The 133,454-nt window shown below is 27.9% G+C and overlaps 8 protein-coding genes across 12 annotated transcripts; 6 read left to right on the top strand and 2 right to left on the bottom strand.

The window, feature by feature from the left end:
* Positions 1-11,772: 11,772 nt before the first annotated feature.
* Positions 11,773-23,330, top strand: LOC114132696 (uncharacterized). The gene is given in 9 exon segments (XM_050206682.1): positions 11,773-11,973; positions 11,976-12,248; positions 16,118-16,241; positions 17,475-17,646; positions 18,233-18,433; positions 18,657-18,916; positions 20,062-20,268; positions 21,394-21,586; positions 22,541-23,330. Coding segments are annotated over 9 exon segments (1,680 nt in total). The 5' UTR covers positions 11,773-11,892; the 3' UTR covers positions 22,710-23,330.
* An 11,947-nt stretch (positions 23,331-35,277) lies between these two features.
* On the top strand, positions 35,278-88,770 carry LOC114131810 (uncharacterized). 4 transcript variants are annotated; one of them, XM_050206203.1, is made up of 4 exons: positions 35,278-35,850; positions 41,958-42,062; positions 83,165-84,209; positions 88,510-88,770. In XM_050206203.1, exons 2-4 carry the CDS (start codon positions 41,968-41,970, stop codon positions 88,657-88,659), a joined length of 1,290 nt encoding a protein of 429 aa, XP_050062160.1. In that variant the 5' UTR covers positions 35,278-35,850; positions 41,958-41,967; the 3' UTR covers positions 88,660-88,770. The 4 variants fall into 4 exon arrangements, with proteins under 4 accessions (XP_050062160.1, XP_050062162.1, XP_050062159.1 ...); XM_050206202.1 differs by lacking the exon at positions 35,278-35,850 and adding an exon at positions 41,607-41,719; XM_050206205.1 differs by lacking the exon at positions 41,958-42,062.
* A 2,791-nt stretch (positions 88,771-91,561) lies between these two features.
* LOC126552519 (uncharacterized) lies at positions 91,562-92,362 on the top strand. Its single transcript, XM_050207233.1, has one exon. The coding sequence runs from the start codon at positions 91,562-91,564 to the stop codon at positions 92,360-92,362; it is 801 nt and encodes a 266-aa protein (XP_050063190.1).
* Positions 92,363-92,376: 14 nt separating this feature from the next.
* Positions 92,377-96,536, top strand: LOC126552518 (zinc finger BED domain-containing protein 4-like). Its single transcript, XM_050207231.1, has 4 exons — positions 92,377-92,631; positions 94,081-95,296; positions 95,459-95,694; positions 96,372-96,536. The coding sequence occupies exons 1-4, from the start codon at positions 92,377-92,379 to the stop codon at positions 96,534-96,536; spliced, it is 1,872 nt and encodes a 623-aa protein (XP_050063188.1).
* Positions 96,508-97,977, top strand: LOC126552208 (ATP synthase subunit gamma, mitochondrial-like). Its single transcript, XM_050206904.1, has 2 exons — positions 96,508-96,802; positions 97,070-97,977. Exon 2 carries the CDS (start codon positions 97,140-97,142, stop codon positions 97,956-97,958), a length of 819 nt encoding a protein of 272 aa, XP_050062861.1. The 5' UTR covers positions 96,508-96,802; positions 97,070-97,139; the 3' UTR covers positions 97,959-97,977.
* A 2,215-nt stretch (positions 97,978-100,192) lies between these two features.
* On the bottom strand, positions 100,193-112,762 carry LOC114125955 (probable inactive serine/threonine-protein kinase bub1). The gene is made up of 20 exons (XM_050205351.1): positions 112,339-112,762; positions 110,250-110,404; positions 109,636-109,840; positions 109,337-109,533; positions 109,061-109,274; positions 108,842-109,001; positions 106,870-107,027; positions 106,278-106,353; positions 106,080-106,195; positions 105,653-105,764; positions 104,586-105,595; positions 103,259-103,389; positions 103,004-103,164; positions 102,571-102,711; positions 102,180-102,358; positions 101,961-102,083; positions 101,520-101,647; positions 101,296-101,452; positions 101,120-101,226; positions 100,193-100,922 (listed from the first exon to the last, which is right to left on the bottom strand). The coding sequence occupies exons 1-20, from the start codon at positions 112,372-112,374 to the stop codon at positions 100,742-100,744; spliced, it is 3,747 nt and encodes a 1,248-aa protein (XP_050061308.1). The 5' UTR covers positions 112,375-112,762; the 3' UTR covers positions 100,193-100,741.
* Positions 112,763-113,443: 681 nt separating this feature from the next.
* LOC114125953 (membrane-associated progesterone receptor component 2-like) lies at positions 113,444-119,009 on the top strand. The gene is made up of 3 exons (XM_027989789.2): positions 113,444-114,263; positions 114,343-114,489; positions 118,541-119,009. Exons 1-3 carry the CDS (start codon positions 113,942-113,944, stop codon positions 118,855-118,857), a joined length of 786 nt encoding a protein of 261 aa, XP_027845590.1. The 5' UTR covers positions 113,444-113,941; the 3' UTR covers positions 118,858-119,009.
* Positions 119,010-122,559: 3,550 nt separating this feature from the next.
* Positions 122,560-128,922, bottom strand: LOC114125952 (cell division control protein 45 homolog). 2 transcript variants are annotated; one of them, XM_027989787.2, is made up of 13 exons: positions 128,370-128,922; positions 126,310-126,462; positions 126,082-126,219; positions 125,950-126,021; positions 125,695-125,886; positions 125,573-125,634; positions 125,245-125,442; positions 125,042-125,173; positions 124,707-124,911; positions 124,580-124,635; positions 124,364-124,517; positions 124,036-124,235; positions 122,560-122,980 (listed from the first exon to the last, which is right to left on the bottom strand). In XM_027989787.2, exons 1-13 carry the CDS (start codon positions 128,418-128,420, stop codon positions 122,839-122,841), a joined length of 1,755 nt encoding a protein of 584 aa, XP_027845588.1. In that variant the 5' UTR covers positions 128,421-128,922; the 3' UTR covers positions 122,560-122,838. The 2 variants fall into 2 exon arrangements, with proteins under 2 accessions (XP_027845588.1, XP_027845589.1); XM_027989788.2 differs by having other exon boundaries at positions 122,562-122,980; positions 124,364-124,502.
* Between the last annotated feature and the right edge of the window lie 4,532 nt (positions 128,923-133,454).

The raw sequence follows: 133,454 nt of genomic DNA, 5'->3' as shown, positions 1-133,454 counted from the left end.
ATAATAATAATAATATGTAGGTACATTAAATACGAGTGCATCGTTTAAAGTTATAATTTTATTATTGCACCACGACACAACGTCCCACCACAAGACCGCTATATATCGGATTCTATATATTATTATTCCATAATAATATTAAGTACAATATATTATAGCAGTGGCCCTGCACGGCGCTCGCACACATACACATAAACATCCATAAGTTCATACGCGTGGACGACTGCAGTGGAAAGTAAAAATTTCATCGAGACTATATAGTTATCTGTAATAAATCTGTTTTTTTATAATTCGTTCATTTATAATCGTTTTTCTTTCTCTGTTTCTTTTAATTATATCAAAATATAATATATTATACCGCTATATTAAAAATTTTAAAAAATTTCTGAGTTATTAAGTCGTTATTTACATTTTACTATAGCTAAGTTTATGTTTTTAACGTTTTAATAAATAATAAAGTCACATGGCTATTCCGATGAGTTTTTACGTATACATTTGCATAACTATTCCATTATATATATAATACGTGGGAAAATAATTAATATTTATTTTTCGTAAGTACTAAATACTGTGATTTCTGAAATTAGAGAATATTATAATATAATTAGTTATTAATTTATTATTAACTGCATACAAATCTAAGTAAAATCCTTAATCTATGTTTTAAGTTTCGATCCATGTTATTATTTTTTTTTCAAGTAATCGTACTGTCAAGGTAATTAGTAATCATTAATTATAAACCATTAAACTGTTAAAGAAATTAAAAATGTTGAATATATAACAAGCAACGGAACGTTTATTACGCTATAAACATATACTAATTTACTTTCAGTGAATTTTTAAAATGGTCAAAAATCAAAATACCTACCTGCATGATCTTAAAATATAATAGTTACAATGATTATATGATACGATAAATGCATGATAGATTATAGGCTAACAATTATTAAGACATAAGTACATTTAATATTTTTACGAAAAAATATAAAATTATTGAATGAAAATGCGTATATAAATACATTAACATTTATTATACGTATGTAATACAGAATAAGCGGTTAGATAACGAGATCGGGGATGAATGCAATACATTTTAAAATTTAAGCAAACAATATTTTCATAAACCGTTTAATGCTACATTTGTATCAATTTTACTTGGGCACTTACATTTTGATATTAATTTTCTGTTTGAACAAATATATCGACATAAAGTGGTGGTTTAATTATAATATATATAGGCACCTATATTTGTATTTGAATTTTTTCTCGTTTGCGGTGTTAATACACGATTTTGAACCATAGAGACATATAAAATATAGAAAATAGTCAACAAAGATTAAAGCATACGTAATAATTCATATTATTATGTTTGAGCGTTTCAAAATCCGAACACGTGCAGCGTGCGTCTGCTGCAGGTACTATATGCACCAGGTTTTATAACCGCACACTGCAGTACGTTTACCGGTAGGTATTTACTTTTTGTATAAACAACCAGATTACACATAGGATACGTATAGAGGTATTAGGTACTTATATTAATATTTATAAACCGCTCCGTGGGATTTGGCTGGAGTTTGGTGGGAGAGGGAGGGGAAACAAGTTTGGTTTTTGAAAATATTATACTCGACAGCGCGTTATGCATAGTGTTAAGTATAATATTATCACTGAAAAGAAATTATTTTCTATACCGCAACGCGTATATTCTATACCTATATATATAATAAATATTATAACAGTTCGAATATCCGACTGCAAATGGTGACTATAATCGAAAATCATCAGTGATCAGAAATTATTATTATAATGTTGTATAGGTATTATTATATTTCGTGGATTAGCCGGCCTAGCGTTTCGGAATGACAACCGGTTTAGCCGATGCAAATAACTCGAGTGTACGATTTGGTGTTTGGCCTACATATTATTTTGTAAAAATACTTATCGGTGGTGTCAGGGTGATTTTTTAGCGTCTCGCCGTTTTATACGAGGCTCGAGTGCTGGCAGTATATACTGGAGTATCGCGAACTGCAGCAGTATACTTTTATCACTGCAATATTTTATAGGTGAGCAATTATTAAATTTGTTGGTTATTCGTACACGAAAATACAAACGACCGACATCGTCACCGTAATAAAGTCTCAAAAAACCACGCGAGTGTGTTGCAGGTGCAGGTGCGCACGTTTTAATATTATTATATAGGTCCTCGGCGACGGCGCAACCAGTACCGCAACATAATAAAATATAATAGGCATAACTATAATAATTATTCATGCTTGTTTCGACATTTTATAACGGCGCAAGTACATTCAATTATTATTATTGTTGTTATTATTATTATTTTAACATCGCGTATGAAATAGCTTAGGTAGTATGTTTGCCGAGTATAATAAAAACCCAATGCGCTCGTCGTTATAATACGTACGTATATGTTTACATCACTCGGAACAATATAATATATATAGCGGTAACAATAGAACGTTTTTAACTGCAGCCAATCGGTACTTATACACATATAATACGTATTATATAATATTATTATCCTTTATACTTATACACATTTGCGCATCTTTTTAAATCCAGGTAGTCGTTAGACAACGACGATGATGACGACGACAGTTATAATACACACCGTTCACCCTTCACACGCGTAGGCACCAATACCTATATAGATAGTTTAAGGGTTGGTATTTGGTGGTACCGTTCTTAGAACTCGCCCCTCGACTCTGTTGTCGAAACGCTCGTCCTGCAGCGGCCTACGCGTACATAATATAACGACCCCGACTCGGGTATAATAGGTCTTATGATTTTTATCGTGAAAATACGATGTACCCGTCGTTATACGATGACGACTCGGACCCGCTATTCCCCTTGTTAGGCTGAATATAGAAGCATTAATATTATATTATAATAAACGTAATATTTATATTGTATATTATTATAGGTATATTATTTTATGTGCACTTGTGTCGGCACGGCGATAACTTTTAACGATCTCAAAATCGATTTCGTATATACGATCAGAGTCCTCTTATATTATGATGTTGTACTAACTCCGTCGATAATTTATTAGCGTTATGGGTGTACTTGAGGGTAATTTTCCGAGTATCTGGCCATCTGAAGTACCTATAAGAGGTATATTATATTCGAAATAGACTCTTTATGTGTATAATGCGTATGATAGTGTCATATTTTATCAAGCGTAGGCACTAGGCACCTATTAGAAAATATAATCTTGGCAGAAAAATTTCTAAAAGTATTTTATTATTTAAAATGCGTATTATAATAACTTTAAGCCAGTCACCGGGAGACGTTTTTTTTTTTCAAGCATTTAGATTCCCAAATCTATATTACTATTTTATTATTTTATCGAACATTTTTATTTTCCGGAATATTATCTATATTATGTATAAATGTAATTTATTGATAGTGAAATCATGACGTGCACAATATTTTTTTTTGAAATTTGTTCATTTGATTAAATAAATGTGGTACAACATTTCTTGGTAATTTGAGTATGTATACAGAATCAGGACGGATCGCTAATCCAAACACATTCATGTCTGAATTCGTTCAGACTATCTAGACTCTACTCGACATATCCGGGCCGGAATAAGATGACGAGACGGTGGACGTATATTTGTGTCAGTTTTCACTACCGAGTAGAGTTTACTGACTACTGTAAATAGATTAATGAGGAAACAGCACTCCTACCTAAACTAAAATGTTCGAATTATCAAAAAAGATAATGTTTAAACTATCTCGGGCTCAAAAAAGGTTATGTTCGAATTGCACTAGTTCAGACTATTTTACAAGACTTATATAAATACATATAATATTATTCATTTTAGTTAAAAATTGCGTATGTGTATGTCAATAAATTTAGTACTATAATGATGTTATTATACGACAATAATAAATTAAAAAATAAACAAAAATATATGTTTTTATATTATTATTTTGAAATTATAACTTTATAACTATCTATGTAGTATTTAATTGTAGCAATTTAATAACCTAAAAAAATTGTTTTTATTATTTTTTAGTCTTACCTATATGTAATTATTATAATAGAAACAATTTACTACTTTATATCGATATTAAAAGTAAAAATTAATTTTTTTCGGTCATCAAGGCGCCGTCAACTTTTATTCTTAAACAAATAAGTTGTTAATAATTTAATTATGAGAGCAACTTGAACATTATTAAACTTAGTAAATTCAATACAACTAAGTATGATTTGAACTTACACGTATGAATATTGAATTCTACATATGAAATAATAAGTAAAAAGTATATTCGGACATAATTAATGGCTAATTGAAAAGTTTTTTTGTGGGTTAGGTATATATTAATCGTATTAATTTTGTAAATCAATATTTAAGATTTAATGATAGAACTTCAAATAAAGTATTCCTCAAATTTTTCTGACATAAAAAATTTAAAAGAAGGTTTTAATTTTTTTTTAAATTCAAAACAATTGAAATTTAGCTTAATTTTCCACCATGCATATTTTATATATAACTAAGTAAAAACATTTAATATAATTTTCTTTTACTATAAGTTCATAACTTTGTATCAACGTATCTAATACTTATACTCAATTATTCAATATGTACTATACCTGATGATGTTTCATCATAACATAAATTTAAAAAAAACTACAATTCTTTAATTTCATTTAAAATTGTATTTGTTATAATTTAGTCACATGTATTAATAATTAAATCATTTTTCACTGTTTTATACTCACAAAAGTTACATTTTTTGTCGCAGCAGATTCGAAATCTTTAAGAAGTTCCATACTGCCTACGTCTATCCTGAATTATTTTCTTTCTATTTTCTTCGATAATTATTTTTAATTGTTCATTGAGTTGAGTATCAATAAATTGTTGCTTAATTTCAAAACATTTTCGTAAGACTATTTTATGTTATTGTCTTTTCGAGTACTTACTTTTTGAAATCATATAGAGTATCTTAAAATTGAATATTTCTTTTAATATTTCAAATCTTTTCCTTTCACATCAACCATATCCATCTATTTTAGTACATAAATGTTAATATATTATATCACATACAAAAAGTTATTGAAAAATGAGCACTTAGTACAAATATTATAGCGTTGAACTAAAATATATAAACAAAATAATTATATTACATAAAATAAATGACTTAATACGATTTTTTTTTACACATATACATTCCGCCTTTATTCACTTACCAACCCTTGTCTATTTGGCTGCATCCAAATTACATGCCAAAAAAAAAAAAATGTCCAAATCGCATGGAATTTCTTAAAGAGGTTTGTCCGAATTGCATGCCATCTCATAAAGACATCTATCTGAATTACATGCCGTGTATCGATAATAGTTCATTTATTATACACTTATTATATTATAACTTAAATTTTTTTTTGAAATTATCTAATTTAAAAAAAAAACGTATGTATAGAAACGCTCTATGATATGGCTGTTACAAACGATTAATTTCTAGATAGAAATATTTTAAACTTTATTTTTATTTTGAACTTGTTATACATATATAATACGTTTTTTCAGATTGATTATGACTATAAAGACAAATGACAATATTATTATTATTATTTTAAAAACTCCACTAAATTTTATATTGTTATAATTATTTTTTTTAAATATACCGTGTACAAATGTAAAATACATGCACTTGATTATATTAAACTACAATCTCTCTATTCAATATTTAATATTAACAGAGTCATCTTCTCCAATATTTATATATTTTACTATAATGAGTGTAATATAACAAAAGCCCGTTCTTTCAGTGGAAAAGTAAGTTAAATTTTTTCATTATCAATAAAGTTACGTAGGGCATGCAATTCGGACATTCCAATTTATGTTTTTTTTTTGTCATGCAATTCGGATGCACCAGTCCGTTTTGTCATCATAAAGTTAGATACACCATGAGTTCGTAAATCGAAGATACATGTATCCATGTTTACAATAATAATATAAATAACTGTATTATGTACTACATAATATAGTCATCCACCACGTCGTATGACAATACGTTTTTTCTGCTCTCCCGGCGACAGAAAAACAAGATTTACGTACAGCACCTGACGTCGTCGGAATATCAATGCATAATAGGGTGAAAATCGTGCATAAAGCGCGATCAAATGGAAACGAAACGGAGACTAACCATCACTAAAATTCAAAAGAGAAAACAATAACATGATAATACTATTTATTATGGTCTAATGGTGATGATAAATTATTATAATATTATATATTTATACGTAATAGGTAGATGATGCTCGCAAGGGGGAACAATGGTGGGTGACTGTGCAATAATAGATATTTAAAATATATATTATAATAAATTGTATACACAGTGACAGTGCCAGATTAAACACTTATGGGCCAATTAAAATGTGGGGCCCTTGCAAAATTATTTTTTACATACATCTTTAACTTAATATTACTCTCATAAATTCGTAAATAAAATACAGGTATATTATTAAATAAAATAAAAAATGATTTTCCGTTTTCACAGGGCCCCTTAAATGAGTGAGGCCCTAAGGTGGGCACCTATTCTTCCTAATGGGTAATCCGGCACTAATTGTACATCTAACATTTGTACTAATTGTACTTATATAAGTACTTTATTTAAGTACCTACTTAGTAGAACACTTTTTCCTTACTTTTGCCTTTATTTTATCATTGTTAAAAAATAAAAAGTAGGTACTTGTCCGTAAAATGATTATTGAGTTAAAAAAAAAAACATTCAGGTGTTGGCTATTTCTAACATAAATGCAGTTATGCTGTTATGTGTGCGACTAAATTCGAATGTTTAAAAAAGTAATGTTTCTCTTTCTTACAATATATATATATTTTTTTTTTTGCTAATATTTGTATTAATACCCATATGGCCATTATAAATAGTATTAGTGTTTTTATATGCAGAATATGACAGGACAATTAGATTTTAACCATTGAACTTAGCCACAACATTAAGGTTTTTTTTACTTGTACATAGTGATAAATAGTTTATACTGTAAATAATTAAATGAAAAACCTCAAAAAAAAAAAAAAAACTTAATTATTATTGTAGACATGTCTACTCAGTAGTGGCGTAGCTAGGAATTTTAGTTGGGGAGGCATAATTTCAAAATTTTTCATAATAATCATGGATTATATTGAGTCAAAAACACAAGTACATAGGTAATAAATTAGTAATTAATTTTAGTAAATGAAAAAAATAAAAGAAATGATACAATATAGAACTTTCAACTTAATACTATACAACATCCTACATTTACCTATATATAAAAAAAAATATTATTTCTATATAAATACTAAAATTTACTAAGGTAAATTGTTTTACAAACTAATAAATTTACTCATATAATTGAATAATTAAATAATAATAATAATCACACTTAAAATTTCATGCACCTATATTTTTCAGCAAATTTGTCTACAGAGTCTTGAATTTAAAGTTTTTTTAATTGCCGAATTTTGTTTTAAAGTTAATGAAGTAACTACTCCACTGCTATGTAGCATAATATTGAACTTTATTATGATTTGAATTACAATAATATTATGATTTATGATAAATTATTAAAACAAGTGCTTAAATTTTGGACAATTAAAATAATTTTATCAATTATTAATGTGTCACACAAATAGTACAGGTATGTAATAATAATGTAATCGGAACTAAGTTAGCCTAACCCAATCTTTAATATCATAGTGAAAGACTATCCACAATCTAGAAGGGATAGACTTGTACTCAGTGGTGCTAATGTCCATGTTGGGGTCGGGTCATGATCATTTGAAAAATGTGGCCAGTAGGCCACATTATTTATTAACATCATGTTATAACTTTTATTATGAGTAAATGTATATTTTACACCCCCTCCCCACAATTTGAATATTTTTTTTTACGCCAATGGATATTGAGGCTGCGAAGTTTTAAAATTGCCCGACCATATTAGTTTAAAAACTTCGCCGTCACTGCTTGTACTTGAAAACAGTATCAATCAACTGCTATAGATTTTTGTCAACAAATTCAATGTAGCAATTTAGTAAAAACAGTGTATAAACGTTTATTTATTTCTTATTAGATTAGAAGTTACATTTTGATGGTTAAAGGTAGGTACACGTCAGGTAACACTGAAAATACACTGCAGTAATTTACATTTTATAACACAATAGGCTCTCATCTAATTTGATGATTTATTATATATGATATAGGTACACCAGCCATAAATTAATCGCTATCTGTCTTTACGTATACATAGCTTTTACATTGTAAATTTACTTAAGTTTTTTTAATTTCACAAGATTTAATTTTATATTAAGTAATATCGATAGTGTTCTATAGTTCTATGCAATGTGATCTATTTAAGGTGTGTACTTATTTTTTCTAGAAGTCTTAACTTTAAAAAAATATAATTTATATATGATTTGATAACATAGTAAATCAATATTTTAGAATAAGTTATAATATCTTTACATTATTCTTATCGTAATTAATATGTTTAAGTATTTTAATTTTTTTGATTGACAACAAACATTTTTATTTTAATATTATTAAAAAAATGTTTTTTGTGTATTTCTACAAATAAATCTAATAACAAAAAAACAGTTAAACAGTTATAATTTACAAGTATTTAACTAAAAAAAATTTTTTAAAATCTAAAAACATTTTAAATAATGAGTGTATGGTGTGTTGAATTGTTGAATTTACATTGTCAACACTTAATCAAATCACTTGCGTGTATTTAAATTATATTATGCTTATAATAGCCATGTACAATAACTATTGAATTATGAATAAAATACTTTTCAAAAGTAATTTTAATATATAAATATTTAAATATTTGAAAAGTAAATTTTGATTTATTGAAGGATATTGAAATATCCAGAGCATACCACAGAAGACAACAAAATAATAAGCACCATAAAAAATTATAATATTTTTTTTAAGGTTTAAATACTTAGGTATAGATAAAGAATTCAGAATGCTATGTAAAATACTTACGAAAAAACGTGTTAGAAAAGAGATAAAAAAAATATCTCTTACATACTATACTATACTCTCTTACAAAAGTATTCAAACTGCAGGGTATAAAATTTATTATAATGCATTATAAATTTAAATAATAATTAGGATTTAATGAATAATATAATAAAATTATTTTTATATGATTTATATAAAAAAATGTATACAGTATACAGTTCCGTTGAGTTGTTTTTCTATTACCTAACATCGATGACTACGTGCATATTTGAAGTTACTTATCTGAAAAAAAAAACGTTAGTTTGCCAATTATATTTTTAATATAACATTATTTTAAATTTAAATATGAGGGCAAGTGAAAAAATGTTTTTATCATTGTTTTCTTGTACTATATTATAACATGCAGCCTAATCATTCAACGGTTAACACTAATTAACCATTTGTTTTATATATAAGGTCGTCTACGTTGACCTATCTCATTACTTTCTATTAGAATATTATTCTTACAGGACATGGAATTAATTAACTGATATACATTAGGTACCAGTTGTATAATATTATAGCAACAATTTTGAAATCAAAAGTTTTCGTCTTCATTCATCATTGTTATAGTAAACAAGAAATCAGCTCAAGAGTCAAGACGTTCGATAATAATATAAAATCATATTCACAATATTTTTAACATTAATAATACAATTCTTTGATAGTACCAATTATTATTATTAACTGTGGAAACACATTCCTAGTTTACGAACGACTTTACAATACTAAATATGTCATATATATATATATATAGATATAATATTTTATATCAATATTTGAATCAAAATCAATTTACGCCTGTGATTTGTGCACAATTAATGAATGAACACCGGAATGAAGGGATGTTGTGTACGTCTCAAGAAATTATATTTAATCGAAATCGGAAATCCAGACTAAAAAAAAATCATTTTTAACATGTATTTCGTACAAAATACACGTATGTAATATGTACCTTGTACCTATATAGTATAACATTTTTACAATTATGTTTGTCGTCAACTGATGATGAACGTCGATATTTTTACAATTATTATAATATTATTTATATTACCTATGCTGACTTTTCTTCTTATGCAGTTCTAATAAATTCGTATTACTCGACTTTATAATATTATTACTTATTAGTTATTAGGCATCTGCTGTTAATAAAAAAAATTAATAAAAAATTGTGCGTAAGACTCCAAAAACTGAACTGTGATAATATAATAATATACTTAAAGGGCAATATATACATAGGTACATATTTTTTACTCATATTTTGTACCATAACTAGAACCCGAATTTCAATGCAAAGTGCATCTTTTTTTAATTGATCTTATAGGCAATGTTTACAGTATATATAGTTCATTACATGTAATAGGTGTTTCAAAACTGAAACTTGAAATTTTGCATTTTTTAGCGTTATTTAGTCAATTTGTTAGTTTTAATGCATATTCGTTCAATGTGCAATACTGATTTGGTTTATTGGAAATATTATCTAAAATTCAATTGTTTTCTTAATATTATTTAAGTCGTTTTCGTTTAATAGGTTTATTGGGTTTTTTCCATGCACATTGTCGACATCGTTCGATTCGTTTCGATTCAATTTTTATCTTATCTTTATTATTGACTGTGGGACTTTTTTTTTAATAAAATCATAATAATTATTCCGTATTTATAAATACATATTATTAGTAAATCGTATGATAAAAAATAACAAGTCATTTTTGCGGTAAAATGGATTTTTAAGACTATTTTCGTACCTATATTTTTTTAGAGCATATTAATATCTGTACGGTTTTAAATCCGGGTCCTGATCATAACACGATATTATAATGTCAACTCATGACCGCGGTCCTACCTACCTATTTGCTGCGTGAAGACAATATTCAAAATATTATATTCTCTAATCCGGATATGTTATAAGTGTCGCACACGCAATATCAAACCGCGGTCGTGGTGACGATATGGTATGTTTGCGCCGTACGATATGATATATTATGGCGGCGCGCGTGCACGGCCACTCGGAGGAACGTGCGGCGTGTGGGCAGCCGTCGGATTTCGATAATTATTATTATTATTATTATTATTTCTACTAGTGCGCCGCCTATGGCCGCGCTGACCGTCCGGCCGTTTTCATGTCGGTGATGGGCGGCCGCCGCCGACATCGATGTCGTGCAATCGCAGAGTCGGCGGGGCGCGGGGAGTGTAAGAGGGCGAGGAGAATGAGCGAGACGGCGGCGGCGTCGGTAATGATGTTCCGTGACACGGCGGTGATCGGCGAGTGTGCTCGGTCGAGTGATTTTCGGGGGGGCGGGAGGGGGAGCTGGGTAGAGAGCCGGCTGGAAGGAGCTATATAGCGACAACACGTGCGAGTGGAAATTCAAAAACGCGCGTTCGTCGTCGAGGCGACGTCAACCGATGATGCGCGTCGATGCTCCTTAAAATAATTTAACTATGACAATAATCGTCACGAGCATCGGCTACACGAAATTCTCGTCCAAGTCACTACATCGAAAACAATAATAATAATAATAATAATCGCGTTCCTCTTGTCGGGCATTCACACCCGCCGCCGCCGCCGCCGCCGCCGCCGCCGGTTACCAGTTTACCACCACTGCCGCCGCCTCGGAACGGAACGCGGACCAATGAGAACGGCGTCGTATACCCCCCACCCACTCACCCCGCCGTCGCGTCGGGTTCCCGCGGCCGGGACCCTTCGGCGGCCGCCGATATTTAAGCGACACGCGCGCGGGCCGGCACAGTCATTCGGCCGACGACATCGCGACCGTGTGCGCGCCGTTCCGTGCTGTTCGAACCACGCGCGCGTCTAACCCCGTCACCCCGCCGACCGGAGAGATCCTCCGACCACGCATGATCTACGCGGACGCTGTGGAACGCGGCGACGGCCACCGTCCGGCGACGGACGACGACGGCCCGGCGCCGCGGCCCTTCGGACGATACGGGGTCACCTGGTGCACGGGATACCGCAGGTCGGCGACTCCAACTACGACCCGGCGTGTCCCACGTGCAACCCGGCCGGCTCGATCAGCGACCCGCAGGGCACGCCGGCCGCGGTGGACGTGGTGTCCGCTCCGACGACGGCCGTGACCGCGGCGGACGCCGTAGTACCGGACCGCGGTTCGCCGTCGACGATCGACTACGACGAACAGAGTTTACTGCGGGCCGCGGTCGACGGCCCGCCAGACGCCGTTCCACAGCAACGCGGGGTAAATTATTATTAATATTATATTAATAAATTGTTTGTACGAAAAAAAAAAAATAAGTGACTTTTGTGTTTGACGCACGCGACGTGGTGTCGTACGCTTATTTGCCGCCTACACCGTCGCCGCGCAATTTATTATATTTCCATTCCGTTTTCGCCCGCGTTCCCGCGTTATGTTGTATACAATACGTTTTGTTTCCAATATCGGATGCGGCCGGAGATAAAATGTCCTTTCACCGATTTCGGCGATGTTTTAAGTCGATTCGCTTTTACGATCTTAATCGCGTGTTTGCGCGTCTATTGTGTATGTGTTGAACGTTTTTTACTTAAAAAATCAATCGTCGTGGAAAAACGACCGAAGAATATATTATTATTTGAATTATTATTTGGTTTCGTATTTTTTCGTTGTCCGACGAATGCTCGAGTAGACTAAGATACCTGTGAGAAAATACATTTTTGCCCACGTTCATATTATATATTTATTTGTATAAAATACGTTCATGATTATAATTTACTGAGCATTATTTTATTTATTTTATTTTTTTTACATTGATTGTGTGCATATTTGGCTGGTTTTTAGTAGGTAGAAGGTACGTCCGCTCTCTACTTATCGTTATAATACTACTACACCACGTCATGCGTTTGTCGTCTAATGTCGCATTTTACGAACACGGAAGAAACGAGTTAATTTACACGCGTTGTTTAGTCCTGTTCGCATTATGCATTTTATAACAACACAACGTAATGTTAATTGTCATTTTTAGCTATTATTTTTAATTATTTTAGTATTTTATTTTATTACTATTAGTAGGTATTTAATTATTAATATTATTATATTACCGTGGTATCATTTCATAGTTAGTCAAACTACACTATCTTCGTTTTGATTTGATAAATTTCTTAATTTGCAATACTAACTATGTTTGCACTATAACTATAAAATTATTATTCTCGTTATTATTTAAATCACAACACTTAAAAATCTTTTCTTAAATTATCAACGTATTTGACTTTATGTAAATACACCAAATAAACCATTTTGATAGGTTTTGTTTTAAGTTAAGTAAAATAAATATATTGTTTTAATATTATTTTTTATTAAACTAAAAATATAATACTCAAATTAATATTTTAGATTATAAAAAGTGCGATAAATGTGTTTACTTTTTAATAATCTGGAGAAAACAATTGGGGAAAAAGCGGAATCTTTTTTTATAAGATTCCTTTTATAAAATTCCCATTCTTCAAATAAAAAATATCAAAAATCCATGGATGCATTGAAATAATAGTATACAGATATATTTTGTATCGTTGTATGCGTGCAGTTTTTAACAATTAGAAATTAATAGTATGGAATTTCATAATAAGAAAATAAATACGTTTCTATTTATTTTTAACTGAATATTTTTTATCAGATTTTAAAAATTTTAAATTATATTAACAGAAAAATTAACTAATTTTTTTAATTGATTCTGTATAATTTTTTGTGAAAACGTTGATGATCGAATATCAATTTTTGTTTACCTATTAAATTTTTAATTTAAGTCCTCTAAAATTAAGTAAATTCAAAAATAGTTTTAATTGAAATTAATTTAATTTATAAAAGTTTAATCATTTTTTTGTTACAACTTTTTTTGTAATTTAATTACTTTATATACATTTAACTTAAGTTGGTAATCTAATGATACCACACATAAAAATGTGTTTAATTTTTTAATATATGTCAACAAAATATTTGAAAAACATAGTTCATTATTTTTATTTTAACACACAAACATAAAACATTGTAATAAATTAAGTTTATTGTACAGATTATTAAATTTCTAATAAAAAACGAAAAAAAAACAAAAAACTCCGCAAAAAACAATCATAAATGAAGTACGTTTTTTTATACTTTTACTTTTATTAATTTTTGTAATAATTATAATCATAATAATTGAATAGGTACTTGTACATTTTTTACCATACATCCTCTGTTTATAGAAACTTAAATTTAAATATTTTATACATAATTAGGTGGCTTAAATAATAGTCGTACACGATTGTCGATTATTATTGTAATAACATTGGAAATCTATAATTAACTTAAATTAAAGAACAAAGTCAAGTAACTATATTGATATTGGCTATTTATGTAAATAATGTTTTTTTATAATGATATCAATATATATATATATATGTATAAGTACTTATATTAGGTAACTCTAATCTAAGCCAATTACAGATTTCCAATACTATTATAATAAAAATATTTAAATACCTTATTACTTTAGGTACCTACCTAATTAAGAATTTAAATGTATACTTTTGGAAGAAAAGTAAGTAATTGAAAAGAAAAACTGTAATGTTATTAATTAATTAACTATGGTTATACAAAAATAGAACTTACTTGTTGATTTTATATTCAGCAACTACTTTGTAGGTATTTATCGCAAAATTTAACACATTTGTTTGTGTGTGTGCGAGAGAGAGAGAGAGAAATATGAAATAACTTTTATGAATTAAATTGATTATTATGAATTTACTAAACTTTAAAGGACTGTAGTTAAAAAAGTAACGAAAGAAAATTGATAAAATAATAATTGTATTTCAGAAAAAATCTTTACGAGACTTCATCAAAAAGTATAGTTGTTATCGATTATAAAAATAAAATTGATTTTTCTGTAGATAAAACTCTGCTTAAAATATTTGAAATTGTGATAAAAAAAAAAGTATAAATTGCCAGTTAAAAATAGAGAAACACGTCTATTACGATATTTCAAAATTCCTTAATCATTAAAAATCACATGTACAACAATATAAGATAGAGTCTGTATAATACAATAATATTTGATTATATATTTTTTCATTTTAGTTTTTATGTGAAATATAATACAATTTATAATCTTTTAACGTTTTTTGTGTTTTTGCTATTGTCATACATTTAAAAAATATATATTAATGGTTATATTTTTCACATTCAATTACTGAATAAGTTATCTTTTTCTGTATAGAATGATATTTTCAAAATATTTAAACTGATGTCAAGCTATTTATTTATTGACAATTCAAATTTGTTATGCTTGCTTAAAAATTTAAAAATATAATGCAGGGTCTATCCTAAGTTATACTTATATAGGTTATAGCGATGTAAAAATATTTAAAACCATTTTTTTTCTAAGCGTTTGAAGTCTAATTAATTGGTTAAATTTGTCAATATTAGGTATAAAATACGATAAAAGTATTGGCTTTCCAGTTATATTACAATATTTTTTAAACGATACAATAATAATTATGATAATTTATGTATCCCTAATTATAGACATTGTCCATGCATTAATTAAAACATTAGGGGTTATTCATTATTCATATGTGTTATATACTCAATCATTCTTTTTTACATCGTTTGCTCTTCATTAATTAAAAAAAAAAAAATACTTAAATACAATAACTTAACTTATAAATTATGCATTCACATATAATATTTATTAACTATATAATAGATATATTGTAATAATATGTCATCAATCATTGATAGTAGCTTACAAGCTGATGTATTGATCATAGATTGTTGTCTTTATAGACTTTTAATTTTTTGAATTGATAGCAATTTGAAAATTACATTAACCGATATGAATAATAATTCAAATTAATATTAGGATTATGAAAGGGAAGGAGATTATAATTTACGTACATGCATTTATTTATACATGTACTTTATTAAATATGACGTATTAAACCGGCCCTGGGAAATGTAAAAATTGATTTTCCTAAAAGCTCACTCGCCCAAAAAAAACTGTAATGACACCTCTAATCAACATTTTAACTTACGCAACCTACGTGCACGAATTAATTACATAACAGTGACAATTCTTAATTTTATTAATTTTACAGGGAATGATAACATATACTGATGACTCTGCTAATGGATTTAGGACCGGTATTGCGGTCGTCTTTATTGCGGGTGAGATGGCCGGAATCGGAATGCTCGCCGCTCCATGGGCAGTGGTTAACCTAGGTAAGTCTATGAATCTATGATGATAAAACATTATTTACGATTTCTATTTATCACATCATTTTTCGTGTGAACATATAAAATTATTTAGAAGGATAGTTTGAAAGTAATACTACGTACATTTAGCTTTATCTAAGTTTTGCTGTGAAAAATGCATCGTTTTTTCGTCAAGCCTATTAATAGTTTTCTGAAATCTATGTTGATCATATTTTTACAGCATAATATAATACTATATTATGTCTTTATATCACATTATATTTTATTTTTTGCTTGCAGTATTATTTGATAAGTATATATTTTTTTAAATATGTTTGTACATTTCGAAACTTGTTTAATATATATACTAATAGCTAATATTATTATGTTATATATTTTTATTACTTTTTTAGATTCTGAGCGGAGCGAGGAATGTATTGTTTTTACAATGATGTTTATTTCTTTTTTATTATGTAAACACTTTTTCTCCCCCTAAACTTGCTCAAAAGTATAAGTGTAGCATATTTTCTGAAAAGTAATGTTCTTGAGCTGGTACTTTAGAGAAGTCATTTTTGAATTTTCGAAACGGTACTCAAAATAAAAGAGGTTAAAGGAGAAAAAACGTACGGTATCACGATTTTGTGATATTAAATAATTACCGACGACTAATTACGGCTTTGTTTATCACCATAGAAACAAATAAAATTAAATAAAAAAGACCCCCTCGTCCGCTCAGAATCGTTTTTTATCGAATGCAATCATTGCATTCAAATCGAATACCTACAGTAAAATTACACTTATCCTGTCCGAAGACCGAAGGTACGATGGACAAACATCCACCACCGAAATGCGCTGACCTACTTTTCTTTTTCATGCAATTATAGTTAAATTTAACTGTACGTATATCGATGTATATCCATCGATAAGAAATCGAGAAAGCAACTAAACCTATAATGTGTAAAGTACTTATTATAAATTGAATTTCTATTCCTATTATAATGTAGTAGTTATCAATCAATTACAATATTATTTCTAATACAAATTAATATAGTCGTTAAAAAAAACATGTAATATTAATATTCTAAAAAATAAAAATTATCTATACGTATTTACAAATAATGTAATTGATTATCGTATAGAAATAGTTCACTGCATGCCAAGTACCTCCATTAGGTCAAGCCAACCTATTAGTACCCATATTTAGTAGATATATCTGTTGTAACTCGATGGATTGTTTTAATCTGTGATCACTGTTCTCAGGATGGATGGGATTCGTCTTGTTGATCACATTTGGAATTGCAACAGCTTACAGCGCTTCTTGTCTCGGGACCTGTTGGCTGATACTCGAGGAGAGATACCCCCAATATCGAATTTATCCCGTACCTGACCCGTATCCTACGATTGCGTTGCATGCAGTCGGAAGACGGACTAGGTATTTATATTTTATATTACCTATTCACAACATATAATTTATTGTAATAATATGGTCATTGCTGTATCAGCTGCAGTGTATACAGATGAGCGATGACTTATGTGTATACAATAAAATTAAAATTAAATGTGGAAAGTATAGCTGGTAACCGCTTTGCTGTATAGTAGCAGGTGCTGAGTGTACCTCCTAAAACCTAACCTTGTCGAGTGTACTTCGCCATTGATGAGTAAGTCGGTGTGTAACGTGTGTATTAAAATGGAATTCAATGATCAATAATTACATACCTACGTATAACGATTTTCAACGAAGACGGTCTATCAGCCTATACATATTATATTACTAAGTATATTTTTTTATTTATACTGCTATTGTTATAAATATTATACTTAACAATATTAAATTACTCTGGATTGTATAAAAAATTGAATGCGCGAAGGTCGTCGCTCTCGTTGCAGAATCATTTAAATAACTCTGCGATATTATATTGCTATTTGCTGCACTCTAATAAATAAGATGACAATATTATTACCATAAAATGTTTTAGAAACTCGAAGACACCATATCCATGTATTATTTAACTTATTAGTGTGATTTTCAGTTATTTTACGAAAGCATGTGTACATATAACACTGTTCGGATCCGCAACTGTATATTTAATGCTAATCGCCCAAACTGCACAGAAGTTGTTTTCTGATACACATCCGGAAGTTAGCTTTTCGACGTGGCTATTTGTATTTTCAGTAGCCCTCAGTTCACTTATGTTTTTGGAATCACCAAAGGATTATTGGTAGGTATCTACATTTTTATAATAATGAAATAATGTTATATCAACGTTGGCATAACTCAATTTTATTTTTGTCATTAACTTGCCCAGCCCACCTTTAATTGAGGACCTACAGGTGATATTAGTCACATAATTATAAAGGACTTTTATATAGTATATTAACTGTACGAAGAATATTAAATTACAAATAAATTAAAATTATTAAATTTGTTTTTTTCACAAACAGTATAATAGCCGTTGGTGCGTTGCTTACGACAATGACGTCCTGTTACTTTGTCCTAATGCAAATTCTGTTGGATGAACGAATAAAAGAAGGCACAACTACCGTCGAAACGCAAAATATTGTATTGTCAGCGAACCAATTTTTCTTATCTTTTGGAGCAATCTTGTTCGCTTATAGTGGAGCGTCATCATTCCCGGTGGTACGAACACACACTATGTTTAAACGAGACGAGTTTTCGCGGAGCGTGGTAACCTCATTTATCAGTAAGTAAACGTACTTAAAATTATTAAATGTTATCGTATTTTTGATTGAACAATGCGTGTCATTGGCTTAAGTTATGAGTACTAGCAAGTGATTTCGGATAGATCGTGAGTGGATTCATTGGGAAAGATCTAGCAATTATGCATATTGGTTATCATTACTATATATACGATTTTCTATTATTGAGACTCCATGCACTTTTGTTTCAAGACAATCTTTTTAATTTTCAAAATAAATTTATATAAATAGGCATGCTCAATAAAATTTAATGCATAAAATATAATATACATATATATATAGGTAAGTACTTATACCTAAGTTAGGTAGATATTTATTTAATATTTACAAATATCCGTTTTCTAAGTATAATATTTAGAGTCAAAACTCGCGATTTGAAAAGATATATTATGGTCAATATTCTATGTAAAATTTACAGCATTTTTCTTTTCGTGTTAAATACCAAATTTTTGAGGTGAAAATACACGTTACAGGGAATTGATTTGTTCACTTGTTCGCTTTTAAATAATTTGTACTTTAAATTTTATTGAGTAATCATACTTGTATTATTTTGTCTTGTAGATTACAATATTGTCTTAAAAAAATATATCTAATAAACTGTTAAATGTTGAACATCTATTTAAAAGTCGTAATAATAGATCAGTTTACAGAAAAATCATAAAAGTTGATACGATAACTGATAGTGCCCTGACAATTTTGAGGCAGCCAAAGTTTTGAATCAATTTAATGTCGAAAAAAAATATACACTAAAAATAATTTGTACTCACTATTTAGTATAAATCGTAAACATGCACGATTCGTCTGCGTATTATTTGTCAGCAATCCCTCGATGTTGAGCAGCAGTTATAAGACGTAGGTAGATCGTGTATCGTCAAAACATTTAAATAAATTCATAGGTTTATAAATATTACTTTATGGAGATAAACATCGGAACAATAAAATATGCAAAAATATTAATTAGGTATTGTAAAAAGACCGTATTTGGTATTTCCTCTTCTTGTATATAATATGGCTCTTATAATTTGCAATTGCTGCAGAAGAAGGGTTTGACATACCCATTTATAATATGTATTGTTATTTGTTGCAAAAAAATATAACTGATTCATCAATATTACCATCTGTGTTCCAGTTTTGGCCATTCTGTTCGGGGCAATCGTTGTTGGAGGATACGTCGTATATGGTCATACAATTAATCCAAACATCCTCATGTCCCTCGGTAATTCGTGGCTATCGTACGCGGCAATCATTTTGATGGCAGGACATTTGATTTTGGGATTCGTCATTATAGTGAAACCGGTATCTGAACAAGTAGAATCGTTCTTCAACACATCACACAGTAAGCACCATATTATATAGCAGTTAAATTATAATTTATTATTAGTGCGTGTTATTACTGTTATTATAATATTCACCTTCCAGAGCGTTTCAATCGTTTTTCACTTTCGGCGATTTTAACGCAATAAAACAGAAAAACATCATTGAAAACTATATTTATTTAGAGTATATTATTTAAAATCAAACCACTCCATCAATCAAGTGGTATAAAATGGCTTACTGTTTTTATAATTTCCACTAACTTTATTCTTTTTATGATATGTATTTAGTATCTAACAACAATTACTTAAAAAGATAATTTGAACATATTAATTTTATGATCATAAAGTGGTTTTTTTTTGTAGATGAGTACCTACTCGACCAATTAATTAAAAAATGCTTTGTTTTAAGAATTTAGGGTGGTTTTATTATATTATATTTATTATTTGTTAGCGTTTAAAAAATATTGACAAAGTTCATAAAAATCAAAAAAAAATATGAATTATTATATAATTAAAAATTCATAAAAATATTTGTTTTTAATAATTTTTATGTCTTATAATTAAAAATTTAATATCAGGTTCTTTATTAATTTTTCAATCTATTTACAATTTCACAAGATTCTTCATAAATAGTTCATATTAAATCCATAAAATCTAAAAAATGTAGATAGTCAATTATTTTTTATTGATATTTTAAGTTCAATTGTTTACAAAATTACTTATTTAAACAATACCTATATGTTAATCATTTTTTTATAATTTAAACACATTATTCACGGAAACTTTAACTTTTATGTATTTTATATTATTTTGAATCTTATTCTATTTTATTCAATAATATTTTTGATTTATTTTAAAATTTTATTTATTTATATAATATACTATAAATCTATTTTTACTATTTTAAAGTATTTATAGATACCTAAATGTTTATGAATTTCGTGTATTTTAAGTTGATATAATATGATACAAATATATATTATTTTAATGATTAGAGTTAAAAGTTTAATTTTATTAGATCAACCTATACATTTATTTTAAAAACAATTTTTGTTTTGCGAAATGACAGTTATTTTTCTCCATTTAGGTTTAAATTAATCTGTACCAACTAACATTACATATTATAATAACAATTTTGTTTTCAGCGTTCGGTTTCCAACGGTTCGTAGTTCGCATGAGCCTATTGCTTGCCATGATAGCTCTGGGGGAGATCATGCCAAACTTCATCAACTTGGTGGCTCTAATGGGCTGTTCGACAGTTATACTTTCTACGTTTGTATTACCGTCAATTTTCTACTTGAGACTGTGTTCTATGCAAAGCGCAACTTGGCCCGACAGGTATATAATTATGTTATTTTTAAATTAACATAATTCTTCAATCTTATATTGTCTACAGTTTTTAAACGATTGTAAATTTAAACTGAAGTATCATTCTAATTTCTAAGTAGACATGTGACTCGTGTGAGGAATTTATTTACGATTAATGGAAATTGTATTTTTTTAGTGTTATGAGAAAATAAATCATAATATATCCACATTTACTTTCGTTTCATCGCTTATAAAATGAAATAACTACATCAGTATAAAATATATTTATTTATTTTAATTCGATCGGTTATAGACTATAATAGTATTGACTTATAAGGCTATCATTTGATATTTTAGACATTTTTAAACTCGTGAAATAAAAATACACTGAATAATGTAGGTAAGTTAATAATAGGTATAAGTCAATATTAACAAATAGATAAATGGTGTAAATATAGGTGCATCAACTCATAATGTAAATATCCAAAAAAAAATTATCTAAATACCTATTTTTATAGATAATAAAAAAAAAAAATAATAAGACTAGGAGGAATAGAAGATCATACGATTAACATTACACATTAAGACAATATAGTAACTAAAAATCTTTATTTTTTTTAAAATATTCGATTTCGTTAAAATTAAAACTTAAAAAATGAAACAATGTACTTCAGGTATTTATAAAAAACTTTTAAGAATAACTTACGAAGAACGTTGTTATGAACTTCAAATCTAATCTATTAAAATTAAAAATCTCAAGAATAATTACAAAATAATTTGAATTTTTTTGTAATTACGAATACTTCAAAAGAACCTTATATAAAAATAAAAAATTTAAAGAATTGAATAAAAAATAATAGAATTTCAAACACGTATAAAAAATTTAAGAAAATTATTATTTTATTTGTATTTAGTTCCAGTGGAAACATTTTATGAACAACTATTATTAATGATTTCTATTTATTGTCATTATTTTTTTTTCAGGAGATTATCGTGGAAATCTAAATTGTACATGTATATGGTTATTTTTGTTGGACTTACAAGTGGTACGTTGGCTATGTTAACAGCTCTTGCTGAATTAATCGACTTGCAATCCTTAATTCGTCCATATTATGTGTACTATATACACTCCGAAGAAAATACTTATAGTTAATAGAAAAATGTGTGTATAATATTTATAACAATATTTTGTATAATAGTAGGTTATTGTATTTTTTTATTTTTATTTTTTTTTTTTTTGTTCTCAAAATGTTCTCTTAAAAATACTATAGGTTATAATATATATTATTGTATAAATGTATCGTACATTTACACAAATTTAATATTGTGTAAGTACCTATGTAAATTAATTTAAATGCAAAAAGTTATAAAAGGCGTTATTAAGGAAATTATATACATTTTTATACATTTATATATATTAATTATCCTTAAAATTATATTTTATACATTTCAAAAATAAGAACTTGTATTATACAATTTATTTTTATCAGTCAATCATCCAACAAATGTGACAGTCACAACAACGTTACCTTATACTTCACTATAATAGTAAGTTACCTTCACCATCAGTTTCAACTTTCAACTGATTATCTTAAACTTAAATTGTACCAAGTAGATAAGTTTAATGATAAATGTATTGAAGTTTTGCCATTAATATTTGGCTTGGTAATTCAAGTAATTTATGTAGAAATACTAGTAGTACCTATTGTATAAATTATATTGCTTAAATTGACTGTCGCTTATGTATCGAAATTATACTTTTGTTTTACTCATATATTTTGTTGTTTTAGTTTCCTTTATTTTAATAAATCCATGCTTTAGATGGCACCAAAAAGTCATAATAATAATATGTTCCAGTGTTTTGTAAATTAAAATGGAACTCAAAACTTTAATTTATTTTTGATTCATAGTCATATGTGTTTTGCTTGATCCTAGTTGTATATTTACTGTTTTTATAATCAAAATGTAGAAAATCACGTATTGGTAGTAATAAGCATTCAAATATTTTGACGACTATTTTTAAACCAATAATATTCGTAATTAATGTTCATATATTTAGTGTTAATTCTGAAAAAATAAACTCGAGACATTCTAAATCTAAACTATCTATACATTCACTATACATATTATAATGATGTACAATTTATTGTGGGTATTACAGTTATAAAACATATAGCTTTTAAATTGCCGAAAGCCTGTAATTTAAACATTATGAATTATGTACAAATATTGAGATTTGATTAACCTAACCTTAATTACAAATTAAATAAATTAAATACTAGTTAATAGTAAGTCTAGAGACCGGAATTGTATGCGTTTTCATGTTCTTACTGAGTGTATGTAGTATGCATTATATCGAGGATTAAAAATGTCTACATTTCAAATTGTACTGATTCCATAAATGAAATTTTATTTTGAGTATAATTGCATACTTGGAGGGTTGAAACATATTTTTCATTAGTGCATATTGTATGTATAGTCATATTTTGTACGATTTTAGTAAATAATCAAATAATTTCATCTCTTTATTCCTGAAATAGGAACTTTTAATTATTACCTATATTCATGAAAAAAATTCAAATTGTAATTAGTGAAATTATTAAAAACTAATTTCTCAAAATGTTATACATTTAAGTATTTGTTAGTTGGCTATTCTGTGAATTTGAACTACTCTCCGAGTCTCTGAGATAAAATATTTTGTTTGGTAATTAATATTTTTTGATGTTGAAAAGTACATAATTTATTTTATTTTGTTTCAATTGTAATAGGAACATGATTAAAACAAAATTAATATATTTTTTTTTAATATTGCAAATTTATGATACATTTTGAAGCATATTTTATAATTATTTGTAGGTACATATTGGTACATGTTTAAAAACATTATTTTTTTACATATTTATATCATATTTACCATATTTTTAGTGCATATACATAATTCCGATGTCTAATTATAATTAATAAGTATTATATTTTGTTTAAGTGAAGAAACAAATGTTATATAATATCTTACGTATAACTAGTGATATATATTTTTGATAATGAATTTTGTATTTAAAATCTTGTTAATATCCTATCTTTAAGGTTATTTAGGGATAAAAAGCGAAGTCCCCCTTAAAAAATAAATATATAATTCGCTCTAGTTAAAATATTTTATATGAGATTAAGACTTAAGAGAAACTATTAAAATTCACAAGTAAAACTATGAAAACTTTGCAGTATACTTCTCAGCTGTAGCAGTAATACATTAAAACTTATAGTAGCTATTACTATTAAAATTACTCTGTAAAATAGTTTATATTAAGTGATTATTGGAAAAATATCAGTTGATTTTTAATAGTTATATAATAGTAATTTTTATCGAGAGACAATCGATTATATTCAATTACAAAATATAAAATACAATAAATGCGTTTTCTTTTTCTCAGTTTGCCAAACTAATGATAAAATGAAATGATAATTTGTACACATAATTTATTTACAGCTGAAATGTAGACATTGTTGGTTGCAACGGCTGTCACTATACAATTAAAGGGTTTACCGTTTGTTAGATATATAATGATATTGATGGAAGTAACAATAGGCACAAAAGGTCGGAATCAGGAAAAATCAAAATCAAAACCCGAACCAACTAGCTCCTTACTTCGAAGGAAAACAGATACACGAAAACAAAATTAATGATGTATCTGATTCCGACGGGGTCAGAGCTGTTGGACTTAGCTACGAAATCTCTCAAAATGTGGATGTCGTGCCGTGAGCTGGAAAAAAGTATGTAACGAATTGCTTGAATGTACTCCAATCCTCCGATACATCCTGTAAGGATTTAACACAAGCTAATTGTATGGTTATTGTGAAGCCCTGAGAGGTCACTGATATGAAAAGATGCCAACCAATAGTTTAGTATATAAAGATACTTTTTTTTTGTCAACATAAATATTGTAACTTTTGGATGTTTATTTTACAAATAATTAACATATAATACAGTTAATACATCTATTATTGTTTTTCATAGTTATTGGCATATAATATAGTTTATCAAAATAATTATTTGAATATATTGATTATATGTTTGTCTAGCTTTAGAAACGAAGACTTCTACACGATTTATAAAAATTCTTGTTAGTCATTGTAGTACTGTACTGTATATACAATTTAATTATAACTTAAACACATCAACAATTTCATTTTAGTAGCCTAAATATTATTTTAATAGTTGTAGAATGATATGTTTTTTTTTTATCAAAGGATAATCAATAACGAAATTTAAAACATAAGTAAAGTTATATATCTTTTCTGTTTCATAATTTGCCAAATAAACTAGAAATTTAACATCCGTACGTATAAAAATTGGATACCTATTTATGCATAAAATAATGATTTCACATCAAAATATTTTAGGTTTTTTTTATTATAATTAAAAAAGTATTTAATCGTAAAAACTTGAAACAGTCGACTGTTATCAACTTATCCGCTCATTATGATCAGCCATTAGTGCTAGTATGTATATTAATTTGCCTATACAGAATTCCTTAACCTAACCTAAATTTATTATAGCATGTCTGACATATTTTATATAAAGATTTTCATCTTTTACCGGCCAAATATATCAATACTCTCAAGATTGGTGTGATAAATAATAAAAAAAAAATATGCAACGAGTAACTTTGCCCCTACGTCACATTTTTAATACCTAATCGAAAAAATATTATTATGGTTTTGTACTGTAACGTCCCCTCTTCAGCGGTCGCTACCGTTGGCCGAGCCACTATGGCTAAGTTATGTTTACATTAACGAGATCTCAAGGACTCGACCTCGGTGTGCAGTAATATTAACGATAGAGATGAAGGTTATCACTTATCTTATTTAAGTCTAGTACACAAATATATGGATATAATGTATTGATGTAACTGAATAAGACAGATAGTGTATAATATCAATATCCAATAGGTAATGTAAAAAGAATATGAGGGTTACCGATTTGGATGTGCTGTGACTAACTTGACCGTGCGGATCGTGTCGTGGAGTCTTCTTCACTGTCGTAGTGCACAGCACTATCTCCGAGCCGGCATCGGTCATTATTATATAAGACGATGCGAGTCGGAAAACCTTAAATCAACAGTCGGCCCCGTTCACCATTCTACACGCTCAGCACATTAGTCGTATCTTACCTAAGGAGTAATGTACGATGTCGATAAACGACAATTGCCAATAATTGTTACAGTATTTTATTATATTATTATAATATAATAATAATTAATCAGTAATTACCCATATATGAAATTAAATATATTTTAGGGTTAATTTCAAAACAGCCGTTGCTAAATACACCCGCCTCCTTATTAAAAAAAAAAATATTTGTTTGTCTATGAGTAAAATATTTATGTTTAGCATTCCCCCCCCCCCCCCCAAAAAAAAAAAAAAAAAAAAATATTCAGACTTCAAAAAAGGTAGGTAATGAGAATATATATTATAAATATGGTAAAACACATTTTTTTACTGATACAACCTACAGTTTCACAATATATACCTTTTAAAACCTTGATTATCAACACTCCTATATAGGTTCATAATAGTAATTGATATGTCTTTGATTTTCTTCGTACCAAAATATAATTCTATAAGTTTTTTTTTACACGTATTATCTGGCCTCCTGTCTATTAATGTTAAAACACAAGGTAATCTTAACCTTATTTAGTCATAATTTAATAATGGTAACATTGTTTAAATTTACTTAAAATAAAAGCACGCGCACGCACAGATTAGTCATCAACAAAATAGATCAATATGTATTAACTAAAAAAACAATTTCATATAACTGATAGCCGTGAAACAAGTTCCATAACAAACATCAGTTCAAATTCATGATATGTCGGAGTTTAATCTATTAAATTGGATAGTTACAGTTGATTTTAAAATATAATAAAATAAAATATAAAATATAGGTACCTACTGGCTACTAAATTGTAGATAAAGTAGGTACAACATTTTATTTTTGTGCCATATCAATACAACATGAGTATGCATTTTCAAACAACTAAAATTAACAACAAATTATCATTATTTTTTTTTTTTTTTTTGGTTTTTTCTGTTGACATTTTTCTTTTTTTTCGAAGGTCAAAAAACATTATTATTATTATTATTATTACTATTTTTAAATTTTTATATCTTAAAAGATAAATACTAACCTATGATATGTGTCAATCAGCAGGCACATACATTATCGTTTTAATTGTTATTTTTTGATTAGATTAGATTTTAATTTTAACAACGCCTTACCACACTCGCTCCGCTTTCGAGTAAAGTCGTTTTTCAGAGATTTCCATATAGAATGTACATTTTAATATTAGCATTCATTTGACAAACAATTTTTAAACCAAGTCATCGAGTAATCATATGTTGTGAGTACTAAAGCTATAATTATTAAGGAAAATTTTGAATTAAGTTCTTGAATGTTCTTTAGTAAATACATAGAAAATTGGAAAATATTGATTACCAACCTATTTCTAAAATGTATAAATTGTATGTTAAATAGATACATTCATTATAATATATCATGTATAAATGTATACATATTCTATAATTATTTATTACCTATGTATATTTTATATATTTATTTAATAAAATTAATGCCATTCAGCTGTTTACATCAATGCAAAAAAAATATAAAATAGGTTTAACAGTAACGTCATATAATATATTATATGGAATAATAAATATTGCACAGTATTGTAAACGTAGCAAGTTTAACAAACAGACACAAAAAAAACCAATTTTGTATAAATATGCTTTATGGTAAAAGAAAACTTACCTGCTAATATTATTTAAGCATTCTGTATATTATACGTTAGGAAGCTTTTTTACGATATTTCAGTGTACGCATTGATGATTTTAAATTTGTAATAATTTACTTTTAAATTACATAACAATTGAAATATTTTTAAAATACAGTGAATTTAGCTGTATGGTTAATAATAGGTTAAGTAATTCTAAAATCAAAGCAATCAACACATTATTGGTTCTGCTGAACACAAATTTGCAATGTCACGTGTATCTGCGAGAAAAAATCAAATAAAAAATGTTGGTTTGTATAATGTGAAGCACTATAATAATATAAGTTCCATTCAGAGTTGTTTCCAAATACTCATAATATATTGTTATTAATATCATCCTTATACTCATTTTAATCTTTTTTTTCAATCCAAAAAAATATTATCTCTCCCAATAAGTAAATTTGTACTAAAAATGATAATTGTATTAAAACTTTAATTTATAACAAGCTTTAACTGACGACTGCTATACATATTTTTTATATTAATAGTTAAGACACATTGGCCTTGATTACCAACTAACTAACGTTCAGACCATGGTTTAAGATCTATCTTAAACCGTGGTTCAGACTGTATAATCACAGTATTGTAAATCGTTAAGGTTTATATTAATTTTAAAGTTTAAACTTGTTAATAAATTATTACTTTAGTTAAATCATAGGTTATTATTATTAACTTATTTTTTTTTTACATATAACATAATAAAAAACAATGATTTTCTAATGATTAAATTTGTTTCACATTAGACGTAAATTACAATAGAAGTATCATTGTTAAAAAATACAATAGTAATGATACTATTAACTACTAACTAGGTAGGTACATAAAATGCTGTAAGTATGTGTACGAGTATTTCGTATTGACCATTACTATACATTAGATATATGTATTATAATAGTATAGGAAAATAAACATAATATCAATATAAGGCATACATTTTCTTGGAGTCGTTGAGGTGATAAGTTAATTACATGAATAAAATCTGACCCTTAATCTTATGACTCTCTCCTTATAAAAACTTACCTCTACAAAAACATACCAAACGTGGATACAACAAAAATGATTAATTGTTAATATCTGTATGTTGTAACTTGTATTAGTTATATTGTTTTCATTTTTAAAATGATAAATATTTCAATATAAAATTATTAAAATAGCTGGTTAGTAGGTACGTATTATATTATTTATACTATTATGTTATAAAGAGAAGAATCATTTAAATAATTAAAAATAACTTAATACCAATCATATATGGACTATATTACCTAATTTTAGGAGTGCTTAATAAGAATATTTTATAAATCAGATATTTTCTTTATCAGAACAGATAAGTATACGTATATGTATATACACCGTAGTATATCAGTATATGTACTTACAGTTACAAAAATAGAAACAACAATTTTTGAAGAACTGATATTTTGAAACTAAATAACTTTGAAAAATAACAACTACGATAACAGTTAATTATTTTTATATTATTTCATTATTATTTTTTATAAATTCACTATTGATAAAAATCATATTCAAAAAAATGTTCACAATATACATAAAATAGTATGTAAAAGATAATAATATTAATAATAAAATAATAAAACACTGAAGAAGTAAAGATCTAAATGATATATTATATTATTTCAAAAATATATCTTTAAAAACAAACATCAACAATGGTTTGTCTCTTAAAACTTAGCTTTATAGGAAATAAAATAAATACTAATAAAAAATAAACTCATTCATTGGAGTTCTTCTTTCAAATATTATAGATTAAGTATAAAATGTATGAAGAAGTTAAAAATCAATTATAGCTGAAAAATTCATAAAAAATGAATTTAGGTACTGTATTACGTCACATCAGAATATCAGACACATAGTATTGTAATGCAGCAGAACAGCATATATTGATACTGATAGGTACATTAGTTAATAGTATATAGCTAGAAAAAATAAGTTATTGCTTAAAATATTATAGTATAAAACTTAAAAATATACACATCCTGAAAGCATTGACTTTCAACACTTTTCCTACATGTCATGTAATATTATTATTATGTATTATATATCGAGTTGACTAACTTCGACACAATTATTATAAAAACCAATTATACGTATTATATAATGAATAAATAATTTTTGTATAATGTACACAATTTGTTTAAAATAAATGTATAACGAATTTTATATAGATATGATGAATAAATTTAATAATAATAATATACCTACTATTAATGATTTATCATTTACATATTATTTTATAATCACGTCTAAGGCGATCTCTATATATACGAAGTGCATAATCAATTAAATCGACCGAGCGTAAAAACCTGTCTTAGATCTTTGAAATAAAAAAAATTAATGCCTACTATAATTATTCATTTATAAATACTAACTATTGGTACAGCAGTACAATTAATAAACTCTATTATAGTCTATAGTCATCTCTTAGGAAGACTATATTATTATATACCAAGATGTATGCCCCGTCTGACAAATGTAGCAAATTTTTACTTTCAGAATAATCCACTCATTTCTGTTATTTTTATTACTAGAGTGAATTCATCTATATTATAATATTTAAAAATATTATGTAATGCACCAAAATGGAGTAAAATAGATAGTTCAAACACCGCCACGGCGTTAACGGCAGTGGCGGGTGGCTGTGGTGGTGGCTCACCGCGTACCTATATTACTCTACTCACCACGTATATTTTTTCATATTTTAATTTTAACGCAAGATATGAACATTTAAATTTATTATAATTTTGACAATTATTTATTAGTTATAACCATAAAATTCATTCTAATATTAAAATTAGCAAAATAAAATGGATTATTGTAAAAGCAATAGTAGGTATCTACTATACCTACCTATATTATGCTTAAGAAGGACGAAAATTATGTCGATATATTATGATGATCTTTTAATCTTTTAATCTACTGATATACCAGCAGAAAATACTTACATACTAATCATCATCTTTTTTTTCCATTTGTCCTTCGATAAAATGTTTCTAAATAATCGAGTTTTAATTCAATGCATTATATTTTTACTGTATTGACTATTAATACCAGGCGGGATATGATCAGACAACGAAATTTTTTGTAAAACAAACAAATTATAACTGCACTTAGTGCACTAGCTTCATATATTACAAGATGTACGATGTTTATTTATGTAGGTACCTATCTAGTATTATAATGTTTTATTAATTGGATTTAAATTGCTAAAGTATTAACACGGAAGTTATATTACAATTTCGAGGTTAATTGCCTAATTACATAGATGGAACAGTAAAAGGTATGTCAGATGTTTATCATAATCCCTTGAAAAACTTTGATTTTTAAATTTGAAAAACATCAGTTAGATACTGAACTATTTTTTTTTTACTTTGGTAAAATATTAATTACGTTTTACTCGTTTTAGTAACCATTACATATTCATAGTATACATTATCTTGGTAAATATTATATAATTTATTATTCATTTATTTTATTCCGTATCCAAACACCCACAGGGAAAATATTACATAAGTTAATATATACAATTAATAATAATTTGGAACAACACGTTTTAACTTATTTTTACCGAAGAATAAATCAAACTATTATTTGAAATATATTTAATATTACACGATTAATTGGGTATTGAGAAACAAATGTCTAGTGTAAGGCGTAACATAAAATCAAAACCTACGATTAAATCGAATATTTTTATAATGATACATTTAAACTGATTCGTGTGAGTAATTTAGAGCAATCAATATATTTCTATTTAACGTTGCTTGCAAAAAATTAACATCAATTTAAATCTTTTTATATATCAATATGAAATGCAGCACTGACATCAGTAAGTGGCCTGTCAACCAAGTTAAATATTAAACAGTTTAATTAGTAGGAATCATAAGTATATTAATATATTGCTCCGGTCCGTTTTTTATTGACTCATACCAATTTTACATAAGATGTATAATATAAAACTTATAGATTTATGCATACAATTACAAGTTAATTAACTGTATGTTATTACCTCATACCCACTCATTTATAAATATTTAAACAATTTCTAAACTAAAATGAAGTATTTAGATAATTTCCAATTTATACTTATAGCTTATAAGTATAATAAATAATAACATATTTTCTCGATTTGAATGTGTGTATTAATGGTTTAGCCAATATTACCAATATATCGTGGGTACACTATGCAGCCGTATAGTAAGTAGCGACGTTATTTTAAATGCATAGGTATACATAATTATACCCATTGGCCATTAGTTTTACTTTTATTTTTACAATTTTTACACGCAATAATTCAATAAGTTACTTTTATTAATTCAAACGAATATTTTAAAATTTAAACAATGACCCATTTGCCATCAAAAACGAAAATTAAAAGTTTTAATTTACAAACCCTATATAATTCGAAATTTCAATGTAATTATTTAGTATCAATGTACTAGGAACTAAATGTTTAAAATTGTATATAACTATTATTAAAAATTAAAATCAATGTTAAGGTAATATATTCTCAAACCTACAAGACATACAGGTAACTTGTTAACTATTAAAGTTTTAAAATACAGTTCTCCCATTTCTGTGATAAAAAAAAAGAAACCTAAATTTCTATATACCTATCTAATTATTATTAATTAGGCATACAACAAAAATATTATTAACACGATAGTTATTAGAGGTGAAGTTTTACAACAAATAATTTTTAAATCTTTCAATTTACATATAATTGACATTTACCACTAATATCTTTTTGAATCAATAGAACTAAAAATATACCCGTATTTTATTTCGAAAATACAAAAAAAAAATGCTTCAATAAGTTCAATATCTTTAAATATTTTATGAAATAAAAGTGAATCTAGTTAATATTTTTTTGGAGGTCAGAGGGGGCAGATTTTAATTACTTTTCTTAATTATTGTAAAAAAACAAAATTAGGAAAAAAAGGAGTTTTTACACCGAAGTGAAAACCAATTTTCGATTTTTTTATTTTGCTTTATTTTAATACAAAATAATACCGTTATAAAAAAATTCATCTATCGACTCAAAATTTAAAATACAAAACTTAAAAAAACATATATTAAAAAATAAGATTGAGTGTTAAAAAAAAGTAAAAGGGGGAGAGTGATCAAATAATTTTTATTTCAGTAGAAAAATAGTAAATGTAACATTGCTGGAAGGCAATTTGAAGTGAGACGGTAAAATAATTACAAACATGCAGAAGCACGATCTCCGGGTTTCTATATAATTCAATTTCCACAGTTTTGTAAAGACATCTATATATAATTAAATTCGTTTAAAAAGTATAAAACCGGTATTATGATAATAGCCACATAGAAAGGATTAAAAACATGCACTCAAAAACACAGCTGATAATATTATCGGAATCCGATACCACGAATGATATAGACGTATAGCTGGACGATATCACGGAAAAATAAATTACACAAATATTATATAGTTCATTAAAATATAGTTAGAATAACTACTATACAACTTTAGTTCTGTTATATGTATAATGATTAAAATGATATAGCTGTGTTAGTGTTTTGATTACGTACCTACCTGGTACATAGATGAAAGTATATTGTATGCCGTATGAATAGGTATTTATTATTTACTAAAAAATATATTTTATAAATATTATTTTAATAAGTGGTCGAATTATTTAAATTAAATAAATAAATACTATTCTTTAATAGTAGTTGTAGGTGTTACTATAATACGTAATAAATTTATCTCTTCTGTTATAGTAATTCTAATTTAACAGCTACTAAGCTATCTCGATTAGTGGCAATAAACTTAAGTAATGTATTAATTTTTACACAAATAAATGTTTGGTGTTAATGTTATTATAATGTACGAATATACCAACATAATACTAATTAAGTATCAAAATCAATGTAACAATCTTGTTTTTATTATATCATCTCCCATACCGCTTTAAAATCAAAACAAATTATTACATGATATTGTAAATCAAATCAAACTTACGATGAAATCAAGGCATTTTCCGTAAATTGTAAATGATCAACTCTTCAAAAAACAACTTTGACATTGGTAAATAAAAAAAAGAAAAGATAATGAGAAAAAATAAACTTAAAATCTAAATTAATAAAACCATACATCTGATATATGTATTGATATAGAGTTTGTTAATTGTTGCTCGGGTTTATAAATTGCGATTATCATAAAATGCTAAAAAATACTATTGCGTGTTAAGAAGAATATAGTATGTATTTACAGACGTATTACAATCGTATAAGCTCTTAATAATCTTAATAATACAATTTATCACATAGATAGACAATCCTAGTTTCGAGCTAAGCCGTTAAGTTATGTTGGTTTTCAGTGTTTTTACTTTTATTCCTATAGGTGTCTAATATCTATTCTACCTAATATTCCTAATATCTCCTTCCGTACAAAAATGCCTAAAGCGCCCAACGCAACAACGTTCAATATCTACCGATATTATATGTCTGTGTATTAATTTTTTGACGTTGGAACAACGGACGAAGAGGATACAGAAAAAAAAAACGACTAAATTCGTGCAAAAATACGGTTGTGTTGCAGAAGCGCGGGGGGGGGGGCAACGTCCCGTGGCGCACACGCATCACAAGCACAGCTGTTGATTTTTCTCGGGTCTAATTGATATTGTTATAGACAATAATAATAATAATAACAATAATAAGTAATAACGTACGTGTGTTTACAATAATTATATACAAAATAATATACCTACTACAAGGTGTCGTACGTGTTCCATAGCATACGTCGCTCGCCCATATCGATGCGCAGCACGTCATCGGTGAAAAGAAGAAGGGCTTCGGCGGACTTTTTATTTTGTTTAATTATTATTATTTTCGTCGGCGGTGCGTCGCGTGCAGCTGCTGTCAGTTTGTAGTCAGTAGTCCACAGGTACGCAACGCGTTCGGGCGACTGGCTGTCTGTGCATGTGCGCGAGCGCGATAGTGAGTGTACCTGTTTATTATTGTTATTATAAAATAATATTATAACTACACGAGATCGTATTCGTTTGTCGTCGACAATATTTATAAGTCACGCTCAAGTATTACGCGATTCGGGCAGGTAACTGTTTTTCGCTCGCATAATAGTGAAAAAACGCGTCACTGTGCAGAAAGTTATCGTAACAGTATCATTGTTATCAAATCGTTATCACCACCAGACGTAACCAACGATTTTGGCACATAAATTCTTCGACATAGACCGCGGTCCGCAACCGAGCAAGCCGCAACAACGTTACTTATACTTTGGTAGTCGACTGCAACTGATACGGACGTGGAGACGATCGCATAATACAAAACTTATACTTATCGGAAAAATCCGAAGAGTTTCACCGTAGAAGGCTACGCGTAAAAAGGAGAACTTTCATCGGGTAATCGGCGGCGGTGACTATAAGCGTTCTCGAGGCATCCCCCGTCACGTCATTCATGGTAAGCGGAAGTATATATATACATATAAAAAAAAAAACAGACAATCTTGACGTAAACTGTCGAAAACATTAGGTAGGTCCTATAGTCTATATATAAGCTTTATCTCTATACGAAAATCCGAATGGATCACGATTACGAGTGGACGACGACGGTCGGGGCTCATAATACGATGGTATGTCAGAAAACGAGTTTTTTTGTTTTAATTTTTCCTTGCCCCGATTAAATTTTATGACGTTTACCGGCGTAGTATAAAATATATATTATTATTATTATATACACTTATAATACCCACTGTTATCCACAAATTTATGATTCTTTTTATTTTTTAAACCGGTAGGAAATCAAAGCGGTGCCCCAGTCGTGCGATCTTAAACTTACATAATATTATGTTATGACGTTGTAATCGTTCGCGATCGGTGTTTATTTAGTCCATGAGTAGTGCAATATATACCTTTTAACTTTTAAGTATACCTACATTATAATATGTACGAATGTATAACATTATCATATAGGTTCAATATAATTCGCAGTTGGTAACTTTACACAGAAAAAAAATTCACGGTGTGTATACTTGGGCAATTGGGCGTATTTTATTTTATTCGTTGAATAATATGGTTATAAATCGAATGACGAAGTATACATGCAGACAAATGTCGCAGTTAGTTATGCGATTTATTTACTATTATTATTGCAAGTTACTTTTTATATCCGGTCGTTGGTGCGCGTATACCTCTTTACGTGAAAAGTTCGTACATTGTACTTATATCAGTATACCTATATATTATTATATTGTACCTATATCTCAATATTACAAACGAGTTTTTTTGACGAATTTATTTCTCAAAAACCATGGAATTTTATCACGATTTACTTACCTATTAAAACTACCATTATGTTATTTAATGAAAATTGAAAATAATAATATATTATGTTCAACTTGATTATACTTGTGTAGTTGTGTGGTATATACTTATACCAGATTGTACTTATGCACTTGTTCATAGTCTATTAAAATGTATAGAATGAAAACATATATGCTATCAATACGTATCACATTACTTAAGCGTCTGTAATTTGTAATTGTCTCAATTGCTATATAAACTAATAACATATTATCAATTTAATTTAATTTAATTTCACAACAAAAATATTTGCTTTAATAGCCAATACTTTATATATTAAAAACTATTAACTAACGTTATCTGAAGAAAAAAAGGAAGGAACTATACAAACACGTTATCCGCTTAAATAATACCATTTAATTGTTTAATTGTTAATTTTTTTTTATATTTTTTTAATTGTTTTATTTTATTAAACTATATTATTACTAAAAATAACACAAAATGAACATAGATTATAGATTATTTGAAGATAGTACAGTTTTGGTTAAATTATAATTTTTTTTTTTATAAAATGTCATGTATAAATGATAAGAATTTTATTCATTTTATTATTAATTAGAATATTATCATCATGTAAAAATGATTATAAATTAAATTACCATTAGCCAATTATTAAAACTATGTATTTTGATCAATTACTGTTTTATATATTATCAGATCGTGTACCGGAATAATAAATAATTATATCCCAAGAATACCTGTAAGAATTAATTATTTGTTGAGATTTTATATTATTTATTTTCCCAGCAATGATTACAATAAATTGTTGTAAATCAAAATGAAAATACAAATTTTTAATAATTAATAATTGTGTATAGCATTCTTAATAAAGGATTCAATATAGAATACCTAATTATAATTAATAAATATATAAATATGTAGGTATCTCTAGTTCTAGTACTTAGTACATTTTTACAATAAATCTATTTCCAATATTTTTATTAACAAGTAATATACTATGTATTATTATATTATGAGTAGTAATAACTATTTGATTAGTTCCAAATTTATAATTCTAAATGGAATCAATAGATAGGTACTTAAATCGATAAATTATAATGAAATCTTCTAACTGGATGTACCCATTCGCGTGTTTTCATTCAACGATTAATGAATTTTTGTCAGTAACCAACCCAACACGCACACGATGAACACCACTTGTTTATACATAGAAAATATGCAATAAAAACATATACCTTTAGGTATATATTTAAATATACCTACACCTAATGGTTACATTTGATAACGGACTCGTCAAATCTATTACAGTCTACTATTCTAACATGATTAATTATACTTTTCAGTTTTCAGTATATTTTATACATACGTTTTTTTAGGTTTTATACAAATGCAAAATATAGTAAAGTTTATTATTTTCAAAATATTAATTTTGACACGATCTTTCTAGTTTTCTACATTTCAATACTTTGTAATAAGTAGCTTTATATAAACAATAATTGTTATATAAAACGCAAACTATATACATAGGTATATAGTAATTAAATCACCTATTTTATATTTGATGATAGAAGTAAATAATAATGACGATGTCGTTTTAGAAATACTTTAGCCTTGTCATACCTTACAAAAAATAGCATTAAGTACTTGGAATACTAATTTAACGTATAGAATCGATTGTTGTCGTAGTCTTCCGGATTATAAATAGTTGATTATTAAGATATTAATATTTCAATCACAATTTCAAAATGCTATTGTGGAAAACGTAGGTATAGTATAATGTCAAGTACAATATATATTATAATATATAATATCATAATAAAATTAATGAGGTAACAATACTCATCGATTTTAAATGATTTATAATTTAATTTTACATTTTTTGTTTTATGCCATAGAATTATACTTTCAAATCGTTTTATAAATTCATTAAAATTTAGAAATATATTTGAAAAATCGACGAATCGTTTTTTTTTTGAAATTCTATAAGTTAAATCGTATTATATTTAATTATTAATTGACAATAGTATTAAATTTCGTTTGTCTTTTTTGCATCTCTACTTCAATTGTTATTTTTTTAGGATATGGTTCATTTGTCAAAGTAACCACATAATATTTCATAGATATAATCTGAACATTGTTACCTAACTGTCAAATGGTAAGATTTATATATACCTTTAAAGTTTAAATAGTAACTACCTACTCAATTTTTTTCTGTGTTGCTGTACTTTTTTGTGTTGTCATAAATGCATATTGTAATAATTATTAACAATAAGTATATCCGGAACCTGTATTGTAAAATCGAGTTAAATACAAATTAACTATGAAGTACATGAGTAAGTTTTTAAACATAACTTGGTTTCACATTATACGAAATAAATACATTTATAAGAACATAAATTTAGCGATGTATAGGTATAGGTATGTTATGATTATAAAGTAATATTACTTAAAAATAAATGTGGAGTTATTATTAGATTCCATTTAAAATATGATTGATTTAAATCAAAAACTGATCAATTTTAATTAAAACATTGCAAAAATAATTTAATATTCATTACGATTTAGGAATGCCATATAATTTAAGTTAACTATTCCAGTTAAATATAACTTTCACTTAAAAACTTTTTACTATATTTCCATGTACCTATTTACTTTATTGAGTATAATTTTCTAGATTTATCAAAGTTAAAATAAAAATATGTATTTACATATTTTATTTATCCAGGTAAATATACAACACTAATACAAAATATATAAACTTTATAAACATGATATTTTTTATAATTAATTTAATACATTCGTGATATTATTTTTAAATATAGTCGCAAGGAAGAATATTAAATTGGTATGTATACTAACACTTTAAAATCGTACATTTAGTATATTTTATTAGTACTGTGTATAACTAATATTTACGTATTTAATTCTAGCTAGATATTTTTGCAGTTTGTATTACGTGATTCACTAACTTGGTTATCGTGGTTAGATTATATTATAAAATATTAAATAAAATTTCCAAGGTTCAGATCACCACACGTTTAATTAATTTATTATGTTTTTGTACATTGTTACGTAGGTATATTATGTTTTGTATGATAAAAACTTTTGGTACAGCATAATTAATTGTACCTACTGTATTTGAAACAGTTTGATTAGCATAATATTTTACGTGTAATAATAATTTATTGTTCTATGGGCGATAGGTATCATATGATTTATATATACTTTATAATTAAACAACTATCATAAAATAAGACTTCATATGCAATTCATAAAAACTTTTCACAGATATATTTTTAATCACGTATTTTTAACACGAGGGAATTAAAGAATTTATATAAGTTGAAACTTAAATAATATTTATTCATGTTGATACTTAATATGTTTAGGGATTTTGAAAATTATATTTTTATGATAAATATCTATATTATATATTATATATATATATATGAAATATAATAAGTAGGTAATTTAAATTATGGTTTGTTTTTACTAGTTCTACTTTAAACATTTTACAAATCCTTTAATCTTATCAATCCTAATAATAAGTCTCTAACAAGCACTTGATTTAAGTTCACGATTTTCTTTTTTACTTATTTTAGGTTTTATTTAACTATTTGATAAAATTTTAATAGTTATGAGTTGTTGTAGTGTTGTACACAAATGTATATAGACGAATCTTGTATAGTAATCTGTGGTTAGCTAGTATAAATTTAATTTTTATTCACAACTATAATTTCTAACATACCGGGGAAAAAATAAGGATGTATGACATTCATAATCTTTACCCTTTTCTTTATTTTGAAAAAGGATACCAGTGTTTAATTATTGTCGATTTCAAAACAATGAAAATTATCATTTTTTAAACTATATTAATTATTACTGAGCTTTCTTCAAAATTGTTGCATAGTTATTAGCAGTATTTACTTAGAATGGTGGGTTATTAAAATTTAAAGATTATTTAATACTTAAAATATCAGCTAGATGATATTTCCAGTTAATAACTAATATAATAAATTGAAACGCTATTTTTTAAGAATATTATAAAATAATTAATAACAAATATGGCTTAGTACATAATATAATACAATTTATAATTTATATATATTATGTATAATACACAAAAAATTATATTTACCCTATTTAACTCTAAATTGTTCCGTTTTCTTATTTATACCCTTTAGGTGTTAAAACCTGTGTTTAGTTCTGACTTGAATTACATTCTTAAACGCGCAACATCTTATTTTCACTAAACGATTGTTCTCTACTCTTTATTTTTGTTTTAACCTCAATAACTATTATTGTAAACATGTAAGATTATAATATTTATAATATAGACTGTGTTAGTAAAATTACCTTATTTTATTAAATTGTTTCATCATATAAAAGGAATTGAATATTAACATAATTATTTCAAATAATATTTATTATATATTTTTATACTATATTTTTTTTCTTAATAATCTCATTGAACAAATAAAATGAAATATATTAAATAATATGTTTGTCAATACATAATTTCAAGAATATTTTTCGTCGAAATATCTATTTATGTACAATTGATAAAATGTTTTACTAATTAATGTTGTTAACAACTACAGTACTTATTGTTAATAATTAATAAATGTTAAAAATGTAATATAAAATTCGTTCAATTGTATACTGATGATCATACAAGTATATAATTTTAGACGATAACGACTAATATGACTTATGAGCTTGGTATCAGACCTTGAATTAGCATATAATACTACCCAATTATGAATACGAATGACTAAAAAATAAAAAAATAACAAAGACATTAGTAATAATTTAAAAACCCTAATGTTTCTTTTGAATTCAGTCAAAATAAATAATTTACTAACTCTGCAATTTTTTTTTTATTCAATATAGGTATACGTTTGGAATGAGTTACTAATTTGGGAAATGCAAAAAATGTATAAATATTCATTATAAAAATTTCAAATACGAACCATGGTCAAACAGTATTTGAAAAAAATTTTGAAGTAGGCATACCTGTAACTCATGAGTATTTTTTTTTTTTAAATATGACCAATGCTTACATTGAAACTACATTTTTTTTATGAAACTGAGTTTTAATAAGAATCTTTAAACGTGTCCAATAGACTATAGTAAAATAACACTAATTCGTGATAAATATTCTAAAAAATTAACATTTAGAAAACAATTGAATAAGAAATTACCACCTAACTTTTTCAAACTAATTCTTTATTTTATGTGTAGAAAATTTAATATGCCCGGACAACTCTCTGTGTGGCCCGTATGCCTTTTCAGTGTCAATAAACCAGAAATTGGACGCGTCAAGAATTCTCATACTTCCTCAAAAAGGTATTTTTTTAATTTTTGACTACACTTCATTGTTTTTGGAAAATAATTTTTCTGTATTCAGATAATATTTATTCTCTCTAATGCTTAAAATCAAATACAAAGTTAAATCATTTTTCAAACTTATATTTTAAATACCCGAAAAGTACAATTTGAAAAATGCTTTTTAACACAGCGTGCATGGTATTTAAGTTGATCAAAATACTAAATTAGAACTATGCAATGAATAAAATATTTGTTTTTAACCGCTTAATTAAAAAAAAACATGTCAATAAAATTATACAATAGAATACTAATTCTTTACTTTTAAACATATTAAAACATTTTAATTTTTGGACGTGTTTCGGTTTAATGTTTAGTTATTATTTAGTTATAGGTTCGAAATAATTATAAAAAATGTTTACACATTTTATAAATCATTTGTATTTTACATTATGAAACATAAGTATAAAAATGAATATAATGAGATCATGGCTACGTGTATAGGTACTTGCATCAACTTAATTTTGAGTACCTAAATCTCTGATTGGTGATTATTAAACATTCGTCGTATTTCGGATTATTAAATTTATTTTTTTATTAGATTTTCACTGATGCAATCAGATATATACCTAATATATATAGGTACACAGTCGTTAATATTAATATATTCTAGAAACACGCGTGTATAACAGTGATATTTATGTATATTTATTTATATTGTTTATGTTCTTGTGTATTTTATGAATACATACATAGATATTATATTTATACTCCCTTACCCGATTCACAACTAACGTATATACTATAAACATTCTGATCATCGCTTTATGATATTTTTTTCTTAATGTTATTTTTATATTATATAAATGTCCTAATTGAAGAAATACATAATTCTAATATGTAAAATTGTGAATATATTCAAAGCAATAAACTTCAATGAAAAAAAATATATAATACTTTTAAATTTGCATTGGATGTACGCATTTTAACCAGTTTCTGGAGTATAAATCTTCTTAAATTTGGTAAATTTGGTATACACTCAGGATTCAGCTATAGGCTATATAATGTAACTTAGTCTCGTGATGAGTTGTGAATACATTACAAACTACATTAATAACGCACGTTTTTATACGATAGCTTATTACCTTCACGAAAACCAAATAATATATTTACATAATAATTAATATATCCCAATAAATTATTGTTTCAATTTGGTAATCAGTAATCACATGTATTCGAAAAATGTAATATTAATTGTTTATTTTAAGAATTATAAAGCATTTCACATTATTTGACTGGTGTTAAGCTATTATTTTTCATGATACAATTAAAATTTATTATCATTTGTTCAGTTGATAATTTGTTCTATTTACTATATTATTTATTGAATGCCGATTTATAGCTGTTAGTATTATAATTTATAACAAATAACAGCCGTTAAAATATGATGACTTATACCATTTATAATGTATATAATGTATTATAATATTATACTATAGCAAAATTAATATTTTATTTACAATCAGATTGTCTCGATCTAGATAAAAACAGAAATAAACATTAGTTTGCTTTTTGAATAATATATACATAGTTAATATCTGCACATTCGATCTGGTACCTACCGTAAAAATTACTCAATATATCCAAATAAAATAAATAATAATGACATTGGTCCATTGATCATGCTTAAAATTGTTTTACTACCTAGGTATATTATTAATGATTTTTGTAAAAAATATTGATGATTATCTTTATTGCCGTTCGTGATTTTAAAATTTAATTATACTACAACGATTTTTTTAAAGTATTTTATCTCCATTGTTCTACTACGAATCTCGATAAACAAGTGCTATTAACAATGCAAGTAGAAAATAATATATGTAGAATGGACGAGTATAAATAAGTAGATAGATATTAAGTACCAACAAATCAACTACTATATTAATAATAATAATAGATTAAGATAAATAAATTTTGTGAGAATATTATATCCAGAAGATTATAGTAAATTGTATTAATTAATAATATTATAATATTATATTTATTAATTTTCTTAGATTTACGATTGTTTGTTGCTATCGTAGATATTTTATTTTTTTCCTCAAATTAGATATTCTACTTTTCCCACCGTTTTAAAAATTTAACAACCTCATTATTTGCACTGTAACTATAAACTATTCTAACATAATATAGTTTTATATGAACTTACGTAATAAGTCCTATTAATTTATTATTATTATTTAACTATTACATTAAACATTTATATGTTTATTGAGCTCCTTGAATATTAACCGGATCTATTACATGCATATAATATGTGTATAATGTATATACGTACGTCATACTAAATACAGTAACAATTTCTTCTAGTTTGAAAAAATGTGCTGGTAAAAAATATTCTACTCGTATATTGCATGGTAAAATATTATAAGGAATGCAAATAAAAAAGTATTAAATATTTATACAGCCAACAAGTTTAATATAAAATGTGAGGTACCTCTATTCAATTATTAAATCCATATGTAGGTGCTAAAATAATAATTATTAATTACTATTTACTAATAAGTAATAAGTATGCGGTGTCATTACGTATCATTTTAAAATCATATGCACATTCCTCAAATTCATAAAAATAATTCACAAAAGATTTGTATCATTTCTATAATTTATTGGTTGCCAAGCAATAAGTATGAATTCTTAGATGATTATTGTTATTTTCTAAGAAGTTTCTATGATATTTTGTTTTAATGCATACATAAAAACAAATATGAATGGTTTTTTAAAATTCAAAATTCTTATATGTTATAAGTCACTGATACGTCACAATATTCTATATACATAAACACCATAGTTTTAAATGTTTACTTATAATCCTAGTTCTCAACTTTATATTAAGGCTTACACATAAAATATCCAAAATATGAATTACTCAAAATCTGAGAAATGTGTTTGTAATCGTTAAATAATCAATCTTCGTGTTTTATTTAGTAGAAAATTATTCCCCGAATTCACACAATCGTGTAAATTTAATAACCATTTATATTATACATAATACATATAACTATATAAGTATATAGGTGCACGATTACGCATGATTTTAATTGCAACGTCACCATAACATTTTTTGCTCTCGTTTTTATTAATTATAAATATGTATTAAATATATTAGTATTTAAATAGTATTTTATAGTAATATTAATTGTGGGATAACGTGATTATTATTTTTGAAAGTATAATAGGTACCTAATGCTGTTAGTAACTTTAGCTTTACCTATAGGTATAGTGTATTTATCTGATTAAATGCATTTTACCAGTAAACCTTAGAATTTGGGAAAATGTTATGAAATAATTTAATCATACATAGCCACATAGACACAATATAACACATTAACATATAGTTAACAATATTTTTAGTTATTATTTTATTAGTATATAATATATTATATATGTTCTAATAATCTATTTAACATATTATTTATCTTATACTTTATTTGCGTAATTAAATATATTAACTTCGACATTTTATAATGCTATTATTACAACGCATATATTGGTATTAAATTTAAGTTTGGATTATTTCATATAAAGTTAAGTACAATAATTAAAAAAATATCTAATTAAAAAGAACGAAATCATAATTCAAAATCAAAATATTTAATTCAATAAATATTGTGTAACAATTATTGGTATCATTTTTTAACTCAATTTCAAACATGCGGGTGCCAGCATCACGAACCCTAACATTTAACAATAACATATTTTTCCAAATTTTTTAATTGTATTGAAGTTATTACGTTTTTTGTATAACAGCAAAATGTTCTATATTCTATTATACAAAACACCATGCACCATAATAATATAATAAATAATAATAGTATATTTGTTATATTAATACATGTTTTTTAAATTCTCTGTGCCTATCTATATGGTAAAATTTTTAAAAACATGGTTTTACAGGCTGGTAGAATCGTTAATCTTTCAAACAAAACACCGAGATGGATTGTTTGATGAAAATTAAACACATTTCTTGGATGTTAAGTAGGTCATAGTCAATAGTCCACACATTTTTGGTATCTTATAGTAACCATTTTGTTTATTACTTTTGAAAAACTTAAACCAATACTAAAGATTAAGAAAATATTTATTTTCTATAATATGTAAAATATGTAGATCGTAAGAATTTGTTTTATATATTATATACATTGTAATACTCCACTAGCCTAACAGAGTTCAGGTGGATAGTTATACATGTATTTTATTCTTTGTATACCTATGTATTTATCACAGGCAAAAATTGAAGTAAAAATAACTTTTTAATCTGCCTTTATTATGCTCGTATAATAAATACATTTGTTGCAATAATTTTTCGTAATAAAAGCTATGATTTCCGCGTTTGTTAAACGCAACCGGATGTATCTAGATATTATGTGTGGTCACGTGCCGAAATAATAGGTTTTGGCGTTTTGCCTGCTTGATGTTTAGTCCGGTCACACGTCACTAGAAACGACTGTATTTGACTTTTAAGCTATTCTAAAATCATTTGAAAATTTATGCGAAATATTTTAATTTTATAAATCTGTAGTAGTTTTATCTTTACTAATAAAAAAAAAAAAAACTATGACACTTTAACACAATGTATGGCATTGTCCTTACATAAATGTTATTATTTTATAATTGAAATAGCTACCTACATCTATACGCTACGTATACAATTGTAAATACTAAATTGTAATTACTAATTAATAGACAGCTGTATGTATGTATATATAGTTTATGTATAGGTACATACTATACATATAATGTTATGTTAAAATTCATCATTACTTTTTTTACTTTTTTGAGTATCTTTTCCACGATTCTGAAAGGATTGAATGCATCTTATACTATACGTATCTGCGAACCATTAATGTTTAACGATTTTTTTCTAAGTTTCATGTTTTCTTCAATAAAATATATAAGTATATGATTTTCAACTTGACCACTATCAAATAATAAAATTGACGTCCATTTTTAGTTATAGTATAGATATCAAGAGTTTTAAGATCTATTAAAAAAAAAGGATTTCAAAGGACATTCTATTTTTTCTGGATGTGCTCTTCATAAAGTCCGTTTTAAAAAAGAAATAATGAGTATATATTTTCGACTACACCTGGCATAATTTGAGAACTGGCATTATTTTTTTAGAGGATTATCAAGTATGTTTTTTTTTCAATGATTTATATAGCTTCGAGTATATTAATGTCTAGAACATGCATATATATACTCTGAAGGACCTTTTGAAATTTACTCACCTCTTATCTGACTTTTACAATTTTCAACTATTTATCTGCAGTAGGTATAATAAGTCGTCTGTCTTACAATTATTCTATACATGTAACTGTTGTGTACTATCTACTAATAAATTCTTATTTTTATTAATTGTTATGAAGGTATTGTATTTTAAGTTATACACAGTTACACAATTACACAGTCCTCGAAAAATACACTGATTTAATATTACGTAAAATAAGTCATGCACAATGAAACATAACGTCGAATATTACTAACTAAACCAATTTTATAAGCCCATGAAATTAAAATATGTACTAATATATATCTACTAGATAGTAGATATAAGTATTAGATACTTATCGTGAAAAATTGAAAATTGTTGTCACTGTTTTAACTTTTGTAGTTTTATTTGTTATCGCGGTTTTAACCGTCGCTTAAACGGTTTCGCTCTTTTTATCTTTAGACCAACGGGTTAGGTAACGATGAACATAACGATAATCTACCGTACATCATATATAGTCGTTAGCGATGCTAAGAAAATATGCTTAAAAGGATTAAGTTTTTCGAGTATAAAATTAGTCTCCTCCCAAAAAAAAAAATATATATATATATATTCCCATTTATAATATAAGCATTTTTAATATATTTATAAAATTATATCATAAAATGATCTATTATTTATTGATAATTAAATCTAACTTCTATATCAGGAATTCCCAACCGGAGTGCCGCGAACTTTATTTAGGGTTCCGCGAAATTATTTGAAATGTATTTACATCTTATTACTTTTATTTATACTTATGCACTGTTAAATAAAATCGAAGTTGTCAATAGGGATTTTTAGAAAATTACTAAGGGTGCTGTGAGTCAAAAAAAGGTTGGGAACCTCTGCTCTATATAGTGAGATTCACCAGATATGACCACCCCTTCTTATACCATATTTAATCTAACAAATGCATTTATTCAAAATCTGATTTTCGAAAATTTCAAGTACACTTACAGACATTTTAAAAGACTATATTTATAACTATAAAAACATTTATATACATATATTAGACATAATATTTATTATTTATATTTAAATAAATATTATTCATGTACATTGTACATACAATATACCTACGTTATTATAAAAAATAATACTCTATGATTAGAATCCTTAGTAATAGGTATTATAAAATATAAAATATATATGTAATGTTTAGTCTATAGCACTAATTATTTGTTGAGTATACTAGTATACTCAGATAATCAGATGTCAAAATATTTTGAAAATCATAAAATTTTAATAATTTTCCAGTAATCTTAGCTCCCGTATCTTTTTAAATCAAAACTTATGCATTTTTATCCTAGTAATTCAAAAAAATTAAGTAACTCTGAATCTTGAAAGAATGATATAGGACATAGGCACTCGTTTAAATTTTTATATATGTAAATATTTTCAGAAATTTATCTCCTTAATAATTTCGATAAATGTGGTTGACATAAATAAAAAAAAAATTATATTTGATAACACAAAGATCCATTAAACTTTCATACGTTATAATAAGATTAAAACGTGCATAAATCAATTTATTAATAGAAAATAGAAGTGAGCAAGAACATGCTTGGTGAATCATTAGCTATGTTTAACTAGTCTAACCGTATAGGTACGTGGAACTATAATCGATCTATCTATTAGATCGAATGTTTTAATATAAGTCATATTTATTCGTTTAAATGATATAATATAGTTCATGATAAACTGATAAAATAGAACCGGGGCTTTAGCCTTTCCAAATAAATATAAAATCAATCTCCGGTTTTGATGTATATATTATTATAATTTATAATATTACGCATACTCGGCGATGTTGCTTTAAATATGTTGAAAAATATCCGCGAAAACGACGTACGGGAGATATAAGAGATATTGCTTCATATTAGTGTATATATATTGACGAACGCGACGGCACCATGACCGCAGGACGTTCGTGTTATATTATATATATATATTATATATCACTATTATTGCGGGTCAGCGGCGACGGTGGTCCTATATTATATGCGAGTCTTCCGTACTACGTAAGTCCGTCGGCCCTCCCTGGTACTCTACCGTCATAAACCACCGCTCTCACCACACACCCTAACTCGACAGCGTAAGCAGAAAACAAATATACGAAAACACGATGCATAGACGTTAAAAACACTATGGGCTTGCACAACCGCAAGTTACTGCATATTATTGATGTCGGTACTAAATAATAATATATTTTACGTAATATACTTACATATCAATAAATGAATATACGAGTACCTACCTATATTTATATGTACATTAGTGTATAATATTGGTATTATTAGGTACACGCTCACAATATATTATATACTACACTCAATCATAATAATATACCTAAAGTAAAATTATTATTAGACTGTATACGGATTACACTATATAATATACATATTATGATGGATGTTGGTGTACAGAGTGATTCACCAATTCACCAAATCCCAATTTTATTTTTTAACACTTCATTTTTTTGGTTCATTTCATTTAAAGGTCATATTATTTTCAATTATTTTACATTTGTATAATCATCGTATGGCCAGCTTCATATCTTCCTAATCCATTATCATTTATTTTAGACCTATTATACAAAAAATAATAACTCACTCAAATTTAAACGTTTTTATTATGATTTGAGGCTAACTAATTTACTGACTTTATTTAAAGTCTTTTTGAAGTGCAGTGCAGTTTGATATATACTCTGGTGTAGCAGAGAGACTCTATAGATGAGGGATGTATTGGAATGCTTGTAGGATACCAATTTGGGATATCTTGGAGATTTGGTTTGCATAGGTTCAAAGAGGTCTAATTGTGGATTTTTAAATAATAATTTTAATGCGTGAGGGAATGAGGCTAATTTTGATTTAAGAACTGGGTGAAGTAAACAGATAAACAACTTAAAGGAAAAAATGGTGAGTAATAAAACAAAAAATTGGTATCGCTAAATTACTACACCCTATGAATGGTATGAGAAATTTAGATATTTTATATATGTAATATGTATACATAGATATTTTGTCCTGAAATAGGTATAGGTATACTTAAAAATCCTAGTTTAAATAAATCTATTATTTTAAAGAAATTAACGAGGTTAGGTCTGAATCACTCTGTATAATATTATAGTATACGAAAGCGTGTTATACAGGCACCTAATATTATTATTTTTCCGATCATAAAATCGACGAAGTTTTATTGTTTTTACCTTCGGTGTAACCGTCGTTGAACCCGAACCGCCTCGCGGAAATAATAATCGCGTAAACGCGTATACCTACACCTGTAATAATATTATGTACGATTATTTATTATTACGATAAATCACAGAATTTCGTCTCGCAATTCTCGCAGTTCGTAACAATATCGTATAGTAACGTAACAACTGCAATGTTATGAGTGTTATATGACGCACAAGGGTCAGACGAGATGATAACTACCATTATACTGTTGTCTATTAATGTATTATAATATATTATAACTATTATAAGGCATAATACGTCTATGCATCATATTATTATTATTAATCTGCCGTGGCGGCCTGCAGCTTACACATCGCAGCTATAGTAACAGTATAATAATTTAACATACTTGGACAAGTTGGACGATCTCTCGAAACTGAAGCGCCGCGTAAGTCTCTCATTATTCGTAAACGAAAAATAACCGGCCGGCGTATATATCATCGTCGTAGGGAATATCAATATTATTAAAAAAATATAGTGTAGATATAGAAAACCGGTTACGCTCGTCCCGGTAGTCGTTATAGTATATTATACATCTCGTCATTAGCGGCGAAGACGAAAACTATAAATTATACAAGGTGATCTACGATTCTACGAATGGTTAATTAGTTATGAACTTATAACTTGTGAGTATTCTAAGTTCAGATGAGCGATTGACGGACCGACGTTTTGCGAGGTACCCAATGCCGACTAGGTACTCCGCTCTCTTAAGCGTTAAATACTTTTAAGTTTTAATTAATTACGACTATCCGTCAGAAATTCAATTTGTAGGTATATATATGACGTATCGAAAACATTCCGAACAAATGTTCTGCTTTGGAAGATGAAATTGTAGAAGTGTATGTTGTAATTCAAAAAAATTAGTTAGCTAAAAAAAAAAACGTTATTTTGCAATGATATCAAATTGTGTAAAAAAAAAAAAAATCTTTTCAAAAAAGTCAAAATTGAGTGTAGAAATCTAAACGGTCACCTTGTATAGGTACCATATAAATAATCTTATACGTATACACCTTAATATCGTTCTACGTAAACACGTCTTATACATGATATGCACGCACGCGATATCTGTACCACAAAACTATAAAACGAAAATGCATAAAATAATAAATAATAGTAATAATATTATAATTTTTTTGGACCTATACATTATTATAATAATATATGTTATTTTAAGCACGTCGCGAAAGGTAATAATTATAACCACGTGAACACACGTACGAGTGCTCCACATAATATTATATTATTATTTCTCGTTTGACTATATATTATTATTATTGATGTGTATGTGTTCGTTATACTCAAGCTTAACACACACTCGTGCACACTGTTCGCCGCCGGTGCCGCGTTCCTTCCGATAATAAAAAAGTCTGCCTCCGCCGCGGCTGATAGCCAATCAATTCCCATCAATTAATTTATCATTGTTTAATCATCATCGTAGTCACCGTGTCCGTGTTAGGCTGTTGCTCTCCGAGCAAATTGATATTAAAACGTTTTTATAATGTACATACGCGCGTATACATTGTATAATTTTATATATTAATTTAATCTGCAGTATAATAATAATAATAATGATATCGTGAACCGTGCTCGGGTCGGACGAGCGCGCGCGCCGAATTAACACACACGAGCCGCCGCCGCCGCTACTTCTTTGTTATGATAAATATTTTTTTAATATTCTACTTATTGTCGCGTTATAATTTGGTTGATTTTATAGGCTTCTGTATAGAACTGATAAAATTTGCATCATTCGATTCGACGAAATAATAGGTAATATACAATAATAATATGTCAATATATTTAATGACAAAAGTTAGTTGTTTATACTCGACGCAGTATATGAACATAAATTATTTTAAACAATAATATTATAATCGCGTATATATGATTCGATAAATGCATTTTAGTAATTAAATTTTTTTCCATTCCATATATTATACTATACCTAGTATAAGAAAAAAATCGGCATATTATTGTTATAACAATATATCAGTATTTCTTTGAAATATTGTGTTCTCCTCACACGATTACCATTGGCCAGCGCATTGTCACTACCTATAGTAGGTAAGTAAATCATAGGTAATATTCGTCTGCGACTCACGATTCACGAACACGACACGAAATACGCGATTTCTTACGAAGAAAACGTTAAAAACATAAAAAAATTTTCTGCGAGATGGTCATCGAAATTCGAAACACGTAAAATCATATTTGTGGAACGAATTTGTTTATCTGATTGCTGCCCATGAATCACTTTGTAGGTACTACGCGAAAAATAATATTCCAATTTATTGTACATATCTCAATAAGCTATTGCTGACGGGGTATTCATACAAATGATTTTATCTATCAACTCTCGAGACATTCATCATCATGTCGTTATTTCTGACTTTTTTCATAAAAAAAAAAAAAAGAAAAAAACCATGGTATTTTCGGCTTTTATTGTATACGTTTGTCGTTCGTCTTCTAACCGGTATTTCGACCACAGTGTTGTTAATTATACAGGGTGATTCACTAAGCATCGTGCTCATTCCTATCTTTCATTTAATAATGAATTTATTCAAATTTGAAGTTTTGGGATTTTTAAAAATATATAATAATTAAGTATTTTCAGATTTGTTGTATTAATTAAAAAGTATTCTGTGGTGATGCAAGTTTGTTTTTTAAATCAGTTTCCCCCTTAATTACTGTAAATTATTTAGTGGATGATTTTATTGAAATGTTTAATGTATATCTCATTGTATAATTCAAAATTCAGTTATTAAAAATTAAAATGATTATACAAAGGATAAAGGATAATCGTCCATAAAGATGGTTTTGCCAAAATATTATCTAAGATCTAATGTTTACTATACTTGGACCAATTTTACAAATTATAAACGTTGATAGATTAATATTAATTTAAAAAAAATTGAAGTCACCATAGCCCCCAAATCTACCAAATCCATTATATTTTAACCCAAAACCTATATTATCGTCAGTATACAAAATTAATTAATTCCAAAACTACTCATTTATATTTTGATACGTCTAAATGATTAGAAAAAATTACAGTTCAAAAGGGCGTTTTAATATAGAAAATAGAAGTTAATATGTCCATACGAAAGTAAAGGAATAGTCCTTACGTATAGTATAAATAATCTCATAAATTTGAAAATAATGTTGTTTTCGCTGCGACAGAACTTACGATATATGCAGTTTTCTGCCGCAACTTGCGTAAGTGTAGTAGACAGGAACGGGTAACCAACTTATAACTATATAATTATATCAAGCAAACTTCTACGAATTAATATATATATAATACAGCAAAATATCAATAATAATTATGATGCGGGCGTCCCCACAGTAGTATAACAATATAACAAAATGGTATAATTAAAAACAATACAATATAATAACAACGATACCGAATAACTCAGCTACCGTAAAGATTTTGGACAACTTATAGAATCAAAGTAGATGAGTATATGATTTTACAATAATATAAAAATAATACCGGACCGACGGACACCACGTGACTTTCCTCCAAGATGGCTAGGACCGGCAAAACTGACACGTCCGTGGCGCCAAAAACTGTATGACCCGTGTGGCTTCTGAGTTCTGGACCTCAGCAACGGCAGCAGAAGATATGTGGCGGTCGGATACCCCACGAACGGGAGTTACCGTATAAGAAGTATCTACCGGGTTCCGACTCGCACACAACACACGGTTAAGGCGCACTTGTGGTGACCACAGTCACGTCGCGAACTCGACAGATGCGAGGTGCAAAGGCAAGTGCCAGTTGACCGCAAAGAAAAAAGCCGGTTCGCGCCGACAATGGCGACGAGTGCGATAAAAACGCACGGCGCGGGGGGCAGAGGGTGCGACAGCTGTTGTCTGTCGGGTAGGTATATATAGGTTATAACACTTGTTTTTAGGCGAAATTCTGCGACAAGCGCGCGAACATTGGCCAGGTTCGAACATCCTCCCCCTTGGGAGGCTTTGCCTCACATTGCTGGACTTCGGCGATGGTAGCAGTGGACCTTGAATACACGGTAGAAGAGCACGGATTGAGTAACGTCTATCTGCTGATCCGATAATTATACACATTTTTTTTTTTTACTAATTTAAACTCAAATACTCATCATACTAACAACATTACAAATAAAATACATAAATAAATAACCTCAGACATAATTCCAGACACCTATAACAATAGTGCCGCTTACATAAATAATACACATTAAATTACATACAGGCACAAGTAATAAATTAATAAATAAATTAGAATAATAGAATAAATATAATAAAAGGATGGTCCCCAAGTAATATGGTCCCCCCAGGTGATTCAGTGAGCACCGTAGGAATAGACAAAACAATAAAAATAATAATAAAAAAAAAAAAATAATAATAATAATAAGTAATGGCGACTGCGGCGACCACCATCAATTCGTGATTACCCGTCGACGGGAAGAAGAACTAGTTTTACCACCGGTCGCGTAATTAACCCGGTACTGGTCAGCACCTTTGCGACACGTACCGTACCGTCATCTCCCGGAGACACCTCCATAACACGACCTAGTCGCCACCTTAGTGGAGCACTGTTATTGTCTATGATAACCACCATATCGTTAACATTAATATTAGGGACATTGTGGGTCCACTTAGGGCGTTCCTGGAGCGTGGTCAAATATTCAGTCGACCATCGTCGCCAAAAGGCCTGGTGACATTGGTCGAGCAATTTCCACCTATCCCGGACATTACGTTTCGCATCGGGAGTCGACCGCGGCGGTACAGCTAGTAATGGCTGACCGATCAGAAAATGACCCGGGGTTAAACACTCTAGGTCTTGAGGGTCGGTAGACGCGGGAGTTAATGGCCGAGAGTTCAACACAGCCTCTATACGAGTCAGCACTGTGGTAAACTCTTCGTACGTAAATGAGTGAACGCCGATGACACGGGTCAACAACCTTTTTGTTGAACGTACCGCTGCCTCCCACAAGCCCCCAAAGTGCGGGGCGCTTGGCGGATTAAGTGCCACTCGCAAGCAGTGCGTGCATTAGCGATGGCTACTTGACCGTCCGTACTATTAACGAGCGCATGTAATTGTTTATTGGCCCCGATAAAATTCGTTCCACAGTCAGTAAACACATCGGTGGGTAATCCCCGTCGAGCAACAAAACGGTCGAACGCGGCCAGAAACGCGTTTGTAGACAGGTCGGATACCACTTCTAAGTGAACAGCTTTTACTGTAAAGCAGACGAAGACCGATACATAAATTTTAACAGTGCGGGACTTTCGGAGTCCAAGCTCGCGCATTTGTAACGGTCCGGCGAAATCAACGCCGACACGAGCGAATGGTCTACACTGTTGCACGCGCGAGGCGGGCAAGTCTGCCATAAACGGTTGGACTGGTCTGGCGTTTAATCGCACACACACATTACAACGAGATAATACTTTATGCAGCACCGACTTGATCGACACTATCCAATATTGTCGTAATATAAGAGCCGCCATTACGCGTGGTCCCGAATGGCATGTTAATCGATGCCATCGCTCACCTATTAACCTAGCGAGGTGTGAATTTTTGGCTAACAGCACCGGGTGTTTACAGTTGTAATTTAACAAGGAGTGCTTAAGGCGACCACCTACGCGTATTACTGTGTCGGTATCAATAAATGGTGACAGTTTGGCCAATGACTTTAGTGACACGCGCGCGGCATGGGACAGTTCACGGCGCAGTACGGCAAAATGAACACGTTGCGATTCTAAAATGATAATACGAGTCGCGTTGTCAAGTTCCAATTTTGATAGGTACACGGATAAGTGTAGAACACGACCGTCGTCCGACTCGGATAGATTATCGGGTGGAAACAAACATGAATTACGTTTACGAAATACGCGAAAGTGACTAATAAAACGGAGAACGCGCGCTGTCACTCGGATTAATCGATCAAATGACGAAAAAGATGCGAACCACTCGACGGGCACATCATCGGCCCGGCCGGCGCAAACAACTGGTCGAGCTTCGGGTAACTCACATATATTTGTCGGCGTAGGACTGGGTTCCCAACTTGACGTATCAGAATAAATAACGGGCGGTCCATGCCAATAAAGTGAAAAATGTACTAGTTCCGACGGCATAAGGCCCCGCGACGCGCAATCGGCGGGGTTATTAGCGGACTCAATCTGATGCCATTGACAATCAGGTAGTAGATTGTGAATTTGGTGTACCCGGTTGGAAACATAAGTTTTGAATGAATCGTGGGGAACCGTTACCCACGATAACACTATGGTCGAATCGGACCAAGCGTGAGTATTGATTATATTTAATTGTGGCGCGAGAATATGACGTAACCGACCTAACCAACGGGCCAGCAGCACGGCTGCATTCAGCTCTAAACGCGGCACAGTTAACGTTTTCACTGGTGCTAATTTGGTCTTTGCTCCAAGAAGAAAAATACATTTATCGGGCGGAGCATCAATGACACGCACGTACGCTACGGCCGCGTACCCGAGCTGCGACGCGTCGCAGAACCCTAATAATAAGCATGGTGATCCTTGTTGCGTATTTACGTACCGCGGTACTCGGATAGTAAGTAACGATGCTAAGTCAGCGACGAAAGCGGCCCATTCCGCGTGGATATCATCAGGTAGTGGCGCATCCCACGTTAACCCACTACACCATGTCCGTTGCATTATGGACTTCGCACGAAAAATTGAGGGCGCGAAAAACCCTAAAGGGTCAAATATACGCGCGACTAGTGACAACAGGCCTCTTTTTGTGAACACCGGCGTTTGGTCAAGACGGAGAGCACAACAAAATTCATCACGATCGGGATGCCACTCGATCCCTAGCATTTTCGTGATATACCCATCGCCTGTGTCGAACGGAAGTGGTCCCGACGCGCGACTATCGGTTGGAATTAAATTTAGAATTGACGGCGTATTGGACGACCACTTTTTTAATTCCATACCGGACATTTTTAAAACGGAGATTAAATTTGATTGGAGTTCGACAGCCTCCTGTTCTGTATCCGCCCCGACACAAATATCATCGACGTACGTTTGACGCTCTAATGCCGCGCGTACCGACACAAAGTTATCGCAATCTTCGGCCGCTATTGCTTTTAACACGCGCAGCGCGAGGAACGGCGCGCAATTTACGCCGTATGTTACAGTATGTAGTTCGTAATCACACAATTTATCATGGGGCGACTCGCGCCACACTATGTGTTGATATTTTCGGTAGGTCGGTAACACAGATATTTGTCTATACATTTTTTCAATATCAGCCGTAAAGGCATGACGGTACAACCGGAAACGCGTAATAATGTCGACAATATCTTGTTGCAATTTTGGACCGGGTGATAAGCAACTATTTAACGACTGCCCGCGATGATTACCCGCTGATGCATCGAACACTACACGTATTTTATTACTATCAACTTCAGGCCGATACACGGCGTGGTGCGGGATATAATACGTTCCCGGCGACGTGGCGATTGACATGTGCCCTAATGATATATAATCGCGCATAAAGTTAATGTACAGTTCTCGGAGTTTTCGGTCTCTCGATAACTTGCGCTCTAAAGACTCGAAACGTCGTACGGCGGTGTCCCGCGAGCCAGCGAAAGCGGTGTCGGATACAGGTACACGGAACGGTAGCGGTACTGAAAACCGACCTGTCGGTAAGCGTGTGAATTGGTCGCGAAAAATAGATTCGCATCGACCCTCGTCAGTAAAACTGTCGGGCGCAGCGATAGGCTCCTCTACATGCCAAAATTTTTCCATCAAACCTTCGATGGATGCCGTAAGAGATACGGGCAGTGAATGGACGGGGCCTATTTCAACATCGGACACCGGGCCGATCACTACCCAACCGAAAATTGAGCTAAACGCGGCGGGTAGACTAGTATCGACGATTATTTTTCTACCGTTCATTACGGACGGGTACACATCACCCCCCAACAATATATCAATAGGGGCGGCGATATTAAATGTAGGATCGGCTAATGCCAAATTTGAAAACCTATCTTTTATAGTAGATGGCAAAGTATTTCGCGGCAGGTCGGCCGTGATCGACGGTAAAACCCATGCATGTACGGCTAATATTGGTTCGATCGCAAACCGAGGTTGAACTGAAAACTCGACGCGGCCTTGGACGTTAACAACAGGAACGCCGCCCAAACCGGTTATCGGCGACGTCCAACGTGCACATTTAAGTCCTAACCGTTCAACACATGACGATGTGATTGCACTAATTTGCGACGCCGAATCGATTAACGCGCGCATCGTTTGGCACTCCCCCGCGCGATCGCGTACATGTACCAAAGCGGTACCCAACACAACGGAACTGGCGCTCGACTGGTGTAACGCGGCAGACGTGCATAACGACGTATCGGACCGCGGAGCTTCGTCCCTATTGTGTTGTTCGGACGGCTGAATATGAACCAGGTAGTGATGCCTGCGATTACAGTGGTGACACCGGGTCTTAGATTTACATTGATTAGACCAATGACCGGCACTAAAGCACATAAAACATAGTTTTTTCTCCTTAGTCCAACGGGTACGCTCATCCACTGACCAGGACTTAAAACGGGGACACGAATCTAGTGAATGAGACTCCGAGCAACATGGACAGGTTTTATTCGGCGCGGCCGTAACTAATGATGCAGCGTGAGACAGCTGTTGCCCTTTATACCGATCTCCCCCCTTGCGCGGTTGATCGCCGTGAAATGGTTTTAATGATGCGGTGCTTTTGTTGGTTTTACTCGACGATTCGCCGACAAGCTCTAGTATAGACACACGCGTCCCAACAAAAGTCAACAGCTCACTCATTGACGGATAGTCGGACGTCACGGTCGATTCGAACAATTTACGGGTGGATATTGGCAAGCGGCGGAATGCTAGCGCGAATAATAAAAATGAGCCGAAGTCCGGAATGTTAAGCGCATTTAATAGCGACACGGACTCGCTGACCTCGCACATAAAATTGGTTAACTCTTGTAGTGACTCTTGAGTGGTCGACGGGATGTTTAACAATTTATCGACTAAAGACGTCGCAACCATTCGCGGGCGATTAAACCTATTTGACAGCGTTGTCCATGCTAACTCGTAGCTATCAGACGCGACCGGTATGCTACGCACTGCTTCCGCGGCTGACCCGCGTAGGCAGCCGATTAGATAATACATTTTATCTATAGGTGTTAGGTTGGACCTACTGTCCACCAACGCCTTAAATCTATCGCGGAAGGTGGGCCAGTACCTGAAATCACCATCGAATTTCGGCAACGGTATCTCCGGCAGACGAGAAGTCGAATTATTGACGCCGGTAGGTGGGGCTGGTGGTTTTGGAACATTACCAGATGTAAAATTTGAATTAATGTACGACATATCGAGGGCATCCGCGCCTTTTGGGATAAGACTATCAGCGATCGCTTTTGATTCGGAAATAAGTGCCCGGACTTCAGCAGGCATACCTGACGAGTACTCGCTCGTCTTGTCGAGTTTTATCAAAAAATCTAAAACCGACTCGTCCTCCAACTTAAACTGAGACCATAACATGTCTAAATCGGTCACGGCAATTAAAAATTGAGGAGCCACGTTAGGTTCACTCGAAACGCGCAACGCTAACCCGTGAACCGATCTTATACTAGCTATCGCATTTGAACGTAATATTTCCGCACGGGCCTTACCACGGGTTAATCGTTCAAGGTCTTTTGTATCAGTCATGATGACGATTTACCTACGATTAGCTACGATCATACGTGAAAATAATGATAATAAAATAATACACGAGCAACTTTACTGTCGGACAATAATAGACCAGATAATCAAACGCGCATAAAATACGTGACCGTGTAACAAATTAAATTCAAGATAGTGAACAATATTTAATTGACCTGTTATATAAAAAAGTTAATCTAAGTTAGCACCCAAATAAATACCTAATTAAATAAACGTCTACAACCTACGCTCACTGAACCTCCCCGGGTCCCAAAAACCACGCTCTGCTACCAAATGTTTTCGCTGCGACAGAACTTACGATATATGCAGTTTTCTGCCGCAACTTGCGTAAGTGTAGTAGACAGGAACGGGTAACCAACTTATAACTATATAATTATATCAAGCAAACTTCTACGAATTAATATATATATAATACAGCAAAATATCAATAATAATTATGATGCGGGCGTCCCCACAGTAGTATAACAATATAACAAAATGGTATAATTAAAAACAATACAATATAATAACAACGATACCGAATAACTCAGCTACCGTAAAGATTTTGGACAACTTATAGAATCAAAGTAGATGAGTATATGATTTTACAATAATATAAAAATAATACCGGACCGACGGACACCACGTGACTTTCCTCCAAGATGGCTAGGACCGGCAAAACTGACACGTCCGTGGCGCCAAAAACTGTATGACCCGTGTGGCTTCTGAGTTCTGGACCTCAGCAACGGCAGCAGAAGATATGTGGCGGTCGGATACCCCACGAACGGGAGTTACCGTATAAGAAGTATCTACCGGGTTCCGACTCGCACACAACACACGGTTAAGGCGCACTTGTGGTGACCACAGTCACGTCGCGAACTCGACAGATGCGAGGTGCAAAGGCAAGTGCCAGTTGACCGCAAAGAAAAAAGCCGGTTCGCGCCGACAATGGCGACGAGTGCGATAAAAACGCACGGCGCGGGGGGCAGAGGGTGCGACAGCTGTTGTCTGTCGGGTAGGTATATATAGGTTATAACACTTGTTTTTAGGCGAAATTCTGCGACAAGCGCGCGAACATTGGCCAGGTTCGAACAAATGTCTTACTGCATTACTAAAAAAAAAAGGGTGAGTATGCTGGGTAAATTACCCTGTATATTATACTGAATATAAAACATGTATTAAATATGTATAGATGTAAGGTATATATATATATATTATATACAGTTCCATATCATCATGTATTCACTATTCAATGCACAATACATCCTGAGTCCTGACTACACCAATGTACCCAAAATGATTAATTCAACTATGAACTGGTGTTTTCAATTTATTTCTAACGTATTGTATTGTACTATTCATAGTTCGTACTTGTCGATGCCGATTATTGTTACACTTGTCTATTTTACACAATTCAAAATGTTTATTTCTTACACACTATATAATTTATTTTAACTATGTAAATTGTACCAATTCGTTTCAAATGTGACTTCATGATTTCGTATTTCATGAAATGCAATGAAATATTTTTTTCCATTTCATATCAAATGAAAATGATTTTACTAAATAACTGCAGTACTAGTATGACAGGTATGATATAATATTGTAGTACAATAATTGTACGTATGTGATGATACGATCTACACTAGCGCAAAATAGAGATCATTGTAATTATTTTGTTAAGATTTATTGGCGAAGGTGTGGCGGTTTATCTCCTATTCGGCGCTGCAGAAACATCAAACGCAGATTTCTCCGACAACGAAATCGGGTTGACGTCAATATGTTCTGTCGGACATCCAATATTAGCATACCGTAAGATAAAATAAAACTTCCCATAGCTTTTTCGTGCAGATCGTATCGATCATACTATTTATCGTTGTTCATTTCTATCTGCAAGTATGAAGGAATACGTACATACATTAAATTGTTATTGTTGTTATAATTATCGTATAGGTACCACCAAAACTGCAACTGACAGCGAAAGGTAGGAAAACAATAAAATTCATAGATATAAGTTCTATGTAAGGCAGAGACTAAAATATATTTTTTCTACCATACAATTTATATTAAACTATGCATTACCATTACCATAACACACCCTCCACCACCTACATAAAATGTATTTACGTTATACGCATACAATATAAATATTAATTATAGGTAATCAAAGTTTCTGTATGAATAATATGTTTAGTAAGTTATTAATCTATATATTATATATATATATTTGGCGATTTTGACATTTACTTATGTAAAATACATAATATTATATAGAAAATATATTTTAAAAAAATATGTTAAAATATATGATAATAATATATAAATCAATTAAAAATAAAATGAAGATAAAACTGTAGGTAACCTAACAATTAGGCCATTACATTCATTTCGGGTTACATAGTTAGCAAAATTTTAATCACTATATTATTCAAGAAAAAGTGAATTAAATTAGACAATTTGTTGTCAATATAGTGCATTATTATTGAGATTTTGGGCTGTTAAAAAAAATAAAGTACCTATAAAAGTTACAAAATAATATTTGATTTTTCACTGAATTGAAATGTTCAAACCCTATGTTATTAACGTATTTCTAGTACTACCTTATCTATACAATTTGTTTTAATTTGTTTAATTATTTTAAACATTATAAGCGACTAATGTTTTAAAAATGTTAAGTATTTTTAATAGTTTTAAAGTAGTCCATAGTAGAAGAATACAACTTTTATTAATTATTAATAAATAAGTAAATTTAATTGAATTAATTACTATTTAGTAAGTAGTAATGTAGTATATACAAATTTCAAATGGATATAAATCAACAAATCGCCTTATTCCTTAATACTATTTCAAATTGGTATATACAGTGTATTACTGTGGTAGACGCCCAATGTACATAATATATCTTAAACAGTCTGTAATTATAAGAGTATATTTTACGATTGTTATTAGCCGTATTTAAGCGATTTAAACCATAATTTAAAATATATTAATGGTAGGTACGTTTATTCACTAACATGGCAACATAGATACCTAATAACAAGGTGCTGTACATAATACCTATATAAAATATATTATATTATATTTATAACTACTAAGAATACTTTATTGTATAATAAATAAAATGCATATGCCATATTTTAAATATAATTGTATATTTTGGATTTATTTCTCTATATATATGTATATATATGGAAAGTTTATTATAAATTGTACACTGATAAACGTCTAGTACCTCAATCAAAACCGATTACTGTATACATCAAAAATATTTATTATAAAATTTACGACCATATACGACTACACAGGCATACTCGCGCGTATAAAATATACTCTATACTGCCATTTGTAGTTTTCAGTTACGACCTACATCAATTTCTGAAATACACACATGTATCATGTACACATATATAATATATAATTCTACTTTTACAGGATTGAAGATAAAAGTTTGAATTTTTGTTTTATGAGTATTTTTAATTACATTTTGAATTTTGACATAATAATTATTGTTGTTCACGGTGTTATCGGTATATTTGCATTGAATGCAAAAAAAAAAAATAAATATATATAGTATAGAACAATTATTCGAGTCTTAAACTTTTAATCAAATAATCAAATTTTAGTATTTTGCGTTATAAAATATATATCATTATTAATTTTTAAATCCAATAACATTATAAGAAACGTCTTTCATTGGAATGGAATAAAAAATAATAATAATTTACATGTGGTACCACATGCGTGCCAATCGGAACAATTGTACCAGCTATGAAGAAATGCATTGTCAAAACAAAATGTATAAATGAAAAAAGTTTTTTCTCCATTTGTTATTTAAAATTAATTACTTAGTATAAGGTAGTTTTGTAACTAGTAACTACAATATTACTTTTTTGAATTTAAACCGAAAATATTCTTATTTCTTATTTTTTTCCAAAAATTAATAATTGCTTTTAAATCAGAATCTAAAATAATTTATATACTTAACAATCACTGTTGGCATGTTTTAGAATGTTTTGTATTATTTAATATGAGTATATTTTTATGGGAATTATAAGTAGTTAGACGATTTATAAAATTATATTGGAAACTATTTATGATCGAAAATTCAATATACAATATACAAATTAAATAATATGATTAATATGTACATAAGAAATAATAATTCACAGGTTTATTTATTGAAAGCCTTTACTATTGAGTACTTAAAAATAATTATATTTTTTCAAATGATTAATGAAATTGTTTAATCTATATTGTATACATAATAAATGTATGATGAGCCTGTCATCATTAATGTCAAAGTATTGTTTAAATTAATATTGACAATATTGACAATTCCTTTAACACCGTGTAAATTTGATGGCAGATAATTACAAAATAAATACATTTATATATACATCAAGAAAGGCTAATTATTGATAGAACCCTAAATTAAGTATTTTTTGTAGATAATTAAATTATTATTATTTACTTCTAATAATTGTTATTAGTTTTTCTGAAAGTCTCAGTGTTACAGCTGGATGACTACTCTTCTCAATCTTTCATGTTCTGTATATTATTCTTTTTTTCTTCACTTATACGCTTACTCCAGTGATGGAATTAAGGAGGAGACCAGAGGAGCCTGGGTCCCCCATGGCTATATAATAATATATTTTAAAATACCATTATATTGATATAAATATTTTTATAAAAATAAGTGCTAATGTAAAAAAATATTACCTTCCCTCCCCCAAATAAAATCCTAGGTCCGTCACTGGCTTACTCTAACTGTTATTACAAATTGTATATTTTCTGATAAATGTTAAAAAAAAAAAATTCTAGATAACTTAATTAAAATGTAATACTTACATTATAAATTATAGTGTGTTAAATATAATATTATTTTAACGCTTGAAAGTGATTTAAATATTATTTTTAAACAAATCTCTCTAAACAATTATCTCGACATAAATACATATATTTAATATAATTCATTAAATTTTAAAATAGAGTCGTACAAACATTATAAAACTAGTAGGTAACACATCAGCAAAACAAGTTATTTAATTATATAAAGTTTTAGGTTTTATTAGTTATAAATTATAATATATTCAAATGAATCAAATTCAATGAACTTTAACGGCGTATTGAATTAGGCAAAATTATAACTCCAATGTAAATTTAGAATTAAAATCTAAATATTATGAAGTTGGTATCTGTAATAATATCGTTTATAATCAATAATAATGTATAATAATTTTTAATGTATTATTTTGGATAATTATTGCAATTGTATATATTGTGTATAATTACACGATTATTAAAATTGTGAAAGCGTGTTGTATAATTTACCACTAAAAAAGTTTATTTTTAAATAAAAAAATCGATAAAAAAAATTAATTATCTTTAATTTTATGTTTCTTTTTTCTAGACCGTAAATTCTAACCATCAATAAATAGTTTTTTTCTCCAGAAATCGAAATCAAAATTACACCAATTATATTCTACTATTTTATGATAATATTATAATGATCTAAACTTATAATATAACTTAATATATAATATTATGTATATTATGCAGTTTTTTTAAAAAATGTAATTAAAATTAAAAAAAAAAAACAACTGAAATTACTAACATAGGGTCGAGATTGAATATCGTTGGGACAGACGATAGAGTTATTCGGTTATAAATGTTGATCAACCAATAGGGATTATGTTTATAAAGTATGTTATCCTAATTGATAGATATAGTTCATTAGTCATCCAATAAAACTATACTGTTTTCATAATCGTTTTTCAAATCCGATGATTATCACTTCTTTTGAATTTATAATACATATAGTACACTTTAGTATTATCCAAAAGTTTTTTTAGTTTTTGTTTTAAAACATAATTATCATGTTAGACTACTTATGGATTTTTTTATCTATAGGACTTATTTAAATAATATTATTAATTCTTGTAAAAGCTATATTAGAGCTGTGCTTGTTGGTTGATAATTGATAATAAAGTATTTAATAATACTAATTAATTATTTATTTTACATTTAATTATGCGTGTAGTCTCTACTCACTGAATGATTTTTAACTTTATTTTGTTATTGAATACTTAGTTAAAACATAGTTTAATGGAAGGAATATATTTATAGGTACCTATATTTTTTTTATATTGTTCATTGCCTGTTTAATAGAATTTTATTATGATGCATACATTGAGTTGTTTTCAGGAATTCCTGCAACATAAAAAAATACATCAATTTCTAATTTTAATTAAATCTAGTTAGTTCGTAGTTTTTTAGTTTTTTTTTTTTTTTTAATAATAAGATGATATAAAATATGTAATATTGATGATCATTTATATTAAATACAATATATTAACGTTATAAGTTACAAGGAGAATGACTAAAGCAAATCTATTGCACGTGTGATGGAAATTGATCATTTGACCAATTTGCTGGAACATTTTCCAATGAATGTAATATTTATTAAAAAATTAAATGCAATTAAATTTAAAAATAAAATAGACTATACATTTGTTTAATCATTTAAGTAGGTAATAAACGTATAAAATACAACCAACTGACAAATGTATACCCATTACCTACCTATTGTGTCAAGTAAATAATTATATAACACATAGACACGGCATTAAAATAACATAATTTTATTTGCGTTTGATATGAGTACTTATATGAGTAGGTAGGTATAATGTATATACTATATAGTATATACGTCTATAATACGGGTACGAATGCACGATAGGTAGGTATATTGTATATAATATTATAATATTATTAGTTATTACTGTTTACAATTACGGTTGCAAATTTGCAACAGACCGTTAGATACCGCGATACACTATCGAGACTTATCGCTATCAATAATTTATTATCGTTGGATAAATCTACATCAAAATAAATCTTCTAATCGGATACTCATTTTATATTTTAACTTCATATTATATTCAAAGCACTGCACACTTTGCACACTTATTTCAGTACTTAACTATCAATAAAATATTTCTTAGAAAAGATCTGCAAACTGTATCATAATAATTTATTCAACTATTTTCAGAGTACGTGAGTTCACGTGAGAACGCAATAGTCTATATAATATGTATAGTCTGTAAATTCGAGTGTAGTATATATTGACTTACCTATCGTGTCGTGACTCGTTTTCATTTAACACGGTTTTTTTTTTGTGTGTATGTTTTTTTTTTTTACCTTACAACAATAACGACGATTGTTGGTAATCGCATGTGTTGAATGTGTGTTGGTAAATACTGTAATTCGTTAATCATTTACGTTGTTGACAATCGGTGGTACGTCTGTTTTTATTATTCTCTCTCTCTCACACACACACACACACACTCACACACATACTTTGTAAAATATTAATACTAGGTATTACAACGATATATAAATGGCTTATTTTGTGTATTTTTTTGCATAATCACTCATAAACGAATTTTCATATTGAAATGATAGTGATAGCTGTATAGTTGGTTTCCGAAACAAAATACAAGCACAATAATAAGGATATGACCTTTTAATTATCTATTCAATCGAGGACAGTTAGTAATACTAACTACTAGCGGGAGTACTTGGGGGATGCCATAGTTTTTCAACTTAATTTAATTTCGGCATCCTCGTCTAACTTTAGTTTCAAACATTTTGTTATAGATTTTTACTACCACTATTTGATTGATTAAAATTTTAATTTTTAATTATAATTTATAATACTTAGATTATTAAAAATACTTTACAGTGATATATAGTGCTGGATAATATTCACACATTTTTTTCCTGGAGTGAAAGGAAATAAGGTTAAAATTTAATTTGAAAATTAAAAACTAAAAATTGTCTTTAGTATATTTTATTTTATTTTCATTGTCACCTTATCAGCTTTCATACTAAAATGTGTAAGCTTTTATTAAAACTTATAGGTAAGTTGTTAGATAATTTAATATAAATATACGTAATTGACATAAAACTAATATAGTAATATTATAGTTTTAATGGCATAGGTCATAGGGCGTAGCCAAAGGGGTACTGGAGGGCTGTATCCCTCCCCAGAAATTACAAGAAAACTAAAAAATTATTTGTATCATCAATGAAATTTACTTCAAAAGTTATAAATATAGTATTTTATTGATTTTTAATTGTAAAAAAGAATAATTCTGGCTATGGCACTATATTGTTTGAATTTTAAGTGTCTACTTATGTAGGAACACGCGATAAGTAATTGAAAAAATGCTTCGATTTTAAATTTTGAAAATAGTATTTAAGAGAAGTCAAGATTAAAAATTCCAAATATTTTTAAAATAATTGGAAAAATTAACAAATGCAAATTTTCATATAGAACAAATTTTTGGTTTTTATGTGTTATTTAAAAACAAAACTACCGTAGACGGTAGGATTTTGTAATGTTCACCAAATATTATGTCAGAATTTTCTACTTCTTTTTCTTCTACTATTCTGCAACTTATCGGTTCATTGTGGATCATTTCTGCCTTTAAGTGGTCTCACCATCGACGCCGTCCGTCTTTATTGTAACTCTATTCAAATGTTACATTCTGGTCTAGCTCTTATTATTTTTTCTAGTTATTATACACGAAACCACCAGGTTCTAAGTCTTCCTGTGGTCTGTGGATCTTCTATTTTGTTTATTTTTCTCATTAGTTTTTTAATTAGTTGTCCGTTTATTCTCCATGTGTAACTGAACCATTCTAGTCATTTATTCCTGATAAACGCTATAATATTTGAACTGTCGTATAATTTCTGTAATTCATTATTTCTTCTCCTCTCATAGGTATTTGTTTATCGGTTGAAACGTAGCGCATAATATGTATGTTTTGTTGTATTTTTGTTTTAAATCTCATCAATTTTCTCTCATCGCCGTTTGTCATGGGCCCTGTTTCGTATGCATAATTAACTATCGGAATGTGTTCCGACAATTAATGATGTTTTTTTCATTTATATACTACATGCTCTAGCATTGGTTGTTTATTATTACAATCTAAATAGTAAACCTATAAAATGACAAAATAGCAAATTTGGACTAATTTAAATCACTTTATAATCAGTAAAACTCGGAGTGTTTTCTCCAGTGTTCAATGTTCATACTAGAAAAATAATAAATTATGGTTTAATATTTAATCGCAGTGTTATACTTACTAATTAAACTTTTGTTTCGTATAAAGGATTTGTTAAAAATGCATCAAACAAAATACTATCATCTTATATGTACAGTTCAATTTAATACCAATCGTAACGAACTATACTATGCAAGGCGTATTCATAAAATATCCAGCCAAAGTGTACGTAATATAAATGTTACGTAATTATACAGCTCGAGATACAGACTTTAAATTTTTAATGAATTACGAGTATATTGCGTAGTATTAATTATTATTTCCAATAATCACAATTACACCTTTGTAGTAAAACCAAAGTGAAACGTTTGGAGACCGATTGTAGCGACTATATAGGTCGTTAATTGCATGTGCACACGAACGTATATATTATCTATTATAGAGGTAACCCACCTTATAGAGTTAAAATATATTCAACTCATTGTAGTGCGATTACAGTGGTAAAACGGTTTTAAATTATACTATATACTGATAAAACGTTTAGATAGAATACGACGTATGAAAGCGGTCACATTGGCTAACCACCTCTAACCGGGTTCCAGAAATGTCTACCAAACCAATGTGATCGAAATTTCAAATAAAACGACGCATCAAACAATGGGAGTCACGTAAAAGCGAACACGAAACAGCACACGGTCATAGACCATAATATTATATAGTTGTAACTTTATAAAACACGAGTTATACCTATATCTAACCTACACACACACACACATACTTACGTACGATAACTACTGTAGTTATCGTGCATTATTATTCGTAATAATATACATTTTTTTTTTTTTTTGGAGGCGCGTAGGTACCAGTCCCCAACGACACGGTCACTACCGCAGTGCGGACTGCGGCGGCGGCGGCGTCGCGTCGTCGTCGTCACAATATAACGTGGTGAGCGGTCGTATTGTTAGGTATGGCGCACGAGTCGGTTTATTTACCACCATCGGGAACGCGCGCGCGTTATGATATACCGTGCGCGTCCGATGACTGAACGCAACGGTCGGTGTTCGCCGGCGGTGAAAATCGCCGACAGTTCTTCCGGCCGGTAAGTATAATAATATTATGTCCGTCGCTATATAATATGTATACCTAATAATATATTATAATATAATACACGCGTATCGCTACAATTAAAATAATATTATTATAGACTGCTGCTATTTATATTAATAAATCATGGGTGGTGCAGTCAAACGCGACAGCTTGGGGCGGATTTACAATTATTTAATTAGAAACTATGGAGAAAAAAAACGAGTATAAAGTTGCCTCCTTTACGCGTACCTTATATTATATATGCGATTTCATACGGAGTTACAAGAAAATCCTTGGTCTCAATTAGTTCTAAAAAAATATAACATTACGAGAATCAAACGTAGGTACCCCACGAGTCGAGTCCTTTATAGTTACTTTTTTTTCGCCCCAAGTCACACGTTTCAGTAGTGATGATGTTATTACATAAAATCCAATTTTCCACTGTTATAGTTCACTGCGAGGCAAATATTAACGTTTTCATAATGTAAAAATATGTTGCATGTATAATGTATTCCTAGGTCCTAGGTATTCACTAAAATAAAATGACTTTTATTTTGTTCAGGATTTTGTGGAGAAAATATTTGAATAATGATAACGTTAATAAAATCTGATTTTGCAGCTCCAATCGACCCGACCCGAGTTCACCTATGTTTGCAGTAGTAATTCTGATCTCTGTAAAAATTACCTCTCCCCCACCACCACTTTTTAATAATTTATTTAGATAGACTAATGCTTTGTTTGATAGACATTTTTTTGTAAATACTTTAACAAAATAAAGTATACATTAAAAAATATATTTTATTAAGTACAATGTTAAAACACTGAAGGCGACATTATGTTAGGTATAATAGATTAGAATCAGTTCTATGTGATAAAATTCCATACTCATTCTTGACTGTTATATTTCTGTTCGTGATTTTTTTTCCCCAATATTTCAACTAAGATACAAAGGGAAAGAGGCTGAAGATAAATACAATTTCAAAGACACCTTTTTTTCATTAATAACAGTACCTAAATATTGTGTACTAATACTAGTGTAAGTTTGTTAATCCATAGTATGTACCTACCAGTATTTTAAAGTCTATGGTTATCGGTTTATAAAACAATTAATATTTAATTTATATATTTGTATTTGTAGCCTATAAAAAGGTACATACATATTTTGTATTTTTGTGTATGTCCAAACTCCCTTTTTTCACTTCTAGATCCACCCATGAAAAATATAATTAAGTGGGTACATGGTAGGTATAGTCACTAAATTTAAATGTAAATGTTGTTTGCTAGAAAATTCTTTAGCAAACGGATTCGAAACATCAAGCGATAAAATCCTTCGCCCGTTCCGTTCTAAACCCGTGATTAATCGTTGAACACAAGCGCGCAGCGGTGTTGAATAAATTCTTACTTAATGATATTATTATTTATTTTCACTGTACGGTTGCTAATCGAATAACATTTTTTATTGATTGAAATATATGCACGAGTGCTTATTGCAGTATGTAGGTGGTTTTCGAATTAAATTTTTGTTTTTATGGGTTAGATACTTAAGCTAAATATGACCTATACCTAAATATTATGTATGTTCATAATATAGTATAATATATATACTTTAATATTATGTAATTTCCTGCAGATCTCCGACACATCAGTCTTGTAAAAAATACTTTAAAACTGTATTTAAATTCTAATGTACATCCATTCAGAGAGTATTTAAAATACATTTCAAATGCTTGACATGTATTTATAGATATACTGCTTAAAACAATTTTAAATACTTATTTAATTATACTAGCAGGTAAAAAGATGAATGTTATAACTAGTTATTAGTTATTATTAATTTAAAACTGTGATAGTACATTTAAAAAAAAATCACAAATTAATACTTTGTATTAACTAACTCATTTTATACTGAAAAATAAAATTAAAATAAATACAAATTGTTATATTTTAATTCTGAAATAAGTATATCTAATTAATAATATTAATTAAATAACAAATATTTGTTGAATTATAAAATAAAAAAATACTTAATAATTTGATTTTAATCATACATAAAATAATATAACGGTTATTAAAAACTAATCTGAAATGTGACAAATAATTCTTTTGAATTTTGTTTACATATAAGTATTTAATTTTCAAATTAAAAAGACGTCCAAGATATAATTTTTAAAAAGTATTGTAATGTACATTTACTCATGCATTCACAAAACTGCAACACACACATACACACACATTATATTATATTGTAATTTGTAATAATGCATTTGTTTGCCGTTTTCGCATCAGCAGTTTGAGTATTGTAGCATGTTATATACGTAAAAGTAATGTAAGTACTCGACGGGATGATCGATTTGTACTGTTCGCATTTTGCTACGAGTAATAGTCAATAGGTATCTTATAAGTATGTCCGACGTACACGATTTCGCAATGAAACATTGCTATTCGCTATAATTTGACTTCAATAGTTATAAATAATAATAATAATGTATGTATAAGTATAACTCTGTTATTTCTGCAAAAGTTTGAAAAAATAAATATTTAAAAATAACACGCGTAGAAGACCACCGTAGCTGAAACGTATGTATATATTATCACATTATACGGAACATTATATTATTCGTTTTCGGTTAAACACGCTCCTATAGGATAAATGTAAATCCATATAAGCCCCTAAAATATATATTTATTCGTACATAAGAATATTACGCTTTGCTTGTATATTATAATTGGAAAATTTTATTTTTCCATGTTACCCGCAGGGGGTGCTACTATATATTATATTGAGATGCCCTAAAATCGTGTAATGTATATTACCTACTACGATAATTATAACGTGTGTATATACACACCACGCGCGTGCACACACACTCACAAAATTATATTGGCTTACCTATTATTAAACTAATAAGGCAATTTACTCTATTATGAAATATAATACATACCGTTGTGCGTTCAATAATTGAAAGAAGTATTATTAGGTATTCATAATTAAGACAATTTTTTTTTTTTTTTTTTAGTTCTTGATTTTTAATTATTTCTAACAGATTTATAATACGATAAACTGTTTTTAAACTTTAAGAATCTCGACAAACCGCTTTGAACGATTTTAAATTATTGTTTATAATATTATGTTGTACCTACATTTTTCGATCGTCCTGAACTCGATTGAACTTAATTAGGTATATTGCAGGTAAGCTCGCGTTTATAATAATATATAGGTAGTCGATATATAAATAAATATATAACTATATATATTTGGCGCCCATAAATATCGCTATATATATATATATATATTATCCGTGCCAGCAGGTGCTATATATAGGACATATATAGGTGTATTCTAATTTCCAGTAGGTATGGCCGGTATTCGTTTAGTAATAAAGAAATATTGTAATATTATTACACGAACGTATAACACACGATTTAACCATTACTTATCGGTGCATAAGAAAACCTAAGGCACAGACCGAGTTTTTACTCGAGATCGGGTTACAATTTTTATTTTTCACACTTTTATATACACTATAGCCCCACGTTGTTTTACTCTGTTGGTAGGTAATACACACTTAAAGGTAGGTATACGATTAATGAATGTTCACATTTGAAGATAAAATGTTGGGCACAATTTTTACCAGGAAATTTATCAACATATAATATAGGTAATATTAATCACGCGATTTTCCTATAAATGAAGCTGTAGACATTATACACGCCTCTACGTAATTTAATTTATTTTCTACTCAAACACGCTTAGTTGACTAAAACTTGATAACCATTCTGTACACGTTTATTAATGTACGACTTTATTATATATTATTATATGGTATCTGCAAAACAACTATTTTACCGTTGCATTGTCGTGTTATGGTGTTCTTAAAATGATTATTAATTTCATTATTAACACATTATTATTAACCTGCAATGTAATGTAATGATCGAGGTTTAAGAACATTTACCTAGTTCAATAAATCATTTACCATTTAAAAAGAAAACACGCGACATGACTAATGATTATTATTCCATACAAGTATTTTCGTATTAGGTATACCTCGCATTTTATATCGAAAGTGTTGTGTTATAATAATAATATGTAAAGAAAATTACAATTTTCATATTAGTATTTTCTCAATATGTCAATATAACTATATAATATTATATGCTTATATTATATGTATAATATTCATTATTCATAAATAACATAGTGTATATGTACAAACTCAATTTAAGTCAAATACAATTTTATGAGGCGTGTAATGGTAATATCATGTTCAATAGTTACTGAAGAAAATTATGGGTTTTTAACATAAGAATTTTTAGTATTGAACGCGCGATAAATGTTCTTATATTGGTTTAACAATTATATTCATGTCTTATTTGTATAATAATAGTTTTTTATATACATGCTAAGAGAGATATACTAATATCTAATAAACTATACCTTTTAAAGTAGAAACATTGCTTCGATGTTAAATTTCGATGGCGGTTTGTGATTGAATATTGAATGTGTACTTGATACTTTTGAAATCCAAAAGAGAAAAATGTTCTCGTACTTAATAACTAAAAAAAATAAATAAATGGGAATTTTTGGAGAATTTAAATTGTTTTGCATTTTTTTAATCCAAAAACAAATAGTAGTTATTATTTTACATTTTTTTATCAAACATTGAGATTCTAGAGATAGTATAATTTTCAAAATAATGTGGCTCGTTTTGAGCTATCTTTAGACATTTTAAATTATTATAACATAAGTCTTAAAAATGACAAGCCATTTCCGCTCAGAACCGTTGGTCGTGTATAATGATTCAATTTTTAAATTCACATTTAACAAATGAACCATAATAATAATCTACTCAATCGAAAATAACAAGGAAACTTCAACACTTAATGTATAGCAGAGTAACTTTTCCAATTATTGTTTTTTTACTTGAAAATTACCTATACTCACAAAAGATTTTAACATCTTAATGATTAACAAAGTTTAAATAAAAATTAGAATATATAATTCAACCGATTTCAATAATTATATCACTTAAATTAAATTGCTTTAGACATTTTTTGTACACCTACAAAGAAAAAGAAAAATTTATTTTTAAATTCTTTCCTAATATAATATGGTTTTTACATAGTTTTAATTTTAAAATTATTATGAGCCAAATAATTGCACTATGGTAAAATGATTTATATTACAAAAGTCTGAAGTAGGTATACTCGAAAGTTTAAAGAGAATTGTATATCATTGAATTTCAAAATAACTATAATTGCATGGATTTCTAAGAGAAACCTTATAATTATTATTTTTTTAATTTACCTTAAAAAGTTTATTGTAATAAAGCATAACATTTGAATAAATTTATGACCTTGACTCCAAAAATATAGGTACCAATATCTATTATATTTTCGACTATGCATTATTAAAAATGAATAAATTAGAATTGTTATGCTCGTGCGTTAAATATCATTTTGCTCTAATTAGTTACAGATACTTTAGAACTGTCAAAAATAAATTATAATAGCTAATTTCATAACTCATGTATTATAGATATAAATTTTGATATTCTATTTAAAACCAATATTTTTAATACCTTTAAGTAATAAAATGGTAAATATATTTGTTATCTTTTATTCGTATACACTATATATATATTATATTTTTAGATCAAATTGAATTTAGTTTACATAATACTTACAAACCTATATAATACTTTATATCTAAAGGGTACTATGGAAATAAAAAATTAATATCTAGAAAAATAAAGTGAACGAATAATTAGTTCCCATTTTTGAAATGATAGTAATTTCCACCAAAAATATTGGCAGAATTTTTATCTACTTTAGTAGGTAGGTATTGTGAGCATTGTTAGATGGGATATTATATCTTCAGAATTTTATTACACTCAAATAATTTTAATTAATTTAAAAAAAAAATACTTAAGTTCGTAAAAATTGTATGTTATGAATTTTAAATGTATACTACATTATATTTTATTATAATTAATTTTAATTAATTTTCACTTATTTGATGTTTGAATTATTATTATTAATATTGACGTTGAATACGTTTACCTTATTGTTTATTACTTATACGGTATGATTCATTAAACCTATGATGTGTTTCAAAAAACACAAACATTTTTGAAAATATTTATTTTACATAATTCTTAGTCATTACAAAACAATATAATATTAAAAAATTCATTTTTTATAGTCTTAATTTTTAATTTTGTTTTTACCTTTACCTTAATTTTTTTTCAAAGTAAAATATTTTTTTGAAGTATTTTGATTGCTCCATAAAAATTAAATTTTGTGAGAGTACTTTATTAGTTAGATACAAGTATTTAAAGATAAGATGAACGGAGTAGTGGACCAACACTCCGAATCACTTATTTAAACTTTAAATACTTGTTTAAATCATTTCATAAGTTACTCGTCCTAAATTTAATGGTTTTTGAAATAATGAGTATTTCGTGTTAACGGTGAACATTTGATTAACTTTAGTTACATAAAAGTATTTTTCCTTTTAAAACAAATTTTCAGTGTCTACAATAGATGTCTATATTAGACATGTGTGTGATATAATGTAATATAAGCTAACATTCAAGCGAAAAACTCCCCTTAACCCCTTGACTTTGTTTAGTAAATTCCAAAAATTGTCTACTTTTCAAATTAATTTCTAGAATTTACACATCAATATTTTTTTTTATAAATTGTATTATTTAGTTTGTTTTTTTTAGAAATAGGTTTTTCCATATAATATTTTAAAATTCTAAAAACCTTCAATTTATAATTGATTTTAAAAATAACTACACATTTTTCAAATTGTTCAAAGTAAGGTATCCAACTTCACGAACATATTATTACCTATAATATCTTAACAGTAAATAGTAGTATTAATTTTCACTTTTCGTAGACTTGTATATTACATAGCAGCTGTACATATACACAAATAGATAATATTTTTATGGTCTATTTGAATAAGAAATAATATGTACACGTTTATACAAAATATTTAATTACAATTTACAGTTAACAATATTGTACATAAAACCGTCTGTAACTAAGCTACCATGACTTTTATATAGTATTACTTTTGAATATTCCATCTCATTACTTATTAGGCACCGTTATAACTTATAAAATATAATGAGTAACATAACAAAAATATCTATAGCACCCAAGCAAAAGATGAGCTAAGAACATTATGTGAATAAATATTGAGTGGTTTGTGTAAACTCTGGGGGATTGGGGACCATGATAGCCAATTACTTTAATTTACAATTTACGAATATTTTAATATTCAAATTATATTTAATTTTTGACTTTTTTATCATAACATTTAAAAATAATTACTAATTTTTGTTTGATAATTGTATACATCATGAAACTAATAAAATCTATCGGATCAATATGAATAGTGATTAAAATTAAATTAAATTAAAATTAAAATTAAATTATTACTTGCTACATGCTATAAGGTTTAATGTAGTATTAATTTTAAACATAAAAAAGTCGATAGGGTACTATTAAGCTCTTAAATTCAAGTGTTCCAATGTAAATAAATATTTTTTCAAGAATTTTAAATTCATTGTTATATAGTATGTATAATTGTCATAACTCATAAGCAATTAACTTTTAAATAATGCATAAAATATAATCATTATTTAGCATATAGGATACTCTGTAGTGTATATATGCATAACATTTTTAAAATCATTTAGCATGGACTTTTTTTTTCTATACCTAATATTACACATATGATATTGAAATTTGTGTAGTTTGATTTTAAAAATGTTAGTTTAATTTTTACCTTTATTATTGACAATGGTTTATTTTTTCTTCACCTTGCATTATTGTATTAATTATTAATTATTAAATATATAGTATTACCTATTTTTATAAAAACACTGTTTTGCCGCTCGCTTGAAAATAATGTTGAAAAAAACCGAAGGTAGATTACATTATGGTAATACTATCATTGATATACATACATCATATAATGTTTTTACATATTTTTCAATAGTTAGATAATTATTATTTACTGCCGTGTTACGTAGAACATACGGTTTATCCAATTATGTATGAAATGTAAAATTATATTATTTGCATACACAATATACCTACAACTGATTGTCATAGTTTATGGACATTATAATTACAAAATACACTTTTATATTATATATATAATATATAATATATATGAGCAGATTTTAAGGTATTATATATGTATATATATATTTATTAAAATTTATCGGAACTCTTACTTGAAAGACATTGTAAAAATCAACTGAATTTCATCACGAACAGTACTCGAAAAATCGAAAAATTTCAATGAATACATTTTTCATCTAGTAGTTTAACCAGAATTATAATTTTTCAATACGCCCATCTTTGGTACTAAGGTCTTAGGTACATTCACTAATCATTAAACGAAATCTCCAACACTATTTTTTACAGATCATAAAACATTATTTTTTTTTTATTGCGTCATCACTGGATAAAAAAATATTGCATATCATAAAAATAAAAAATCACATCATAAAATATTTACTAGCTAAAATTAAATTAATAAAGTTGCTCAACTTGCACCAATCGCGTACCCTGTAAAACCTTAATCTAACTTTATATAAGTTAAATGGCAAAGGTTATAATATATTTATGCACAAATTACAAATGCACCACTACACACAAACACACACAAATCATATAAGGTATTGTGTATAAAAAGTAATATGTTAATGTGTTTGTGACTTGTGTACACAGTCAAAAAATACTCGACCGATACAAACAAAACTTTCAAAAATGTGTTTTATAAAAATCCTGGAAAAGTTTAATGAATAGCCTGAAGTATATTTAAGGTACTCTGGGAAACATTTTTTTTATATATTTTTATAAATTACATACCACATAAGCAATTATATATTATAACAATAATAACTAGTGTTGTATTTTTAAATCGTTCATTTTCGTGGATGGAATACCAAAACCGATTAGCTCATAAAGCTATTGCCTATTATATCGAAAAATGCCAAGCATAATATCCAGTAGTGTGATGTACATATAAGCAGTTAAAAGTTTTAAACATTGTCTACATTTTCAATTGTAAAAAATTATTGATATATTTTTAAATTATCAAATTTAAATTTAATTTAAGGGAATATTGGAAGCTGTGGTTTTCTGTTTTTGTGTTTTATTTCTAACGTTATAATGAAAATGTTTAGAGAAATAAAAATCAAAAAAATGAGAATTTCAATATCAATTTTTGGACTTGTCGTAAATTCAAATCTGTTTTCAAAATTCTTATCGCTTCATGATAATATCAATCGGCACTTTTGAAATAAAACACGTCTATAATCCTATTTTGCAAATGTGTAAGACAAAAACAATAAATCACCGCTTTCAATCCCTTTAAGCCATGATTAAGTTCTAACAATGTAATATCATAACATTTTGTTGATGGTATTATATACAGTATTATTTTTTTGTTATTTTTTGGAAATCTAAAAATAACATCGTTATCGGGCGTTTCGGCTGTCAAAAAAATAACAAGCCGAGAATACTCGATAAAATGTCCCCCGAACCTCCAGTACACGAACGTTTGATCCAACCTATACATTTCCTATAAATATGAGAAATATGACTTGTGTGTAAACGATTTCAACTCTCTTTCTTATTTTGAAAATGAGACTATTACAGTTTATATAAATTGTAATTGGTATTTAATTATTTATATGGAATAGTATAAGTGGTGGTGGCAATAACATGTAAGCAATTTTCAAATACATAATTTTATTATATCTATTCCATTGCGTTGATCCATCACTAGGACTGTCATCGGCCACCGCCACTCATTTACTTCCAAGTTCGAACTATTTAAAAATATTAAGTATAAATACAATAGTTCATAAATGTTTATTAATAGTTACCTGATACTTCTAGGTAATCCAGTGGTTCAGATTCGGCTATCATTGCATAGTTCGTTTCGTGAAATAGACAAAAACTATAATCCATATCATGTAAAGTTTTATTATTTAATTATTTACGAAATGGATACTTTTAATTAGCTGAATAGATCATATAAAGGTTCTATCTGATAACTTAATTTAAAGTATTAAAATAATTTTATTGTTTTTGTGTTTTATTGCGATTATTACCTCGTCCATTTTTACTGTAGATTTTATTTTATTTTTTATGGGTTACAACTAAAATTTTATCACTTTGTTATTTTATCAGCTCATCTTACAGACTGTAAGCAAAATCGATAATCGTTCGATTAAAATATTTATTTTTTTATGTTTGAATATTTTTCCTGTTAATAAAAACTGGTCAATTTAAAACCGACGGGCGCTGGTGTTCATCCACGGAATAAACTATCTACGTTTACATAGTTCAAATTATGATATTATTATGAAATAGTTCAAATTTCCATATTTTTGTACGATCTACGCCTGTTACGTGCAATATTGTTAACTTCTTCTCGCAGTAATATTGTTATACTTGAACTCTACATTACCTACTAATTACTATTAGATACAGTCGTACAGAAAAAAGTATATCGACCGTAATAAATGTGGATACGGTAAATTAAAATGTTTGTATTAAGCATGTAAGAATATCACGAGACTCGGCTACAACACCAAACTATATCGATATTATTACTGTATAGATTACGTAAAATAATGAAGTTTTGAACCGCATTATATTGATGGTTGTTGGTCGCCGTGGATAATATTCTACATAATAATATAATAATAGGTACACACATGTGACATTATTCGGCTACGGATATGTCTATGCATACAAAATATGCTTTGATTATTCTCAATTCTCATCGTAATAGTATGTTGTTAATAAACTATTATCAAAATAATAATGTACGTCACAACCGTATCGCTTCCATTTCGTTATTATTCCTCGACCACTGCCAATACCTATAGACGTTATAATTTTATTTTATAATATTATCTTATAATACATGATATCGGCATGCATAACATATAATATTGTATTAAGTTTTAGTCGAAAAAAATCAATAAAAAACTGAAAATAAATTAAGCACCTATAAATTATATTGTCGACACTTCGATATTAGGTGTTCAGAAAAATTATATATGAAGAGCAAAGCTCTTGCATAAAATCTGGAGCGTATCATCATCTTAATTCTTATGTTACACGGTATACACTACAGACATGATATTCGACCGAAAATTACCAGCTGAACGTGAACGGCATAAAAAATAATGTTTCATATTATTTTGGTTCAAAACAATAGCACATTTAAAAACTATAAATTGGATTTATAATAGCTGCATAGTTAAATATTATGTATAATATACTATACACAGAAATAAATTATTGTACGTATCATTAGCCCTTTATAGATATTAATACAGTATGCAGATTGTAGGTATGCATTGTAGATTTTTTAACAAACCAAAACACCCAAATAATTAATATACGAGCCGTCGAGGCATATCCAGAAAGTAAGAAAACTCAATTTTTGTATTTTTTTAAAAAAATATATACAGGACATTGTAGGTATACATATTACTTATTTTTTCACATAGTCACCTCCCCGTTCTATACATTTTGTAAGTCGTGGTACAAGCTTTTTGATGCCTTCTTCATAGAACTCTCCCATCATCTCCTTCGTCCACTTTATGACCTCTTATTTTACCTCCTCATCGGTTTGAAGTTTTTTCCACCCGTGTAAGTCTTTAGGAAGGTGAAAAAATGAAATTATTATGTTAATAAAAATATTTAAAAATTCTTAATACTATACTAAATAGTAAATATAGACATGGATGGTTTAAAACATTTATATTTTTCAGAAAATTAAGCCCGAAATCCATAATACCGATTTCTGCTAAAAGCGTTTAACGCATTAATGAATATTATAGAGTATAGACAATAGGTAAAGAAAACAAAATAAAATATTTATTTTTCAGACCCACCGCTGTTGTCGTCGTGACACAATCGGAATTGAGTTTATTCGTTTTTATTATAATATATTTTATAGTGTCTGCACAAACTAACACGATATAGGTAGGTAGATATAGTATAGTATAATCGCGTCACGTCCATAACTAAACGACAAAATTACATCAATCGAATTTATTTGTTGATCGACCATTAACGGCATTACACGTAATGCGGTTGACACCAGTTTATTGTGTTGGGTTTACAACTATTATAGTTATGAAATGTGTGCATGTGGATAGTTCTCAGTGGCGTTTTGCAGTTTAGATTGGGCTATAATAATAAAAGTAACGACTGCTCCTGGCATCAAATTTGTTTTCATATAAAACTCTTAATAGAGTTGTAGTTTAGAGTATATCCATTTAAAATTTAAAAAAAAAAATGGAATTATATACACCTATACATAACGCGATAATACGTATTAAAATTATAGCATTTAATTTTTATTATACGATCGAGGCGTTCGATTATTTCACGCTATGTACAAAACTCGTTTACAAAAATGTATTTTCTCGACAAGAGAGAAAAAAATGTTCATTTATATTAATAAGTACACTATAATATAAAAAACGGTTAACATTTTAATCTATACTCACGTGCGTTTGACGAACATTAACCTTCAAAAAACGTTCGATAAAGTCGCATGTATTATAATACTAAATATTATAATGAAGTACTAATTATAAATTAAAAAAAGAGAAAAAAATTTAATATTATATTGTTTGTCGCACACAGGTGTAATGAAGCGCGGCGTATGTCCGAAGGTGGTCTCGTCATGTCTTCATGCGCGGCTGCCAACTTCAACAACAACAACACCACAAACGCAAACAACAACAACAACAACGGCGGCGGCGTCGGCAGGACGTCCTCCGTCCTGCCCAGGCGCAAGTTCAGCTTCCCGGCGGTGCTTCAGTCGCACGGTCTGCATTCCGAACTGGGCGGCGGCGGCGGCGGCGGCGGCGTCGACTTTGGCGGCGGACCGTCGCTCACCGTGGCCACGGCCCGCCGGCGGTTCAGCAACGTCAGCGACGTCGTGTCCCGGAAACTGTCGCACACCATCGGCTGGCGGACGGCCGTGCCGACGGAACAGATCGCGCGACAGGGCAAGGCGCTGTGCGTGCAGTACGTCCGGTGGAAGCTGAAGCGGGCCGGCGCGTACACGAAAAAGTGCGCCGGAGCGTTGCGCGCGGCCACCGCGGCCGCAAACCCGGCGGCTCCGGTGGACGGTAACGGCGGCGGCGGCGGCGGCGGCGGCTCTAGTGGCGGCTACTTCATACCGCCGCTACAGGCGCTGGCGGCCGGCGCCGACCACGGTGACAACGTACGCCACGAAGTGTTTCCGGCCGTGCTCCGGGTCGGACTCCAGTTGGAGCGGCTCGACCCCAAACTGTACGCGGCCGGAACCGTGGCCGCCGAGACCGCGGCCGCCTGCGCCGGTGCGTCCGCGGCCGCGGGCAACCCGTCCGCCGCGGCGCCGCCGTCCGCCGACTCGGCCGCTTCGGCTCAGCAGCGGCTGTTCCAGCGGCACCGCGGGCCGCCGCCGTACAGGAGAAACGCGGCCGCCGCTTCCGTCGTCCTGGTGTCCGTGTCCCGGGAGCTGTTCCGGGCCGGCGCCCAGGTCACGTGGGCCAAAGTCGTGTCGCTCGTGTGCGTGGCCGCCGGGTTGGCGGTCGACTGCGCGCGCCGCGGCCGCGCCGATCAGCTGCCCGACCTGATCGAGGCCGTCGGCGAAGTGATCGAGGACGATCTGGCCGCTTGGATACACTACAACGGCGGATGGGTTAGTATGCTTAAAATGCTGTCCATATAAGTCTATCGAGTAAAAGGACCGTTTTCGTGCGATGATAGTATATATTAGTTATAGTGATTATGCACCTCTAAGAATGTTTTCACAATTATTCCTCAAAGATAATTGTACTGTAGTTATGACCTTTTTGAAACTCTACATTTTAATAGGTCAATTCACTCTAATATCAAAACTATTACAGCATACTTTTGAAACTAGTAACGAAAATTTGATACATAGTACGTGTGTAAGACGGAGACAACACATGCGAGTACGACGTCATCGTATGATTTTTTTTTATTGATTGAATTATTTCCTAAAACGGAATTTTAACATTTATGACGTTCAAGGTTACTTTTTTCGAAATGCCAAAATGCATATGGATTGAGGTCTATGCAGAACTAGCTCGAGTCTAAATAAAAACGTTATTAATTTATTATACTCTCTAAATACCTACGTGTACGTGTACGATGTTGTAGGACCTGCAACGCATGTTTAGGTAAAAGTATTACACTGTTGTTACTATTACACATGTTTTTTAAAAAATAGGACATAAGTACCAGATACTTAAATCGTGGCTTAACCATTAAAATATACATACTCTAGTTTTGTTTTCCGTAATTTACATAATATTGTTTAAAAGGTTTGACTTTGCAGTATAACAAAAAAAAATAAATATTTTACGTAATTCATTGCAAATTGTTTTCATACATTAAATATAGTCATCGAGTCATCATTTAATTATACTAAAAAATATAAAATATATTATATATTATATATATTAATATTCTATTCACCAGGTTTAAACAGCACATATTTTTATTTTTTATGAATATTAACGTTTTGCATCAAAATTGTTATTAAGCTCCATCAAAACTATTCCAGATAAGTTCTTTTTTTTAAATATATTATATTTATTATATTAATATAGTAGGAAACGAATAAAAAAATGCAGTCATTTTCTCGTAGCGTGAATTCCTAGTTTGCACAAATGTAGCAATAATTGATTTACTTAGGTACTTACTACAAGTATCATAAATTACCTATGTATATTTTGTAACCTAATGTAATTACTAATTAATAACCTATTATGATTTAGTATATATCGTACATACTTTATAACGTGAATTCGTTTTTAATTATACACACAATTACTCACGGATAATATTCACATTAAATTATGATAACAATAAATAACGCAATAAATTTAAAATAATAATATTTCAAACAAAATCGTAAATTATAATACTTTTTAATATCTTACTATATAGTTTGTCAAAATTAAAAGAAAACTTTCCAACTTTCTAAGATGAAATACATTTTTGAATATACAATTATATAAGTATTCAGGTACCTAATCGTTAAATATTATTTATAACATATTAATTAATATATAAAGAGGTTTTGCAAGAAATTAATATTTTGGTCATAATTTATTAGATAACCCCATATAACCTACTGAAAAAAAATCACACAAACCAATTATAATTTACCACAATACCACACTATTTACGGCTATGAGTTAAGCCTTATACATCGGCCATCATAAAATTATATTTTAACACAATCGTCTTTTTTCGTTTTATCTTTTATCAACTTTATACTTAGTCATTAGCTTGACGATTGATAGTAACCATATTGAAGCCTGCATAAGTATTCATCGGAACTCGTGTGGCCATCCGTTCAATCGTCTATATCTGCCTAAGTCGACAATAGGCAGCCTATGGACCAAATCTACCCCGTGGAGAGGAAAAAAATAGACCATAAAAACATAATTTTTTAATACTAGTTTTCAGTTACATAATAAAGTTTCGATGTATTTGGAAATAACGAGAATGTTCATCGTTTATTGCAGTTTAAAATAATAGTCAAGATAACACAATAATTATTAACTATAATATTTTAGTTTTTACTGGCACTCAAAATTTTTTTCAAATTATCTAGACTACCGTAGAATTTAACTGCCGACTTTTTATCTATATAATGCAATATTTAAAGTCACTATATATATTTTTGATCCACACATAGGTAATATTATTGTACTTTATAACATTTATAGATTATGGGATTATTGTTTTTCACGAATAAATATTATCTAGTTTTTATAATTCACTGTGAGGACCTGATCAAACTTAGAACAGTATCAACTATATATCCATCAGTCATTTTCATCTATATCATTACAACCGTAATAAGCAATACCGAATTTATAAAATTCTAAATGAAAAATCTTTTTCGTTCGGACATTGAATGTGTTGTAATTTATTCAATATATAAATATAATAAGTCGGAACTCGAAAGTCCTTATTTATAAGCCGTACGGCGTACATAACTATCAAAATAGCATTATAGGTATATATATTAACTGCGAAAACATTTTGTATAAAGTGCAAAATTGTACAATAATTGTTGAAACTGTTTTTAGTCCGATTATTATACCTAAATAATTATTACACTATATACGAGTATTTTCAACTTACGCCATAAAATCGTCATGCCCAATTCGTAAAACTCTAATCTCTATACTATATATAGGCACAAAAATATTAATAACATATTAATTCTCACTTGTACAAAAACAGTAATTATAATTTAAGTATCCGTATAAGTATATACCTATAGTTTATAATATTATTAATATTATACATATTATAATATTCATACGCGAGTGTATCTACTTCCGGGAGAAAATTAATCGGCTGCACATTATACGAGTGTACTACCTACTCGTGCCATATATGTATAGATATGTATACTATAACTACATAGATTGTAGGAACACTACCTAGTACCTAACTAGCTCCATAAAACCACTGAATAATGATACTGATCTCTTTATTATTGTTCTTTATTGCCATCATTAATTGTTATGATATTTATTGTATTTAAGTGCATAGGTTAGGTACTTATTCGAGGTGATGGTTAATCGTACCTATTTATTACAATAAATATTTTGTTACATACACATTACACATAACAATATTATATACTGTCTGTTGTAGTCTTGCTCCTTAGAGTCATTTGTTAGGTATCTAGTACTATCTACGTACAAAATTGCAACTTGGTACACCTATGGCTAGACATATATTCCAAATGTGATTCATCGATCATAATATTATAAGGCTGCTGGAGCCGGATATTGCTTCCCCAAAAAAGATCATAATCATATACTATATAAATTGCGGCCCGTAAACTTTTAAAACATACGTAAATTGCGTCCCGGTATGTTTGAAATTTATGTTAATTGCGTATATTTACGTTAAATATATTCTTTTCATTTTAAAAATCCGAATTATTATTTGTTTGATAATTTGATTACATATTTTATATCGATACTTTTACAATTAAACCTCTCCTTAACAGACTATTCTAAATAGTGGAAGAGTTTTTGAGCACAAACTGAGCTCTCTAAATATTGGACAGAATTTAGCAACCGAGTATTCGATATCTAGAGATTTTACTGAATAGTGCTATCATAATATGCAATCTAACCAACAGATAGGACAGGTAGATATTACGAATAACTACAATTTATAGCGCCAAAACTAATATTTTTTCTTAAAGTGGGTTATACGTTATACACTTATACTTACTTGTATTATTATGTTTATAGGAAAAAAACTAAACAATTCCTTAGTGGAAATTTTCAAATATTTGAAAATCTTCAAAATATTTTCGACATTATGAAATACAATATTAATTTTACCATAAAGTATTCAACACCTTAATGTCAGTGACGACTTTACTAGACAGATGGGTTGGGCCCTTTCTTCGACTGTACACATTACATAGTAATAACTATAATAGTAGTTATGATAATAGTCATCAAAACGCGAGACATTTTTATAACGTTAGAGTATAATTTTTTTTTTCTTATAATATATCCCTTACCGAAAAACTAAATTTTAAAAACATTTTCAAATAGTTAAAATTTAATAGTGAAAAATGTATAGAAATATTTTTAAATAATTAAATAGCCACCGTCATTTAATTATTATCTTAATACGTTTTGTAAATGTTAAGTAAAATATACTCTAAGTACCAACTCACAATAGATGTTAAATATATAAAATCGATTTATAATCAAGATTGAGAACTGTAGGAATGACTTATGACCTCGATGTAATTAACGAGGTATATTTTAATACATTTATATTTTACTGATGTATTTTGCAATACCCCCCATAAACTATTTTTCACAATCATACTATGCATTCAGTACAATAAATGTGTCCTTTAAAAAAATATATATATAATAACACATTAACGTGTCATGTTCTCAAATTTGTTTCAGATGGGCCTTCAGTCGTACTGCAAACCAGTGGTTATCAACGTCGAAAATCCTGTGTCCACTCAAATCCTGTATTTAGTATCATTGCTCATAGTTGTCATATTTTTCTTATTGTTATTGAGGTGGTTCAACTTCATATCCGTTTTCCGATGAACAGTCTGCGGCAGAAGACTTCCAAAAATATTATACAAACATATTATTTATTTATATACGTATATATAAATATATTTTATTAGTACAATATACGTTATATATAAATAGGTGTATTATCTATCTATTATTATATACAATTTTAGAGATATATCGTCTGTTATTTAATGCGCATATAATATATATATAAAATATAGTTACGAAATTTATCTATTTTAAATGATAATAATATGTGTGCAGTAAAATGTTTTAACAATAATATAATATATAATTTGGTATTAATATAACTATTTATTTTTACATGAAGTGGAATAAAACGTAAAATGTAAAAACAGGTAAATGCTTTAATCGTTTAATATTTAATACTATTAAATATTTATATTTATTTATCTATATTTTATGTATTCGTCTCCATCTTATCCTGAACTCCTTTTCGCAGTATGACATAACAGCAGTATAGAATCATTGACGTGGCGAAGGGGGACTATAATCGAAATGTTATCGCCTTTGCATTTATGACCAATATGTTATAGTTTAGTTTGAATTAGTATTTTAGTATATTTATCAAGACATAGAACTGGACCCCATGGACCCCCCCCCCCGGGGGGGCATCCACCATCGTAAATACGCCACTGCTTACGCAAAACATCATTTTTCTCAACACTGTCCAATAATTTAAAACCACTTAATTCAAAAAATGTTTGATCATTGGTAGTATGGATGTATGGTAATTCACTACTTGTAGAATGTAGATGTACAAGGTATATCATTCAAAACTATATTAGTGTTAAAAGTAAATAAAATAAAATTTCAATGTCTGATTTTATTATTGTACATATTAATGACTAAATTAAATTAATGTTTTTTTTTATTCACCAACAGAATCATATAGCAATTGATAGTTTCAGTAATACCTTTAATACTTAAACTGTCATTGGTATCAGTAGTAGAAATGTCATTAATAAACTCTATAGAAAAACAAAATAACATCATAATAACATCTATTGAATAATTATTGTTAAATAATAATAATAATTACTTAAGTTAAATGAAGGAACTGCATTAAAGTTTAAAACTTTTGTACCGGGGCTGTAACAATCGCTACTAAAATGAATGGAACATATTCGTTTTTATAATGAATATAATTTGATAACAACTCATTACAATGATCGGATCCTATTAATTCAATCCACTTTTATAGGAGGTCTAAACGTGTCCTTGGATTAGGGAACCTGTGTGAAATACCACCTTAAGGCTTAAACCCAACATTTACTGTTAATAACAACCTCAGCATTTTAATAGTTTGGAATAACAATAATTATTATAATAATAAAAATCATACCTTTATTGGTGCATCCTTTCACACAGCATTTGTAAGCGGCTCTTCCTATATTCAAAAATATATACTTAACAAATTAGGAAATAACTAATAGGTCTTTAACAATAAATGAATAAAATAAAAATGGCGCACAGACGACAAAAGATTAAAACAATATTATACTAATAAAGTCATAAGACAAAAATACTCGTAGGCCACAGACATTTAATACAACTAGATAGCCGTCTACAAACTAATATTGAAGTCCAGTAAATGGTCGACTTTTCTTATCAAAGAGCCCCTTGTTTACATTATGATTATAGATAATAAAGAATCAACGACTGTCGATTTGAATGTTTTGTAATCAGTATTAAGTAATAACAAAGTAGTATTTTAATTTGTCATAGTTTATGTTAAATATATCAGTGGCGGCTATCCTATAGTAAAGGTGTAGCGCCTGCTACACTTTTAAATTTTTGGTGGGTGGGGTGGGTTGTCTACGTAATTTTTCGTAAATGAATAATGTAGAATAATAATTAGGAATATTTTAACAGTATAATTCATTGTAAGTAGTAACTATATGGAATGTAAATTGTAGATTTATAGATGTGTTATTTAATAATGCGAACGTTGTGTTAACGGTTTTTACACGACTACAAAGATGTCTATCGCGATAAGATTACCATTCTAAAAATAGAATTATAAGTAAAAGTGATTATTGTAATGCGTACCTAATGCGTATGTACTAAATTAAATACATCAATTATAGTGACCTACTATACAGCTGAACGTTACTAACTTGACCACTCTTTTTTTCTATTGTTGTTTTAGTAATAAAAATTTTAGGAACAGCATCTTTTTTTAATAAAATATGATTTCGACCTCCCACAATAGTTTTAAAATCATTTTTAGTGAAATGGTCAATACAGACTCGACTATATGTATTGTTTGTACATCATACTTTATTTTTATAGATTTTAACCATAAGTCCTTTAGGTCTTTGTCTTTTGGAAAGCTATTTAAAATCATACGTTTAATAAATTATGTGAAACATAATTCATAGGCAATTATAACCTTGTGATTTTAAATAGTTACTTACGAAAAGAAATGAATACTGCTTCCGGTTATTTCTTTATTAAGGCAGTTTCCAACAAAAAATCTATGCACCATCTTAAATTAATTAAAATAAAATAAATTGTAATACTACGAATTCCAAATTTCTGTGGCGACGTGAACAATACACAACGAGCCGCCCAAATTATTTACGATGTCGACAGCGTACAATAGGAAAAACCCATGTTCTAGAATATTCCACGATGGTCTCGCTAGAGTATACTCGGGGATGTTCTAGAACAAAGCGGAGCCTATAAATACCAGCTGATCAGATGCTCAATTTTCATTCCGTCAGTGACTACGTATCGTGACTTACCGTGTTGTTCAGTTCGCAGTAATATTGTACGCGTAATTGGTATTTGTTTGTTATATTTCATTCTTGAACATACATATCACAGTAATATAGTGCTTAATATTTTTAAATTGTGAGTGATTATTTATTACCATAAACCACAAATTGGTGACCTCGACGTGATGGAAAACAATGAATCGTCAGTAGCCAGAGTCGCGGTGAAAATTCCCGAGTTCATTTCGTCGGATCCCGAACTTTGGTTCGCCATGGTCGAGGGAAGTTTTGCCAGCGCAGGTATCAAGATCGACAGTACGAAATTTGGGTATGTTGTCGGCGCATTACCACCCAAATATGCGGTTGAAGTGAAAGATATCATAATGGCACCACCATCGGAAAACAGGTACGTAAAAATTAAACAAGAATTGGTCAAACGTCTCAGCGCATCCCAAGAAGAAAAAACTCGCCAACTATTGGAACGGGTCGAAATGGGTGATAGAAAACCATCGCAATTTTTACGCCATCTTCAAAGCCTAGCTGACACCTCCATTCCGGAAACACTGTTAAAAACGCTGTGGATGGGCCGACTACCGAAAAGTATTCAGGTAGCGCTTGCGATCGTCAAGGACTGCAAACTCGAGGACCTTGCAACACACGCAGATAATATTGCAGACGCGTCTGGTCCTATACTACCTCAGATCGCGGAATCAACTGTGAGTAATACTCTGGAAGCTACGTTAAATCTTAAGCTTTCACAGCTGGCGCTAGGGATTAATCAGGAAATCACGGCGCTGAGAAAAGAAATCGCTGAGATCAACACCCGTCCTGCACGTGGGCGAAGCCCCGATCCTAGTGCCCATCGTTCAAGATCTCGATCACGAAGTCGTAATTCACACGGTGTCAATGGAATCTGTTGGTATCACTGGCGTTTTGGATCCAACTCCCAGAAATGTGTAAAGCCATGTACATATAAGTCGGAAAACTAGAAAGGCAATCACTGATGGCGGCCAGTGAGCCAATGCCATTTCCACGCCGCCTATTTCTAACCGATCGTGTCTCACGAATACAATTTCTTATTGACACTGGAGCCGATTTATGTGTATACCCACGTAGTGTGGTTCAAGGTCAACGAGATAAATCGGACTACTCCCTATCAGCAGCCAACGGGACGACCATTGCTACGTACGGAACTATTACACTTGCTCTTGATTTCGGACTTCGTCGAGTTTTCACTTGGAGATTTGTGGTCGCGGATGTATCCAAGCCTATCATTAGGTTAGCGAGTTAGAAGCTTTTTAAAATTGAAATATTTTACACAACGCTTATAAATTAAAATATCGTAAAAAACCGACGAGAAGACACAGATAATGTTCTTCCTTTTGAGTTCGAAAATAAATAAGTTTAATGAAATAAGCTAATAATACTACACTTGAATTACTGAACGTAAATTTGTTATGTTTTACGTTTGTCCTCATATAAACAATTCATAGTTATTAAATATTCCTTATAAATATCAATATAAATAAATTAACAGAAGTCTTTTCCTCGAGGATTAGTTTAAAATAATCCAATTTCAATTTTAAATATAATTAATTAATTTTATTTTATAGTTTGGGCGTTTTTTACACTTGATGATGATTTTAAGAATCGAAATTGGTCGTTATATTGACACATATTAAATTTAACTATTATACTCCCAACAAGAACGTTTATTTATTTATATTGATATTAAAAATATTTAATAACAGTATTCAGTGTTGAAATAATAAAAATAATATTGTTATAAGATATTTGAAAATTATATTAAACCCTTGGTCAATTGTTCTGTTTTTGTCTTATATATATATATATATTTTTAATTTATGTATGATTTTTTTGTTTATAAATAAAATCATTTGCCATGGATTTGGTTGATTTATCTTATGGTTATTCCCTAATTCCCCACCAAGTCCTTGTTTTTGGTAAAATATTAAAAACAAATTCTTATAAATATTTTATTGTAAACATTTATTTTCTTATTTTATAATGTCTGATGCGTTCATTTTAACATTTGTGTTGTTAAGTGATGTGCTAAGTGCTTAGAAGTTTAAATTTTTTCAACTATTCCTTATTTCTTATATTTTTAATTATTTTAATTGTTTACAAATTAATTAAAAAATGAGTCAACAAAGACGTTTTAGTATTGTTTGGCAATATATGACAGCTTTTGATAGCACTTATGCTGTGTGTGATGTATGCAAAAAAAAATTGTCATATAAAACGTCACTAACTAATTTAAAAAAACACATCACCGGAGTTCATGGCATAAATATAGCAGAAAGAGTAAGTATTTAAGTAAAAAAAATTAATAACTTAAAAAGTCAAAAGTCAAATTCAATCTTAATTTTATTAATAAGAGCTGTGAATAATATGTAGCACTTAAAGTTTTTATTACAAATTATTGATATAATTAGTTTTCATTATGGTGATTTAATATTACTACATTCGACAGATATACAATTTACAATTAATCAGAAAATTTGGGCTACTATTAGGTAATCTATTTATAAATGTAGACAATTATAAAAATTACTAATAAGTTCTATTAAACATAAAATATAAAATTATTAAACTACTTAATTAGAATTTAATATTTAAAATTTGAATTTGGCTTTGATACATTTGGGTGATATGAAGAAGTATAAATTTTATTTAAATCGAATAGGTTGATCAAGAAACTGAAGAAACAAATGATGTTAATGATGTGGTTTCATTGTCTTCGAATACTTCATTATTGCCTTTGACTACCATTCCATCAGCTTCAACCACTATTCCATGTTCATCAGTTTCTTCTACTATTTCATCATCTTCGACCAGTATACTTAAACGCAAACAGTCATCTATTGCTAGTTTTTTACCAAGAAAAATGACACCTGATAGAAAAAAATGTGTGGATAATGCGTTATTGAACATGATTGTAACTGATTTTCAACCATTTAAAATAGTTGAAGATACAGGATTCAAACAATTTGTAAATTTATTAAATCCAAATTATTGTTTACCAACTCGACAAGCGATTTCAAAGACTTTAATTCCTCTTGAGTATCAGAAATGTATTGCTAAAGTGGAAGATCTCATAACAAATGAAGCACACAATGTGTGCCTAACGACTGACTGTTGGACATCTAGATGCAATGAGAGTTATATAGCAGTTACGGCTCATTTTGTAAATAAAGATTTTATACTCAAATCAGTACTTCTAGAGTGTAGTGAATTTTCCGAAAGGCACACTGCTGTAAATTTAAGTGATGAAATTCGAAGCATTATAACGAAATGGAAGTTGGAAGCTAAAGTTGTTTTAGTTGTTTCAGATAATGCAAGCAATATAAAGAACGCTATACATAAATTACATTTAAAACACTTGGGCTGTTTCGCTCACACTATTAATCTAGTTGTTGAAGAGAGTCTTAAATGTGAATCTGACTTGATTAATAAAGTTAAGACTATAGTCACACACTTTAGAAAAAGTACTATAGCCCATAAAATTTTGGAAAAAAACCAGATTAATAGTGGTATTAATGAACCTAGAAAATTAATTCAAGCAGTGAGTACTCGCTGGAATAGTGTGTATTATATGTTGGAAAGAATTGTTTCACTAGAAAAGCCAGTACGGGCATCACTTGGTTTACTTGAGAATCCTCCAAGTAGTCTCACCACCATTGAATGGACAATAGTTAAGGAACTATGTATTGTCTTAAAACCATTTGAATCGGCAACAAAAGTAGTTAGTGGTGAAAATTATATGACGGCATCCATGATTTTGCCCATAGTCAATGGTTTGTTAGAAGTATGTCATAAAATGAAAAGCAAAACTTTTGATCCTAGGATTCATGAAGTTATTAAAAATCTTCTAAGTGCAATGGCCAATAAAAATAGCTGGGGTAACATGTACCATAGCAAAACACTGGCTAAATGTACTTTTTTGGATCCACGTTTTAAGAATTTGCTATTTCCATCAAATTCCAGCTAGTCTGAAAATACTAAAAATGAAATTGTTGATGATGTTACAAATATTATTAAAAAAATTAAATCAAACAATATAGAAGACAGTAGCCATAGCGTTGAACATCAACATTCTGTTGCAACTGAAGCTGATGAATTTTCCATTTGGGGTACTTTAAATGTGCATACAAGTCAATCAAGACCAACCAATACATCACGGTCAATGGCTATATTGGAGGTTCAAAATTATCTTGATGATGTTTTAGTGCCTAGATCAAAAGATCCATTAGAATGGTGGAGGCAAAATTATTATAACTTTCCACATTTATCCATTTTGGTAAGAAGAATGTTTTGTTGCCAAGCAACTTCTGTACCATGTGAAAGAATTTTTTCTAAAACAGGATTATTAATAAATGATCGACGTTCTAACTTAAAACCAGAAAAAGTTAAGCAAATTATATTTTTAAACAAAAATTCTTTAATTGTATAGTTTTGTATCAAACTTTTTTATTATTATATTATTATAACTATTAATTATTATTATTATTATTATTACTATTGTTAATATTATTATTATTTATAATACACGTCATATAATTAAATATTTTTTAAGGAGAAATATAATATACATACATCAAGTTTAAATAACCAAATTGTTTTTTTTGTAACAGTGATTTGAGGTAGGTAGTTATCGTCATTTTCAATGATTCACTTTAATTACATAAGATTTTCTTGACACCCTAATTTATTTGAAATTATTTATAGTGATAAATGTTTTAAGCGAGCGTATGACTTAGGAACTTAATTATTAATTTTAAAAACTGGATGTTTTTAAAACTAACAAAGAAACAGTAATCACAGACGACAGCAGAAAACTATATGAGAAGTATTTTAAAAAACCACACTATTTTTAGTATTTAGTAGGTACTATACTACTATACGTATTACATATTTACATACTATTATATTATTATATTATTATATTATAGACAATTTAATTAATTAAAATTAAAGAAAAGATTTGAATACACAACGTCAAGTTTAACAGTTTCACAGTTTTCACAGTTTCACAATTTAACCGTGATAACAGATAACGACAGTGTGATCAGATCACTGCTATTTTTTGTGTTAGTAGCAGACACTGTTACTGCTACATGGGCACATGGCAAGTCGCAGTGAAAAGTAGCAGTGACTGGTACTTTTTAACATCACTATAATAAAATTGTTTATATTTTACTTCGTCGTCCTGGACTACATTATAGGAATATCATCAAAGTACATGTGATTGTTTATACTGTGTTTAATTCCGTTCGTGCGATAGGTCTAAAAATCACCGTTATTTGTAATATTAATTTTCGTTTATTTTTCATCGGTGGTGATCATCATTTATACAAACCCCACTGCGTTGTATTTGTCGCAGCATCCAACTAGCCGTCTCTGCAAAGGTAAGCGAAAACCGTATTTTCTTATACTTAAACTAATGATGATAGTGCTTGTAAATCGTATCGGATATATTATCGGTATAATGGTATAAATAAGTTCTTCCTACTCATCCCGTGTACGGTGTACAACTAGCTAACCCTGCAGAAGTGTGTGTGTGTGTGTGTGTTTATTTTACCGTTCACGATGCATCTTCATCGTCACGCATAACTTTCTGTTCCTGATCTGACCATAATTTCTGTATTTAATTTCTCTTTTTTTTTTTACTATAGATTCTAGACCGTCGTGTTCATCGTCTTGTTTTAAGTAATTTATTACAACCCGCCCAAAACTTTTCATAAAATGTCTCTGAGAACCATCCAGAAAAAAATACAGTCGTATGGCAACATCAACAAAATCACTTCGTCCTTAAAACTTGTGTCGGCTGCCAAACTAGCAAAGACTGAGCGTCTGCTAAAGGACGTTCGTCCGTTTGGCCATGGCACGCTATCATTTTACAAACATTATACACACATTAACATGCTCGATCACATTGAAAATCATCTCATATTTGCCATTACTTCTGATCGCGGTCTATGTGGTGGCATACATACGTCTATCGTGAAGAAAGTCAAACAAGAACTAGACAGGCCTGATCAAAAATTAGCTAAAGTCGTGTGTGTTGGCCAAAAATCAGAGGAACTGTTAGCTAAGTCGCATAAGTCTAACATTTTATTTACAGTTTTCAAAATAGGAAAAGATAATCCCACGTTTCTAGAGGCTTCAAAAATATTCAATGAATGTAATTACGCCGACTTTATTGCTTGCCAAATATTTTACAACCGAATGGTTACTAGAGGCAAGTCACACGTTGACTGGATCTCCATTTATAATACAGATTTCCTTCTCACGGTAGCTCATATTGCTAGTATGGAAGAAGTAGAAGAAGAAAATATGAGAAGTTACATTGAATTTTCTACTGTTTCACTTTTGTTTTTTGCAATGGTAGAAAACTCCTTATGTGAACATTCTGCTCGTATGATAGCTATGGATTCTGCATCTAAAAATGTGAAGTCGTTAAATGAAAAGTTATCCTTGGAGTATAATCGAAAAAGACAATTTAAAATCACGTCAGATCTTATCGATATTGTTTCTGGAAGTCAAGTTATAACTGAAAAATAAACTATTCTGTTTAAAACCACTCTTGTTTATTTTATTTTTAACCCTTTTCAGTTAAAATAGGTTTTGGGCACAATATACATGTTGCAAAAATAATTAATAAATCTATACGCTGTAGCTTGTATCAAACAATATACGAATATATATATCGTATGTATAATAATATATTGTACCAACATAGATAAGTTAGTAATGTTAGTAATATTTAGTACGTATAATTAGTAATTACACGTTCCAAATCTTGCATTGTCTAATAAATTCAAGTATGTTGTACGTACATTTATTCTAGAAGTATTTATCTACGTTTTATTTAGTAATGTAAGATCTGATTTACTAATATATTTTTTACACTATTCGTAAAGCCAATATCTACCCACTTAGGTATAAACAGTTATGTATCAAAAAAAATATGACTAATTATAACTAATTTTTTGTCGATCACGTTCACACTATAAAGACAAAATTGCCCAACATTTTTTTTTTTTTTGACATTCGTTCAAATACCGCTTGTTGAGCGAACATTTGAATGTTGTACGCGCACACATGATTAACACGTACATACTAAGGGAAACATTATCAACGAACTTGTTCGTCCTAGTGTGGACCCGGCTTAAGATGCAATTTATATGAGTAACATTTTTAAAATAAATTACAGATGGCGATATTCGAGTGTGACAGTAAATCTATTTTTTTTATATTATTATATAAACCTAAGATAAAATTGTAATGATAAACATTGGTTTATAGTTTACCTATGATATTCTCAATGATAATATTGATAAACTAGATTTAGAATTTGTGGATTAAACAAAGTTATCCAAAAATGTACAATGTAGCTGTTTGTTATATCATTAGATATTAAACATATAAAAGTAAACCTTTCAAAATTGAAAAATATACTTTTGATACTATGAGAATAAAAAAAAAGTCATACCTTATAACAGTTAAAACAAATTTATTAAATTATTGCATTACCTATAAATCATTACTTAGTACATTAATTTTATGATGATAATAATTGTATATTTAACTATTTCAACTACACAATTTCATATATAGCATTACATTATAATATATAAATAAGGAAAAAAATATATTTTATTTTTATAGTTATGTGAGAAAAAAAAGTACCTTTTGTAATTATTTAATTTTATTAACAATTTAATAAATGTTTTGTATTTCAAATTGTAAGCTGATGGTGTCCCAAACAAAAATATTCAATGATGCTTCCATTATCTTCTTGAACTTTGAAGAATAAATAAAAAATAATACCTTAAATATAACCTATAAATATGGTGTACAGTGTTTATTTTAATATTAATACATCTAAATATTTTTATTTAGGCATGTATATACAGCCATATAGGCATATAGCTTTATAGGTATATAGGTATATGGTGTCGACATTGGACACTTGGATCAATTACATGTTGAACTCAGATATTATAACTCACAAAGTATAAGTCCATAAGTCTTAATCTTATTTATAGTATTCACAAACTGAATCAACTAAGAACCTTAATGCCCATCAAAAATAACATTACAAGTGTCTGAAATAACTTTACCTTAAATTAAGTATGTATTAAACAAATTGAATGTTTTAAAACATATATATTAATAATAATTATTATTATATAAGTTCAGTATTGGAAATAGATAACTAAAATATTATATAGATAAAGATAATAGATAAAAAATAAAAATGAGAAAAGTAACCACTTAGCTATACAAAAAGTGACAAATGTTCCTACTGTTCCTTGTCTATCTACATTGAGTAAGCTATTAAAAGGTATGCGTGTTAAACTTGAATTAAATGATCAACAATTTTGAGTGAAGATGGTAAGTCAGTCTATAAGAAGAATATTTTATGATATATTTATATTTCCATTATATATATTATATGCTATATATTATTTATTTAGTAAGGTTGAATTAATTTTTGCCAAAAACATTTACTTATATAAGTATTAGAAACTAGATGGACAGAGAACAAATAAATTATTTTTATGAAATACTATTATATTATATAGGTACCCAATACTTAGAACAATCTGTAATTTGAAACATTACAGTTGTATTATTATGTGTCAAATTGAGCTTTTGGTAGTATTAAAATGTTAACTAGATTTGTATATCAAAATATACCAGTTTACATTATCTATTATTTATATAATAATCTTATTTTGTTCCTACTGCCAAAATATGTTTTTTGTCGATGCAAAAATAATAATAACAAATTACAAATAAATAACCAATATTTTATTTAAATAATACTTCTATTGTACAAACACACCATGACGGTAGTGCTACAGGTCCTATTTATTTTTCCTCTTAGTCAAATATTCCATGTAAAATCAACTTCCTTACACATATCTTTTGATAGTTTTAAAGTCCTTTTTACATACTCCTCTATCACCTTATTTATAAGATCTTCTATAAATAATGTACCAATTTTGTCACAATTATTTTGTATTAACTGTTAATGTGAACTCAGTGAAAAGAGAATCCTTTTATCCTGTTTTTTTCATTGTAATATAAATGTTCTTATCTGTTATCACATCTTTTATTCATTGTATCTTGCCAATACGAGTACTTAGTATTTAAGATTTTTCTATTATGATAATAAATTAATAAAAAATAGTATAATGAAAAGAATACTCAAGCGAATATAAAAATCATACCACACAAAAAATAGTATAAATTAAAATGTTCTTAAAAAAAACTACAGTAAGTAAACCAAATATATATAAAAAAAATCATTAGAATAAATGTAAAACATAAAAACATTAATTTTTTTTTAAAGCATTTTTTAAACTAGTGAAATTATGTCTCAATACCACTTTTTGTTGCATTGACAAATATTTGTTCAATTTCCTTATAATTTCATCCAAGCTAGGAAGCTTTTTGCATGATTCTATGTTCAACAACATGCTCAGCATAGTGCCCCAAAGTTCTTTGTCTATGTATCTATACAATTAAAACACCAATTAAATTAAATGTAAATGGTTGATTTTTTTATTATTAAATGATATAATACCCTATATGGTGAGATATTATTTACATTAAAACAATTATTATTAATATAATAGCATAATAATACAAATAACAAATCGCTAAGAAATAAGTTAATAGACAATATATAATTATTAAAAGATAATTCTTACCTTGGAAATGGTTTTAATGGCACCCATAATTTACGTATTTTTTGAGTTTTCATGTAGTCTGACATGAGAACCATGTAAATAATACCAGCCAATCCAAAATAATCAGTCTATAATAAAAAAAAACATACTTTATTTAATAGAAAAAAAAACAAAACAAAACAAAAAAAAATGATTACCTGGTAAGTCCATGGCAATTTTTCTCTCATTTCATGACAAATAAAATCAGCAGTTTTCACTGTATGTGTAAAAATAGTATCAGGAGGGAATAAAGTCATATCAATACTACGACCAAAATCAATTAACTGCACACAAGGCTGATCACATTCATTAGGTCTATAAAACAGTTTTTTTTTTATTGATAAATTAAAACAATTCTATAAAATATATTGATGAAACTTACAATGTTTTAATAATAACATTATCTGGTTTTAAATCTCCATGAATGATTTGACATTGATGAAGGTATTTGAGTGCTGATGTCACTTGTAAAATGAGCAATGCACCAACAGTGATAGGAATAGAGCGGTTCTGTAAATCATACAAAAGTTTTTGGTATTATATAGAATCATTAAGAGTTACAAACAAGTGTAATGATTGAGATTATAAAAGCTATAGGTCAGTGTTACCCAAAGGGTGTGCCGCGACAACTTGAACTTTTTTTTATATTACTACCTAATAACGATATTATTCGATAAGTAGATAATATTTATCCAATGTGTGGCGTGACTTATAAAAACTAATAATAATGTGCCGCGATGGGGAAAAGTTTGGGAACCATTGCTATAGATCAACAAAATAACTCATTTAGATTATGATGTCTATCATTCTTTTAAGGACTCACCATCGCTACTTTATATGCTAAAACTACACTTAATAGTGTTCCATGAGTAGCAAATTCCATAGAAATAATTGATCCATTTTTGAAAACAAACATCTGGTCCATGTTAATGAAATAAGATAATACCTTAAACAAAAAAAAAAATATATCAGTTTCATTAAAAAAAAAAAAACCATATAATTATGTACAAAATTTGTGTATAAAATAATATCACTTATTTACTTTCTCAGAATCTTTAAGGCGATGCTTAATTTCTTTACTTATATACCATTCCCAAGCACATGCCGGTTTTTGAATTTTAAGTGCTCTTTCTACAGCATTTTCACCATCTGGTCTAACTTTCATAACACGCGCATATGATCCTTTACCAATTTCATTGATGAGTGTCATTTTATTGGGACCTAGATAAAATAAAATATTAACTTTAATATTAGTTTCTTATTATTTTTTCATATATTTACAAATAATACACAATCTTTACTTATATTTTGTATTTAATATTATAAAAGTAAGAAAAAAACAACATCATAACTTGTAAAATGGAAAAATCCAAATTAAAATTAGTGATACTTCTTAGTTTTTTTCTTAACAAAATTATACAAGTTGTACATACCCAATTTGAATTCGGATCGCATAATTGGTAAATCTGATTCTTGCTCTATATAACCAGATTTGTGATGTTCATTAGGAAATTTAATTACTCTTTGTAATAATTTAGTTATTAATTCATCGTCAAAAGGATTAATTGAATCACCTAGATAAAATAATGAATTAGCTTTAATTTATTGACATTCTTATTTACTAATAATAAAAATAAACATTTACTTTTAAAAACTAAAATTTTAAGATCAAATATATGGTATGAAATAAACTTTTAATTTATTGAGAATATTATATATTATTATTATTTTAACTCAACATTAAGATAAATAATATTTATTCTTAACAATATATTTTTTAAAAACTACTAACAGTACATATTACATATAAAGTTTAATTAATAAAATTGGAGATAAAATTTCAAATTGGTAGACAAATTATTTTACCAAAATCAATTGAAGATTGTTGTTCTGCTTTTGTAACTGATGAAGAAATAATTCCAGATGAAGTACTGCTATTACGTTCTTTAGACGCTTCTAGTATCATACTTAAATTTTTTCCCAATTGAAATTCTTCAGTTTCTTTGTTTTTATTTGATTCAATTTTACTATTAAGTATAGGGACAAAAGTAAACAATTTAAATTTGTAAATAATGTATTATATGATTTTTAACATATTATTACTAAATTAATTTTACATACGTTTGTGGTTGTTGTTGATTTTCTATGACAGAATTGGTTTTGGTTCTACCTGGGGCCAATGGTGTTGAACTAGACAAAAGAAATGCAAATGCTTTTGTTGAGCAAGTGATGTCGTCATCATTTACTTCAATCTGTAAAATTAGTATAATATTTGAAAACACTAAAATAGAATATTTATTCATTAAATAAATACTAAGGTTGCAGTGATAACAAATAATTGTATTAGTTACATACTATGAATACATAATTTTATATATCATTAATTTATAACACTAAATTTATTTTTAAAGAATACTATAACTTTAAATGTCTAAACCAGCATTTCTCAAATGGTGGATAGCAAATCAATTTTTAGTATTTCTTAAGAATTTTTTTAATTATATAGATTCAAAAATATTTATGATATTTTATTCTGTATGAACATAAACTATATAAACTATAAGTTTCTGTTATCATCCAGCAAGAAACAAGCACACTTATCATAAGCTTCAATATTAAAAATACATTTGTAAAATTATATTCATTACAAACCTAAAAACTGTATAGTATAAAAAAAGTTTAGTAAGAACAATGAACAAACTTTGATACTACTTTATGTATGAGTAGTCATGTGGGTCACAATAGTTTTCAGTGGACAATTTGGGTCTAATCCCAAAAATATTGAGAACCACTGATCTAAACAGTTAGTGATTATTTAAGAGAGTTCAGCAAAATCAACTTATATTTAGTATACATAAAATATTAGTTGTACTTTTTGGGGAACATGGTAAGAGTCTGCATGTGGCATCCCCTGTATTGTGATATTGAGTCTACACCAGGATATATATCACAAACTAATCTTACTAACACCGGTAATAAAATACCTAAGCATTCAAACTTAAAACGGCACTTTTCAGGACCAACCCCCTCAGCATTTAAAGTTTTACCGGACAGGACAAGAAGAAGTTGTACTTTTATCATATAATATTATAATTATTAATTGGATCTAATGTCAAGAATGCTTACACAATATTTTTAATTCATCCAAATTTATCAATCACTAACAAGTGATTGGAATTTTCAAATAAATCACATATTATGGTAATTTATACATACATTTTTGAATAAATAGCCAAATTATTCATAGTAAACGAAACAATGCAAAAAGGCTTAAAACATTTGGTATTGAATTTCTTTTAGCATCAACTACTTTACAACCATACTAATGATAACAAGTCTCGAGCTCTGGTAATAACTTTACAATTTTTTTTTAATGATACATAGAAAAAAAGTTAATTAAACACATAGTTCAAACCTAAATTACAAAAGATACATATAACAAACTTACATTTGGAATTTTTTTGATAGGAGACTTCCCTTCATTACTTGGATTAATAGAATTTTCTTTAGTTTTGTCAACTTGTTTTCCAGTATTATTGGTTTCATAACTTTCATCTTCATAGACTTGATATTTTGGGATTTTAATTGGTTGCTTACTGTTTTTATCATATTTTAATTCTAATTTTGAACCATTTTTGATACTACTACTTCCTTTTTGGCCCATAAATTGATTCACTTTAGAACTTTTTTTGCTGAACACATTTTCATCATTATCAACATATACATCTGGTATTTTAAAACCTTTTCCATTTTTTTCATCATTATCAACATATACGTCTGGTATTTTAAAACCATTACCATCATTTTCATCATTATCAACATATACATCTGGTATTTTTAACCCGTTTCCATTATTTTCATCGTTTTTATCAATGTATACTTGAATTTCATTCTTTTCTACACAATTTTTATCATTATGATCAACAAATACTGGTTCTTTTTGAGTTCCTTGATCATCATCTGTATAAACATAGAAATCACCTAGATTTTTGACAACTTTCTGCTGTATTTTATCATTCTTCATCTCTATTTTTGAACTCTTTTTAATACTACTAGTTCCTTTTTGACCCATAAATTGATTCATTTTAGAACTTTTTTTGCTGGATGCATTTTCATCATTATCAACATACACATCTGGTATTTTAAAACCTTTTCCATTGTTTTTATCATTTTTATCAATGTAAACTTGATTTTCATCATTGTAATCAACAAATACAGTAGGTTCTTTAAAAACTTTTTCTTGAACATTATCATCTGTATAAACATAGAAATCTTCTTGATTTTTGACCACTTCTTTTTGTTGTATTTTAAAAACTTTGTTGTCAATTGGTGTTTTGTTATCTTCATAAACCAAAAAATCTGAAGGACAAGACTTGATATTATCAACTTCTTCAAATGCATCAAACGATGAGATTGGTTTTCTATCTCTTGAAATTAAATCAGACTCTTCATCTTTATCTATATAAAAATAGTTAGTTCAAAATTGGCTTTACAATTGTAATTAGAATATGTTACCTGCACATGGACTATTCCACATTTGTTGAACTAAATCAATTGCAACTCTTGTATTGACAGTGACAGATTGACTCAAAGAATCAGGCTCATTGTTACGCTGTGGAAGTGGAACCTAAATATTCAGAAATTTAAATTTAAATATAAAATAAACCAAATAAAATATAATAAAAATTGAATAAAAAAAAATTAATACAATTTAATTTTTATAGAAAAAAAAAACATTTGAAAACCTAAGCTGCTAAGACCAAATTAAACATCAAAAAATATAGTATACTACATTTATATAGATGATATTTTATACGCTAACACTACGGTATAATTAAATGTATATATATATATATATATATATAAAATATATAATATTTATTTATTTATGAATATTTAAACAATAATGAAGATACAACAAAATATGGTTATTATTATTTACCTTAAATTCTTTGTTATCTTCTGGCAAAATAACTTTTTTTAAAGGTTTTTCTATTTTCTCCTTTGTTTGACATTTTGTTGAACCACCAAATGGATGTTGTTTTTCTTTTGATAATTCTATATTTTTTTTAATGAAAATTTGAAATAATTAATTAGTTTCCGTTAGTACCTATCAGAATATTAAATTATAAATACTAACGATTTTCTTTTTCTTGTTTTAAGTAGATCTCGTATCTAATTTCTTCAAGTTGTACGTCTCGACCGGCCGCATACACCTAGTGTACATAGTAATATTGTATAATATGAAACAAAAATATAGGAATGTATTTTCTTAATTCCTAATTATAAAGCATACAATAAGTCATCATGAATTTAATAATTAACCAAACAAATGACATATTATATAGTATATTTGTTTAATGACAAGTATTAAATGAAAAACTGACAAATGTAATGAACATACTATTATCAAGTGAAGTAAAGAATTAGTAATAAGTCATTTTCATATTCATAATGATTTACACCTAATCTTATAATATCTGGTTAAATAAAAAATAAGATAGATGCTAAACAAAGGTTTTCATATTAAATGCAACAAAAATCTTTCTATGATAAATTTAATTTATTATTCAATATACTTTTTTTTTTTAAATATAGTAGCTCTTAATTAGTTTAAGATTTTAAAATAATTTTAATTCATAATACATTTTTGTAAATTTTTATAAATACCACACATGAAAGATAAAATAAACATTTAAGAGGAATAATCTTGATTTAATTCTTTAACTCACTTTGTCTTTACAATACATAGGTCTTTTAGTAGGATCTGGAGGTTCAAACACAGCAACTGGACAGGAGAGATTAGTATTTCCTTTTATACTACGTAAAGCATTTGGAACTGTAATACCCGGTAATTTTGTCACACATTCTAAATTATTATCCTGGTGTACTGAAATTAAAAAGATTAAACAAATTAAAATAATTAATTTTCGTAATAATCTTGGAAACAAAATAGGATAGTAAATGAGTATCTCTTAGCTGTACATTAAGAACCAAATGGTTATTATAGTTCTATTAAATTTAAATTCAATGATACATTGATACATAATTGTAAATGAAAATCGATTCTGAAGAGAACAGTCATCAGCTTGTATCACAAAATCATATATTTTTTTTTATTATGTAGTTATTAAAATCATTTATTTTACTTTTAGTATTATAGCAGGTTGATGTAATTTTTTCCGAAAATATTGCCCATAATTATATTATTATTATCAAAATAATATACATTTATACCATATTATATCAATTTATACAACACAAAACAATTAACATATCATTATTTATCCTTTAATTAAATCATTTTGTTCAAATTAGAACTTAAAATATATTTTATAAAAAATAATTGTCTTCATATATCTTCTTAGATTTTATGATTTCAATATAAACTACTTATATAAAAAATCTTCTTTTTAGTTTTCAAAACTTAGATTCCAAAAGAAAAGATTTATACATTTTCATTTACAAAATAGATAATAATTTTTTGTAATTTTAATATATTTTGTTAAAATTCTAACTTCAAATGCATAAAAAATAAAATTTGTGACTATGTATTTTTAATAGTATTATAGAGATAATAATATCTTTTTTCAAGTTGCGTCTTAGATTTTCAAGCATTTGTACGCAGCAAATAATTTTTAATCGGCATTTATAAAAAAATGTAAAAAAAACAATTCTGAATGATGTTGTCAAATATTTTACTATACATAACAAGTAGGGAGGGTTGAATTAATTATTGCCAAAAACATTGAACTTGAAAATGTCAATGTATATATAAAATATGTTTAAAGTTGTAAATACCCCACAAAAAATATTTTTAAATTGCAAAACAATTACCAAAACTATTATTCTTTGTTCAAGTATTTACTTTTTCCCAAATTTGAACATACATTTTTCGAAAAAAAAAATATTTATAAACTTTTTGGTAACACTATTAGCTACTTTTTAAAACCTTACATTAAATGATCAATCCTTAAATTAAACACTTCATACATTTTGACAACAAAATTATTTGCAAGTTTTTTTAATTTCAACAAATTTAATATTTTCAACATTTAGACTTCAAATGCTTTTAAAAAAACTTACCAATGTATATTAATATTTTTTAATCAATATTTATAGACGATGACAGATGTTTAAAAATATTTAAAATATTTGGAAAATTAATGTTTGTTTACTGTATATATCAACATGTATTCACCTTTTTACAAATTATATAAAGAGAAATTATACTATGGGTCATGATTAGAACCTGATAATATAAATATTTTGTTAACATTTAAACATTTATAGTTATTAATTTTTGAATTACAACTAAATAAAATAACTGTTTAATGAGAAATTGTTAATTTACTCAGGAATTTTGTATTTGGTCAAAATTCAAACTTCAGCGCTCATAAATAATATTTATGAATTATTTTCAACTTTACATTCAATTAACTTAACAACTCAAGACAATCCTTGTTTTAAAATTTTGATAACTTAAGTTTAAATATTTATCATTTTAAGAATTTTTAATCAATTTTTTTTCATATTTTTGATAAATTTCAAAGTCGAATTGAAAATGAAAAAAGGCTAGAATAATACATACTTAAACTTGAATTTTAATCAAACTGCATCTATAGTTTGTAATATTATTTCTAAGCAATGACCAAGTAAAACCTGGCTACTTATTAAATATATATTATTTATGATGTAACTGACCTTCAAAATCAATAGTTGGTACAGGTTTAGGAACTTTTGATCGAGTTTTTTTAGGTTTGGTCCAGGGTCCAGGTTTAACTGTATTTTCTTTATTTAAGCCTTTTTGAGCAAGATCACAATTATTAGTTGCGATTCCAAGCAATCCATTTTCATCTTTATCCTAAATTTAATCATACATTATCATAAATTTGTTAATTTTGAGTTTCATACAAAAACTACCTCAAAAATTTTAAGAACAGTATTTTTTCCATTTGCATTATTCATTTGTGGTACTTTTCCAATAACTCCGCCAAAACCATGTCTGACACCACTGTGCGTTTCAGATTTTTTTAAGACATTAAATGCGTGTCTTTTTTCAGGTTCTTGGTTCTTATCGTCATCATTTGAAATTTGTCCATTAAGCATTCGCCTAGCTACGCTTAATTGGAATTGGCTATAAAATAATTTAAAAATATAAAATTAATTTTTAATTTAAATGAAATAATTATAGCTTACAGATGAGCTTGTTCAAGTTCTTCAACTGGTTCAGCCTTAGCTTTAATTCCCAACAAAAATATTTGATCCACACGTTTAAAATCATTATATCTATCTAATAACTCAGCCCATGCGCGATAAAATAAAGCACACATTGTACCAATACCTTGATTATAAACAGTTTGATACAACTCAATAGCATTTGATTGGTTTTCAATCTAAAATGTTTAAAACAATAATTATCTCAATTTTTTTAATATAATACAGTCTTATTTAGAATGCTCTATAATAATATGTTATAAAATTAATTGATTACTAACAAAATTAATTAAAATTGTGATAAATCTTGGATCTTGTTTGTATTTTGCATCATTTTTGAATTTCTGTACAGTTTCTTCAATAAGAGGCATCAAATTACTCTCTGGTCCATGTTTTAAATATATTTGTTCCAACCACTTCATATACTCAAAATGTGGAGCTAAAGGATCATCGCCTTCATATGTACGAATAGCATGTTCATATTTTCTAAGAATAAAAATATATTGTAATGAAAACTATATTTTATATATTTTAAAAATATATGATAGAACCTCGATAGTTTGGATAAATTTAGACTAAGTGTTTTCCAAATTACAAGAATTTTTGAAGGTACTCAAACTAATATGAAATGAATCAATCATAATTTATTAACAATTTTGATAAAAAATTGTAGCAAAAGAAAAATTTCCAAAGATAACAAAATTAATATAGATAAATTTGTTTTATTGGTTAATTGAGTTTCTACTATACTAGTACTGATCATTGTAATATAGATATGTTGTATTTCTTTTAAAAAAATACTAAATAAATAATTGGGTATGTGAAATAATGATATTTAAATAAATATGGAATACTATCAATATTTGGTAAAATTTTTTTCGTTTATTGAACTTACTCTTTCTCCTTATTTAACTTTTGTTGAATTTCCAAATTAGATTGTGCTTGTAAAGCAGTTTCTAATTGAATTGGTTTTCTACCTTGTCTTAGTGGTCTTATATTTTCTTTAGTCAAATCCAGTGCATCAGATGTATCTACGGTATTCATCGTTTTCTATAAAAAACATTAAATTAAATAAAATGAGACAGTCATACAGTTCTTAATAAACACTGTTAAATGTGTTAAATATATTATAATGACAAATAAGAACGAGAATAAGAATTAATAAATAACAATAATCATGACAAATTAAAATTGGCTAACAATTCTTCCCCCACCACCTCACCCCTAATAGTTTTGAATTTCCTGCAATGAAGAAAGTATTAAAGTACTGTTCATTGTTTAACTAGAAATTAAATCTAACATCGAATCTAACTAAATAAAACCCGAGATAAAATCATATTCATTCTCAAACAATTTTAGTTTCAAATAAATCAAAAATTAATATACCTCATAGGTTAACTAAACATTAATATGAATTAAATAAAAAAAATTTCAATAAATGTGAAGGTATTTATATTTGTTATTATCATTCATTGATAAATAGATAAATATATAAGAAATATAAAAGTTAATCTATTAAAACCAATTACCCGATCTATAACCTATTGTAGGTACCTAATACAAAAAAAAAAAATGTTAAGTACAAAATAATCAACAGAAACATTAGTTTTTCTAAACATATATTATGTTGTAGAATATATATTTCTTTTATACTGATTTTTAAAAATAAAGAGGATGAATAATTTAAAAAAAGAAATGTACATTGAAATGTAAAAAGCATTTTAGATAAAACATCCAAATAGAGTGAGCTGGAGTCAATGTCCTATCCTTTTTAATAACCATTTTATAATTAAATTAATTCACATCAATTAAAATGTTGTGAATATATCTATTATAAAAATGGTATAGAACAACAATTTACATCAACGGTTCCCAAACTTTTTTTTGCAGTGCCCTTTTTAAGATCTAATTCAACCGTGGTGCCCTCATGAAAAACAGAACAAAAATAAAATTCTATAAATTTTAAATTATTTATTATGAGTAGTGATGGGCATAATCGAGATATATAATCGAGATATTTCGATTATGAGTAAAATAATCGAGTAATCGAATAATTTCCATTATGAAATTAAAGTAACCGAATTTTGAAATGTTTTGAATTATTATTTATTATCTGGTAATTGATATTTGATTTAGTATATTTTAATTTTTAATGGGTTGTAAAAATAAATACAGATAATGCAATGTATGTTTATAAATAAGAATAATTTTTTGATTCTCTCAATACGTAATAATAGTCAATTATTCTTATCATACGAATAAATTATTTTAATTTCAGATATTCTCTCGATTACTAATCATTCGATTATTGTTTTCATAGGAAAAAACGATTTTAATTTCGAGTGATTTTTCGAGAGATTCTCTCGATTATGAAAATGTCTCGATTACTAATCATTCGATTATCGAAATCATTCGATTATGCCCATCACTAATTATGAGCCATAGACTGGAGTACTCTTATAGCATAGTTTGGCACACCGCTGATTTAAATCTTCGTAGGTAAATAATATTTTATAACTCAAAATATTAAACTTTTCAACCCAAATACGACTGGCAACTATTTAACAAAGCATGAGCAATCAAAATAAGGGTCAATAAACGCAAGTTTTAACTGGATTTCATTTGCAACATAATTATTGTTTTCTATCACAATTTTAATATAGATATGGCCTGGCTGAATGTCATACAACAATTTCAGATAAGATATATGGTCCGAATGCACAGACACTGCTCTGAGTACAGTTACATTGGTTACGTCAATCCAGAGTTAACAACTTTGAATAAGATTCTAAAAATTAATAGCGCTTTCGATTATTACGTTACTACAAGTTATTTTGTCGATAACCTAGAGACGTTACTCTAATCGTGCCGTGATAGTATCAATTTATCAATTTTTAAAAATCAGAGTCCGTTTAGTGCTTTAAGTAACAGACGATTTAACTTGTTCAAAAACAATTTATCGCGTGTGTGAGTGTAGATCTTACCTCAGTAACGGGAAGAATTTCCGTGTCGGTGATCATCGTCAAAATGTCGTCGGCGGACAATGCGCACGAGCAGCCTCAAGTCAACGACGACAGTAAAATACACGATTTTTGACTGGATAGTTGGATAATGTATATTATAATATTACTATTCAAACAAAACGGATAACGGCGAACTACCAACAAACGCCGATGAGAGCGCTGCGTACCTGCGTTTGTACCGGACGGCGAACAACACAGTGGCGGCGGCCGGCGGCGCGGGTCACCGACGACATTCGAACCGCGGCGGCGGCGTAACGTATTTCCCCGTATTCGGCGTCGCGTTCCACTGATGCACACCGTTTCGTCCCGCCGTTTTTGGAGGCGTGAATCCGTCGAGGCCATCATAATTGTCATGTTATACGATTCTTATAATATTATGATTTATGATAATTATGATTTCAGATTTTATTAATTTAGTCGTCGAGACGTCTATTTATCGTTAATCGGGCCACGTCCTTGTCGCCACTACGCTGTCAGAGCGGCACATACAATTATTATTTATTAGTATTAATATCCCTTATGACAAATCCTCAGATATTCAAATCATATACGACACACATTGGTATAATAATATATATATATATTATATATTACGATCTTAAATCAAATCGGAAACATTCGAAAAATGCCTAAATGGCGTCGACCGTGGTCAAAAAGAGACCCGTCATTAAACTCGTTAATCGGTTATATAAACTATGGCTAATATTTAAATAATGATTCAGTTAATAATTTAGTCATGGTTTAAGCGATCGTTTTCACTCTATTCGCCGATTATGAATTACTAATTAATCGCATAATAATTGTCACAGGTAATTATTGTTCCAGTGACAACCAACTATCGATTGTGTCCACTCGGCCTACGTTATGTATTATAATTTATAATTTACATATAATAGTAATATTATAAGGTAGGTACCTATACCTATTTGCCCGGCTCCGGCATTACGACTACCTATTATACCGATGTCATTATTAAATAATATAGCAGTGACGTCATCGCTATTATTACTATAATTATTACTATTATTATTTTTATTATGTGATAATTTCCACCTCCACGACACACGAGTACACGACGTTTCTACATTCTATTTCACAATATTCTATTCCGTTGTAGAAAAAAAAATTATAATCCGCGATAATCCATGTTCGAAACGTTGTTATCTTGTTTAAAGTAAACATCAGTCAGCAATAATAGTCGTCACTCTTCGAACTATTGAAATATATTAATATATTATCGTGTATTATACTTACCTAGGCACCTATTATAATATTGACTTTCATTCGCACAGCGGCGTTCACTATTCGTACGAAACGACAAAACTAGTGGGAACCGTTCAACGTAATTATTTTTCGCTCGCACAGTTACTACTACTATCGTCGTCGTGTTGCGATAGCCGGCCTATCGTTTTTTTTCTACCTATGATTAGTGCAGACGTGCAGTAACATTTTATTATAGCGGTTATTACGTCGAATTAATTTTTATTTTTTTTTGCAATTTTTTTCGTGTTCCGTTTTCACGTTTTTGGGAAATAGGGCAGTTTTTTTCTATTTTACTGCTATAATGTCATCTAATGTCGGCGATGAAGTGCCGGATAGCGTGGATGGACTGTACGATGTTTACAGCTTGACCTTCTGGCTCAAAGTGTTGTTAAACGGCAGTCTGGTGGCCATTATCACGTTTTTGTTAATGAAAATATTCATTAAACGCAATGAGCCTGAAGTCGAAGAAAAGGAAGATGTGACACTGCCAAAAATGAAAAAGAGAGATTTTACCATCCAAGAGCTACGCGAATTTGATGGCACTAAAGGTGACGGACGCATTTTGGTAGCGATCAATGGCAAAGTGTTTGACGTCACCAAAGGAAAACATTTCTATGGACCAGGTATGATTGTTTTTGTATTACACAACCTTAAATTCGGTTAATTTAATAGACAATTAAATACTTATCTACTTTTACACAGGTGGTGTTTATTCAACATTTGGTGGGCATGATGCTTCTCGTGGATTAGCTACATTTTCAGTTAGTGGTAAAGATGAATATGATGACCTAAGTGATTTGAATTCTTTAGAAATTGAGTCTATGTTGGAATGGGAAACTCAATTTATGGGTAAATACAACGTTTTATATTATTCACTACCATTTTATATAAATTCAGTGATAAATTAGGTATATCAAAATTATGGATAGTAATAACCATACTTTGATAATAGGTAATAGGTTATAATATCTTAAATAACCATAATACAATTCTATATATTTTAAAAATCTAACAAAAAACTGTTTTCACTTTGTTTGGGATACATATATAATTTAAAGTTAAAATAAAATGATCATAATTCATATTAAATAAATGTTATTAACTTCATACAATTGTTTTGTTATAATTTATCAACACAAAGTAGGTATTAAAAATAAATAGGTCACTGTTACATTAGTTACCTACTTAATTTAATATTCTCATAGTTTTAATTTTAAAATGTTAACTTATACTATTGAAGTCTTAAACTATAAGTAAAATCTGTAGTATTAATTAAATAAAAATAATTATATAAATATTATATTATATTTAAACACTGTATTAGTACAGTACTAATTTTTAGTTTTGAAGCCCATACTTTACTTTTTATCAATGACACTGAACAAATGTATGAATCTATTTAAAAGAATATCTGTAGTCATGTAATTTTTAAACCACTACCTAAGAACAATTTTTTTTAAATCAACACATATTTATACTACTGTATTCAAAACTGCTGTATATAATAATATAAATTTCATATTATTTTTATTTAAGTGTAACTTATAAATATTAATTTTATTAATTTTCTACAAAGGCTAGAATTCATATACATTCATACTGAAAGATGAAAAAACTATGAATCTATCTTAATGTTGTGTCTCCAAAATACTTAAAATGTAGTTAAGTAAATTAATAAGTAAACAAAATACTAGCTAAATTATTAACATTACTTTTGTAGTTTAGTATATTTTGTTTAGTTACTTAAACATTTTATAAACTAATACTCAAATCTCAATAATTCTCTTTGTTATTAAGTTGATAACCTAAGTTATTAAAATTTAAGGAAAAATGTATGTTATATATATATATATTTATTTATCTTATACCTACATAAATTATATGAACATAATATACATATTATAATATGTATTTTTATATTTTAATGTATGTATACCTAACTATTTTAGTTAAATATACAAGTGTTATCATAGAATTATTTCTCTTCACTTTGATTAACTGTTTGTTATTCTGTAAAATATTTTCCTATTGACATGTTGAAAATGCACAAGTTAAAACGCTTAAAAAAAACATAGGTCATCATGGGTCAAACTGATAACTTATTCATTTTATGATAATTTTATTATATTAAATAAAATAAATACAGGGTTATTAATTAGTGTGTACTAGTGTAAATATTATTTACATTTATACCTAATATTAATAGATAATATCATAATATATTCTTTAAAGACAACTTTTATTCAATGTTATTATATTGGTGTTTGATGTAATATGTTACACATTTATTTATTCTATTATGCAGTTTGTGTATAATTTATTATATATTGGCTTAAGAAAAAATGTTTACTTAATGGCTCATTTAAAAAATAATTATTAATTTACTTTGTATAGTAAAATTTGGTATTTAATTTATGTATTTAACTCTATAGCTTTCCCCTACATGTGCTATTATAATTTATTAGTAAATTTTTCTTATCAAAATATTAAATTTATCAACAGAAACTCATTTTTTATTACGTTTATTATGTATAGGTAGTTAAAGCTTTTTTGTAAGCAATATCTATAATATGTATTTATCTTATTTTTTACATGTCATCTTATATAATTGCCCATACAGCTATGCTTATAATTAATTACTATTTTATGGCACAAATCTTTATCTAACAAATTAATCAGGGTTTATTTATGATTATTATTATTGTCACTATTTTCTAAAATCATCATAAACTAAATTATGTTAAGGTAATAAAATATGTAGTTACCATATATATAAATATACAATAGTATATAAAAGTATATATAAATATACAATTCATTTAATACATTTACAACTTAACTATTTAAATAATAAATAGGTCTTGTGAATTGTGATAAATGCTTATATATTTTTAGGTTTCAGTAATAATTACATAATATGAGGAACATTTACTAAATTTTTAAATCTTGGCTATAAAAATTTTATAAATTTTTTAAATCAAAATAATTTTTAAAATTTTGACTAATAATGAGTCAAAATACTTTGAATTATATTATACCTAGGAAATGTTAACATAAATATTAAGTAAAAAATTCAATTATCTAAGGTTATTTGTGTTTTTATCTATTTTTTTTTTTTTTTTTTGTTCTATTTTTATTAATTATTAAGAAAATTATTAGAAATTAATTTTCTGTTGTCACCTTTTGTGGCAGTATTCTTCTAATTGATATTCTTGAGGAGTGGGAGTTAGAAATAAAAAAAAAAAATGCTTGAAAATTTAATACAAGGTTCCTCATAAATTTTCATTACCAATTAAAAACTATTGAATTTTTACAGTCGTTTAAATTTAGAATTTTGACAAAATCCTGAAAATGTTTTAGATTTTTTTACTTTCAACAAAAATAAAAAAAAGATAACTGAAAAGTCCCATACATTTTTTATAATTATTTTAAGTTGAAATTTTGACTAAGTTTGACAAAATCATAAAAATGTTTTACAAATATAAATTTATAAACTATTCAAAGTTTATACCTAAGACATAAAAGTTCTCTAATACATAGCTTATAAGTAGTATTACAAAAATAAATAAGTAAAATTATTTTTTAGACATCTTAAATTTGGATAAAATAAAATATTTCAATTATGAATAATAATATTTTATAGTTTTTTTATAATTCAAAAACATTATTCTTGAGGACATAACAATTAAAAAATTTAAGCATATAATTATACCTATAGTGTATAGTGTATACAAACAATTACTAAATGACATTTTTGAATGCAATACGGCTTAAAATAATTTTTTGTTTACAATCATTTATCATTGAATTAAATGTAACACATTCATCACACTATCCTACTCAATTCCTACTGTTAGAGGTATAACAATTATTATGTCTTACTAAGTAGAGTAGTATCCATCTTTTTATTTTAGTTTTACTTTTTACTACATTTTTTGTTTTCTGAACATTTTTTTTTTCTGACACAGAATGTTAGACTACTCTCAATTATTATACTTGTACAAAATCCACATGTTTTACCTGTTTAAGTACCTACATATTATCAATCGTCATTGATAGTAATATTATGCTCTGTATCAAAGACTTAAGAGTTAAGAGGATATCAACACAGTGTTACTTTTTCTCTTAAATACGTAATATAGACAAAACACATTTACGCAAAATCATTGTTTTTTTTATGTTTTTGAGTAATCTTAGAATAAAATTGCACATATTTACACGTTGTAAAAATGTAGAGAATAATATTTTTTTAAGGGTAAAAAATATTGATTTGTCTAATAAATCATTTAAATTTACAGAATTTATTATTTTATTTTGAAAGTCAAATACAAAATCAAATAACACTAAAACATAAAACCAATATGTTATACGCTCAAAAATCATAAAATAAAAAAAAAAAACGATAGGCGAAAGATTTTTATCTATGTTGCGCGTGGCTCTGAAAGAGAAAATAAACACTGCTCTTACATCCTCTTAATACTATATTTTAAGACTGATGTGATAACATCGGTATTATATTATAGCTTTTCTAAAAGTAATTAACAATATTAATTATAATGATTATTTAATAGTTTACTTGAATTAAATTTAATGAAATTCAATACTCCCTTCTCCCTCCACCAAAAGTTCTTACATTACACAGAATTAACATTTTTCGATATTATTTTATATATCACTTACTAAGATTTGTATACCCCTCCCAACCTCAAAAACAAAATTTTCTGAGTACAGCCTTGCTTGGTCTAATTAGTTTTTTAAATTATAAATTAGGATTTGTGCTATTTAATCTTTAATGCCTGAAACTTGAATTTGTCCATTTTTAAGAAGAACTTTCCTATCTGTATTTTGTATCTTTTTATTATATTTTATTTATTTTTTTATAAATTTTTATTTTATTTAGAAAAATATGACTATGTTGGGCGTCTTTTGAAACCCGGAGAATCTCACAGTTACTATACTGATGAAGAAGAAACCCCTACCAATAAACTTCATCTGGAAAATCCAAAACAATGTGAATCTGAAAAACCTAAAAATCATGCTGTAGGAGATTCTGAAAATATTAATGAATTACCAAAAACTGGAACCAAAGATAATAATGAAGAAATCATAGAAAACAGCAGTGGTTTATCTTCAAATAGTAATGACGAGAAATCTGAAATCACTAAATTATTGGATATCCCAACCAAACAAGATGAAATCCATACCTTGGAAAAATAGTACAAATTATTTAAATTAACATCGGTATTTAATTTCAACTATGGGGGACTATGAACGTTTACGTCTATTACGGTGATGGGATTCATTATATACTGTAAGGGTGTTAAAGTTTTTTGTTTTGTACTTAATAATATGACTGAAATCAACAATCATTATTGAATTTTAATTCTTTTTTTTCTGAATCTTCGTTATAAGAACAAAAATGAAGATATATTAGAATATATATATATTTTTTTAAGTTCAAAATATTCAGTGTTAGTGTTTAAAAATTATGAATGAAGAACTATCTGGTTTTGTTCCTTTATTCAGTTTTTGTTGAATACAATTTGAAGGGATTACATTTTTATTTTTTATAACTTTATAATAAGCATAAGTAATATAGTAGTAGATTTTATCTTTTAGTATTATCTAAATAATTCAATAATTTTGTTGAAATATACCATTAAGTTACAGGGAATACAAAATATTTTAACTAAGAACCTAGAAATTAAGTTTAATTACCAAAATTATTTTGATTGTAAAATTTTTTTTAAATTTTGCTAAATTACACATGGTACAATTGTACAGCCTGCACATATATTTTGTCTTACTAATATAGCTTATATCAAAAACAAAATTACTACCCATAAGGGTATAATAATATTTTAATATAAATAAGTAACCATTCCTTGAAACTCTATTGAAAAAAGTAGACAACTACATCATTTTGTTTATTTTATAACAATTATATTATTTTATTCATAATAGAATTTTCATGTCTGCATTCTTATGTTTTTGGTGTGTTTTATTTGAAAAAATTATTACTATATTTATATATACATACTCGTATATAGATATATAATATACATATATATATATATATATATATGTATGTTTTATTACTATTTTTCTAATAAGTTAACACTTCAGCAATGTTAAAATAAAATTATTGTTTGTTACATAAAGGTTTCTTACAAATAAAAGATTAAATTATTTTTTATATACTTATTTAATTATTTATGTTAATTTCAAAAAAATTGTGTACTTCATTATAATACATTCTATTAATGAATACAAATAATTGAACAAGCACTTTTTTTTATATCAGAGAAAGTAGAAAAGTGAGGTTAATTACTAATTTTATATATTTTTTTAATTTAAATTTTCAATGCTTTGAGGGCTATTAATACTTATTAAAACAATATTAAAGTGTTGTATGATAATAATGTAAAAAAACAAAGAATAGTATTAAGAGGTATAATTTTAAATCTACATCAGATAAATAATTAATACTATTCATAGCAAAATCAAGTGGACTCATGAACCCAATATTAGTTAAATGGAATTTTATATTAAAAGTAGATTTTTACCTTGGATTAAAAGAAGAGATAGATATAAATAGTCATGTTAATAAATCAGGAGAGTTCACTAACCCGTGCAGTAATTTGAAGACAAATGAGATGTCAAATTCAATAATGATAATGATAAATATGATATAGTATATCATATTGTATACATAATGCATTTATTCATATTATATTCTGAATAGGCAATAGGTACTGATTTATTTAGTTCCCTATTCAATTGTTACTTTGTTAAAGATTATAATTAAAGTGGTCAATTTAAAATCATTTAACTTCACAAATATTGAGATATAGGACCAAAGGAACAGAATTTATGACTGATTTGCGCTTCCAAATAAGTAATTACTAAGGCCCCATACAACATTGTGCAGGTTCAAGAAGTTTTATTCAAACACAATTAATTTGTACATAAATTTATAAAAGCAATACAATTTGTTCAGCAATATACTTACTATGTGGATTTATAAAATTCAAAATGCATTCATAATTCAAATAATTGTTATTGATATTTGAAATAATAGTAAATAAATAATAACTATAATAATTAAAAATTAACAATTGTTGTGCCATGAAAATAGATATATGGTATATTCTACACTATATTTTGGCTAATTATTTCATTTGTAAAATACTAACTGAAACAAAGTTTGATTAATACTTTTCATCCCCCATTTTATAGATTGATTTATGAGGTGTACTAATAAAGTACAATTTGAAAAAATGTAGAAATCATCAAATTGAATAAGTATGTCAATCGTTAAAATAATTGGAGAACTGAGTATACTAGTACTAGCAGTCTGCTTCATACAATTTTTTTTAAAATATATATTATATATTTAATAATAGTATTTTAATCTTAATATAACTAACTAATTTTAGTACAAAAAGCATATTCCAAATTAAATACATAGTATATTTTTATTGTTGTTGTTGTTATTATTATTATTATTATTATAGTACTTTTTAAGTAAAATTCAACAAAAAATAAAACATAAAGTGTTATTAATGAAACAATTCTGTTTTGAATCAATTATTTTTAAATGATTTTGACAAACTGTTTTATTTTAAAACTTCTATATCTCTATTTATTTATTTTCTGTATAGTCCATGTTCGTATAGTGTGTAACATTGATTGATTAAAAATAATTTTGCTTCACGCACTCATTGGTCATTATAACTTACTTTTACTAAAAACTACAGTGTATATTTTTTTTACATATATACTGATTTTATAATTTAGAATATACTTTATAGGTATTTATGGAATTACTTTAGGGTAGTGAAAAAAAATGTAAGATTAGCATATTATGGAAAAGTTGCATCAATTTAAAGCTGTCATAAAGTAAGTGTTAGAGCTTCATAATTATCACCTTATAGAATTTCAAACTCTTCATATATAAAGGTACTTTTTTAATTTGATTGAAAATTTTACTCATTATGGATATTCAATACGTGGTATTTAAATTTTCTCTGTTTTATACTTGTACATAGTTTTTATTTTATTAAATTGATAATAAAACTTAATGCTAAGATAAAAATCTTTAAATTTCCAATTTCTTCTTTGCTTAACAATAATATTTCCTTAAATTGTTTAGATAGGCACCACCAAACAATAAATCTTACAGTATTATCTGTTTAACCTAACCAATTGCTTAAAATTGTAATCATTATTTTTTAAAGTATTAGGTACCATAAAAAATTATTAATAAAAAAATTTAATATTTAATACCCGCGTAAAGTTGACAGAAATTAAGCAAATTGATGACTTTATTTTTTAAACGAAAGTATTCTAGGCATATAATACATTATTTAATCGATAATCTAATATTATTACATACATAGTGTAATTCGTTAAAATCAACACTAAAACCTAATATTTTAACTGCAGATATAATTATAGATATATGTACATAGATACAGTGCCTCCGCAAACACGTACCAAGTATAATAATTAATTGTTAGTATATCTATTGTATATAAATAATTTAATGAATATTTTCAATGCTCTTTAAATTATAATTTTAACCATAGACAGAAAACTTTAAGAAATACAGTTTGAATATATTTTTGTTGATCCATTTATTATTACATATAATTAAATTAAATAATACACGTGTAATGTTTGTAAGATTTACATATTAAAAATGTATGCTTATTTAGTGTTATTTTCTATACTCAAATTTAACTTTCCTATTAACAGTCTTTATTCCATAAAAGAAAGAAACAAAAATAGACTGTAAAATATAGTTTTGTTTATGCTGAAACATATACTATTTTTGAAAGGTATTCTAGATATTAATAATAAGTTAAAATAAAACTAGTTTTCTGAGTGTTTTTTAATTATATTTCTGGTATAACTTATTATTAATAGAATATTAAAATAGGAGTTCAAAAATCTTTAGTCTAGTATTTAATTATTTGAGTGAAAATCATTTTATCAATAGAACAAATAAATAGTACCAGTAAACATTTATACACTTAAAATCAATTTTTAAGACATAGTATTTTTTATAACTAGTTATATAACAATACATTATTTATAAATCTTTATTAAAAATTCTAAAAAAAAAAAAAAACAAATTACAAATATTAATTACCTATGACATGCCTTAGATTATAATTTTATAAATATAGACTGTCAACTAAGTAATGCTGTTAATGCATCAAAAAATGTTGGTCGATCTTTAATTTGTATTGTAGCAATAGATGAATCAAAGTAATCTAGTGAAATATCTATACTCGTTTTATTGGCTACTTGCTCAAATGCTTTTCCAAAAAAACTAAAACATTATAAATAATTTTATAATACTAATTAAAATTAAAATTATAAGACTAATAAAAAATACTGAAACTTTAAATAATTATAAAAATAAATTATACTTATTTATTAGTTTGTCAAGAAATAGTTGAATATTTTAATTTAAATTTACTAAGTTTGAAAGACTATATACATTTTTTGATAAACAAAAATGATCACCACTTAATACATGTAAAGAATCATTAATGCTATCATTAGTATTAATTTCAAAGAAAATCAACTCTTCTTACAAAATCATATTTAATATTTTAAAATATTTTAATACTTATTTTAATAATTCTAAGTTTAGATATCAACTAATATTAGTTATCGCTAGGGCATGGAAGCTATAGCACTAAAAAAGTATAGTTTTAAAACTTTAATAAACACTTAAAAATACTAAAATGAGCATAAAAAATAGTACCAAAATATTGTATACACGCAAAATTAAGTTACCAACAACATTTTTTTATAAAAGGATTTTCAGACTTTTTAATAACACAAATTTTATACTTTTTATAGTATGTGGTAATAAATATTTAGGAACTATTGATCAGTTTTGAAATGTAAATATGACAAATACAATAATTGCAATACAATGTGTCTGACAAGATTTTTAAAAATAGCCAAATTATTGAAAATAAATAGAATAAATTCAAATACTATCGGTAATCACAATCGATAACATACCTACTGTTTGAAAATCAAAATACGTGTTTTTGTTTGCATATTAATTGTGTATACTTTATTGGAATTACATTATTTATTTCCTTTATTGCATAAAAAATATTCCTATAAACAGCACTTAAACTCTAAATTAGCAAAATAACACTAGAAACAATAAATATACATAAATTAGCATAACAAAATTGTTTATACAACTTCAAGATTCAAGAAAGTGAAACAAATTTTATTTTACTTTTAATGTTCTATGATTTATCGAAAAAAAAATATGTATTTGCTAGAACTTCCAAGCCTAGGTTATCATTTATTATTGACAATAATTCAAAACTAAAATATAAAATTATCAAATTTTACCTTCTAGGCAATGATTCTGTTATAGGAGGAATACCAACTACAATACAAGTTTCTTTGGCTGAATCAAGAACTGCTGAAGCAATTAATGGTAAACGAACATTTTTATTTTTATTTGATGATGCAACTTGAGCCCTCAATGCAAATGAAGCTAACATAACTAAAAGTTGTGGATTGGAATAATGCTGTGAATTTAATGTACCCTGCAATAATTAATAAAATTGTTTTATTTAAAACTGTTAACAAAAAAGATGAGTCTTGATAGTAAAACAATTATAATTTGATAGTTCAATTTATTACTGAAGTTACATAGCTATAGCAAATGTGTTACCTCTTGGACAATTAAGTAATAAAATGGACCAGCTAATATCACTTGTTTCATATCTAATGCTGCTTGTATGTGCCTAAACATATTAGTCAATACCCATTTTGCTCTTTCTATTCCTTCATCTAATAAATTTTTTTTGGATCTATAATAATTTCTCCTTGTTAAATATTAGTTTAATATAGTATAAAAATTATAATTTTATTTATTACACATACTTACCGAGACAATAAATCCATTGTATTATAAAAACACTCTGTAGATGAATTTCCATGAATCTGAAATTTTTTTTAGTTCAATTTTATTGTTGTATATATCACAATATTGATAATATTTTTTCATAACATACATTACTTTCTAAAGTAGCAATCATTGAATATACATAATCAGCACTTTGGTACCGGGTTTTAAAGCCTTGATACAAAATAAATGAAGGGTAAGTCAAGTTTAACAAATTATGAGTGTTAGACATTTTTTCCATCATCCCAAAAAATTGTTTTCGCAAATTTAAATCCATAGAATGGTACATTTGACGACTTTCCGATAAAGGTAACCTTTAATTATTAATAAAAAAGATTTTTTTAACTAGAAAACTATAGTTAATACAGCCAATTATTTATTTTATAAAAGTAGTAGATTTAATTAAAATTCTACTATTAAAGATAAAATTAAAATTATAATTACCCCATTTCAGCTAAAATTTGTTTCAATCTTTTCTCTCCTTTTACAGTCCAAAGTTTTAAAGATACAGCAGTAAACATAGAGAATCGAATGCTTGATTCAATTGTCCAATGTCTATATAAGGCTAATAACAAACTGAAAATCATATAATCAATATTTCAATTTCTATATTTAAGTATAATTATAGTTAAGTAAATATTTCTCACTCTTTTTCAGATTCAATTCTTAAATTTGTAGTATCATTAGAAGGTACAGGCTGTGATGCAGAATTCAAATTGTTATGAATAATAGTAGATTCACAAATACGACCAATATGATCACCAATTAACTCAATTTCTTTTAAGTAACGCATATTTTCAGTTTTACCAAAAATAAATTGCTCAGTTACACCAATAATACCCCACCTGAAAATATGTTTTTTTAGTTTAAATATTTAAATTAATAATTAAGACACTTAATAAATCTAAATTAATGAATAATTAAAAAATTATTATTTCTCCTCTCTAACATCTCTAAAAAAAAAATTAAACTTACCACAATACATCAACAGATTCTCTATGTAATTTCCAAGCTAGATCATACATCAATATAGCACTCTAAAAAAAATATTTAATATAGAATAATAGTTAGACCTTTATTTAAAAAGATTAACGAACCGATCTTCCATAGTATGAAAATTGAGTGTAATCAAATAAAAGCTTTTTTCTTTTTTCTTCCCAATTTCTTCTTTCTTTTCTTTTTATGAATGCATTTTGCTGACGCATTCTTCTTCTGTTTTGACGTTTTTCAATATTATCATTATTTGAATCATCATTAGGTTCATCAGAATTAGAATCATCTTCAGATGACTGAAATTATATATATATAAAAAGATATTACCTATGAATTTTAAGTTTATAAACATTTATTACCTCTTCGTCTCTAAATATTTCATCAAACTCAGGTATTTTTTCATCTTCCTCAGGTGTAGCTAGGAGTCTTATCTAAAATATAAAATTTTAAGTATTTATCTATTATACTATACAGAAAATAGTGTGATTTACTTGCGAACTACTGTATACATTGCAGATATCAGTTGGTTTATGACTATCAGTAATAAAAAAAATTATATCTTCTTCTGGTTCTAAAATGTCTATTATATCTAATGAACCGCCACAGTTAATTAACACTATATGCTTTACCTGTAAATTAGAAAATAATTTATAGTAGATTAATAGTTTTTATTTCCTGTAGAGTTAGCTAATAAATTAAAATCAATTTGAAATATTTACACCAGCTTTTTGTTCCTCATAAGTTTTTTTCAATTCAGTAGTGGTTTTTACAGGCACAAGCACATAAACGACATTATCAAAACGTAATATATATTGAAATATTTTTGCAGCACAAATTGCATCCACATCATAATTTACCAAAATTAAAACTTTCTAAACATAATAAATAAAAACAATTAAATAATAATAATACATTACAATTTTAAAAGTTTACATATCAAAATTATAAGACATATAAAAGTTTTTGATGTTTCATTTTCAATTTGTTTTATAATAATAGATAATATACTTTCTTATTAAATTTATAATATACTTTATTTATCTGTAATTTAAAGATACCTAATTGTATTTATATTCTTAGTTAATAATTCTAATAAAAACTTATGCTTAAATTAATTAAATTAATGTACCTATTTTATAGTTAAAAAAATATAATTCTTTCAAATTGTTAATTATGAATAATTCAGTCTAGACATGAAAAATGGAAAATAATTTATACAATTACATAAACAAATCTAGCACATATCTAAAAAAAATGTAATCAATTCAAATGTAGGTAATAGATCAACAATCAAGCAAAGAATTTAACTAGAATTGATTTGATTCTACGAAGAAACACACTTAAATAAATAATGATTTGTAGTAGTTAATAGTTATAATAACATATTATAAATAATAGTTAGGTGATATGTTTCTACAAAAACAGAAAATACTCAATCACTCACTACCAAGTACATATTTTTGAAACTGGTAACAATACATGAAACTAGACAACTGAATAACTCTGGTACTAGGTATTTCTAATACAATTTTTGGAGTGGTTGAATTTTTTTATGTAATTTTGATGTATTAACAATTATTCTAAATCCCAAAATTTTCTAAATGAGAACTAACAACCAAACATATTGTTTTCATAAACAAAATAAATTAAATAAATATATTGTTAAAAAATATTATAAACATTAAATATTTGAATTATTCCCCGACTTCACAAAAAATAACAAAAATACCTTTTTTTTAATTATGAAAGTAATTAAATTGTGTAAGTTAAAGTAAATTAATAATTAATAATTAATAATAACTAAAGTTAAATTTCTGATTTCTGATTGTATCATCATACTGTTAAAGACTAAGAAGAATATAAATTAAAATAATAATCAAATAGCTCTATATGTTAATCATAATGACTTAAAAAAAAGTTGACCAATCTTAAAATTATATTTAAAAAAGGTTAACTTTGCATGTACAAACTGCATTAGATAAAAAATTATAAAGGTACCTATTAGAATAATTGGCTGTTCAGTAATCTAGCTTTATATTCTGCAAAACAAATTCAAAAATATCTACCAAGTATGTTTTAAGTTATGTAATGCTAAAATTTAAACACAAATACATATATTATTATATTATTCATATAAGTATATATTATAATATATTAAAATGTGTTATCACTCTTCAAAACCACATGGTATAGGTAGATTAACTTTTATTTTAATTCCTACAATATAGGTACTAATATAGTTATAATAAGTCAAAGACGGATAGATTTTATATCTCATAATTATTATACCTAAATTGTTTTATAAAAAATTTATTTTGATCTTTAACAATGTAGGTATGCTATAAATGCTATACCTATATACATATTATATATTTATAATATATAAGCAACTGGAACACAGATATCTAGTATCATTCACATAGAACTCACATAATATAGATCCCGGTTTAAATTGCAATAATTATCTACAGTTTAGGTTTTTTAAATTATTAAATAGGCCAATATTATCCAAAAATTTTGCCAAAGGCCAAAAAACAACAAAATCTATAATCCCACTGTAATTGATGCTTACAATTGTGGATCCAAAATAAAATCTAAATGTCTTTGATGCAAAGTATGTTATGTTGTCGTAATACAACTATGAGCACTATATAAATATCAGTACGTGAACAAATTTAATCATCGCATGTTTAAAAAATAAAAATACGATCGTGCGTGAATAGTGTAATAGGTACTCCTGAGCAAGATTAAATGAAGGATTTACACCAGTTTTACTTACATTTTTTGAAACGACGTCATAAAACCCTTTTACCAGATCGTCGACAAACATAATCACTGAGCAGCTCGACAGACCGACATCACGTTTAAAATTCAAAATAATATAATAGGTCGTAACGATTAACGACGACGCACTGCTATCTCTACTAATTTGTAATTACTAATTAGAATAATTATTAGATTGATATAAGTAATGTACGCACGTTTCACACAATATCGCACGTTTGAACTTATGGTTTTATTCATACAACAAAAGTATTGGCTAAAAATACTGAAAACTGTAAAGCTACCTAACCTAATATTACAAGTACGAATAGATAAAGCGAGTTATTGTAAACAACACGGAAACGGAATAATCGTGTAACTTTTTGGCGGTCGGATCTTTTCGCCAGGCGCATGACGTTTGAATGAACTTAATCATACCATGTTCAATGTTGCTCGCCCATATCGTGGAGGCGCGAATTACAAAAACTATATAATAATTAATATTCAAATACTAAAACGCCGTAGCCCATAATCCGTAGGTACTATCGTCTTTAGTTTACGGCTTACTCCATAATCATTAATAATAGAATGGCGATAGCATTAATCTCACGAATTAGAAGTTATTATAGGTATAATAATACAGGTACCTATATATAGCTGGTAACTAACTGTATAAGTATCTAATATCTATCTTAATCACCACACCGCGATCACTTAAATACAATTTAATAATAAACAGTTGTAATGATATTGATGAAAATGCTACACGATCACACCAGCATACGATTTTGATGAATAAAAAATCTTAAACGATTAATCAAATTTAAATACGTGTAATTTTGTCCAAATCAGGGGCGTATTTATGGGGGCCGGGCCCCTCTCAGAGTAAAAAATGAATTTATTAAAAATTGTTATTTTTGACATGGAATGATGTAGAATTCCTCCACAGAAGTTAAAATATATAATCGGCCCCCTCCGAAATAAAAACCTATATGGTCCAAATTTAAAATTGAAATGTCTATAAACAAAAATCATGTAAATACTTATATTTCTTTAGATGTTTTGGTTTCAGTATGAACTACTTATGATGAACTTTAAAAATGTATAATAATAAATTGCCAAGTCTAGATTATAAATATCATACACACACACACACTTGTAAAATCAATAATAATATAGTTATATAGCTCAGTTCAGAATCTAAAATGTACTTAGGTTCGTCGGTCGTTCACTCGTATAGTTCAATAGTTGTATACTTATATAATATATTAATATATTATGAAGAATTCTAATATTATTTTAGTAAGAAAATTATAACAACTGAATAAAACTTTGTGAGTTTGTGACATACCATAAGAATTAGAATTTGCTATTTTAAGTATCTACTCTATTCGAGTCTCGAGAGAAAAATAAAATATCTTTTTTGGTAACACAAAAATATTTCTTGCGTGTAGGTACATATTATCACATATGACTGTATAAAAGTCTCATCGTTTACTATTTCATATCTAATGATAATATTTATAACTAACACACCGGCATGGCCGATGATTGAACGCATAATAAGATAATAATAAAGAAGTTGTCTAAATGTTCCTTAAAATTTAGTACCAATACCTAATTGTGACTTGCAAAGTTCCTATGTTTCTAACACAAATAAAACAAACATGAATTATTTAATAAAAAATAATATTTTTGAATTTCAATTAAAAATTTTAAGACTTTTATTACTTTAAAGTTTAAACCTTTAAATTGAAGGGCTCTATGCAGTGAACAATTTTTTCAGAGAGCATTTATTTAATGTTTAATACTTATATACCAATATAAGTGAAAAATTATAACAAAAAATTTTTCATAAACTTAAAATAATGATAAAAAGTATGGTAACCTTAATGAAGTTAATATGTGAATATTTTTTACACTTATAAACAAAAACCATAAATTATTTATAAAATTATCTTGTTTCTTTCTCTGAGTTGGTAAATTCTTTTCTTTTTTTAACATCTAAAAAGCTTACAAAAAATTGGTTTTTTTAATGTATTTAACTGAGTAAAATATCATCAAGTGAAAAGTAGGTACTTAAACAGCATACTTGAGTTTATTTAAAAAAAAAAAAATACTAAACATGTATATTATGCTTTTAAACATATAACAAATTATAATTTCCAAGCAATAAACAAGGTAATTTCAAAAATGATTTTTTGTTTTTAGTTTGAACTCTAAACTCTAAATATACAAATTAATATTTTAAAATAAACTTAAAATTTCATGTATTTATTACATTATATATTTTTTTTATTTGAAAAAAAACTTAATAAATGAATAGAAATGTAGAATTCTGAATCACATTTGAATTAAATTATCAAATCAATTTTGCCACTAATAATATTACCTATAGCAATATATTATTATTTATTTAAATATGATTTAATATATAATTACTTAACGTAAATATAAATTATACTACAGCCTAAAAGACTACAATTTAAAGTATAACTAGTATAAAAGTACAACTATTCAAATATGAAAATAAATTATATTTAACAAAATTATTTTAGTAAAATATAAAATGGTTAAATAGATGATAGTATAATATGAGATAGAAAGTATTAAATATAATTAGATATGCCACTGAATATTTTATAACATTCAAGGCAAAACCAAGACAGCTTAGTAATTGAATGATTTTGATTTTTGAGTAGTAAAACAAAAAACCAGACAGCTCCAAAATCATTTTAATTTCTATCCGGATAGTTCAAGGTTTAAGATATACACACACACACACACACACACACACACACACACACACACACACACACACACATATATATATATATATATAATAGGTATATCTTAAACAGTGGAATTTTTTGTGTTAGAAATCATGATAATATCTACGAATTTTTCTAAAAATGAAGCTGTTAAGTTATTGCATAGAACTCTTCAATTGGTATTATAATATATTTTACGTTTCTTTATTTTAATTTTCCTTAAAATGTCGTTAAAATAACTTAATATAGATATTGAAAATGCTGTGAGATATTGATGTATGATGTATCTTTACTTAAATTATTTAGAAATAAAACGTAATTATAATATTACTAGATATTTAAAAACTAAAAATATATATGGAAAATATATCATATATGTAGGTATATATGTATGTATGAGAAGTTATAATCATCATAATAATATAACAATTTGGATATTAAAAATCAATTGCCACTCTCCACTGCATTTTAAAATGTAACTTCCGACTTTCTGGGATATAGGTATCAAGGTATGTTAGAAAACCAAAGATAGTTTGAAATAAATAAAATATAAAAATACCGATCGGATATTATATATTATATAATAGTTTCGAAAATAAAGCTCCTTGAAACTCCGATATTAATTTTATTACTTTATTGATAAATACATAATATGTACTTGCATATTATTTTATTATTTATTATTGCATTAATGTATTATAGTATGTAGGTAAATATTTTGGTATAAAAATAAATCTGTTAAATTAATGGTCATTTTGTTTAATAATTTATTCAAATGAAATATAAAAGAAATAAAGATTATTGTAAAATCTCTATTATTATCCATTATTGATAGTATGTCTTCCCACAATGCACAATGCTCGAGTGGAGGAAAAATTAAATGAAATAAAAATGGGCCCGAACTCCGGAAGACTGGAACATCAAAATAGACGCATAATATTATGATATTACGAAGGGTAACGTATGTGGTACCGCCATCTACGACAGACGCTCGGAACTTCGTTTATCGAATAATTCATACACGAATAATTATAATTACTATACACAGTAAAAGTGATATCTCCTCTCACTTGTGGCGGTTTCGATGCTTTACAGTCATATATAATATAGTGTACAACACTCCATTACTTGTGCTGTTGGATAGCGTTGTATGACGTGCTGATGGTGCTTGGTGGCGCCAGTGGCAACCGTTGTTAAACTCAGTGCCTCGTTATTTATTCTCTGTTGTGGTCGTCAACATTAATAGGAAACATTCGTCTTTAATTCTGGACACGATACAAGTATTAAAAAAGGCTGCACCATACTTAGCGTAAACGCCGTCACAACGTTACTTTTCTTTCTTTCCTTCAGCTGTTGTAGTACTCTTGTCAGAGTACCACAATACTAAAGTTTTTGCAATGTATTAAACATGTATTGTATTTAAAATTTTTTAAACATTAAAAATATCACAATATCAATGTATGTTTCTATAATACAAGTAATCGATTTTTCAGAATACCTACTTCCAAATATAATATGTGAAAAGGGAAATACATAAATCCTGTTATTATAATTATTCCGAAAAATTACTGTACTTTTTATTTGAAATATTAATTCAATAATTATTATTTGTTATTCATTACTTACAGCTTCTTAAGTATAGGTTTATAATACCTTCTAATGTATAATTTATTATTCTGGTATGGCATTTATGAAAAAATAATAAAATATTTACCTATTGCGGGCAATGACATCTGTATAAGTATAATAATATTATCTGTTATTAATGAACCAACAAGATTATAAAGTAAACGTATAATATAATACATTAATACCATAAAAATATAAAATATGCCTATAGCAAGAAACATATAATATAGGTAATTTATAATAATTTTAACCATTGATTATACATATTACATATTATAATATTATTAACCTACTTAAAAGGTAACCTAAGCTCAGTGGTGGATTTACGGGAGGGGCACAGGGGCACGTGCCCCCCTGTCAATTTTCTATCGAACTTTTTTTTTATGTTATTATACTTGCCTATATGTATAAATTATTATTTTGGTGTGTGATATTATGGAATCAACATTATTTTAAATATATTACCAATTATCAATTTTGTTTAAAAACAAGAGTATGTAATATTAATTATGATTAACGAATCATTATACAATTTATATGTGCCCCCCTATCAAAATATCCAAGATCCACCCCTGCCTAAGCTATGAGCCCAATTTTTGCCACAATATAAATTACTGTTTACACTATTTACTAGTGACGTACACAGGGGGGTGTTTTGGGTGTTCAAACATCCCCCCGAAATCTTTGGTTTTTGTAATAAA

Source organism: Aphis gossypii, chromosome X (assembly GCF_020184175.1).
Source record: "Aphis gossypii isolate Hap1 chromosome X, ASM2018417v2, whole genome shotgun sequence".
Classification (NCBI taxonomy): domain Eukaryota; kingdom Metazoa; phylum Arthropoda; class Insecta; order Hemiptera; family Aphididae; genus Aphis; species Aphis gossypii.
Note: the sequence above shows the minus strand (reverse complement) of the source record. Positions and strands in the feature narration are given on the sequence as shown.

What these genes read in the sequence shown, in the direction of transcription:
- LOC114131810 (XM_050206202.1), top strand. Translation starts at nt 41,688, where the DNA reads ATGGTCAAACAGTATTTGAAAAAAATTTTGAA. An exon ending in TATTTGAAAAAAATTTTGAA is followed by an intron (nt 41,720 to 41,957) that starts GTAGGCATACCT and finishes TTTTATGTGTAG; the next exon opens with AAAATTTAATATGCCCGGAC. An exon ending in TACACTACAACGGCGGATGG is followed by an intron (nt 84,210 to 88,509) that starts GTTAGTATGCTT and finishes AATTTGTTTCAG; the next exon opens with ATGGGCCTTCAGTCGTACTG.
- LOC126552519 (XM_050207233.1), top strand. Translation starts at nt 91,562, where the DNA reads ATGGAAAACAATGAATCGTCAGTAGCCAGAGTCGCGGTGAAAATTCCC.
- LOC126552518 (XM_050207231.1), top strand. Translation starts at nt 92,377, where the DNA reads ATGGCGGCCAGTGAGCCAATGCCATTTCCACGCCGCCTATTTCTAACC. An exon ending in GGAGATTTGTGGTCGCGGAT is followed by an intron (nt 92,632 to 94,080) that starts GTATCCAAGCCT and finishes TAAATCGAATAG; the next exon opens with GTTGATCAAGAAACTGAAGA. An exon ending in GGCCAATAAAAATAGCTGGG is followed by an intron (nt 95,297 to 95,458) that starts GTAACATGTACC and finishes CAAACAATATAG; the next exon opens with AAGACAGTAGCCATAGCGTT.
- LOC126552208 (XM_050206904.1), top strand. Translation starts at nt 97,140, where the DNA reads ATGTCTCTGAGAACCATCCAGAAAAAAATACAGTCGTATGGCAACATC.
- LOC114125955 (XM_050205351.1), bottom strand. Translation starts at nt 112,374, where the DNA reads ATGATCACCGACACGGAAATTCTTCCCGTTACTGAG. An exon ending in ACCAACTATTGATTTTGAAG is followed by an intron (nt 107,028 to 108,841) that starts GTCAGTTACATC and finishes TTTTAATTTCAG; the next exon opens with TACACCAGGATAATAATTTA. An exon ending in GTGGAATAGTCCATGTGCAG is followed by an intron (nt 105,596 to 105,652) that starts GTAACATATTCT and finishes ATTTTTATATAG; the next exon opens with ATAAAGATGAAGAGTCTGAT.
- LOC114125953 (XM_027989789.2), top strand. Translation starts at nt 113,942, where the DNA reads ATGTCATCTAATGTCGGCGATGAAGTGCCGGATAGCGTGGATGGACTG. An exon ending in AAAACATTTCTATGGACCAG is followed by an intron (nt 114,264 to 114,342) that starts GTATGATTGTTT and finishes ACTTTTACACAG; the next exon opens with GTGGTGTTTATTCAACATTT. An exon ending in ATGGGAAACTCAATTTATGG is followed by an intron (nt 114,490 to 118,540) that starts GTAAATACAACG and finishes TATTTTATTTAG; the next exon opens with AAAAATATGACTATGTTGGG.
- LOC114125952 (XM_027989787.2), bottom strand. Translation starts at nt 128,420, where the DNA reads ATGTTTGTCGACGATCTGGTAAAAGGGTTTTATGACGTCGTTTCAAAA. An exon ending in GAATCTGTTGATGTATTGTG is followed by an intron (nt 125,443 to 125,572) that starts GTAAGTTTAATT and finishes ACATATTTTCAG; the next exon opens with GTGGGGTATTATTGGTGTAA. An exon ending in ACAATGGATTTATTGTCTCG is followed by an intron (nt 124,518 to 124,579) that starts GTAAGTATGTGT and finishes ATATTTAACAAG; the next exon opens with GAGAAATTATTATAGATCCA.